The sequence below is a fragment of the Ambystoma mexicanum genome, chromosome 6q, assembly GCF_040938575.1.
Source record: "Ambystoma mexicanum isolate Mex_15411 chromosome 6q, UKY_AmexF1_1, whole genome shotgun sequence".
Lineage (NCBI taxonomy): Eukaryota > Metazoa > Chordata > Amphibia > Caudata > Ambystomatidae > Ambystoma > Ambystoma mexicanum.
This window is the reverse complement of record NC_090937.1, coordinates 501,766,632-501,910,810: the sequence shown is the minus strand read 5'-3', so window position 1 is coordinate 501,910,810 and position 144,179 is coordinate 501,766,632.

Genomic DNA, 144,179 nt, shown 5'->3' with positions numbered 1-144,179 from the left:
GGCGGAGTTGGCCCATCTCCTGGCATATCCTGTCAGTGCAGGCCTCCATGGCCTCCTTTGTTTGTCCAGCATATTTTTGGAGGTCTTCCCTTAGACGGACTGTCTCGGCCACATGCTGGCCGACCAGCGCAGCCATGTCTTCCTGCCTCCGGCTGATGGTTGCAAGGTCTTCCAGGGTGGTAGATGCCGCTGGGCTGGACGGCGCGCCCTGGTCCATGCACCCGGCATCCGGTGAGGACAGCTGAGGGCTCCATGCACCTTCTACAGTGAGGGTGTCATGTGCTCCCTGGGTAGCAGATCCGGACGTTGCCCTCGGACTCCCCTCAATGGACCATGTTGGGCTGGGGTCATGGATGAGTTGTAGGACGTCGATTGCGTCCTCCTCGTCACTGGCCGGTGCGGTGGCTGCTGCCTCCCCAGTGGAGCTGGTGGCTGCAGAGTGCGTGCCCTCTGTGCTCATCTCAGCAGTGATGGGGCACACTTGCGTGGGTTCGGCTACAACAGGAGCCGTGCCCTCAGGCTGTGATGCAATGGTGCACCTGCTGCCTTGGCCCTCTGCAGATGGACTGTCCTCCCACTTCCACTGGAGGTGGTGGCGGTGTCACCCCTCTCATGCATCCTGGCTTTTTTGGCTGCTGGGGGAGTACGTGCTGCGGTGCTTGTCTCTCCAGTGTCCGTCGGTGATCCTGTGGAGGACATGAATAGGGTACATCATCGTTAATGGGTCTAGGTGCCTCATGCAGAATGTTCATGTCATGCTGCTCTATGCATTGGGGCCTATTCATCAGTGATTCTTGTCATGGGGATGTCGGGTTGGTCATGCATAGATGGGTCAGTATTGCACGTGTATATGGTGATGCATGCATGTATGTGTGTGGCAGGACCAATGGCCTGGTCATCGACACGTGTTTGGGGTACCCCCTCACCCTTCACTGTGCATTGTTTGACGTATTCACTCACCTCCATCAGATGAGATGGCCACACCATGCTCCATGTCTCCGACCCCCTCTATGGCTTCCACTCCGATGGTGGAGGCACATGTCTCCTCCCACGCCTTCATCTTCAGAGGTGATTCTGCGCCTCCTCCTGTGGCCATTGCAAGGTTGCGGTTGACTGAAAGGATATTCCGCACACGTAGCCGGAGGTCGTCCCACCTCTTGCGGCAGTCCTTCACGCTGCGGGTTTTAGTGCCCACTGCACTTACTTTGCGGGCTAGTTCGACCCAGATGTCCTTTTTCTCGATGATAGCCGCCCGGCGCATATCATTGGCGAATGCCACCTCCGCATTGGCTGCAAGTGTGCTAGTCAGCATAATGAGCTCCTCTGGTGTGAATTTCTCTTTCCGCTGTCGGTCAGAGGATTTTTTCGGGGCCTTTGACATCTTCAGGCAGTCCTGGATGGTTTTTGGTCAGAGTTCTCCGGTAAGATGTCCTGGATGCAGAGGATGGCACTGGATTGTGTTTTTAAAGATGGCCGCCGTTCTTTTTCCCGTTCCTGTGCGATGACGCTATTTCCGATTCCGCTTTTTGACGGTGTCCGCTAATAGCGGTGACCGCTATTAGCATGTTGCGTGAGGGAGGAGGTGCTATCAGCACTGTGGTCGAGGCCGGTAATGGGCATTTTGTGGACTTTTGCGGCATGGCGGTAATGACATTTACGGCATGGCGCTATGCTCGTGTCCGCGAACTCGTAATTTTTTTTTTATTTATTTATTTTTTTGGGCCGCTATTAGCGGTCTTTAGCGAGGGCGGACATGCTAATAGCGCCATGCCGTAAAATTCCGATTTTTACCGCACAATGTGTAATGAGGCCCTCAGTCTGCAAACTAAACTGTTAGAGAATAAATCACAACAATAGATGGTAATGAGCACCACGCTGATGACTTATAATAAAACATCAATGACCACTCTGAATGAATTTCCAGGCTGTTCATGCACTGTCTCTGTTAAACAAATAAACAAACCATCTCTCTTAAGAGACCACTACCTCCATGGCGCAAACTCAGGGTGCCATCCTGCTGAATGGCGCAAATCCCATGTTGAGAGTCTCCACTGATGTAACCAAGTGCAATAGCACAAAGGAAAAAATTGCTACTGCTGGGACAGTGGTCTCGACAACCTCTCTCACCAATACAGTAGATCTTACATCCGAACACATTAAAACTGCAAAGAGTAAAGGACCATCCGTAGCCTTGCAACAGAACAAGATCCGACCCAATGGTGGGGACAAAGTCAAACCAGATGGAAAACAAAGAGGACATTACAATTTTTTGCATACCTCTTAAAACCATTCCCTACATATCATTACAGCTGAATCAGCAGAAAAAAAAACTAAAAATATAAAAGCTACAGCTTCACCCAATCAGGCTACTACAAAACAATTCCTTAAAAAATTGACTAAACCAAGAAAACGAGTACTAGATGATAAAGAAACCATAACAAAAAAATACTCAAATATTACTAAACTTAATAAAACCACTGAAGGGAGTAGAAATCATTCAGTGGTGGGTTCATTAGTACATGAGTCTCTGGACGACTTGCTTAATGAGATTAACACCAATAAAAATGATCCCTCAGAAACTGAGGGAAATTCGAGAAACATGCAATGTGGTGATCATCCTCATCAGCAGGAGAAGCGTCCTCAGGAGCCAGTACTTTCTACCTTTGAGCAAAGAATGCTAGAAGGAGAGAAATCGATGCAACATTGCATTTATAAACTTGCACAGGCACCAAAACCTAACGCCTTGCAATCTACGCAGACTGTTCAAGCACCGACTTGTGCACATGCGCAGTTCATTCAATCTGTTGACATACACGATCATAGAATGAAGACAGTGCGCAATAACCCTAAATCCAGAAATGAACGTAGTTCTACTTCACACTTTCACACTTTAATAATGCAATGTAGACCGCAACCCTTTGACATTTATGATTCAAACAGAACTTCCATGTTGAATGTCTTTGCCGAAATTCCAAGTTTGAGGATTTATCCTCTAGTGATATTAATCAGGTTGAGTTCTTACATAAATCCAATCTTTTTACCCTTACATATGAATCATCTAAAAAAATTCCATCAGGAACACGAAATCAACGTGAATAATGTAGCAAACTTATTCAGGCAGATCCTGAATTTAACCTTAAAATTACTTCCATGCAAAGACCAACTTAGGAACGATGTGAAAGGCAACTTTTTACCAACAAGAGAAATGATTGATCATGACTCACATACATCCTGTAACCATCAAAATCTCATGTTGAAGAGACAGAGAGGCTGCTTAGCTGGAATACTCGTGGCCATAGCCACCTACTAAACAACGCGTCTCTTGATCTCAGTCGTTTCGTTATCACAGCCTGGCAAGAAACATGGCTCACTGCAAAACCTATTTGGAATGATTTTAGTATTTTAACTATACCAGCCATGCGTCAGTCTAAAGGAAGACCTATGGCCGGTTTTCTCATAGCTGCTAAAATAGCATATTCCCTTTGGATTACCGAATGGGCCGAACCCAATCAGCTCACTCAGCTTGTTCGAATTACTTTTGATATTCATGTATTAGCATTAGTAAACACCTACTGGAATCATGCCAGTATCTCTGATGACTCCTTTGTAGGGGACATGGAATTGCTGCTTGATAAAATTGCACTTGACTTAACAATCACAGCAACATTCATCGTAGGTGATTTGAACATACATAACTTGTCATTTGAAATCCAACATGACACCTTAGCATGACGCAGGTGGTCTAAATTTATGAGCAATAGACAATTGCTAATGATCAATAGCTCATTTGAAGGTGATTCTCCAGCCAATCCGACTTGATGTCATCACAATCAAAAAAGCCATCATCGATTATGTATATACCGATCGCCTTACCTTTTCATGTTTACCAGCTGATTGCGTCGTGGACACGGAAGTCATCGGGTCTACTCAACAGATTGAACACCTACATTTTGGGGTAGCGATATCCTTGGGGCGAAACAGAATACGCTGGTCTCCTAATCAATTACATGACCATTAATATTGCTTGAGAAATGGAGTAGATGGAAATCCTGATGTGATAAATTCTGATGGTCAATACGTTGCAGCACTTCAACTTTTCACAGAATTTCAACTTAGGTCAACCAAGCCCACGTTTAAGCATAAACATTCTTCCGATACTTATGTTAAAAATAAAAAAACTTCTTCTTCATAGAGCTATTAGAAATCTTAAGGATCTACCACTACCAGAAAACATTTGCAAACAAGATCCTTGAAAATGAAATAAAAGAACTGGGTAAAATCCCTAAAATATTATATGTACCAACGGGACGGAGAAAACATGCTTCGGGCTCTCTCTTCTAAGAACTCAGGAGCAATCTGGCGCCTACTAAATCAGACCTCCAACACATCTCAGCTCTCTCTGCAGGTCAGTGCTGTATCGGAGCAGACATGGATCCTATACTTCACTAACTTATATGCTTCCAAAGATAAGGGCCCAGCACAAACCATCAACTTGTCCAAGATCGAACTGCTGCTGGAGTTTGAGCTTGAGGATATTATAACTTATGTCAAACTCCAGAGCCCCGGGCCAGATGGCCTGTCCAAGGGTTTATCTTGGCACTTTGTACAGCAATTAATCTAACAATCATAACGGCAGTCCAACAACAACTTCAGCATTTCAAACAGGCATCTCACTATTTGCTCCAGTGTAAATCTCTATCATTCCGGCCCATGGGGTTTAAGACGGTTGAGGTGTTGTATGTGTGATGCTGGAAATGCATCGGAGGGACAGGGCCTCTGTATCCTTGTCCTTTAATGCTTTTTATTGTGTGTTCTGTCGTGTTTTCCGCGCAGGAGTTCATGTGGGACTCCTGGCGGTGCAGCTCTCTTTCTTTTGGTTTGGTGAACGGACCCGTGGGATACCCTTATGGCACCCACAGGTGGGGGTACAACCCTGTGCCCCTAGTGTATGTTTTTGGGCACCTGTGGGTGGCCCGCAGAGCAGGGTATGGGCTGGTGGCAGCTCCATGCTGAATTTGACAGGTGCGCGGTGTATCCTCCATTTTGGGATACCCCGGCCCTGCTGTTGGGATCAGTTGATTCCTGATGAAAAACAAGATGGCCCCTGTGGCCTCTTGCTTTCTATTACCCATTACCTTGTTTTCCCAAAGTCCAGGGAAGCCCCGACTCTGTCCCTTCCCCCTGACTGGTTGTTGGGTGGAAATGCCATATATGGTGTTGTTGTGAAGGCCTGGCCAGACTAGCTGGAGCCTTGCTGGTGATGTATGTTGTGGGTACCTCCTGTGGGTGGGACCTGGGTGAATAGAGTGTGTGACGAAAATGCATTCTGTGTTGTGGGTGTCTAGTATCTGGTGGTTGACACAATGACTGTGACAACCCTGCCCGAAACCGGTATGAATGCAGCTTGGAGTGTTGAATGGCTCGGTACTTGTCCCAATACACATAACTTGTTGTGAGTGTCTGGAGAGAAGTGAATGGCCTGAATACCTCATGTGCCTGATTGGCTGCCTGCCTGCATGAATGCCCGTAGTCGTCATTGGATGCTTGAGTGTGACCCAGCGGAATGAATGGGAGATCAACAGTATAAATGGGGACCTCTCACTGCTAGGAATCGTGTTCAGAAGCTGAAGTCCACTACGACGAGTAACTGGATTAACTGACGCTTGACCTTGAAGCCCTGCTGGATGAGAAGAATTGCTGTTGCTCTCCTTCACAATCTGAAAGCTGCTGCGCCTCCAAGGACTGACCCAGAGAGGACCTGGTAAGGCGCCCTCTTCCCGAGCTATGAGGGACCATCGTGCACAGCTGATCTTTGCCAACGCTCCCTGGTAGACAGACCTTCGACAGGCTGCCGACCCGATACGGCGACAGCTGCGGAACTCCAAGGAGAAGCACTCGGACTGTTGTCCGCCACTGTCGACGACCGCCATCGACGACCGGAGCCGCTGTGCTCCCGTTTGCCTAAGAACTTCCATTGATCATCGGACGCTCTCGTCTGCATCGTCACACGCTTGTCTCCCGCTGGAGAAGGCCCGACCGTCGACACACCGAGGAGCATCCACCGGTGGGTTTCCCGCCACCTAAAGACCACAGAGACGCCGACGACTCGACGCCCTTGCTGGGCCACAGTTCTTCATCATCTTTTTGCGGTCCAGAACTATTGTCACCGAGGTGCCCCGCACGCCTCTTCTTTGCAGGACGCCAACGCGCTGTCGTCGACAGGGAGGGCACTCAAGAAGGGCCGTCGTTTCCCCGACACCGAACGCCAAGTTCCCCGACACCTCTCGACGATCCGTGGCTCCCGCCTGAAAGGGAGGCACTCAAGAAGGATCGGTCGGCACATCGTTGGAGAACTCTATTCCACCAGGTACATTGGGGGGGTAAAACCTTAACAGGAATAAGTAAGACTATTGAACATTTGGACTGGGCTTGTGCTATATATCTTTATTTACAGGTTGCCCAGGTGGGGGGATCTCCACACAGAACTGTGCCTAGCAGTAGGGGTCAGCATTCTGCCTATTGTTTCAACCATCTTACGTTCCTGCCTATCTCTATTGCTGGTTTACTCGTTATTGATCTGTGTGACATTTTAACCGTACAGTTGATGCACTTTAATGAGATTTGATAACATTAGTGGTACCACTTTAGAATTGTACATATTTTTCATTATTGACTTCCGAGTACAAAGTGCGTTATTGTGATCGTGTACATACGTTTGAATATTAATTATATAAAGACTGTGTTTTCAGTAATTCAGTGTGTGGGCATTCATTTGTGGCGGGTTCGGGGACTACACTGTACTTAAGAACCAGCCTGCATCACCTCCTGAGAAGCTAGGCCTTGATTGCTCGACTACATTACCAATAATAGAGAATCTTGGCTGGGGTCCTCTGTGCCTCTCCTCTACCATATAGAGAGCAGAAGTACAGACAACCCCTACCAGTCTTTACAGTATGTGAGACTCATGTTTTCAGTTATGAGCTGATTCAAAGACCAATTGCTGTGAGTGAGGGACTTTTGAACTCGTCATGGGAGTATGGAGGGTGTTACCATTGCAAGCGAATCTAGAGCATGCATCCTCTGTAAAGGAGTTGCAATGGCACCTTTAACCACTACCAATGAAGGCGCTGGGACCAAATCAGAGCCCCACTCAGCAGTTACGTCTTTCGAGGTGTCCTGTAGGACGGTGTGGTAATGCCCAGGCATGTTTAAATAGTGGAGTAACGAGCAGGAGTATAGGCACGCGAAGTGATGGGCCAGTAACACACCAGAGAGGGCATGGGAACGATGGGATTCACCTGTGCCTGAGGACTGTCTACTATGGAATAAAGTGGGGGATCACACAAAAGAAGTTATTGTAATAACGAGGAACACGTAGTTCAAAATGGTGAGCATGTAAGACAGATCACAGTCATGCTCACAATCGCACACCTGTCCCGTACGTACCACCAATGGTTTGTTTATAGGTACTTTTTAGCAGGCTAGTGCACCAATCTTCCTTGACATGGGGTCTGTTCAATTGTCGTTCTGTTGAGGTTGTGTGAACATTTTAATGTTGAATGCTTAAGAGTCAATGGGCCTCATTACGAGGTGGGTGGTAAGGGTTAACGGGCACGAGTAAGGAGACCGGTGCCGGTAAACCCTTACCACCCTATTCCGAGGTCCCTTAGCGGGTCCCGCTATGGGCGTCTGGTTTTAGCAAGTGCCCTTAGCGGGAGCCGCTAAGGGACCAGGGAGCTAATAACGAGGCCGCTATTAGCAGGCCCTTTATTAGCTCCATCCCCACTCCTATTGAGCCCTATGGGGGCTCGAATGGGGAATGGTTCTCGGAATGGGGACTTACTGGGTCCTCTAAGGTTGGAATGACCCGGTAAGTCCCTATTTCGCCAGCCCGGACCCGGAATGCGGTAAGGTGGTAGCCATGGTGCTAATAACACCATGGCTACCGCCTACCTCGTAATGAGGCCCAATACAATGATACACTTCACAATTCACAATCGGGGAGCTGAAAAGTCTGAGAATGGTCTGCGAGCCTGAGCCATGTGCAGCTCGGGCCCTGCGAGGGCTCAATGACATTATTGGTCCTCTTAGCCCACCATTGCTTGTTTTTATCACTAGCAGCACCCTAGAGGCTCCCTGCAGCGAGCTAATGGATTTAAAAAAAAATGTTGTACATGAGAGGTGGGCTCCACATATATTGTGCGAGCTAACAAAGCTGGCCACAGACGTTGCCAATAGAAAAGCTAATAGTCCCTTTTCTATTTCCGTGACGGGAGGAGGAGATGTTTCAGGACCTTGACTGGAGGACAAGAGCAAGTGAGTGTGACCTAGGGGGGCAGGGATAAAGACTAGTGGCTTGAGGAGAGGGCTGAGTGGAAGCGCAGGATCTCTGTGGGTGTGGGCCTTAGTCCCGTGCAATGTTTTCTAAAACAGAGTTCATCCAGATATGAATGTTGTGCATTTGCTCATCCACTGAGTTTTTTGGTGGGTCAGGTATAATGCTTCCTCGTATGGACCTCTGTCGCTGGGATAGTGCCCATGACAAGCCAGGATGGGCAGCTCACGCTCACTGTTGCCACCACTCACTGCTGCTCCCCATTCTGTCAACATATATGGGGTTAAAGTTGCAATTCCCACTGGCTTATTGTGGTTGACAGATGTATTCTGTCACTACGGCAGATGTGTGATTTACAAATATCAGTCAACATACACGTAAAATAACATAGTCGTTGTGTCTTGGCATGAAACAAAAGTTTGTGTCTTTAAACGCAATCATCATTTACACTTTGCTCTGATTCTATAGGTTGTTAGGTATTATGTGACTGGCAGAAACAATAATACGGTTGCCAAAACACCACATCAAAATCAAACTGAGTATGAGACGATAAGTGCCGGGGCTCAGAAATAATAACTGGGGCTAAACCCTGGAACACCCCCTACCCCACAAATGTAGCACTGCATTGGGAAATCTACATTTTTTTACTAACACATTTCACAATAATTCTTATAAATTAATGTAGATCTGATATTTTTAAGTGCACAGTTTCAACATTTCTGTATCATAAGGAATATTTTATTCACAGCATAATCGCAATTATAATCAGCTTCAGGGTAAGTCAATTTCATTTAGTATTTCTGGCAAACATCCCGTTTTGTCAGTATGTGTTTCGAGCCTGCATGGAGTTAATGCATTGCTTGCTAAATTATTGTGAAGTTATTCTTCAAATGTTTGATTTATTAGGATGATTCCATGTAAATCAGCAATAAAATATTTTCTCAGTAGCAGAAAATCTGTACTATATTTGATATTGAAGAAGTATTATCTATCAATGTGTCATTTATGTGCATAAAATCTGTATTTCTTGGTTCATTGACCTATATTAAGTTTTGCTTTTCATCTTTTGATGTAATTTGGAAATTTGTGAAGCCTTTTGGAGCCTTTTTGCCTGGAAAATCATGGGGCCCTGCCAACAATCTTCACAGAATTGAGAAAACAGATTAGAGCTGATGTGCGTGTAATAACCCTAATGCATTTACTTTGCTTTACAATGTGTTTCACTGTATGTTGTCTTTCTTCCAGAATCCTTCAAGTTTCCCTGGAAATCAGTGTAAAATGAGAGTTTGCCTCAAGGCCAAATGAAGATGGAGTACAATCTCTTGAGCATGATGCAGACTTGGACTGCATTATAGGGCAATAGGGCATTGTCCGAAGTGCCAGCACATGACAACGGACCAATCCAATCAGTGGGGTCTTATTATGTTCACAACGGCGCACTGCGGATCGTAAACAATGGCATTTACAACAATTATGGACCCTTCCCTCATCCCACGTTTTAGGCCATAGTGAGGGAAGGGTCCTCGGGCACCAGCGCCCAGAATGACTGGGAATCGAATGCACCCTAAAAGCAACCCGCGCACCACTAACAACAAAAACACTTCCCTCACTCTTTTCCCCCCCTCAGGGCAAAACTGAGAAAAGGGTCCCCGGGCACCAGTGCCCTTATGGCCAGAGCCACTACAGGCCACCACCCACACCCAAGGGCCTCTCCGTTCTCTCACTACCCAACCAGGCACCAACCCTCTCTCAATGGGACACAACCGTAACCACTCTATGCACCCAATGGATACGGGCCCTTACCACATTAGCCCATCCAGGCCTGTGGGAACGGGACACCGGGCACCAATGCTCCATGATTTAGACTGCCTAAGGGGAACCCCACAGGAACCAGACTTTTCACAGGATCACTCATCCTCCACTATACGTACCCCCAACTATGGGACTCGGATTGAACATTACCATATGAATCTTTCACAGCCATCCCAAACTAGGATTCTTGTAAACATAACTCTCCCTTATTTTTAGGTAATAACCTCTCGAATTTATTGAATAACGGAGGCGGTCCTCAGCCCCCGATGAATCCAACTACCCAGGAACAACCTGACGCAATAGAGACAAGCTGTACTTTAGACACCCCCTATCACCTACCAGGTGAGATCACTTATAAACTGATTCAGGCAATCACTAAATGAGACAACACCTAGGCGCGAAACTAATCTAGCTGACATTTCTTTCTTTTCTCTCCCTCATGTATATGAATTACTGTGTAATTAATTTAATATTTGCAATGTGTTCTCTAAAAAATGTATGTACCAATCTGCAAACAAATATAAAACTATATGTAAATCACAAATACCTAACTCCATGTCACTATCACTGGGAACTGATTCACCGCCACATAATGTGGTTCAACACAATTGTCACGTATTGTCAACTCAATCACGAATTATAAATGCCCCACTTGGGGACACTACACTCACCGTATATGTATCCATTCTTTAATGAATTGTAAATCAAAAATGGTAGCCTAGAAAAAGACCTGTTAGGTCGAAACACGTGTCGGCACCACTTGTTTTTCCATCAATGGATGAATCCAAGAAAATAATAAAAATTTGGAAGTAATGATAACCAGCAGCTTTGTGGAAATTACATTTTTCATTTGCCAATGAAGCAATGGGGTAAATCCCAGCATAGCTAACAGCACACGTGCAAAATGAGTGGAAGCTTTAACAAACTTTGCATGAGTCTAGGATGGTTGTGCTTTTTTGTTGACAGAATGGACCACTTTGTTGGTACTACACTAGTATAAACCAATGTTACTAAGCAAATCTATTTCCAAATGCATTATTTGCAAAAGATTTGATCAGAAACATCCCTTTGGAAACTCCTCATATGGTCTTATCTGGATAGTGATGAATCGTAATGTGTTTTGGATAAGCGCGGTTGGTCAAGGGATGTGTGTGGCTGCGTCACTCTGTGAAACCTACAGCTTACTCAAAACACGCAATGAACTGTGATTTCACGGTACAAAATTTCATTCAACGCTGTTTTTGTGAAGAATCGGAAGTATTAGTTGAGTGAAACTTACGTTTCCCATGTATTTGTAGGTGATTGCTGATTTCTTCTGAGTGCTTCTAGCACTGCCCACCTTTACCCACAATTCTGTTTACCTTGCGGACTCGCACTTTTGCGGGTGCGCTTTTTGGGTAAGCGCTGTTGGTGAAGGGCTGTCTGTGGCTATCTTGGTCTGGGTTGGCTGGTGCTGGACCAGATCATATTCCCTTATTGTGGTGAGCTTATTTCATACATATATTTGCACACAATCAATACTTACTGTTGTTTTACCCCGTGAGGTGTTAGGCAGAATTATATGCAGTACCCTTGGGGAACACTACACACAATTAAGACTACAAGTGACAGTACAATTTCACCTTTGGTACAAGCCGTACTACACAGTTATAGTGGTAGCAGTAGCGGAGCAGCCAGACTTATCTCAAGAGCAAGTGAGCAGTACAAGAGCTACAAAAAGGGCAGCAAACACTATGGTTCAGGCAAACACTGACTCAAGGTTTCTATATAAAATAATATATATTTATTTACTTATCAGTTGTACAACAGTTGACCTTTCTAAGCAAGTCAAAGATCACAATCATAAATACACCACACCACTTCCCATAAATTCCACAAAATGAAGTGGGAGCAAAATGGCACTCCAGCAATTTAAAAGGGAGGGAGAGACAACGTTATTAGAAATTAGGCAAAACCAACAGGTAAGTAATCAGGGCAATAGAACAAGAGAGACTAAAGTGATGAGATCAGATAGAAAAGGCTTAGGGCCAAAGCCAATGGGACAAAAGTCTTTTGCTCAAGATCACACAGTTCAGGGTAGTTTGTGGTACAGTTTGTGGCAAAGATTCCGGACGAGGTTGGTTGGTAGAAAAGTTAGTTCAAAGAGAAGAGAAGGACCAGCCCTCAAATTGGAGAAAGATTTCAAACACTTTCACCGCAGCTGACCAAAACGGACAGCCGGATTTGCACAGTACATTAAAACGGAGAGGGAGCTGTAGCTGAGGTGGACATTCGTGGTGGTTCCTGCAGGCTCACGGTTCCTGAAGCGACTGTCGGACTGACACGAAGTAGGAAGACTGGAGGGTCCTGTGCCACCCAGGGAAGAAACCAGCAGCAGAGCAAATCAACGAATAAAAGGTGCACTCCTTAAAACCGAAGCAGGGTCCGGCCTTCCTGGCTATCCGGCCCACTGTAGCACTGTACAGAGAATTCGACCGGAGGAGGGGTCCTGGTTTGTAGTTTGGGTGAACTGGTTGGTCCCACCAGCTCAAGGGAAGAAGTTTCCAGGAGGATCTTCTCTATCTTTGGATTTGGAGATTCAGACCTACAGCAGGGCTTCACCGGGCATTGAGTCGTGGTAGGGGTCCTCTTCTTCCAGTTCCTTGTTGGTTCTTTCGTTCCAGTAGCGACTCTCCTCTTCCAGTCCCAGAGACCTGCTTTTTATGCAGTTTTCCCCCATTCATACAGCCTGGCTGTCAGTCACACAGCAGGGTGGCTGGCCTCACAAGGCCAGTCCTCTTAGCCAATCAGACAAGAGTGCAACTTGGGTTACTAAGGCAACCCATGGCAGGGGTCTGAAGATCCCTCCCTCACATCCTGCCCCTCTAGACTATCAGGCGCCTTAAGGAGGGCTTATGTGCAGAGGCCCACAAAACGACAGTGAACAAAGGAATCATCCCCGGTTTGGCGCGCAGAGAAAAACATGAGAAAGACTTTAACAAAAAGAAATGGCGAATAAACCCAGCCGGAACCAAAATAAAATGTATTTGGTCAAGCAGGTTTATGTTCGAGGCTACTATAATAGCCTGGAACAATACCACCTTTATATAAGATAATCACAGTAGGAAAGTTAGGGTAGTTACCACTGCCACCAGCCAAGTCTTAAAGTTAAGGGAGTGAAACACGGCTCCAAGAGGCACAGACAAAAAGGGATAAGAATGATCCCTTTCCAATACTCCATGTGAGATGGGGTGTACTGGGTCTGCAGTTTAAAGTAACTATATAAAGTTAATGGCAACTTTACATGTTTCTGGGGGATAGGAGTCAGCTCCATAACAATTGAGTCAGTGGGAAGTCTCAAAGACAATCCTGTGTCACTGCATTGAAGGTGCTGTGTAACACACACAAAAAGTGGTGCACATGGAGTAGGTGAGGCTCCAGTGCCCAAGATCACACAAATAGTAAAAATACTCGCAGCAAAATACATAAGTGTGGGAAAAAAAGCTCACACTGTTACCAGGTGAAAGAAATAAATCCTATAAATCCAGCAAAGTTGCTGGGGGACTCTTTAGGTAAGGCAAATCACCCATTTATGAGAATTCTCCCTAACATGAGGTGTGAGTGTATATCATTACCCACAAAGCGGGTCCTCACTCCTGCCTATTAGCCTTGCTACAATTTGTTTCCCTGTATCCAGAAGTGGAAATCAATCAGCTATACACTCAAAATGATCATGTCGTCCAAAGTGGAAAGGTTACAACTCATTGAGCGCCTTAAACATACGCCTCTCAAGAGTACCCAGGAAACTTCTCTTTATAAAGACAGAGCTTCTTTGACTTGAGCAAGAGTTCAAACAATGCCAATTGACATTAGACGTTTTTATCCAGTCGAGAATACTAAATCAAGTCTAAACACAAAGGCATCTATTATGACGTCCCTACCCAATCTTAGTGACATCACCATGGAATCTATTACCATAGTTGTAGATTCTGAACAACCAACTGGTGAAGTAATGACATCGGAAAGCCTCACCACTGAGCCTCACCACTTGTGCCTGTGTAAGAATCTTGCAGTGAATCATAACGCTGAGACTCTTGTACCAGTGATGTCGGAGTTAGTGATTATAGACTCACCCACTAAAGACAAAAACTCTGGGCCGTCATGTAAAGATCCTAACTTTTTGAGCACTCCAAGCATGAAACCAACTCATATTCCCATGCGCTTGCCGTTACCAACTTATCCTGCGCCTTCAAATCGAGAGATTCATCTCGATATGACTAACTGTACACATCTTTCACATTCAACTGAAATGTTCTCCAGCATTTAAATAAAATCCTCTCCATTATCAATATCCTTTTCCCAGTCTATTCCCTTGATAATACCCCCCACTCACAGTCCTTCTCCAATGCAAAACCCTGAACCATCTGCGTACATTTTACTACAACCTACCTTAACAGCTATGAATTTAGCCTTGTCATCGCTGTTAAACTTTATGAGACGTTTCATGTAAGACTCAGGGCCTCATTACACGTTGTGCGGTAATGGTATACCGGTACCGGTAAAGTTTTACCGGTACCGTTAATTCCCTAAGTCAATCACGACCTGGACCCACCGCTATCTGCGCACCCGTTAATTACGGTGCCACTAATAGCGGCAAGTGCGCGGGCGCGCGACCCCCAGGCCGGAATTAGCGCCATGGCGCTAATACCAGGCCATCACAAGCCATGCGGACATGGTATTAGCGGCATGTAAAACACCCAAAAACCCCTTACCGGCATGGCGCTAATAACGGCATCGAAAAGCACCCGTTAAGAGACCTGAGCAGTGTACCCATCAACTACAGGTGGACACAATCAGCACAGGTGCATGCAATGGAGACAGGCAGCACAAAAGAGCACACCACACCCCTACCCACACCCCTTCCCACACCAAGATGGCCCCAATAGCAGCAGCATGACATGACAGCCATGACTACATGATAGCAGTGCAGCACCAACAACAACAGGCCACACCAGAGGTGACCTGTAACAGGTACCCATTCCTCACACCATACAGGCAATGCCAGCGATCCACTGAGGAGGTGGCTCCCAACCCCTGTACGGAACCCACAGAACCAGCAGGAAGAGGACAACAATATTGCACATCCCCGTACCTGCGTCGTGATAGAGCTGGCAGTCAGACTTCCAATGACAGTGCTCCGCTGCCTAAGCAGCCTGTGTGAGGCACTCCTGTACAGCCGTGTCACAGTGGCAAAGATAACCAAGCCATGTGTAGAGGACCAAAAATGTGCAAATGACGGAATGTGCCAATGCCACCTGAAATTGATATGCAACCACCAGAAGAGCATGATGGGGATGTGGATGAGTACGGGTGGAATGCCCCGCCAGGACATGCAAGAGGCAATGCCAAGAGGGCACAACGATGTGCGTCAGCATCTGATTCTGAAATCCCATCAGGCACAACGGTGACAAAGCATGGACGGAGATGGATATTCTTGCCCTGGTGCATGTTTGGAGTACCATAAAGGACCCTGTCCGAGATAAATGACACATACGCAATGATGGAGACCACGCTTGGGTTTCAACTTCAGAACAACTGTGTATTGAACAGAATGTGATAATAAATGCAACACCCCCAAACACCCAAATGCATCCTTACCCCCCCCAAACACCCAAATGCACCCTTACCCCCCTACCCCCCAAACACCCAAATGCACCCTTACCCCCTTCCCCCCCAAAACACCCAGGTGAGTCTCATGGTGTCTATAATGTTTCCTGCACCACATGTGCCACCTGGTCCTTGGTGGAGCTAAGCATCAGGGCCCCCACCGACATCGGGTTGCTGTGATGCGGGGCGCCTCAGGTTGCGCAGTGAGCGGCGCAGGGGGCTGGTCTGCAGGGAACTTGCTGAGGAGGAGGTTCCCGGTCGATCCTGTGTTGGGGGTTGGTGATACTGCTCCATGATGTCCCCAATACGTAGAATGGCCTGGCGGAGTTGGCCCATCTCCTGGCATATCCTGTCAGTGCAGGCCTCCATGGCCTCCTTTGTTTGTCCAGCATATTTTTGGAGGTCTTCCCTTAGACGGACTGTCTCGGCCACATGCTGGCCGACCAGCGCAGCCATGTCTTCCTGCCTCCGGCTGATGGTTGCAAGGTCTTCCAGGGTGGTAGATGCCGCTGGGCTGGACGGCGCGCCCTGGTCCATGCACCCGGCATCCGGTGAGGACAGCTGAGGGCTCCATGCACCTTCTACAGTGAGGGTGTCATGTGCTTCCTGGGTAGCAGATCCGGACGTTGCCCTCGGACTCCCCTCAATGGACCATGTTGGGCTGGGGTCATGGATGAGTTGTAGGACGTCGATTGCGTCCTCCTCGTCACTGGCCGGTGCGGTGGCTGCTGCCTCCCCAGTGGAGCTGGTGGCTGCGGAGTGCGTGCCCTCCGTGCTCATCTCAGCAGTGATGGGGCACACTTGCGTGGGTTCGGCTACAACAGGAGCCGTGCCCTCAGGCTGTGATGCAATGGTGCACCTGCTGCCTTGGCCCTCTGCAGATGGACTGTCCTCCCACTTCCACTGGAGGTGGTGGCGGTGTCACCCCTCTCATGCATCCTGGCTTTTTTGGCTGCTGGGGGAGTACGTGCTGCGGTGCTTGTCTCTCCAGTGTCCGTCGGTGATCCTGTGGAGGACATGAATAGGGTACATCATCGTTAATGGGTCTAGATGCCTCATGCAGAATGTTCATGTCATGCTGCTCTATGCATTGGGGCCTATTCATCAGTGATTCTTGTCATGGGGATGTCGGGTTGGTCATGCATAGATGGGTCAGTATTGCACGTGTATATGGTGATGCATGCATGTATGTGTGTGGCAGGACCACTGGCCTGATCATCGACACGTGTTTGGGGTACCCCCTCACCCTTCACTGTGCATTGTTTGACGTATTCACTCACCTCCATCAGATGAGATGGCCACACCATGCTCCATGTCTCCGACCCCCTCTATGGCTTCCACTCCGATGGTGGAGGCACATGTCTCCTCCCACGCCTTCATCTTCAGAGGTGATTCTGCGCCTCCTCCTGTGGCCATTGCAAGGTTGCGGTTGACTGAAAGGATATTCCGCACACGTAGCCGGAGGTCGTCCCACCTCTTGCGGCAGTCCTTCACGCTGCGGGTTTTAGTGCCCACTGCACTTACTTTGCGGGCTACTTCGTCCCAGATGTCCTTTTTCTCGATGATAGCCGCCCGGCGCATATCATTGGCGAATACCACCTCCGCATTGGCTGCAAGTGTGCTAGTCAGCATAATGAGCTCCTCTGGTGTGAATTTCTCTTTCCGCTGTCGGTCAGAGGATTTTTTCGGGGCCTTTGACATCTTCAGGCAGTCCTGGATGGTTTTTGGTCAGAGTTCTCCGGTAAGATGTCCTGGATGCAGAGGATGGCACTGGATTGTGTTTTTAAAGATGGCCGCCGTTCTTTTTCCCGTTCCTGTGCGATGACGCTATTTCCGATTCCGCTTTTTGACGGTGTCCGCTAATAGCGGTGACCGCTATTAGCATGTTGCGTGAGGGAGGAGGTGCTATCAGCACTGTGGTCGAGGCCGGTAATGGGCATTTTGTGGACTTTTGCGGCATGGCGGTAATGACATTTACGGCATGGCGCTATGCTCGTGTCCGCGAACTCGTAATTTTTTTTTTATTTATTTTTTTTTTTGGGCCGCTATTAGCGGTCTTTAGCGAGGGCGGACATGCTAATAGCGCCATGCCGTAAAATTCCGATTTTTACCGCACAATGTGTAATGAGGCCCTCAGTCTGCAAACTAAACTGTTAGAGAATAAATCACAATAGATGGTAATGAGCACCACGCTGATGACTTATAATAAAACATCAATGACCACTCTGAATGAATTTCCAGGCTGTTCATGCACTGTCTCTGTTAAACAAATAAACAAACCATCTCTCTTAAGAGACCACTACCTCCATGGCGCAAACTCAGGGTGCCATCCTGCTGAATGGCGCAAATCCCATGTTGAGAGTCTCCACTGATGTAACCAAATGCAATAGCACAAAGGAAAAAATTGCTACTGCTGGGACAGTGGTCTCGACAACCTCTCTCACCAATACAGTAGATCTTACATCCGAACACATTAAAACTGCAAAGAGTAAAGGACCATCCGTAGCCTTGCAACAGAACAAGATCCGACCCAATGGTGGGGACAAAGTCAAACCAGATGGAATTAAAAACAAAGAGGACATTACAATTTTTTGCATACCTCCTAAAACCATTCCCTACATATCATTACAGCTGAATCAGCAGAAAAAAAAACTAAAAATATAAAAGCTACAGCTTCACCCAATCAGGCTACTACAAAACAATTCCTTAAAAAATTGACTAAACCAAGAAAACGAGTACTAGATGATAAAGAAACCATAACAAAAAAATACTCAAATATTACTAAACTTAATAAAACCACTGAAGGGAGTAGAAATCATTCAGTGGTGGGTTCATTAGTACATGAGTCTCTGGACGACTTGCTTAATGAGATTAACACCAATAAAAATGATCCCTCAGAAACACAGGGAAATTCGAGAAACATGCAATGTGGTGATCATCCTCATCAGCAGGAGAAGCGTCCTCAGGAGCCAGTACTTTCTACCTTTGAGCAAAGAATGCTAGAAGGAGAGAAATCGATGCAACATTACATTTATAAACTTGCACAGGCACCAAAACCTAACGCCTTGCAATCTACGCAGACTGTTCAAGCACCGACTTGTGCACATGCGCAGTTCATTCAATCTGTTGACATACACGATCATAGAATGAAGACAGTGCGCAATAACCCTAAATCCAGAAATGAACGTAGTTCTACTTCACACTTTCACACTTTAATAATGCAATGTAGACCGCAACCCTTTGACATTTATGATTCAAACAGAACTTCCATGTTGAATGTCTTTGCCGAAATTCCAAGTTTGAGGATTTATCCTCTAGTGATATTAATCAGGTTGAGTTCTTACATAAATCCAATCTTTTTACCCTTACATATGAATCATCTAAAAAAAATTCCATCAGGAACACGAAATCAACGTGAATAATGTAGCAAACTTATTCAGGCAGATCCTGAATTTAACCTTAAAATTACTTCCATGCAAAGACCAACTTAGGAACGATGTGAAAGGCAACTTTTTACCAACAAGAGAAATGATTGATCATGACTCACATACATCCTGTAACCATCAAAATCTCATGTTGAAGAGACAGAGAGGCTGCTTAGCTGGAATACTCGTGGCCATAGCCACCTACTGAACAACGCGTCTCTTGATCTCAGTCGTTTCGTTATCACAGCCTGGCAAGAAACATGGCTCACTGCAAAACCTATTTGGAATGATTTTAGTATTTTAACTATACCAGCCATGCGTCAGTCTAAAGGAAGACCTATGGCCGGTTTTCTCATAGCTGCTAAAATAGCATATTCCCTTTGGATTACCGAATGGGCCGAACCCAATCAGCTCACTCAGCTTGTTCGAATTACTTTTGATATTCATGTATTAGCATTAGTAAACACCTACTGGAATCATGCCAGTATCTCTGATGACTCCTTTGTAGGGGACATGGAATTGCTGCTTGATAAAATTGCATTTGACTTAACAATCACAGCAACATTCATCGTAGGTGATTTGAACATACATAACTTGTCATTTGAAATCCAACATGACACCTTAGCATGACGCAGGTGGTCTAAATTTATGAGCAATAGACAATTGCTAATGATCAATAGCTCATTTGAAGGTGATTCTCCAGCCAATCCGACTTGATGTCATCACAATCAAAAAAGCCATCATTGATTATGTATATACCGATCGCCTTACCTTTTCATGTTTACCAGCTGATTGCGTCGTGGACACGGAAGTCATCGGGTCTACTCAACAGATTGAACACCTACATATTGGGGTAGCGATATCCTTGGGGCGAAACAGAATACGCTGGTCTCCTAATCAATTACATGACCATTAATATTGCTTGAGAAATGGAGTAGATGGAAATCCTGATGTGATAAATTCTGATGGTCAATACGTTGCAGCACTTCAACTTTTCACAGAATTTGAACTTAGGTCAACCAAGCCCACGTTTAAGCATAAACATTCTTCCGATACTTATGTTAAAAATAAAAAAACTTCTTCTTCATAGAGCTATTAGAAATCTTAAGGATCTACCACTACCAGAAAACATTTGCAAACAAGATCCTTGAAAATGAAATAAAAGAACTGGGTAAAATCCCTAAAATATTATATGTACCAACGGGACGGAGAAAACATGCTTCGGGCTCTCTCTTCTAAGAACTCAGGAGCAATCTGGCGCCTACTAAATCAGACCTCCAACACATCTCAGCTCTCTCTGCAGGTCAGTGCTGTATCGGAGCAGACATGGATCCTATACTTCACTAACTTATATGCTTCCAAAGATAAGGGCCCAGCACAAACCATCAACTTGTCCAAGATCGAACTGCTGCTGGAGTTTGAGCTTGAGGATATTATAACTTATGTCAAACTCCAGAGCCCCGGGCCAGATGGCCTGTCCAAGGGTTTATCTTGGCACTTTGTACAGCAATTAATCTAACAATCATAACGGCAGTCCAACAACAACTTCAGCATTTCAAACAGCCCATTTATATGGCTTACGTTGTTTTCAAATCGGCTTTTGACTCTGTAAGTAGGTCATTGGTACTGTCCAAATTGACCAAACCAGCATGTCTGCAAATTTTGCTAGCCCTAATTACACAACTCCATCAAAACAACTCCATCACAGTAAGGCTGACGATGGAAGGTCAACTTTCGGCCTCTATACCAACATACTCTGGCCTTAAGCAAGGATGCGTATTGGCGTCCATGCTATTTAACTACTACATAGCTGACATGGCACACACTTTTTCTGAGGTACAATCTGACCCTTCTCGACTAGGTACATTTTCAAAAGTGTGGCTTTTATACGCGGACGACCTTGCTTTATTATGTAAGACCCCCACGGGCCTTCAGGGTTTGTTAACCATATTGGGAAAATATGCTGAAAACAACTCACTTCAAATAAACACAGATAAAAACAAAATCCTATGTTGTGTCCCAAAAGGGACCAAGAAGAAACATAGTAGTAAATGGTGCTTAAATGGGACTCACATAGAGGTTATACAGCAATACAAATATCTTGGAGTCAATATTAATAATCACTCATCAGATGAACCATACTTTATGGATCTACAAGCCAAAATTCAAACTCTAACATCTCAGGGGCTAATAATACACACAAGATATGGTTAATATTCTTCATCCTTGGTTACATTTACAGCTATCATACTGTAAAGCCCAAAAGAGTTAAGGGCATGTGCTATTTTTCTGCTGTGGGAGTGTGGCTGTTGCTGCCTGGTAGACTGCTTTTCAGTGTTCTGCATGAGAACTTTGGACTCGTGTTATATACAGCCATAGCCGTTTACAACAAAGCAAAATCCTGGTGTATCAAAGGTTGGCCCATATGGGGTGTGAATGAATTGAAGTTATTCATCCGGTCCCAAAACCTTTATATCTAGTATAATTCATAGATATTGCATGCAGTCAGAAATTAAAGTCATTCCTTCAAAATGAGACATAAACATTATGGAAATTGCAAATTAAAAGCTTTATATCAAAGGAACAGAAAATGATATACAAAAGTGAGGTCTAACATGTAACAGCATGTAAAAACAATGGTTTAAATGGTACATACACGAATTAGGTGTAGAATCATTAAAAAATTGAGAATACGTAGTGAAAAAAAATTGAACATAAGTTAGTTTACAGTCACAGTTGGTTGACAAATGAACTCTTAACAAGTGAAAGTATGAAATTGAAGAAAATGAAATGAAAAAACAGTAATATTCATCGTAAGCTGTAACCTTATTGAGGAAAACACGAGCCCCTTGTTGTGGGGCAATTGTGAAGAAACAAATAAGTTAATTATTTTTCGTATCCCAAAATCGAAAATTATTATGTATTGGGATTGGGTCTGCCTACGCATCAGGGGGACAAAATAAAGGAAACAATGCAATAAAAAAGGGGAGAGAGCTAATGGGTAAGGTGTCCTTGTCCTTTGGTTAATTGTTTCAGAAAGGAAGGGATCCTAAATGTTGCACTGTAATGTGATGAACCTTGTGTCCCCTCTGGTTAGCACTGCGTTTTGGCGGTACAGACTCCAAAGAATAATGATCTTCGTATCTGAAAAGAATACTCCGCCTTCATCAGGGCAATAAGTAGCAGGACCCTGTAATTGTGAAAAAAAGGGGGAGAACCAGTTAGGTGGAAAAAGAGAGATAAACTCTAGAAGTGTTATGCAAAGTTGTAAGGGTAGATGAAGGGTGACAATTATATATCAAAAATCTGCATGCAAACTAGAGTGTCATGCTAGGATATGGGCAGATCAGAGGACATTAGTCTTGTCTGCCTGGGGTCTCATATTACCAAGTCTACATGTTTGTAGGGGTGAGGAGCCTTCAGATCGTGCTGATAGTTCACACCCTCCCCGGAAACATAAAAAGATAGTGGTATTGGGTCCCCTTCGGAAGCGCAAGTACAAGGGTCTCTGTATGCCCTGTCGGTCCGGCGGTCCACACGTGGGGGGGAAAAAAAGGAAGACAGAGAAACAAAAATAAACAGTTTGAAACTCACCACAAGAGGCTTCCATCGAGTGAGAGTGAAGCCAAAGTGGCTATTTAGTATGATACAGTATCTTTGTAGAGTCCGTGAAGATAGTTGTTTATTTTGAATCACGAGAAAAGGTATTATTGGAAAAATTCGTGTTCGTAGGTTCTCGTCATCGGACCGGTGAACCGGCTGAGACCTAGAATGAAAGTATGCCTGGATTAGAAACGGGGGGCCGGTGGGGTGTGGGTGAAAGGGTAAGGAGGAGGGGGGAAGAAAAAGGAAAAACGGGAAAACCGGAAGGCATCAGATGTCATAAGTGTTTTCCTACATATAGGAGCATAGAAGGCACATAACCGGTTACCTATGTAGGTGTCTAGTCTGGCAAAAAGGTTTTGTAAAGGACTGTGGCCATAGAGGAGCCATGTGGTGAGACCCACGTAGTTACCTGTATAGGGTAAACAGGAAAGGTCAAATCCAGATGGCATTCATGCAGAGTGAGGGCGAGCGAAGTCGTCCCTGAATGTCTGTCCTCGCTGACATCGGCAACACAAATGCGGGCTGAAGCTAAAAAATAGAGGCAAATAATTGGTTGTCAAAGCAACCGAACTGAGCGTCAAGCCTCGACGTGGAGGGAAAAGTTCCTACAGGAAGTAGGATGTCCAATAGAAAGCGCCGATCACAGCGAGTGACGGCTACGTCCGGCCAATGGTATGGTCAGAGGCCGGGGGAGTGTCAAAAGGCGGAGCCACAGTTGGTTGTCAAATATGCTCCTATCCCAAGAAACGAGTGATTGTTGGTATGTTCCAATTGTCTGCAGTCCCCGCGGGTGCCCAGAAATGATTCTGTCCCGTGTTCGAGGACCAAAAATGGGGCCGGCTGTTGGACGCGTGAGTGTTCATGGGTAACACCGTGTGTCCCTGTGAATACATGGAAAATGGATGTCTGTGCCTGTAAGCCCGATTTCTGGGAAATGAAGGGAGAATGCGGGGGTGAGGAGTGGTGGGGCGGGAAGAAAGGGGAGTGCAACCAGTGCATCTCGGAAAGTGATGTGAAAGTGAAGCAGAGTTATAGTGTGGCCCACGGTGTGTGGTAATAGGAAGAAAGAATAGAGGGGGGGAGGGGGGGTTAGTTTGTTGTATTTAGAATGGAGATTGTTCATTCAATCCGTGTTCCAAGGAATCCAATCTATAGATCCATCTTTTTTCAAGTTCCAACAGTCTGGTCTGTATGTTCTGACCTGTATTAATCCGGTCCAAAACCCACCAAAAGATGTCATCAGGTGTATGGTGGTTGGCCAGAAAGTGAGAGACTAGTGGGGAAGTAGTATTCTTACATCGGATTCTCGATCGATGTTCAGAGATGCGGGTACCCACGCTACGTGTGGTTTGTCCCACATATCGAAGCCCACAAGGGCATTCGATGCAGTAAATGGCTTGATTAGTCTTGCAGTTAGTCAGATTATTCAAGACCCATTGTTTGGTGCCTATCTTGAATGTTTGTAATTTTCTAGTGAATTTACATACTGTGCATGACCCACATGGGTAGTGTCCGGTCACTTTGCGTAGATTCCACAGACCTGTACGTGGTGTGGTTTTGGTAAATGATGAATGGACCACATATTCCCTGATATTTTTCGCTCTTTTGAAGGCGAATCTCGGTATGGGTTCCTCAACTAGTTGTAGTCTCACAATGGGCCAATATTTCCTAATGACTTTCTTGAGGTCAAAAGTGTTTGGCCCGTAAGTGATTACACATGTGAGTCTTTCATTCTCAGGTATGTCTTGTTCTAATCTTGGTATTAGAAGGCATTCTCTGTCTGTGAACCTGGCTCTCTTGGTGGCGGTATTAATCAGCCTTTTGGGGTAGCCACGTGCGCATAGTCTAGTGCTGAGTGTTTCGGCATTAGTATAGAAATCCTCCAAGTGAGTACAGTTCCTTCTGATTCTCAGGAATTGACCGTATGGAAGATTCTGTTTAATGTGATGCGGGTGGTCACTCCGGTAATGCAGAAGTGTATTCCGATCAGTTGGTTTCCTGAAGAGATTACAGGCAAGTTTATTATTGAGACTCGAGATCTCAAGGTCCAGGAAATGTATCTTGGTGATGCTGTACTCCATAGTGAATTGTATGTTATTATTGCAGGCATTAAGCCATATTAAAAATTGTTGGAGTGATGTAGCATCCCCTGTCCAAATGAAAATAATGTCGTCAATGTAGCGATGCCAGTGGGAGATGTTGGCTTCCCATTGGTTGATCGAATTGTAAATATACTGGTCCTCAAAAGTGGCCATGAATAAGATGGCTAGGCTTGGTGCAAAAGTTGCACCCATTGCCGTGCCTTTAGTCTGGAGAAAGAACTGATTATCGAAGGTGAAAAAATTCTTGTTAAGGGCAAAAGTTAATAATTCAATGATGAACTCAGGTGGCACTCGATAGGATCCTGGTTCAGCATATTCTCTGGTGAGGTGTTCATGTACGCAATTAATGGCTGCGTCTTGGGGTATAGACGTGTATAGAGCTTTAATATCCATCGTCACCAGAAATTGTTGTGAACTGGTGAAAGGTAAATTTTCGAATACCTGGATGGTGTGCATGGTATCCCTCAGGTATGATCTGGTCTTATTGCTCAAAGGCTTGAGAAAATAATCGATAAACTGCCCCAGAGGTTCCAAAATGGATCCACATCCTGAGACAATCGGTCTCCCCGGTGGGTTTAGTAAGTTTTTGTGAATTTTGGGGAGAGCATATAAACATGGTGTACGGTTTGATGACGTAGTTAAAAACTTAGCTTCTTTTTCGGTTATCCAATTCCTGTCCTGGGCAAAAGAGATCATTTCAGAGATTTCAATTTTCATATCTCCAGATGGGTCTTTCTTAAGTGGGCGATAACTGATTCCATCATTAAGTAAGGTCATAATCATATTAGTGTATTGCTCGGTTGTCATAAGAACAATACCACCACCTTTGTCGACAGGTTTGATTATCATTTCCCTGTTTTTAGATAGATCTTTTAGGGCTTTTTTCTCACCCTTAGTTAAATTATGTTGCCGTGTGTGTTTTTTCTTTTTCAACTTCCTAATATCTTTGAGGACACATTTCTCAAATGTTAGAAGGTCGTCCGGTGTTTGACTATCGGTAGGTGTAAATAGTGATTGAGGGTGTAGACCTGTATCTGGGTCTGATTCTTGTTCAATTTGGTCCTGGAAGAAAACCCGGAGTCTTAATTTTCGAAAAAACTGGCGAATCTCTATTTCTGTTTTATACCAGTCAGTATCGTTAGTAGGCACAAAGGAAAGGCCTTTAGTTAGAAGGGAAGTCTGGCATGTAGTTAAATGAAAATTGCCCAGATTGTAAATTGGTAGTTGATTGGTGTCAAATGTTTGGTCTATTGTCGACGCCTCCTCGGTCGTCTCCGTGTTCCTTGGTACGGTATGTTCCAAGGTGGGGGACCCCATCCTCCTCCTTGTCCTCCTCTGCCTAAAAAAGGGAAAGGTGGTGGATATGGGCCCGGATATTGTGGTGGACCAAAGTTATACGGCTGGAAGGGTGGGAAGTTCTGATGTGGACTTCCACTTGAGGAGCCTGAGCTGCTGGAGCCCGAAAATGTGACTCGGCCTCTTCTCCCACCTGATGGAGGCTGGGATCCTCCTCCTTGCTTCCTAAGCGAATCAATATACCCTTCTGCTGTGTATGGGTAGACAATTTCAATTTTGAAGTCTTTAATATCTTTATTCAATTTATTTGTTTTCTTGGTCAACGTGTTGGCCTTGAACTGTTCAAATTGCTTATTAATGTTGGAAAGTTGAGCTTCTATTTCAGTCAGTAAGGTATTATCCTTAAATTTAGTTACTTCTGTGTCTAGAGTTTTTTGTAAGGTAATGCTGATCCGTTGAGCAGTAGTGATGGTTAATACCATAAGATCACGACTGCATTTAGTAGCGATCTGGCTGAAACTAGTAGTGTATTCCTTGTCTTCTAGGAATAATCTGGGTTCATTCCGTACTATCAACCCATTCGGTATGATGTTGTTTTTCAAATATTCCCTAAGGAAGTGGCCATGTAGTTCAGTGCGGAAAGTTTTCTTTTTGAGTTTTAATAAATCGTCTGAGGTACTTGATGAGGTAGATGGCTGATTGGAATCTGGTGGATCAAAGAAGGAAGGACCTCGAGTCAATTCAATGGTTTCTTCCTCGGAATAACTTAAAGTTGCATTCTCGGCCATATCCGACTATCCCCCACTGGGAGCCTACGGACATATACAGGTGACAGAGCCCATGCAAAGCTGTAGCCGATCGGGGTGGGGAGAGAGAGAATAATTCTGGAGTAGACAGAACTAGGAAGGGAATAAAGCGATGTTTGTCTAGAGGGGAGCCTGAGTGTGGCTAATTTTGAATAATTTAATGGTATCCCAAGACCCGAAAGAGATGGGAAACTCGACCACTAAACAACCTAGGTTGTCCAAAAATCTATATACAAAAAAGAGTGCCACCATCTAGCAGCAGTGGTTTGACCCAGGAGTGACACACCAGGGGGGTCAAAAGACATATGTGTTTACAACAAAGCAAAATCCTGGTGTATCAAAGGTTGGCCCATATGGGGTGTGAATGAATTGAAGTTATTCATCCGGTCCCAAAACCTTTATATCTAGTATAATTCATAGATATTGCATGCAGTCAGAAATTAAAGTCATTCCTTCAAAATGAGACATAAACATTATGGAAATTGCAAATTAAAAGCTTTATATCAAAGGAACAGAAAATGATATACAAAAGTGAGGTCTAACATGTAACAGCATGTAAAAACAATGGTTTAAATGGTACATACACGAATTAGGTGTAGAATCATTAAAAAATTGAGAATACGTAGTGAAAAAAAATTGAACATAAGTTAGTTTACAGTCACAGTTGGTTGACAAATGAACTCTTAACAAGTGAAAGTATGAAATTGAAGAAAATGAAATGAAAAAACAGTAATATTCATCGTAAGCTGTAACCTTATTGAGGAAAACACGAGCCCCTTGTTGTGGGGCAATTGTGAAGAAACAAATAAGTTAATTATTTTTCGTATCCCAAAATCGAAAATTATTATGTATTGGGATTGGGTCTGCCTACGCATCAGGGGGACAAAATAAAGGAAACAATGCAATAAAAAAGGGGAGAGAGCTAATGGGTAAGGTGTCCTTGTCATGTACAGCCATAGCCGGCAGGAAACAACATTGTTCTTTAAACTGTGTGCAGGCTGATTGGCCACGCCCCCTGGCGACGTACTATATCACTCAAGCCAGCTGGCCCTAGCAACGTAAAGCCAGACGGAGTTAAGGGCACATACTGTTTTTCTGTTGTTTGGTGCTGGAGTGCGAAATAATTAATGGCTGCTGTTCTCCAGTTCACCCGGAAAGTGTTTAAGGTCTCACCACAGAAGCCAGCCACTAATGTGAGCTATATAAAGCGTGCTCAGATCAGTACCTGCCGGGAGGTGTGGTTCATTAAAGTAGAATCACTTTTACAATCTGAGTCTGTAATAACTTTAGTATAATTGGTGCGGTGCCTGCAGGGCTTAATGCTCTTTGATCCGTACTGTATTCAAGTGACTGAATTAAGATCAATAAAACTGATTGACCTTATTGTGCGGTGTTGGCATTCCACAATCCTGGTGCAAAGGTCTGGGTGACATTATTCAGACTGCTGTTATATGCATATATATTGTTCTGATTGTTCCAACTTGTGTTTTGATGTTCTGTTTTCTTGCTGTAAACTTGTCCAGTTGCCTGTACTGTTTGCTACGTGTGTCAGCGGTCATTGAGAGACTGTGTGTGTTCATGCAACGAGGAATATATACATTAAAAACCTCTATGCCTGAATCTAAAAGTCCCCTAACGGGGGGCTCTAAAAGAAAACAAATGGACAGCACGCCAAGGAGGCGTCCCGTCATGGCATTGCAAGCTAGGACAAATGCCCTTTCCAAACAAATGGTAAACTCATGAAACATCCAACAAATGTTATACAAACCTATTGGACCCCTTCATAGCAATGTATCTACTATGGTGCCCGTTGTCTCCATCTGTGGCCTGATAGCACAAATGCTGGGACCATTGACTCAAGCTAATATCTCTGATGCCACCTTGATCAAAGGGAGGGAACTTCCTCCATCCACCAACATGATGGCTTATGATCAGAATAAAGTTCCAAGTACCGTTGGTACCAACGTGGTGCTGGTTGCCAATGCTGTAGACACACAACCATTAGCCAGTTATTTAAACATCAATACACCAGTGCTAGCTGCTCCTGATCCGGGCAGGCAAATAATCCCTTATGTGATGCCACTGAGTCCCACATAAGAACAGGTAATTATTGAATTAAGTTCCAACTCGTCTTTTAATGTAGATGAGGGTGAACAGGAAACTCTTTCATCTGCCTGAAGTATCCCATATCTATACAAAGGGTAATTCAACTGCAGCATCATCCTATATGGCGCCAACCCCCAGGCATCGAGCTCCTATAAGGCCACAATCTCATACCTCCTAGTCTAACAACTCGTCAGCAATTTTGATTGAGACTACTTTGCTTGCCATGAACTTAGCAATATCTTCACTTTTTAAACCTTTTGAAACTTTGATCATTTTAGTTGCAGACAGACTGAATGGTGTTCCCTCAATTCCTACAACTCAAAATCATCCCTCTTGCAAATGTTCATGTGCACAAGCACAATTTACATCTTCTGCTATATCTATGCATGTGTCTCTATTGAGTTGGAACAGGAGAGGACATAGACATTTACTTCTGGGCTCATGTGACAGTCTAGCAGACTATGATGTAATTCTTTTGCAAGAGACTTGGTTATTCGAATGTCTTTCTTGGGATAACCATTACATCATTCTAAATCCAGCCCATCAGTTTGGGGAAAGACCGTCCTATGCCAGGTCTGCTGATTGCCCTCAAAACCAGTAAACATATTATTTTTGAAACCAATTAAACTCCTAATCCATATATGCAACAGATCTAACTTAAGATCAATCATATTGGGCCTCATTACGACCCAGGCGGTAAGTTACCGCCTGGGTCGTACCTTTACCACCATGGCGTAAACTATGTTTACGCCATGGTGGTTGGCGGACTTACCGCCCCATTCCGAGGTTGGCGGGCGGTAAGTCCCCAATCCCCATTTACCCTTCCCCATTCCCATTTTTGCCCCATAGGGCATAATGGGAGTGGGGAAGGCGTTAATTACGCCACCGTAAATAACGGTGGCGTAATTAACATCAAGGTCCCTTAGCGCCATGGATTTTAACACCTGCTAAAAGCAGGTGTTAAAACCTCCATGGCGCTAAGGGACCTCGGAATCAGGTGGTAAGGGTCGGCGCAGTTTACGCCGCCGTAAACCCCTTACCGCCTGAGTCGTAATGAGGCCCATTGAATATTCTATCATCAATTTGTACTGGACTCTGGCTGTGAGAACTGTAGACACATTTTTTAGAGACCTAGAATCTCTGTGGCAAAACATGATCTAGTTCTTCTCCTAACGTCATACTAGCGGGTGATTTAAATTTACATAGCTTAGTCAATGCTAATAACTTACCAACAGTAGGCTCACATGTTGGAACAGTTTTGTTGACTCTAAGAACCTGGTTATGGTCAATGGGACCACGTTGAATGACTCACCACCGCACTACACCTGGACAAGGGCGTACTCGAGAGTGACCATTGATTTCATTTATGTTGATAGGGAACTGTTTACTTATATAGCACATTTTCAAGTTCTACCGATCAAAGAGAGTGACCATGAAATTTTGAATCTAAAATGGGATCTCAACTACAATTACACTGAACAAACTAAGGCCAAAATGTCTGGAACGGTATGGGCCAATAGTGCCCTGAACAGATTGCGTTGGTCGGAAAACACACTAACTGAGTTTGGCATTAAGTTGAAAGAGTCGATTTTAACACATCCAATCTTCTGATAACAATGAGTTTGAATACACAAACCTGCTACAACTGTTTAACACTGGCTCCAAAAGGAAAATTAAGCACATAATTAATCATATATATGATTTGACGATTCAGAAACAAAAAGATGCTTAAAACTAAAATGTTATTGGAGTTTGCTGACGACTTCTGTTCTATTGGTCTTACTCCGTGCCTTTTTCCTGATATGGATAGCGCATGGGCTTATCTTGATTGGGTGCCACCCACTTTGCCAGTATGTCCAGTGGGTGCAGGCATAGATTCGTCCGATTCCCAGGTTACCCAATTGTCACTCCAACTAGCATCGCTAACCCAAGCATTGAGTGGGCAAGCTTGGCTGGAACCACTGATGAAAACAGCTGCTGCCATTAAAGGGCCCACTCCGGGCTCATAACTGGCCAGTTTGACTATCTCATCTTGGAACTGCTGTGGCTTGGCTAATCTGGTAGGATGGCATAAGCGTGTTGTCCCTGATAAGAAACCAGACATCTTATTCCTGCAGGAAACGATGACCTTAAATGAGATTTCTATCGATGGTTATTCCAGCTTTTCTGTTCCAGCATGCCGCATAGCGGCAGGTCGACCTTCGGGGGGTATTGCGGTTCTTATTAAAAATGGTCTAAGAGCAGTGGCCTCTATATTGGATACCTCGACTTCATGCATTTTAGTGGAGTTGTCGTTTGCCCACTCTAAGGTCATGCCCTTGCTTCTAATGTCATTGTACTGGAATCCTAAGTCAGTTTCCCTCACTCTTCTATTGGAAGATCTGGACAGGATTTTGGGCCATGCTTCTGTCTCGTGCCCCAATCATGAAATTGTGATCGGAGGGGATTTAAACTCATATCTTCAGTCTTCTAATATACTATGCTCTTCTACTCCGCTTTCCTGTTATGCACAACAAGCTTCTCAAAGAGGGTGACAACTGATATGTTATTTTGAAAAATGGGGCATTTATCCAATTCACTTGGCATCTCATTCTCTACATACTTCATGGTCGCGGGGCAATGCCTCATCCCTTATCGATTATGTCCTTGCATCTAAAGTGTGTTCTGGGTTGCTTGACCCAGTCCTAATATTAGACTTGGGTCTGAGCGACCACCATATGCTGTGCTCGCAACTCCATATGGGGTGTGAAGCCTATATGCCTTTTGCTCCTGCCTCTTTGGCGGTTCCCGACAGAAATACCATCTCTGTCAACTGGAATCCTGCCGTGTGTAGGAAATTGGTGTTCCTAGTGAATAGAGATCTCATACCATGTTATGATGCCTCCATATCGCTGGGAAATATCGGAAAAATTAATAAAATAAACATCAAGATGATTCAGACACACCTTCTATCTTTAGTGAAGGACACCCTGTGTAAAGGTATCCCTCAGGATGCCCAGTTAAATTCGAATCAAATTGCAACCTTAAAAAAGCAAAAAAATTGCGAATTGACCCAATTAAGAAAAAAGTCACTCAGCCCTCCTAACTATTGTCGTGAAAAAAATTACATCATTACGCGCTTTAAGCAGCAAATAAAGCTTCTGCGTAAGGCTGCTTATGCCTTAGCCAACCAACGTATGATTAGCCTGCTTTGTAAAAAAAAAACGCGAGGGATATGGGCCATCTTAAGAAACCCGTTAGGTAAGGCGGATATCCGCTCGGTGGCGACCATCTCGGGACCGGAATGGGAGACGTTTTTTTCCCAAAAATATGCTCTGCCAACTAGACATTCCGAAATAGAAAGTAGTACTATGCAATTGCCTTTTCCGCAGGTTTGTCCTTGGGACATAAAAGATATTATATGGGCAATTTCTCAATTGAAGTTTTCCAAAGCAGCTGGCCCAGATGGGCTCCCCCCTTGCGTCTTAAAAGACGATCCTCACTTCTGGGCCAGGTACCTTCTTCCCTGCTATCAGCTGATATATAAAACTGGCAATATTCCGAAATCATGGTTGACGGCCATAATTATTCCAACACATAAAAAGGGTGCCTTGAGCAATCCTTTAAATTTTAGGCCTATTGCCCTTATAGATACAGCTGGGAAAATTTTTTCTCGATTGATCCTGTCTGAATTGGAAGTCCATATACATGACCTAAATATTTTTTCAAAAGCTCAGGTCGGCTTTCGGAGATCTATGGGCACTCAATTAAACGCTTTAATTCTAGCCCATCTCCTTCGGAATGCACATTCCAACTCAAATGGCACCATATATATGGCAGCATTGGATCTTTCGGCAGCATTTGACAATGTACTACGCACTCGGCTTTGGCAAAAGATGTTGGCTTATGGGATACCATCTTCACTAGTAGCGCTTATTGCTGCACTACATCAGAATACATCTTATCGGGTCCGTATCAACGCGGAAGGGCTATTAACTGATAACATACCTACGTATATAGGGGTCAAACAGGGCTGCAACTTGGCTGCGGTCCTATTCAATCTTTATCTTGCCGACATTGACAAGATTTGGCAGGGTTCGAATTCTTTTCCAGCAATACTGGGATCCTTGCGGCTCCACTGGCTAGCATTTGCTGATGACGTCATAATATTCGATAGAGTGCCGTTCGGACTCCAAAATAAATTAAACCTGTTTTGTGAATATTGTATACTAAATAATATGACCATTAATTCAGCCAAATCACATATAATGGTCTTCACTGCTAAAAGAAAGCTATCGAGATTTGGTTTTACAATCAATGCCCAACCGATCCTGAGAAAGGAAGAGATTACCTATTTGGGCTATCACCTATCGAATGGGACGTCCTTTAGCGAGTGGCGGACAGTGTTGAACGCGAAGTTTAACCCTTTGTTGGCTCAAATGAGAATTATTTTCATTAAATGTTGTCGCTACTCCCTGCTGCCTCTTATACAATATTATACCATGAAAATAGAGCCCATCCTTCTGTATGTAACTGACATGTGCCTTCTGAATCTGGGGCCCCTATTAAATCTCCTACAAGGTAAACTTTGGAAGAAGATTTTGGGGCTTCCTGGATATCTACCCAACACGATTATTATACATGAATTGGGTTTATATCCACTAGAAGACAAATATCGTTGGCGGATTGTTAATGCATTTTCTAAAATGATTTCTCCGCCGCCAAATTCACTCTATGAGGATTTCCATGAAATGCTTGCTGGAAAGTGTCCAATTTCACTCTCTAAAGTGAAAGAGATGACACACACAATCTTAACTTCATTGAATATGACCCAGGAGGATTTGATTAATACTCCTGCTAAAGTCAAAAGGCGCTTTTTTAAAAATTCTTGGGCGCATAATTCCGATCAGATTGGAGGCTACTCCTCCTTTACCACCTATGCCAGCTTTAGGCATGCACTTACACCACGGCTGCCATATATCTTATGTTTCCCAGACAAAGCAGCAAGAAGGTCTTATATGCGTTTTCGCCTAGACCTTATTCAGACAGGTGCCCGTATTAGGAAGTGGGACTGTTATAAGGTTTTGGCAAAATGGGAAGGATGCAGATTTTGTCTAAATACAACTGAGCCCGAAACACTAGAACATCTCTTCATGTACTGTAACTTTTTTTGCAAGCATAGGCAATGTTGCTTAGATGCATATCTTACCTCCTATTCCCGGTTTGAATGTCACCTAGTATGGTTGAGATGTATGCAGGGAAACTCAAACTCCATCATATTAGCAACGGTCAGACCTGTTGCAATAATTGAGGAACAATTGTTGGCACTCAACAGGAGGTTTTGGAGTGGGTAATTTTGGGTGCCTGAGATTTCGTCTCCCTTATGATGGTTTGCACTAGTCAATTGTCTATGGGAATATTTGCAGTTGGGGAAGGGCTGCGATGCTACCTTATCACTGCTATGTTATGTTAGGTATGTTACCTGATGTTGTAGATCTTCACTTGCGATTCATTTCCTCTTTTCACTAGCAAAGATGTATTGAAATATGCTCAAGTGTTTGATCATGTCTTGATCATGTTTTAGTTGTTTTAGTTGTTCAAGTATTGATCAATGTTAATCAAGTTTTATGAGCTTATGAGTATATTTGTTTTTATGTGATATGTAACATTTGTAAAGGTGTAAATTAATTTTTGCTACCAAAACAAATAAATAAATTTTATATAAAAAAAAAAAGATGCTTTCAGGAGAGACAAACTAGAAATATCTTTACCTGTAGAACTGAGATGGATCGCCCTAAAATCGGTGAAATCAAGGCACAGGAATTGGAACAGAGCCTATAGGGCTAGACTGTTTCAAAAAGATGGATAATGTATGGTGAAACACATCTGCTCCAAAAATACCACACAAATTAGGGCTTTTATAAACAAAACCAATAATATTTCTCAGAGCCACATGGCATTTAATGATGTGACAGTGACTCAATGGATTGTGCATTTTTCAAAGCTTTATGCCAAACCAGATTCCAGGCCTGAGTCTTGTTGTCCCTGGTTGGAGGGATGTTTCCACCTAGCTTGCTCTGGCGAAGATATTACCCATCATATCCATAAAGCCAGTTGTTTGAGGGCCCCTGTCCCTGACGGTCTCTCCAATCTAATGCTAAAGCAATTCCCAGAAACTTGGGCATCCATTCTTTTTGATCTTTTTTCTCAGATTGTTGCGTCCCGAAAAATTCCAAAATCTTGGTGCCATTCGCATATTATCACAGTGTACAAGAAGGGCGATAGGCATAATCTGGCGAATTATAGGCTGATCGTCCTTCTTCACACCCCTGGTAAGATTTTTGCATCCTTGATTTTGAGGGATTTGCAGCAGTGGATTGTTTGTTTGTTTGTTTATTTATTTAGTATGGTGCGCAAAACACAGAGGTAACAGGGCGCAACAGAGGGCAGGAAGATAAGGTTACATAAAAACTCAGTTACAGGATAGGCACATATTTACATTTACATACAGTAATTACAATTCGAGAAGTCAGTTGAGTGGATATACATATATACATTCAGATAGGCTTTGGTCTGTGGGTATGATCAGTCATGGGGATCATTGGAGCGTAACCAGGTTAAAATGTTGTGCCTGAAGCTATGGTAGGATTGGTCAGCTCTGGTGTTGAGGGGGAGGGCGTTCCAATGTAGGGCTGCCATGAGAGGGAAGCTACTGCGGCCTGTTTTCTTTTGTCTGAATGTGGGGACCTGGAGTTGGAAGGAGTTAATCGTTCTGATGGGGCGGGTGGAGGTCTGTTTATGATTCTGGCAGCAAGGTAGGATGGGGCTGCATTGTTTAAGCATTTGAAGGTAAGTGATGCTGTTTTGAGAGTGATACGGTCGCAGATTTTGAGCCATTTGAGTTCTCTTCTTTTGTTGGATACGTGTTCTTTGGAAGGTAGGTTGAGGGCTGTTCTGAGTGCATTATTTTGAAGTGTTGGAGTTTGTTGATTATGTATTTGTTGGCTCCTAGGTACATAGCGTTACAATAATCAAGTTTGGAAAGTATTAAGGCGTTGGCTATGATGATGCAACTGGCTTGGGAGAGGAATGCTCTACATGCTCTGATTAACTTGCAGGTGTAAGCAGTGGAGGAAGCTAGTGAATCTACTTGTTTATTTAGTGACAAGGCTGAGACTAGGTGAAAGCCTAGGGTTTTCACTGTTTTGGTGGCTGGAATGGTATTACCATTGATGTTGAACGTGTTGTAGCAGGGGAGAGTTTTTTAGGTTAGAGTTGGAGCCAAGGAGCAGGATTTCGGTTTTCTCATCATGCAGGCAGAGGCTGTGTGTGGCCATCCATGCCTGAATGATGAGATATATTTTGTTTACCAACGCCGTATCCGAGTCAAAGTTGCCCGGAAGGGGTATGAGGATCTTGGTGTCGCCAGCATAGTTAGTGTATGAGACACCAAGTCTGTCCAACTTGTCAAATAGGGGCTTGGTAAAGATGTTGTAGAGGGTAGGGGAGACGCAGGATCCCTGAGGCACACCGCAAGTTATGCAGATGGGGTCTGCTGAGGCTATTGAGGAGAAGACTCTCATAGTGCTGTTGTCCAGGAATGATTGTATCCAGTTTATGGCCTCATTCGAGAAGTTGGCTGCTGAGGCCAGGTGTTCGCACAGGACTGTGTGATCCACAAGATCGAAGGTGTCACGACCCTCACCCAAAACCCCCTCTGGCAAACCCATTGGCCAGGTGGAGTCAGGACTCGGGCCTCTAAAGCCTGGCATCCTCTTCAAAAGCCCTCATGGGGCCAGTCCTGGTGCCTATGGCGCCAGGCTCATACACCATGAAAGACAATGTGCTTGGGAACTACTTTATTGTGTTGTCAGCCAACATGGAGGCATCCACATAGCTTGGTTCCGAAAAACCAAGCTATACGGTCTAGTTTCTGGGCTGTGGTAGCCTAGGGACTAATTTACCTGGACTATTTTGTTGGGGCTATTTAAACCACACCCGAGCAAGACAACACGCTTCGTGTTACTTTGCAGCTTGTAACGTGACGCTCACCGTGTCCAGCTATTCCCTCGAACCTCGGAGAAGCAGAACCTGCAAGGAGACAAAAGGAACATCATTAGCAGCAGCATCTTACCTGCAGTCTTCATCTTTAAACACTTGCAGCTACTGAGAACAGCATCCTCGAATCTGCACGCCTCCCAGACAGAACGACCTGAAAGAGGCAGATAGAGGCAACATTAAAGAAAGCAGTAGAGACAATTACAAATTACGAACTGCTCAAAAGGCTTACCTGCTGGTCGCCTCTCGGCTGGCACCACACCGGACATTCCACTCGTGCTTAAGAACACCGTGACCTACAAGGAAGGAAAACACAGATTAGCAAATGCAAGAATTGGCAGCACTGCGCATAGAGCTTACTTACCGCATCATAGCGCTCTTAATGCGCCATTATTTACCAGCAGGGCTCAACCAAGCCAGTTCGCCACACTGAAGCTCTGCATACCGAAAAAGAGACATTTTTAAACAAAGAAAGGCATGCAGGATAGCAACAAAACTAAAGAACAGCAATAAGACCTACCTGAACAATATCAAACGGGCCGGCGTCAGTGAAGTAACTGGACCGCACTCGCCCAAGAAAGACATCGCCCCTGCAAAGAAGGCAGGACGGAGAGCACGCCTAATTCTACCACAAGGTGAGGAGAGGGTGACTGAGGGACTGAAATCATACGGGGGTGGAGCGAGGATACTTAACCCAGTCGGTCAGTCTTGAACACAGTCCTCCTGTATTTTCAGGCAGAACCTTCCCAGCAGACCACGTCAGGGCAAAGCTGAGAAGCATACCAGCGAGTAACCCGGCTGGGTGGCATCCCTGTGGATACCAGGTGAGCATAACAGAACACAAAGTCTACCTCAACAAATCCACCTGGGCACCATGGAGGCATCAGAAATGGACCAATTGGCCCAATTATTAGGAGAGCTTTGTGCTGAGGTTCATTCTGCCTGACAAGAGACTAATGCCCTCCGGAGAGACCTAATAGTGACCAAAGAACGCACTGAAGAGATTAGAAGGCAATACTTGCAATCACAGGCAGGACAGACGCCTCTACCTGGAAGCAATCCAACAATGCAAAACCCTGCCATACCACCCACTATGGTACAGACCATGATCCCTGGAACAGTGCCCCTAGCAACACCAGAAAGGTTCTCAGCCGACCCACGGAAGTATGCGCCATTCATCAATCAGTGCCACCTTCATTTTCTTTGTACGCCTGGAGCATTTACAAGCAACCAAGCTCGGGTAGCTTTTGTCTTATTATACCTGAGTGGTAGTGCAGCAGATTGGTCGGTGCCGTTGGTAACCCATGACTTTGGGGGGTTCCAGAGAGAAATGGAAAAACGCTTTGCTCGCCATACCCAGGAACAAGCAGTAGACAATGAACTCTTGTCCCTCCGACAGGGGAATCAGGAATTGTTAACGTACATTGCCATCTTCAACAGACTGGTTGCCGAAGCTAGGTGGCCAGAAAACAAAAGAACCACATTATTCCATCGAGGCTTACGAGGCGAATTAAAGGACGTCTTAGCCGAGGTGGTTGATCCATCCAGAGACTGTGCAGAATTCATAAATCTGGCCGTGCAGCTAGACCACCGGTTGCAGGACCGAAAGGCAGACCGGTCTAAGACAGACCCTCGGACCGTGTATGTTCGACAAAGGGAAAACACACCCGTGTACCTGAAAATGCTGTAGAACCCATGCAGATTGGAGGGATACGGCCAACATTAACAAAACAAAAGTGGGACAAAAGAAGACAACAACAGCTTTGTTTGTATTGTGGGAAACCAGGAAATTTCCTGAAGGATTGTCCAGTAAAACCCCCAAGAAGAACAGTCAGGGCCACAGAGAAGAATGAAGCTAAGGAATCGAAAACTACCAAGCTCGACAAACGTAGAGGTCAGTTTGTCCAGTGAGAAGAAAGAGTTGCTGACCTCGAACTTTGCAATACCAGTGATCTTAATTAATCACCAACAGTCGTCAAGAATGCATGCCATTGAAGCATACATCGATAGCGGAGCAGTTGGAAATTATATTGATCAAGAACTGGCAGCAGAGATGGGGCTTCCTTTGTGATCCAAGCCAACTATGGACAAGGTAACCACCGTGGATGGGACAGAAATCTCTTCCGGACCAGTAACCCAGTGCCCAGCCAGGGTAACCTTGATGTGCCAGGACGGACATCGGGAGTCTATTTCATTCGATCTCATCAAGGCACCTCAGTTCAGGCTAATACTAGGGATGGCATGGTTGGTTGCTCACAACCCTTTGATAGACTGGTGGGCACGAAAATTAACCTTCCCCGGTGACTGCTCCCCTGCCTGCTATTACCAAGAGGAGAAACCTGATGTCTGTATCCCCATGACTCCCGGGGCAACAGTATCAACCCTGGGAGCAACTAATACCTTGCCCAGTGAATACCATGATTTTCAGGATGTTTTCCGTAAGGACCAAGCCAATACATTGCCGCCGCACAGGCCCTAAGACTGTCAGATCAACCTTGTTCCTGGTGCACAAATCCCTTTTGGCAGGATCTATGCTCTCACAGAACCAGAAAACCTTCATTTGAAATCCTATTTAGACCAATACCTTGCAAACGGATTTATCCGTCCTTCAAAGTCCCCCGCAGCCAGTCCTTTGTTCTTCGTACCGAAAAAGGAAGGAGACTTGAGAACCTGTTTTGACTACTGCGCATTGAACCAGATCACTGTTAAGAACCGCTTACCTCTTGCCACTTATCCCTGAGATGCTAGACCAAGTTAAAGATGCCCAGATTTATACCAAATTGGACATTCGAGGAGCATACCACCTGGTCCGAGTCAGAAAAGGAGATGAATGGAAAACGCCTTCCGTACTAAGTACGGCTTGTTTGAATATTAAGTCATTCCCTTCGGGTTATGCAACGCTCCTGCGGCATTCCAGTATTTCATGAATGACGTCTTAAGGGAGCTAATTGATGTGTGCGCCTTAGTGTACATAGACAACATCTTAGTATAATCAGTCTCGGAACAAGATCATGTCAGGCACGTTCGTTCAGTCCTCTCCAAGCTCCGTCAACATCGCTTGTTTGCAAAGCTTGAAAAATGCTTTTTTCACGTCACCAAAGTAGAATTTCTTGGTTTTATCCTTACTCCAGTAGGCATCAGAATGGACGTGCACAAGGTAGATGCCATTCTGAAATGTCCTTCACCGTCGTCTTTGAAAGGGGTACAAAGCATGCTGGGCTTTGTGAACTTCTACCGCCGGTTCATCCCAGACTTCTCTCAGTTTGTGCATCCAATCATAGTACTATTACGAAAAAACAATAAACAGTTCGCTTGGACCGAAGAAGCAGAAGAAGCCTTTCAGGAACTTAAACAAAGGTTTACCTCCGCTCCAATCCTGCGACATCCTCGTCCAGACCTCCCTTATGTCATTGAAACTAATGCATCCAGTCTCGCAATGGGGGCTGTCATTTCACAGAGAGACCCAGAAACCGGCCAGATACATCCCGTGGCCTTCTGGTTGAAAAAGTTCTCACCTCCAGAGATTAATTATGCCATCACAGACAAGGAACTCCTGGCTATCAAATCTGCCTTTAAAGCATGGAGGCACTACCATCTGGGGGCCAGACACACCATTACAGTCATCACAGACCACCAAAACCTGCAATATCTCAAAACAGCCAAGGCCCAGTCCTCGCGCCAATTACGGTGGGCCCTTTTCTCTGCCGAATATGATTATGTAATCACATTTCGACCAGGAGTCAGAAACGGAAAGGCGGATGCCTTATCTCGCATGGGCATAGATGAAATAGTATATACAACTCCAGACCCAGTACCTATTATACCTGAAGACAAACTCTTGGGTATCATGACAGCCTTAACACAAGCAGAACTATGAAAAGAAATCCAACTGACAATGAATCTTGATGCCTACCTTGCTTGGCAAACTCAAGGAGAATACTATACCATCAAGGACCATCTACCCTTTTTTAGGGATCGCCTATATGTGCCCAAGAAGGAATTACAACAGCATATTATTTCAAACTATCATGATTCATTGATCGAAGGGCATCCTGGGATCGTGAAAACCCTAGCTAAGGTGAAAGAGAACTTTTGGTGGCCTACCTGGCGTAAGGACATCATTCAGTATATTCAGTCCTGCGGTGTCTGCGCACAAAATAAATCACAGAAACAAAAACCATCTGGTCTCCTACAACCATTACACATTCCACTAGTTCCATGGCACACTCTTTCCCTTCACTTCATTACTGATCTACCTCCAAGCCAAGGGTTCAACACCATCCTTGTAGTTGTGGACTTATTCTCGAAGATGGCCCATTTTATTCCTCTCAAAGGCCTCACAGACATAGCCACTTTAGCAAAAGTGTTCCTGGAGGGCGTGGTTAAGCTTCATGGCTTCCCTTCGGTTCTGGTCTCTGATCGAGGCAGCGAGTTTGTTTCAAACTTCTGGAAAAAGTATTGCGCAATGGCGCAGATCGACGTTCGGCTATCTACCCGTCACCATCCCCAAATGGAAGGCCAAACCGAGAGAACCAATCAGACACTCGAGCAATATTTACGGTGCATGCTGAACCACGAACAAAGGAATTGGAAAGACCTACTATGGATAGCCGAATATGCATATAACAATTCAAGCACGGGACAAACGCCCTTCTATACCCTTTATGGCAGAGATCCACGTACCTCAGAACTAGACCTTCCAGCCAGCTTGGAAATGCCAGCGGTAAAGACTCTGCACACAACCATTACTCAGGCTTTCAAAAGGGCAAAGGAACACCTTATTCATGCCAAAGAAAAACAAAAGAGATTCACCGACCAACACTGGAAAAAGGCCCCTGATTCTCTGGTCCTTGTTCAGAGGAGAATTGCCTAGCATTTCGGTGCTGAACTGCCCCAGGGCAGGACAAAGACTGATATGTTTGGGATATTTCTTCTCTGTGAAAGATAGTGAGCTAAAGACTCTTGGTAAGTCTCTCGTAACCAGGACTAATGTCTGGCAGAGGGACTCCCAGGACCACCCTTGTTAATTTGCATATTTAAGTAACTGTGGGTCTCACCCTAAGTTACTAGGGGAATCCAGATGTGGACCCCTTGCTCACTCTTCTTAGAGAGGCACAGATCCACCCTACTGATGAGGTCCAACCAGACTGAAACATGTGTCTGGATTTCTATTGGTACTCTTGTTCAGAGGAGAATTGCCTAGCATTTCGGTGCTGGACTGCCGCAGGGCAAAGACTGATATGTTTGGGATATTTCTTCTCTGTGAAAGATAGTGAGCTAAAGACTCTGGGTAAGTCTCTCATAACCAGGACTAATGTCTGGCAGAGGGCCTCCCAGGACCAACCTTGTTAATTTGCATATTTAAGTAACTTTGGGTCTCACCCTAAGTTACTAGGGGAATCCAGACGTGGATCCCTTGCTCACTATTCTTAGAGAGGCACAGATCCAACCCTACTGATGAGGTCCAACCAGACTGAAACACTTGTCTGGGGTTTCTGTTGCTACTCTTGTTCAGAGGAGAATTGCCTGGCATTTCGGTGCTGGACGGCCCCAGGGCAGGACAAAGACTGATATGTTTGGGATATTTCTTCTCTGTGAAAGATAGTAAGCTTAAGACTCTGGGTAAGTCTCTCGTAACCAGAACTAATGTCTGACAGAGAGACTCCCAGGACCCCCTTGTTAATTTGCATATTTAAGTAACATTGGGTCTCACCCTAAGTTACTAGGGGAATTCAGACGTGGACCCCTTGCTCACTATTCTTAGAGAGGCACAGATCCACCCTACTGATGAGATCCAACCAGACCGAAACACGTGTCTGGGGTTTCTGTTGGTACTCTTCTTCAGAGGAGAATTGCCTAGCATTTCGGTGCTGGACTGCCCCCGGGTAGGACTAAGACTGATATGTTTGGGATATTTCTTCTCTGTTAAAGATAGTGAGCTAAATACTCTGGGTAAGTCTCTCATAACCAGAACTAATGTCTGGCAGAGGGACTCCCAGGACCCCCTTGTTAATTTGCATATTTAAGTAACTTTGGGTCTCACCCTAAGTTACTAAGGGAATCCAGACATGGACCCCTTGCTCACTATTCTAAGAGAGGCAAAGATCCACCCTACTGATGAGGTCCAACCAGACCGAAACACGTGTCTGGGTTTCTGTTGGTACTCTTGTTCAGAGGAGAATTGCCTAACATTTCGGTGCTGGACTGCCCCAGGGCAGGACAAAGACTGATATGCTTGGGATATTTCTTCTCTGTTAAAGATAGTGAGCTAAAGACTCTGGGTAAGTCTATCGTAACCAGGACTAATGTCTGGCAGAGGGACTCCCAGGACCCTCCTTGTTAATTTGCATATTTAAGTAACTTTGGGTCTCACCCTAAGTTACTAGGGGAATCCAGACGTGGACCCCTTGCTCACTATTCTTAGAGAGGCACAGATCCACCCTACTGATGAGGTCCAACCAAACTGAAAAACGTGTCTGGGGTTCCTGTTGGTACTCTTGTTCAGAGGAGAATTGCCTAACATTTCAATGCTGGACTGCCCCAGGGCAGGACAAGGACTGATATGTTTGGGATATTTCTTCTCTGTGAGAGATAGTGAGCTAAAGACTCTGGGTAAGTCTCTCGTAACCAGGACTAATGTCTGGCAGAGGTACTCCCAGGACCCCCCTTGTTAATTTGCTTATCAAGTAGGAGACACAGTTTGGTTAGCCGCTAAATTCATACACATCACGGGAACCCGGACCTTTCATCCCAGATTCTTAGGACCCTTTACCATTAAGGCAATTATCAACCCAGCAGCCGTGAAACTGGATTTACCACCTAATCTACACATCCACCCGGTATTCCATGTGTCCCTCCTGAAACCAATGCAACCCGGCACACAGATTGGGACACCACCTAATCCCATATTTGTTGACGGAGAACCAGAATTCGAAGTCAAAGATATCTTGGACTCTAAGGGGCCGATTCATGGAACAAACGTGCGCCGAAAATCTTCGCGCAAGCAGGCGCAAGCAGGCGCAAGCGGAAAAAAACAGGCGCACGCGCACGCGTGCGATTCATGGAAGTCCCTGTGCGTGTTTACCTCGGGATGTGCGCCAAACCCGTGCATGGCGCACACGTCACTGCAACATCCCGAAAGACGTGCGCGATGCGCACAGTGAAAGCGCACAACCTCTGCGCATACACTAGAAAGTGGGCGGAACACAGGGCGTAACGCGCGGAATGGGGAACAACTCGCGAAAACAAGGGCGTAACTGGGGATGTACTGCAGGGAAGCAGACGGAACGCCCACACGCACCCGAACCACACGTATTCATGGAATCGAATAGGGCAAAGCCACGCACAGCGAAAGACACGCACAAGCCGAAACACGTCCGCCACACGAAGGCAGGCGGTAGCGTCCCTTCGCATTACAAAAGTGGCAACATACCGCAATCGTGCGAGCGGGGCACGTGTATTTCGGGATTGCGCGGGAAGTCACACACGCGATTGAGCGGGGTACGTGTATTCCGGGGTTTCGCGGGAAGTCACACACAGTTATGCACGCGATCGGGCCTGGGGGTGCGGGGCACGTGTATTTCAGGGGTTTTTCACGTGATCGGGCCTGTGCGAGCGGGGCACGTGTATTTCGGGGGTTCGCGTGAAGTTTTTCACGCGATCGGGCCTGGGGGAGCGGGCTACGTGTATTTCAGGGGTTCGCGTGAAGTTTTTCACGCGATCGGGCCTGGGGGAGCGGGCTACGTGTAATTCAGGGGTTCGCGTGAACTTTTTCACGCGATTGGGCCTGGGGGAGCGGGCTACGTGTATATCAGGGGTTCGCGTGAACTTTTTCACGCGATCGGGCCTGGGGGAGCGGGCTACGTGTATTTCAGGGGTTCGCGTGAACTTTTTCACGCGATCGGGCCTGGGGGAGCGGGCTACATGTATTTCAGGGGTTCGCGTGAACTTTTTCACGCGATCGGGCCTGGGGGAGCGGGGTACCACTCACCGTCTGCCTTGCGTGTAGAAGAACGCGTAGCCAACACCCGCTGTGAAGTAATAGCGTGTGAACCCCAACGGATGGAAAACACACGCACCGCACGAAAAGCACGTACAGAACATAAAGGCACGCGGGATCTCCAAGCCCTGCCAGGGCAACGCCCGTGCGCAAAACATCACAGACGCGCTTACGCTGTAAGGGCCTTTGGTCCAATGAAATCGCGTACGCGTGCTGACGCGCTTACGCGCTAAGGGCCTTTCCTCAATTTTCACGCTGACGTGCAGGATTTTCACGTGCCAAATCACTCCGTATCAAGCTGGCCACGCGAAAACACAGGGAAGACCACACTCCTGCCCAGAAGGCCGAATTACTGCCCCCCAGTGCCCCGAGCAGCCTCCCACGTGCCATCTGCTGCTGCCTGCCTGCCTGCCTGCCTGCCTGCTGCCACCGTGCCCTGCCATTTGGTGCCTGCACATCAGCGATCTGCAGGTGTCCAGTTGCTGTGTCCACCCCTGCTGGAACAGAAGACTCCCGACTCGGATAACATCGCTCCACAGCTCAGCCCCAGGACCCAGTTGCCCACCCACTCCTGCCCCTGGGGTTGCCATGTCGGGCACATCCACATCTGGCACCAGTGGCAACCCCCGGCCAGAGGGGCAGAGGGGCACCAGCTTCACTGCCACCGAAGTTGGTGTCCTGGTGGAGCAAGTCCTGGGGCAGTATGATGCCCTCTTCGGATCGTCCCGCGCCAACAAGGAAGGACGGGAGAGGATCTGGGCCGACTGTGTGGTTGCCATCAACGCGGAGGGGGTGGCAACCCGCACCATCCAGAAGGTCAAGAAGCGCTGGGAAGACTTGAGGTCCAGGACCCTCATAAAGGCCCGGCGCCTCGTGGAGGGGGGCCGGGGCCACATGAGTTCCATCTAGATGAGGGTCCTGGAACGCGTACACCCAGCGCTCCACGCCCAGGTCCTTGAGAGGGAGACCCGTCTGGAGTTGAGCGGTAAGTGGCCAAGCATTGCTGTGTGAGACAGGGCATGTTGCAGTGTGCTGGTTGTCTGATACTTGCCTGTATGTGTGACATAGGCCATGTACGCATGTATGTGTGCAGGGACATCATGGTAATGCATGTGCGATCAGCAATGTGTGAACCGCACGGTCGTTGCATGTGTTTAAATGCGACATGGGGAGCCCTATGCAGATTGTACACATGAGAGCATGGCAGTCTCTGTTCCTGGACATGGGTGGGGGTGAGGGATGGGTGCTGATGCCAGGTATATATATGGTATCCATGTCTGTGTGCCTGACCTGCGTGTCTGTGACTTGTGAATGCCATGGATGCATGACACATGTCTGTGACAATGTACAGATTCACTGATGCAGCCTAGTCATCCTTGTATCCACTGTGATTGGGGTGTACGGGGCCAGATGGATGTGACTGAGGTGAAGTGTGTGCATGTGATAGGCATGACCAATGATGCATGTGAGTACCATTACATTGTATGTTTCGAGAGTAAATTGGACATGTATGGAAATGTCCATGGCATGCACCATGACTGTCACTGTGTGTGTTTTGCCTGGACTGACACATGTGTTGTGGAGGGACATGATGGAAGTGTACTTTGACAGTGGCACTCATCTGCTATTGCTTCCTGTCTAGGGGACCATTGTACAGTACCCTGATGCTTGTGTTCTATGTCTCCCTCTACGCAGCGGCTAGTGAAGAAGAGGGCGGAGACGGCGCTGTGGAGCAAGGCGGCGGGGATGCCCCCACGGCTGCAGCGGAAGGGGTGGGTGAGCCCCCACAGGGGCCTGCTACGGCGGAAGACGGTGAGGAGCCATCCAGGTTGGTGGTTTCCACAGAGGAGGAGGAGGCCGCCACTGAGGCGCACATGGGGCCTGGTAGGGGCATCCCTGCTGGTGCAAGTGGTGCAGTCAAGGGGCAGGGGCAGGAGGCAGCACAGGTCACCGTGGAGGGGCCTGTGCATGTCGCTGTCCCTGACCCTGTGGGTGCACCACCATGCACCAGCAGGGATGCCCCGTCCCAGGCCCGTCAGCAGGTAGAGGGGATGTCCATGTCATCTGACTCCCCTCCACCTGCGGACGAGGGGACCCCTGGCCGTATGGAGAAGGTCCTGATTGGGGTCGCGATGCGCACGGCTGTGATTCGTGATGCCGTGCGTGCTTCCCAGGAGGAGCACGCACGTCATCACGAAGAGCACCGTGCTGACGTGGCCCAATTGGGATCGTCCATGTTGGGGGGTTTCCTGCATGTGTCGGCCAATCTGGCGGCCCTCTCCTCCTCTGTGGAGACTATAGGCCAGTCGTTCTCCTTGCCGTCTTCCGGCCCAGATGCCACCAGGGCCCCCTGTGGACCTGCCCTGACCAATGCAGCCAGCTCGGTGGGGATCCCATCCCTGCCACAGTCGGGAGTCAGAGGTCAAGCAGGGGTGGACACACCAGCAACTGGACCCCAGCAGATGGAGGATGTGACGGCATCATCAGGCAGGGCACGTGCACGACGGCGTCAGTGGTTTCCATTAGCCTGGATGCCGTCGTGCTGGCACAGGCAGTTGCGTCGGAGGCAGCAGCAGGCTCAACGTGGGAGGCATCATGGCTCGGGGCCATCAACACCAGGGGTGCAGGCATCGGCCGGAGGGCAGGAGAACCCTGGAATGGGAGTGGCTTCCGTGTGGGAGCGTTTGTGCCAGCAGATAGGTGCGGAGCGGCAGCGGGCAGAGGAGGAACGGCTCACAATGGTCAGGGCGGAGGACTCCATGCGGAGGGCGCTGAGGCGGGCTGAGTGCCTCGAGGGTCTTCGCAGGGAGTTGGAGCTGGACACTGCATTATCCCTGCGGGACCTCGGGGCCAGGGAACATGCCCGCCTCCAAGCCATTGAACGGGAGTTCAATGATGCCCTGGCCCATGACAACAACCAGTGAGCCGTCGGACTAGCCCGCTGCCTTTGTATATAGTTATATAGTTAGTGGTAGGTTTCCTTTAAATTTTTTTTTATTATTTGGTTGCGATTGGACAATGCGCCACTTTTTTGTATATAGTTCAGTTTTTAGTTAGTTGACATAGTTAGGTTTCATTTGGTTGGGCTCATGGACCCGGGATTGTCTTGTAAATAGTTCTTCTATGGATTTTTTGATTTTTTGGATTTTTTTCATGGACATTCATCTTCTTTTTGTTGTTTTGCTTTGTGGTGTTTCTCATTTCATTTCCATTCTAGTTGATTTTCAATACATTTTTATTTTCATCCTTCAATGTGTCGTATCATCTCATTACTTTCATGCATGTCATGTTGGGTGTTTTAACATTCACTTGCAGCCATTGTGTGTGACAGACATGTGTTCATTTGCATTATTTACATTGGGTGTGTAACATGTAATTGCCTTTGATATGTGGGTGGATGTGATAGTTGGTTGGGCCTTTTGGCAGGGGAGGATGGCCATTACGGACATGATTGGGGATTGTTGGGACCCATGTGCAGGGGGGCATGGATGGGACATGGGTGGGGGCCTGCTGGCAGGTGCCCCACAGTGCTGGGGGGTGGGGGTGGTGGGGGACATGAGTTGGACATGGGTGGGGGCCTGCTGGCAGGTGCCCCACAGTGCTGGGGGGTGGGGGTGGTGGGGGACATGAGTTGGACATGGGTGGGGGCCTGCTGGCAGGTGCCCCACAGTGCTGGGGGGTGGGGGTGGTGGGGGACATGAGTCGGACATGGGTGGGGGCCTGCTGGCAGGTGCCCCACAGTGCTGGGGGTGGGGGTGCAAGGGGACATGAGTTGGACATGGGTGGGGGCCTGCTGGCAGGTGCCCCACAGTGCTGGGGGGTGGGGGTGGTGGGGGACATGAGTTGGACATGGGTGGGGGCCTGCTGGCAGGTGCTCCACAGTGCTGGGGGGTGGGGGTGGTGGGGGACATGAGTTGGACATGGGTGGGGGCCTGCTGGCAGGTGCCCCACAGTGCTGGGGGGTGGGGGTGCAAGGGGACATGAGTTGGACATGGGTGGGGGCCTGCTGGCAGGTGCCCCACAGTGCTGGGGGGTGGGGGTGGTGGGGGACATGAGTTGGACATGGGTGGGGGCCAGCTGGCAGGTGCCCCACAGTGCTGGGGGGTGGGGGTGCAAGGGGACATGAGTTGGTGTTCATTAGTTCAAGGAGACATGTGCCTTTGCTGGAGGGCATGCCCATGTTGGGTGGGCTGCCTGCAGGACATGACCAGGGATGCAGGGTAGTCCCCTGTGGTGTGGGCTGCCTGCAGGGGCCGTGGAGGGTGTACAGGGAACACCTGGGAGGACCCACACTGTCAAATCACATGTAGGACTCCCCGGCACCCCTGAAATACACGCGCCCAGGCCAATCGCGTGTGGAACTTCCCGCGCACCCCTGAAATACACGCGCCCAGGCCAATCGCGTGTGGAACTTCCCGCGCCCAGGCCAATCGCGTGTGGAACTTCCCGCGCACCCCTGAAATACACGCGCCCAGGCCAATCGCGTGTGGAACTTCCCGCGGCCAGGCCAATCGCGTGTGGAACTTCCCGCGCACCCCTGAAAAACACGCGCCCAGGCTATTCGCGTGTGGAACTTCCCGCGCACCCCTGAAATACACGCGCCCAGGCCAATCGCGTGTGGAACTTCCCGCGCACCCCTGAAATACACGCGCCCAGGCCATTCACGTGTGGAACTTCCCGCGCACCCCTGAAATACACGCGCCCAGGCCAATCGCGTGTGGAACTTCCCGCGCACCCCTGAAATACACGCGCCCAGGCCAATCGCGTGTGGAACTTCCCGCGCCCAGGCCAATCGCGTGTGGAACTTCCCGCGCACCCCTGAAATACACGCGCCCAGGCCAATCGCGTGTGGGACTTCCTGCGCACCCCTGAAATACACGCGCCCAAGCCATTCGCGTGTGGAACTTCCCGCGCACCCCTGAAATACACGCGCCCAGGCTATTCGCGTGTGGAACTTCCCGCGCACCCCTGAAATACACGCGCCCAGGCCAATCGCGTGTGGAACTTCCCGCGCACCCCTGAAATACACGTACCCTGCTGATATCGCGTGTGGAACTTCACGCGCACCCTGAAATACACGTACCCTGCTGATTTCGCGTGTGGAACTTCACGCGCACCCCGAAATACACGTACCCTGATGGAATCGCGTGTGGAACTTCCCGCGCACCCCTGAAATACGCGTACCCTGCTCGCACGGGGCCAATCGCGTGAGGTACTTCCCGCGCACCCCAGTGATACACGTAGCCCGCTTGCTGTGCTGGTACAGGGTTAGCGCAGCCCTTTGCGCTGGATTGGGTATGTTGATGGCTTTTCCCTGCGCGGGAGGCGTTCTTGGGGGCGTAACTGGCGCTGCTGCAGGGTCGCTGCGCCACTGTGCGCCACGGCTGGTTTTGGTGGCTGGAATCCATGAATACGCTGTGCGCGGAAATGGATTTCAGCGCACACGGCTGGCGCAGGGATTCGCACGCGCATACTGTGCGCCAGCCGCGTGCGCCACTTGTGCGCTGAATTCTATGAATTACCCCCTAAATACTCTAGGACCAAGCTATATTATCTCGTCGATTGGAAAGGATTTGGACCACAAGATGGCTACTGGGAGCCTAGCTAGAATATCAACGCAGCATGTCTAATCAGGAAATTCCATCGGAACTTCCCAACCAAACCTGGGCCAGACAGAAGGAGCACCATGGGAGGGGCCTTAGGGGGAGTGCGGTCACGACCCTCTCCCAAAAACCCCTCTGGCAAACCCATTGGCCAGGTGGAGTCAGGACTCGGGCCTCTAGAGCCTGGCATCCTCACCCGAGCAAGAAAACACGCTTTGCGTTACTTTACAGCTTCTAACTTGACGCTCACCGTGTCCAGCTATTCTCTCGAACCCCGGAGAAGCAGAAGCTGCAAGGAGACAAAAGGAACATCATTAGCAGCAGAATCATACCTGCAGTCTTCATCTTTAAACACTCGCAGCTACTAAGAACAGCTTCCTCGAATCTGCACGCCTCCCGGACAGAACGACCTGAAAGAGGAAGATAGATGCAACATTAAAGAAAGCAGTAGGACAATTACAAATTATGAACTGCTCAAAGGGCTTACCTGGCTGGTCGCCTCTCAGCTGGCACCACTCCGGACATTCCACTCATGCTGAAGAACACTGCGACCTACAAGGAAGGAAAACACAGGTTAGCAAAGGCAAGACTTTGCAGCGCTGCGCATAGCGCTTTCTTACCACATCATAGCGCTCTTAATGCGCCATCATTTACCAGTGGGGCTCAGCCAAGCCAGTTCGCCGTGCTGAAGCTCCGCATACCTAAGGGAAAAAAAGAGACATTTTTAAACAAAGAAAGGCATGCAGGATAGCAACAAAACTAGAGAACAGCAATAAGACCTACCTGAACAATATCAAACGGGCCGGCGTCAGTGAAGTAACTGGACCGCACTCGCCCAAGAAAGACAACACGCCCCTGCAAAGAAGGCAGGCCGAAGAGCACGCCTAATTCTACCACCAAGGTGAGGAGAGGGCACCAGAGGGACTGAAATCATATGGGGTGGAGGGAGGATACTTACCCCAGTCGGTCAGTTTTGAACACAGTCCTCCTGTATTTTCAGGAGGAACCTTCCCCACAGACCACATCAGGGAAAAGCTGAGAAGCATACCAGCGAGTAACCCGGCTGGGTGGCGTCCCTGTGGATACCAGGTGACTGTAACAGAAGGCTGCCGACAGGTCGAGAAGGAGTAACATGGCGTTTTTTCCGTTGTCATTGATTTTGTTGATCTGGGTTTTTAGGTCGATGAGAGCTGTCTCTGTGCCGTGTTGTGGTCTGAAGCCTGATTGGTGTGTGCCTAGGAGTTTGTAGGTTTCTAGGTATTGCTGGATTTGTAGGGAAGCTACTCTGCCTATTATCTTTACTGTAGTGATGGGCCTGTAGTTGGTGGGAATAGGGTTTCTGAAAATAAAAAAGACAGATTCCAAACTGGATTTGTGGCTGATAAGGGCACGGCTATTAATATTGCCATCCTTCGTTCTATCAAGGCCCTCTGTCATCAACAAAAACAGCAGTTATTTTGGGCTTTTGTTGATTTCCAAGAAGCTTTTGATTCAGTTGAACAAACTCTACTGCTGAATAAGTTAGTTAAGATGGGCTGCCCTTTCTCGCTGACAAACTTAATTGCTTTGCTGCATTCGGATACCTCCATTCAAGTTAAATTTTCCCTTGATGGCCAAATGACAATGGCCTTCCCCATGTATCGTGGCCTCAAACAGTGGTCTATTTTGGCTTCCACCATATTCAATCTATTATTCTTGGATGTAGGAGAACATTAATCAACATCAATTTTGATGCCCCCAAACTTGAAGCACAACAGATTGTATGGGTTCTTTATGCAAATTACTTGATTTTGCTATCAAAGACACAAATCAGTCTGAAAAGACTTATTAGAGGTCTTCTATCCTATGTGCAGTAGAATGCCATGACAATCAATTTAGCAAAGATGCAAGTAATGGAATGCTTTAATTGCAAGACTAAACTTTGAAAACCCTTTATCTGGACATTCAAAAACGAATGTATACTAATTACTTCATGCAATAAATATCTAGGGGTCATGATTAACAACAATAAAATTGATGTACAGTATGTTGATGACCTCAAGATGAAGCTACAGACTATAATTTCACAAGCCAAAGTGATGCTATTAAAATTTGGCAAATTTACCTGCAGCCCCGTTCCTGTGTTCTATTCTTCAAAGATGATTCCCATTCTCACCTATGGGTCTGAATCCAGAATCCCAAAACATCGTCCCTTTTGGGACGGGACGGGATGGAAGGGAAGTTCTGGCGATCTGTATTCAAATTGACCAACTCGTTCTCAGTAGCAATGATTTGTTTTGAATTAGGAGCTCTATCATTGTTTAGTATGTATGCTTGGAAAATGATTTCGTTATTAAGAAAATGCCTATTTTCATCTCACCTCGAGGACATTTCGTATATTTTAGCAATGCACTTGTTGCAATCAGTTTTCCATTTTCCAACTAAATGGAGAACATTCACAATAGACCTTCTCATTGATGCTGATATCACAATTGAAATCTTAGTTAACAATCCAAGATGCGCCCAGCACAAATTATACCAATGAGACTGGATCCACACATTAGAATGGTGCCAATCTTACAAAGATTGGGATGTGGCCCGTTTTGGGTGCAAAAGATTCAGGTCAATGGAACCCTATCTATCCAAATATCCTTCTGCCAAATTCAGACAACTTTTTTTGAAGTTTCGACTGAATTTATGGGTGACTAATGATATTTTATGTAGATGAGGCGCTTTGGCTAACGATGAGAATGTCTGTCATTTTTGTAACATGAGAAAGCACCCTGAAACTTTAAAGCATATTATTGCTGTTTGTACTGGAATTGTAATTCCACGCCAGAAATACTTTGGTCAACGATTTCAGACCAGGAGCTGTGCAGATAATGAGGAGTTTTGGACACAAATATTTGGTACCAGACTGATGACAATAAGAATCGCTGCAGTTTGATTTTTATTGGAGCTGGGATTGAATGTGGTGGTAGATGAGATCAAATCTAGTTGATCTATATGTATCATGGAGCTTTTTAAATTCCTTTTATAGTTTTGTATACATTATTCCTTATTAACTTCTGTATTACAGTTTAGGACATAAACTAGGTGAATCATGTTTTTCAATTATTTTTAACTTGTATTCCTAAAAGCATTATACATTGTGACTACACAATCAAATTTGAACCGATTACGAAAGTTATGTACTGTAAAAGACAGATCTTTTTTATTGTTCGATATATACTTTATGTATTCTTATAATTGTAAATGATTGTTTTAAAATTGGAAGGTTGATTTATCAGTCAATCAATTAATAATAAAAAAAATAATCATGTTCAACTATGCATTACTGGACAAAAATTGAAGGCTGCTTTTGGAAGCGTGTTATGAGCCTTCCCAGAAGTCTGCCTATGTGTATTTTAAGGTTTGAATTAGGTTTACCATCATTACATGCATTTATATTCATGGAAGAACTTAGGTTTGTACAGGAAATTCCTCATGACAATTGATTCAAATCTTTTGCCAGCTAAAATATCAAATTATATGCTTAACTCAATGGAATGTTTCCCTCAACAATGGAGGAAACATGTTATCACTGTAATGGATGCAGCCAGAATTTCAGAAGATCTATTAATATCAAATCCGAACCAAACCAAGCTGAAGCTATGGCGATCAGATTGGATATGGACATTAGAAACCTGTAAAACATACCGAGTTTTTAAAGATAATCCTTTTAAAGAAAAGAAATTTCAGACTATGTAATCTTATCTACTTAAATTTCCGATTCCTAAATACTGACATGTGTTATTGCGTTATAGGCGCTGAATTTATGCAAAACCAAGGAAATCCAAGCTCGGCGACATCAAATGTTGACATGTGAGAACTTCTGTCGATTCTGCTGCATTCAAGATCAAGCAGAAACTTTACAGCATTTATTGATAGAATGCCCAAAGCTGGTAAATAAGCGTCATGTCCCATTCAAGCCATATTTTGAATGCTACAGAGATTTGACATCAGAAAAACTGTGGAACAAACTTTGTCATAACAATCTGCCAATGAGACAAATAGCAATTGTGAGATTCATAATTTTCTTAGAAATTGATAAGTGAAATTATCCTAGGGTTAGAGAAAGTAAACTCACACTGTAAAAGTAAAAATGGAATTTTGTTTCTTTTTCAAATTTATTTGAAATATAGACTGTCAGATTAAGTGAGAATTATGGTGTGGATATTTGATTGGAACATCATGTGTATATGAAATTCTGTCTGATATGTATATGTGTTTATGAGACTATTTGTACCTATTTGATTACTCATATTTAGTTCATTCATTTTTATCATGTCTTTTCTTTTGTATTCAATAGTACTGTAAAAGCTGTAATGGAATGTTCTTATTTATTGAAAGGTTGATTGTAACCATAACAATAAAAAATCAAAAAAATAATAATTGTGATTGTGGCCCACTTTTCTATTGGTGTCTGGACCGATTTTGTGCCCCAGTCTGACCCTGGCATGATGTCTAAGATTTCCATCTCAAGGATTATATTAAATGTACCATATTATTGCTGCTGAGTCCTTCAAACCAGTTTATCCGTGGATAAAAAGAGTAGTGAAAGTGTAACTGATTCCCTTTATTATGTTGGAGGATGGAAAAAGAATTGAAAAATTCATGGTGATGGATTAATACAAAGCGATGAGGAGAATCCCAATTTGTGGAACTGTATGGTGAATTGCACAGTATGCGCAATACAAAGGAGAGTGCACATATAGTGTGCATCGATGAGTGGCTGACAGCAGAAGGAATAATACTGTATCGGCAGAGGTTAATGACATAGACTCAGTTGGCAACGACCATAGGATTAGAGATTTTGTGACTAGGTGATTTAGTTGTAATTGGATGAATGTTCACTCAGCCCTAGCCATAACATTTTACAGTATGCAATTTCTCTGAAATGTCTCCTTGTACTGTGCATTAAGCTAAGATTCTCGTTATCTTCTGTTTATTTCATACATGGGAATCAGCCACCTGCATGCCAGGCACTGATTTATTCTGCAGCTGGCTTCAGTGTTGGCAGGGTTCATGAGGATGTTCAGAATTGTGCAAAGTCACATGCTTAAAGTAAATGACCATTTAGATATGATGTTGGAGAGCATGTGGGACCTGTAATCATGAATCAACTGCAAATAGCAGAGGAGCATCATCAGGGTGATGTTAACTGTAACCCTTACCCCCTGCCCCTTTCGGACCACCTGCCTACCGCCCTTCTCGACACACCACAGCTTGACCTTGGCCACAACAGTACCTTCCACTTCTTCCACTCCAATCCACACATCTGGGTCACCCACCATCATGCCACCTTTATCTGCAACCCCTGCCACATGTCACCTCCCGAAAGCTGCATGCCCCCACTGGCCTTGATGCATGAATCAATGGAAGAATAGTGTTTGTTCCCAGGTTGCCACACTTCTCACTAATAACCATTCCAAGTGAGGATGGATAATTATGTTCAGGTAACCTGGAATGGATACTGTTCAAAAATGTGGTTACATTTATAGAGTATCAGCAGTTGTACAAGTGTGCCAACCTCGATGGCACTAATAACCTGTTGGGTGTCTCTTATTTAGAGGATGCATATTCAGCACATTGTACACGCAAATTCTGAAGGTACTCATTTGAAGGTGTTTAATAATCAAGTTAATGAAGTCTCAGATAAGGAATGCTCCCTTGACACCTGGCAGATCCCCCAGCTCTTCAGCACCATTGGCTTTACCTCTTTTACCCTAATACTGTTATTTACCACCACAGCAGTCCTCCCTGCCCTGCCTTGCCACCTAGCCACTCACTTATAACCACACCTGTCTCTCTATCAATAGCTCACTCATCCACAGTATCAGCTTTGCACATCCCCATCTGCACACCACACACATTTCATCCCCAGTGCCAGCCAAACTGACAGCAGGTCTAGTGAGCCATAGCCCTCTCCATGACAAACAATGACATACATGAGTATTACATTGTCTAATTATCTGTTTTAGGCCATTAAGTCATACCACCGCAACATAAATCATGTTCTATAACTTGTTAGTTAACCACCTTGATTACTGATCCCACTTTAAGCTTGTTGTATTGATCTACAATGATGTGCAGTATCATCGGTCCTGTACATTTGTTGATGCAATACCATTTGTAAAATAAACTACTTGTGTCTATTTCTTCATTAGATTATACACTTTTCATCTGGGGTAGCAGCAGGAGAACAACAATGAGAGTACAGCACAGGTACATGCAGTAAGATAGGCCATAGCACATTACTATAGCTATTTTACCGCACATGAGACAGTATTTGCCGCCAACCCATTTCCCCATATCAGTGTAAAGCACTATATACATAGATTTCATTTTTCAGATTTAAGACAAGGAATTCAAAAGAAGATTCTCCAGGATCAAGACCAAGGATACACGCGCTGTCCCTAATGTATAGACTTTAGAGTAAACATATATCATATCAGTAACAGTGGATGTCTTCAAACAAAATCTCTTCAGATGTTTTGTCTCACAACTCCCGTGACCCCCCACCATTGATCTTGATAGTACTGATGGGTGCTGCAGTGAAAGATCTGGAGAGCCAATGCTTGTGAATCAATGATTAGTGTTGAGTACCGCTGGTGACCATGTTCTATGTTTAATTCTCATCTCAGCCAATGCCTTTTTGTAATTGGTCTTGGCAAATAATATTTGGATTACCAACATGTATACTAATATTCATACTCGCACTGCTGTTTCCATGCAATGGCATCTTTATTCAAATGTGTGCTATGGTGTGGGACACACTTCTTGACTTCATACCTTTCTTACAGTAACTTTGACATCTGGGCTTATGGTAGATGGCTGTTTTTGGCGATTTTGGGGGGAGAGCCAATTTCAGCTGCCATATGCAGATGTTAACCTCTTGCACAGTGCTGCAAACCTTTTCACAAGGGATCCTTTGCTGAAAGGTGTCAGTGACTGGAGGGCGGGAGTTGAATAATGACAATGCCTCTTGAGCTGAATGCTAATTTTGAGTAACATAGTGAGTGGTGTAACAAATCAACTTCCGGGGCACCAGTGGTCCAGGGATGAATATCGGGTTCTAAACCATCAATCAGCCCCACACCTCTAGTACCCCAGAAAGAATCCAAACCGATTGGAAACACAAGTAAATTATAGACCTCCTTGTCCAATTTTGGTAACGTGTACGGAACAGCAGGTTTATCTCGGCAAGGTCGTGGATCATTGGTTAGTTGTAACACAGCGAAATACAAATATTACCCAATGATAAAAGGGACTGTCTAGTCAAGATTGTATAAAAGTATCTACTTTATTATTGTTACAACAGATAGTTTGAGCACACTACAAAATACAACTCACACTGAAAAAGAACACAGACGACAGACAGTTTCACGAAGGAAAGGTATGCACTCTGAATACTGACAGGTTATTTGGTTTCAGCATCAAAGGTGCAAGGGGTCGTAACTGTCACTAAGGCCTTCAAAGGACCAGGGGAACAGAACCACAATGCACCTGGTGCTTGAGATGATCTTGATGCTCGACAGCGTCAAGTCGGTTCCAGGCTGCATTGCAACTCCTGCAACAGAGGTCAAGATGGGAGACAGCTGCGGGTATCAGGTGGCAGGAAACTCGGCAAGTGAGGCTGGACAGACAGCTGCAGGCTGGCCTACACAGCCACTTGGGGTCAAGGATCGTTGTCTCTGTGCTGGTTGGCAGATTTGGAATGCTGGTTGAGGTGTCTCAGACAGCTTTAGGGATTGCAATGTGACAACAGTCAGTGGTGCAGACGGTCATGCTTCGTGGCCTCGACTGCCTAGAAAATGTCCTTAAAAGATGGACGCTGGCTCATGCTATTTGTGGCACTCCGCCTAGCATCTTCACATGCTTGCGTTGTCCTTTAAGGCTGATGAGCCAAAGCTGAGGAGAGTGTTTGCAGGCAATGGCCTTATTCTTTGTTCAGATACTCTCTGGCATTTCCCACCTAGGAAGCTTTCTGGCAGAACCTATCATAGCACACAGTGTGCTGGCTGGGTACCAGCTCTGGAGCTTCTGGATGGGTCCTCTTAGTATAGTACCTCCCTCTGTTTCCTGGGAGATGTTTAGAGGAGGGATCTTGCTTCTTTCTTGGAAATCTTGACTTTCTTTCACTGGCAGAAGATATAAGGCAGACTGTACTTTCAGCCAGGGTACAAATGAGTCCTTCTTACCATTTTTTAAGATGTTATATGACCAGCAGGTGAGGAGCTCAGCCCTCTTTGAAAGCCAAATGGGCCCCAGTGATTGGTGAAGGCCAAGCCTACCATAATGAACCAATCCTGGGTCCCTACCAACAATCTTCTGTTATGTGCAAGGTCAGGACCAGGGTGCTTTGCAACAGGAAAGGTAAGAGGTGACAGCATATACCCCTAGTCCCATCCATCTCACAATCAGTTGTAGATCAAAGTGTCTCTCTTCTCTGGCTAACTTAGCCCTCTGTAGCTCTGGATCAAAGTGCAGGTCTCCCTTGAAGTTTGTGCTGAGAACAGACTGTCTCCCTCGAATCACATACTTCATCCCTCTGAAAGGGGTCCGCTATGCAGAGGTTGCTTACGGTAAATAGTGTACCTAGACATGCCATTCACTGTTCTTCATACAGAGTGGTGGGAGCTAGCTTCAAGTTGACATATTGCATATCCAAGAGGTTTTAGTCCTGCCTTCATCTTGTCCATTCTGTGAGGAAGCCTGTTGCATGACTGTTCCAAATAACTCCTATTACTAAGCACTGCCACCAGCAGTTTAGACAATATGAAGGCAGATCCATGGAGCCTTTGATATTTTAATTAGACTGCCCATGGCTGGAGGCAGGTGTTGCTTTCCCCTTTCATGAGATGTTTGATGTACCCGTGGCCGTCAAATTACAGCTGAAAATAACAGAGGAGGATAGCACCTGTAGGCTGTATCCTCCCAGAGTACACTAGGCTATGTGTTTTGGTTTGCGGTGAGCATGGAAATTGTGTGTGGAATGGCCCCACACATTTTCAGAGGCTGATCTCCCAACATTAATTTTCATTACAAAACTTTGAAAAATCCTATGCGAGCACACACTCCCCATGGGGATGGTCGAATACATCTCAAGTGGGGGTGTCATAAAAAAGTGTACTGTTTCTGATTGTGTTGTTAGTAGTGTATACACTTGTGCCCCATGCACTGATTGTATATTGTAAAATAAATGAACACTGAGCATATTCACTGGCACCTATTCCTGATGCTTTTACTGTGCACCTAAAACAGGATAACGCACATGAAAAAAGGAAGAGGTACAGCAAAAACTAAACTCATTAATAAAAACTCAACGAATGCCACATGTGTAAAATGTACCAATTATTACATGTATTAAAAATAACAATGGTGTAGCAGATTACATTCTCGGATCAAGTTGATTAAGTGTTCCCAATTTGATTCATAGTTTAAGCATCTATGAGGCACACATCACGTTGGAAACCTGCTCCTCAGTCTTTCAAATATACACCATGCAGGTATTCAATCTTGCAGCTGGCATTGCTACAGATAATTAAATGTGTCTGAACATGCCAGTCTCCCCTTGCACTTGCTGTGCACCTTGTACCAGAACCAGTTCATGAATGTGCAGGTACCTCAATCCTGTTGCCTGTAATTAGCCGCCTTGTCATGAAATGAAAAGCAGCATCTTGAAAGATTTTGCACAACCGATATCAAAGACAGACTTGAGTCAACCAATCATTGTGATCTATGAGTAAAGTGGCTGTTGTTTCTGATAAAAAGTGAATATGTAAAAAACTGCTCACAGATACTGTTACTTTCTAAACATAGTTCAAACAACTGATGTATGATATGGATAACCAAAACAGAACGAATCAACATGAAATGGCAGTGAGGAGGCGGGGTCTGTGCTTGCCACGTGATTCATCACATGACCGATTCCATCTTCAAAGCACCCTGCTATCCGCCCGAGCGACGCATTCTTTGTTGGAACAACATGCTTTCATCTGCTGAAACGAACGCTTTTACTTTCTTTTGAATTTACCTGCATTGCGAGCTGCTTCCAGGCTCCTGCAGGGACTCGAGTGCGGCAGTGAGGAGGCGAGGCCTGTGCTTGCCACGTGCTTGATCACGTGACCTATTCCATCTTCAAAGCACCCTGCCATCCACCCTTGCGGCGATAAGCCTGGGGGAGTCAAGCCCGCTGGCTGTTGTGCGGCTGTTAGGCGTTGGTGGCGTCATTCGGGCATTGTGTCTGGTGTCCGGCGGCCAGTGGTAAAGGTAAAGTGGACTTCCTTGTAAAGCACTGCCCGTCCAGTTGGAATTTTCACTGTGTGCCATACCCCATTTACATTACAGACATTCGTCAACCCTTCCCACATGGAGTCCATCTTGACAATTGATGACGACTTAAGCCGCCGTCTACGAAGTAGCAAGTCGGCACTTGACCAGTGTGCTCAACAAGATCCTCAGGATCCCAGAGAAGTGAAGCATGGGAAGAACTGGAAAACGGCCAAGGGCCCCCTTGTCTCAGAGTCTTCTATCTGTTCTGAGAGCACCCCGGCCCCCACCTTCCGGCTCCTTTCCCTGTAGTACCCGTGATGACCCCGGAAGATAGGGATGGTGATTCAAGCACACCCTCCCTAGCCCCTACACCAACAAAGCTACAAACATCGCTAAAACAAAGTACAATCAAAACAAAACAAAATAAAACAAAAAAAATAAATAAATATATCAAAAACTGTGCAAACAAGTACCACTTCCATTGATTCATGGGACACAGAGAACGAGGAGCAAACATGCTCGCCAAACGACTCAGTATTTGAAATTTTCAAGGAATTATGTCCCTCTAACCAGAGTGAGTCAGTTAACCTGACGGACAATCAAGCTACAGACAGGGCAGAAGTAGCCCTAAAATCTGCCAGGACGTTCTCGCAAGCCCCAAACAACGTCGTAGGCGAAGCTGAGCACCTACAACCAGAAGAAATATCGACGATGGCGCTGACTTCGAACAGCAGTCCACCTGGATCCACTAGTAAGACCTCGAAGATACCGCTTATAGAAGCAACTTCAAAGCCACGTGCGGTAGTAGAAAAAACATTTACAAAGAAACAGAGGAAAGGAACATCGAAAAACCAGGGAAGCTCAAAATGCCTACCTGCTCCCTTAATATCATCTTCTCTAAAAGAATATTTCATAACACAACACAAAAGAAAACTAGGCCAAGACCCAGAGCTGTCTGATGCAGAAATTTTGGAGGCTATTGTAGATCCAACCCAGAGGCCTAAAGTGCGAAAAAAACGGACCTGTTTTCACCGCCCTCAAACCCAATTTCCAGACTGCAATCCCAACGTGAACTATCGGCGGCCCATACCGTGGAGTCTGAGAATGGAGCTCCCAAACCAAAAAAAACTTAGGGGAAACAAACATTGTACTACCAAAAGAGAGTTGTAACACCAAACCTCCCCGGAACCTCCCCTGGATACTGTGAGTTCCCCAGACATCACAAATAGAGAAAGGATTAAATCAGACTTCAAAAACCGTCAGGGCGCGGACCATCATACATGGGTAATCCTGGGAGATTTTTGGACGATCTCTCAACCAACATCCAAGGAGAAGCGACATCGGCAGTAAGAAGATCCTCAGAGAGACTTCCCCAAACTCCAACTGATAGAGGTGCCAAAACCCCTACAAAATCACGACGGCTAAGCGAAATTTCAAGCTTTGTGGAAAAAGAGACTCCTTCAAAAAAGAAAATCGATTTGTTGTCTATCATGTCGGCACTTACGATCGCCCTAAACCCATTTGGTAAGATGTCTGAAGCCATTCATGTGGCTCTCACAGACAACACCTCAATGATAACCAACATGAAAGACAAACTCTCCTACATTGAAGGATATCTAACTGCTGTCGACCAGAACTCTAAATCCATAGAGTCAGTAATGGAAAAGAAAATAGATAAATTGGCCGACGACCTACTCAGAAACAGAATGTGATGGGCTCAAAACGTTAAATCCGCCCTCTCAAAAGCGACCCAGACTGAAGAGAACGTGAAGGAAACGGACTTAGCCCCAATTTTCGTAAAAAATTGATTTAAGTCTGTCCCGCCCACAACTTAAGTGGTCCCTTTAACTCAGTTGACAAAAACTGGAATCAAAAGAAAGGCGAAACATCCTTCAAACTCCAATTTATGTACACAAACAAAGTCTAAAGACGACAATCCTCTACCAAGTCCTAGTAACAAAGAACAAACACAAGTAGATCGATGTACCAACATCAGAGCCGTAATGGAGAAAACAAAGGAAAAGGAGGACCAGGCCGTGGTGCTAATAATAAGCGATGACTGTGATGCTTCCTCCGATCTAATGGACATCTCTCAGCATGAAGATGCAGAAGTCTTCGCTACCACTATGACCCCAAACGCAGCGACAGGTCTCAAGCCCCCGCTAGACCCTCCTAACAAGCAAGGGATGCCGATCTTGAGGGAGGGAAAAAGGCGATCAGCTGAAGAGACAGGGGCTCGCTTTAAAAGGCTGCGTTCAAACTCTCCAAATGCGGCCCTAGAAGCCGTAAAGAAACTAAAGGAAACTGAAGAGGACCGACACAACAGGGTACGAGAATCAAGACTAGGTCAAAATCAGCGTTATGACAGGCACAGAACCTACTCATTCAAGAAATCAACGAGAACCAGTGAGGCAGAGAGTATAAAAAAATTCTAAACTAGCAGACTCAGCGCTTTTTAAACTGGAGCAAACATCCGCAAAAGATAGTTACTTGTTACTAAATCGTAGAACAGTACTGAGACTATTAGGGAAAACTGAAAAACTCCAACACATAACATCTGATGACCTCACTTTAATTGAGCCCTACCACCGAGAGCACAGAGCTAAAGCCTACCTTCATGTTCGAAATAAGGCGTTAAGCGAAATCACCCCGGAAGTATCGAAATATCTACAGTGGTTAGGGCTAAAAATACAACAGCTCTCTAAACCTAAAACAGACCAGGAGACAAGTGAGAGGGAGAAAAGAGGGCCCTTGAGTAGTAGACGTGACAAGTCCGCCCCTTCTAACAACCCTAGACTGGCCGAAAGAAGAATGGAAGAGGATGGTTCGAAGGTTCACACTGACTACACAAATAAACATAAATGGAGAAACATGACATCTAGCACCAGCACGTATAGACGCGGTGAGAATCCACGTGAGAGCCATTATACAGAAAGATGGGTGACTCCGCCAATGAGGGAGCCTAAAGATACATCTACTTCAAAGCCATGGAAATGGTTTATAGATACTTTCTCTCGGCAATAAAAAAGTAGCAACGATCACCATGTTCCTCTGAAGGAAAAAAGAAGTCAACGACGACATCAACCCAGTGCTACGAAAGTGCCTTAAAAATGGCTTCTTGGAACACCAGAGGACACCGTCATCTTACCAGAGAAAGTGACTCAAACCTAGGTTCCTTTGACCTGATTTGCCTACAGGAAACATGGCTAACGACCAAACTAGCCCTAGATAGGTACGAAATTGAAGTATCTTCAGCAATTAGAACCAACGTGGGCCATCCCTCGGCAGGTATACTGACGGCTATTCGTCTGGGTTCAGCACTAACTGTTTTCCTAAAGGAAAAATTTCAGCGAGCTACGGTAAACTTGCCTCATTAGCGTCTTGGTTCCATTATGATCATGTCCAAGACGCCTGGGTAAACACTGACTTAGCCATATTAAATCTGTACTGGAACCCAGAAAGAACAACGATCGCCGACTTCTGTAATTCAATAGCTGATAGCATCGATGAAATCACAACTGATCGGAAAGTTCCGAAAATCATAATATGTGGTGATTTGAACGCCAAATGCAAGGTGCAATCTTCAAAGAGCACAGCACAGACGACCACTTTGTTGATCGACGAAAGGGGCCGAGAATGGTCAAAGATAATGAAATCAAGAAAATTCCATAACGCGGCGGAGATACGTGATGGTGGCTTCCAAATTCCAACGTGGGAAAGGCTTGAGACTTCGGCCACATTAGACTATGGCCCTCATTAGGACCCAGGCGTTAAAGGGTTTACGGCGCTGTAAACGGCGCCGACCCTTAACGCCTGATTCCAAGGTCCCTTTGCGGGATGGTGATTTTAACGCCTGCTTTTTGCAGGCGTTAAAACCCATGCCGCAAAGGGACCTTGGTGCTAATTACGCCACCGTAATTTACGGTGGCGTAATTAGCGCCTTTCCCCATTCCCATTATGCCCTATGGGGCAAAAATGGGAATGGGGAAGGGTAAAATGGGAAATGGGGATTTACCGCCCCACTCACCTTGGAATGGGGCGGTAAATCCGCAAACCACCATGGCGTAAACGTAGTTTACGCCATGGCGGTAAGGGTATGACCCAGGTGGTAACTTACCGCCTGGGTCATAATGAGGGCCTATATCTTTATCTCGGAAAGCTTGATTCCCTACTTCGTGGACTATAGAGCTATGAAAACGACGGAAAGTGATCATAACCTTCTTCAGATGTCGTGTGACGGAGCCCTTCTAGAAAGACCGCAGTACTTACCAGTTGTAGAGACAAATAGACAACAAAATCGTCTCCGACTTACCTCTGCAAACGTAAGAGCTTTTAGGGAAAATCTAAGGAGGATCCATGATGACGAGTCTAAGGAACACGTAAGACCTGAGTACACATCCTTACTGGAGGCCCATAAAGTGACATTTAATTGGAAAATTCAGTCTCAGTCACCTCACACTCACGTGCTTAACAAGGTGGTGGCTGATAAATGGCGTGAAGTGAAGAAATCCAAAAAACTAGCAGCAAAAATGAAAACTACAGCATTGTGGTCCGAACACTACACTTTAGCCAGAGCATACAAATCATGGCTAAAGCTTCAACAACAGATACTGTATCAGAATGACGCCGAAACAATGCTATGCACCTTGGCCTCAAGAAACACCAGTGACTTTTAGACATTACTTAAGAGCGTTAATGGCCAGTCTGCTCCACCGATCACAAATTCTGTAGCTGAACAAAGCTGGACACAACACTTCACAGACCTATACCGCGTTCCGCAAACTCTTAAGCCACTGGCTCTGTTGTTGAATGAAAAGCAATGGATCAATTTCACTGATGTGGAAGACATCACCAGAGTAATTACCAACTTAAAATCTTCGAGAGCACCAGTCCCCGACGGGTTGTCAAATTTGGATCTTAAGGAACATCCCAATTGGCGAATTATTTAAACTCTGTCAAACCCAGAAGCAAATTACGAAATCCTGGACAGAAGCCCTTCTAGTTCCGAATTTTTATGAAAGGAGACAGAAGGGCGTCGGCAAACTACAGACCGATAGTGCTCCTTGACACCATTGGAAAGATCTTTGCGTCCCTTCTGCTGCTGCACTTTAAGAATTGGGCTAGAAACTCTCCCTCAGCTGACATCTTTCAAACAGGCTTCCAGAAAGGCGCCGGAACAGAAATAAATCTTCTGATCATTAACAACATTAAAGCAAATGTAAAGAGCGGAGCGCCTAAGGTCTACTTGGCGATGGTGGACTTATCCCAAGCGTTCGACATGGTAGACAGAAACCGTCTATGGTCAAAGTTAATAGCTTGGAAGTGCCCAGGTTCGGTACTCGAGCCCATAATAGCCCGCCACACTTCAACATCTCTTCGGGTCCCCCTTAGCCGGCAAGGCACACTTTCGGACCATATCAAAACCGAACGAGGGGTCAAACAGGAATGTCCACTTGCACCGGCATTGTTCATAGCCTTTATTGGAGATTTCTAAGAATCAGAGAGAACAGTTTGATCCTTTCCGCCAAAAGTAGGCACCCTTTCGGTATCAAGATTGTGGTACGCCGGCAATCTGGTGCTCATGGATCAGACGGCGGTGGGCCTACAAAGACAACTAACAAATCTAGTGACATATATGGAAAACAACAACTTGAAAATCAACACATTGAAAACCAAAATCTTGATATTGACAAAAACAAGAAGGAAACAGCAGCATAACAGCTTGTGGTTATTGGAAAGCTAAAAAATTGAACTGGTAAATGAATACAAATACTTGGGAATCCAGCTTGATAACACCATAAAAGAGAACTCCCAGCAAAACCTACTTTGGGACAAAATGAGAAATCTAACCACACAAGCAAGAGCAATAGATAAAAGGTTTGGAAAGTTCTCGTGGATCCCCACAATCCAGTTCTATAAAGCAAAAGTAGTGCCTGCAGTAACCTACGGAATGGCAGCAAACTTAACATTGGCAGAGGAACTCTGGACCCCGTTGGAAGGATTCTATTGGAAAACAGTACTAGGTTTGACAAAGTCAGCCCCTATGCCAGCGATTCGAAGAGACCTGGGCCTACCGTCACTAGCGGTAGTGGTAATTCAAAGGGCCACACAGCTGTACACAAAAATTCTGATTCCTGCCTCACCCCCAATTTTTCAGGTGGTTGCCTCCCAAATCAGCAAAGGATCCTGTAAACCATTAGCTGAATGGGTCCCAAAAATTCAAGCAAACCTAGAAATGGTAGCGTGTACTGAAGACACCTTAATTTTAAACCCAGGACGAGTGAAGACAAAACTCGAACAACAGGACTGGATAAACACAATCGAAAAAACCCAGTCATATAAATCTTTACTGCACCTTCCGATATCACACAACCAGATGAAAGTCCCATTAAAATATTGTGAGAGATTCCCGGAAAAAGAGCTAAGGAAAAGCTTTATGCGTGCTCGCTTAAATCTACTCCATACTAGAGAAATCTTAAACATCAGAGCTCTCTCACCGACCTCTGACTGCCGTTTTTGTGGCATTTCAAACAAAGTGGAGTCAATCCGCCACCTTCTCATGTCCTGTCCAGCACTAGAACTTGAGAGGCAAGCATATATGACACCACTTACCGGCCAGTCGTCGATTCTAGATGAGGAAACATGTTGGTACCGTATGATTTCAGGAGACTCGTCTAGATGGTCTAGGGCAGCGGCCACATTCTTGGAAGTGGCATTAAAGAAAGTCTCTGCCGCCCCCTAAACCACACCATATACACCCAAAATTACATCAAAATATACCAAACATTTTGATGTTTACGTGAAAGTGGTGTCTCTCTATGTAGCTGGCTAATGACTGAATGAAAACGAGAACATTTCTTTTGTAAAAACCTTTTAGGTTATAAACAAATAAAAAAAAATAATAAATAAAATAAACATAATGTTTCCAAAGAAGGCAACTGACCTGCTCACAATAGCTGAATTCATGATGATATAGAGAAAAAAAGAAAATATAATGTCTGTGAATTTCTAAGCTCCCTATAGTTTAATGAATATGCTGCTAAATGCATTTTCTTCAAGGCTGAAGAACTGAGTCTCTCATTGATGTCCTGGGTGTTAGTCTTAGCAATGCACTGTGGTGGCGCGAGTTATGGTTGCTTAGCTTACCATAACTGGCGAATTTCAGGGGTTTTTCGGTTTTACTTGGAAACATAACGTCCCTTTAACAACGTTTTTTTACTTAATTTCATAGGTTTTTATTAGTGCAACTTTACCATAACGTCCCTTTAACAAAGTTTTTTCATTGAATTTCATAGGTTTTTATTAGAGCAACTTAACCATAACATCCCTTTAACAGATTTTTTTTAACTGAATTTCATAGGTTTTTAATAGTGCAACGTAACCATAGCGTCCTTTTCAATAGATGAAGACCACTAGCATCCTAGGTCCTCAAAGTGGGAACCCCGGGTGGTAAAAAAAAATATTTTTCTTCCCAAAGGAAGGAAAATCTTTTACCAAGATGGCCACCATGGAAAGGGAAGGCGGGGTGTATAAAGAGAACACAGCAGGGCATCAGTGGGCGGTGTGGGGAACAAGAGGTCAAGAAGGGACATCATAGGAGGGGGGACAAGAGGAAGACACAGGGCTTGAGCGGGGGGGAACAGGAGGAAGACACGGGGCATGAGCGGGGGGTGGGATGAACAGGAAAGAGACACGGGGCATGAGCAGGGGGTGGGGGAAACAGGGGAGACACAGGGCATGAACAGGGGGTGGGTGGAACAGAGGAGACAAGGGGCATGAGCGGGGGATGGGCGGGAAAAGGAGGGAGACACGGGGCATGAGTGGGGGTGGGGGGAAAGGAGGGAGACACGGGGCATGAGCAGGGGGAGGGAGGGAACAGGGGAGACATGGGGCATGAGCAGGGGGTGGGGGAAAAGGAGTGAGACACGGGGCATGAGTGGAGGGTGGGGGAAACGGGAGGTAGACACGGGGCATGTGCAGGGGTGGGGGGAACAGGGGAGACATGGGGCATGAGCGTGGGGTGGGGGAACGGGAGGGAGACACGGGGCATGAGCGGGGTGGGGGGAGAAAAGGAGGGAGACACGGGGCATGAGCGGGGGTGGGGGGGAAAGGGAGGGAGACACGGGGCATGAGCGGGGGGTAGGGGCTAACAGGGAAGACACAGGGCATGAGCAGGGGTTGGGGGGAAAAGGAGGCAGACACGGGACATGAGCGGGGGGTGGGGGGAACTGGGGAGACACGGGGCATGAGAAGGTCAGGGGAGACACGGGGCATGAGCGAGTGATGGGGGGAATGGGAGGGAGACACGGGGCATGAGCAGGGGGTGGGGGAGAACAGGGGAGACAAGGGCCATGAGCGGGGGGGTGGGGGAGAAAAGGAGGGAGACACGGGACATGAGCGGGGGGTGGGGGAAAAAGGAGGGAGACAAGGGGCATGAGCGGGGGGAAAGGAGGGAGACACAGGGCATGAACGGGGATAAGGGGGAAACAGGGGAGACACGGGGCATGCGCGGGTGGTGAGGGGGAACGGGAGGGAGACACGGGGCATGAGCGGGAGTGGGGGGATCAGGGAAGACACGGGGCATGAGCGAGGGGTGGGGGGAAAAGGAGGGAGATACTGGGCATGAGCGGGGATGGGGGAACAGGGGAGAAACCGGGCATGAGCGGGGGTGCGGGGGGAACAGGAGAGACACGGGCATGAGTGGGGGACTGGGGAACAGGGGAGACACGGGGCAGGAGCGGGGGGTGGGGGGAACAGGGGAGACACGGGGCATGAGTTGGGGAGGGGGGAACAGGAGAGACAAGGGGCATGAGCGGAGGGTGGGGGGGAAAGGAAGGAGACACAGGGCATGAGCGGGGGGTGGGGGAAAAGGAGGGAGACATGGGGCATGAGTGGGGGGTGGGGGGGGCAACGGGAGGTAGACACAGGGCATGAGCAGGGGTGGGGAGAACAGGGGAGACACGGGGCATGAGCGGGGGGTGGGGGGAATGGGAGGGAGTCACGGGGCATGAGCAGGGGGTGGGGGAACAGGGGAGACACGGGGCATGAGCGAGGGATGGAGGAACAGGGCAGACAAGGGGCTTGAGCGGGGGGTGGGGGGGAAAGGAGGGAGACACAGGGCATGAGCGGGGGGAAGGGGGAACAGGGGAGACACAGGGCATGAGCGGGGGGTGGGGGAAAAGGAGGGGGACACGGGGCATGAGCGGGGGGTGAGGGGAACAGGGGAGACACGGGGCATGAGCAGGGGGTGGGGGGAAAAGGAGGGAGACACGGGGCATGAGCGGGGGGTGGGGCGGAACAGGGGAGACACAGGGCATGAGCAGGGGGTGGGAGGTAAAAGGAGAGAGTCTCTGGCATGAGCAGGGGTGGGGGGAACAGGGGAGACATGGGGCATGAGCGGGGCATGGGGGGAAAGGAGGGAGACACAGGGCATGAGTGGGGGGTGGGGGGCAATGGGAGGTAGACTCGGGACATGAGCGGGGGGTGGGGGGAACAGGGGAGACAGGGGGCATGAGTGGGGGTGGGGGGAAAGGAGGGAGACACGGGGCATGAGCAGGGGGAGGGAGGGAACAGGGGAGACATGGGGCATGAGCAGGGGGTGGGGGAAAAGGAGTGAGACACGGGGCATGAGTGGAGGGTGGGGGCAACGGGAGGTAGACACGGGGCATGTGCAGGGGTGGGGGGAACAGGGGAGACATGGGGCATGAGCGGGGGGTGGGGGAACGGGAGGGAGACACGGGGCATGAGCGGGGTGGGGGGAGAAAAGGAGGGAGACACGGGGCATGAGCGGGGGTGGGTGGGAAAGGGAGGGAGACACGGGGCATGAGCGGGGGGTAGGGGCTAACAGGGAAGACACAGGGCATGAGCAGGGGTTGGGGGGGAAAAGGAGGCAGACACGGGACATGAGCGGGGGGTGGGGGGAACTGGGGAGACACGGGGCATGAGAAGGTCAGGGGAGACACGGGGCATGAGCGGGTGATGGGGGGAATGGGAGGGAGACACGGGGCATGAGCGGGGGGTGGGGGAGAACAGGGGAGACAAGGGCCATGAGCGGGGGGGTGGGGGAGAAAAGGAGGGAGACACGGGACATGAGCGGGGGGTGGGGGAAAAAGGAGGGAGACACGGGGCATGAGCGGGGGGAAAGGAGGGAGACACAGGGCATGAACGGGGATAAGGGGGAAACAGGGGAGACACGGGGCATGAGCGGGTGGTGAGGGGGAACGGGAGGGAGACACGGGGCATGAGCGGGAGTGGGGGGATCAGGGAAGACACGGGGCATGAGCGAGGGGTGGGGGGAAAGGAGGGAGACACGGGGCATGAGCAGGGGGAGGGAGGGAACAGGGGAGACATGGGGCATGAGCAGGGGGTGGGGGAAAAGGAGTGAGACACGGGGCATGAGTGGAGGGTGGGGGCAACGGGAGGTAGACACGGGGCATGTGCAGGGGTGGGGGAACAGGGGAGACATGGGGCATGAGCGGGGGGTGGGGGAACGGGAGGGAGACACGGGGCATGAGCGGGGTGGGGGGAGAAAAGGAGGGAGACACGGGGCATGAGCGGGGGTGGGGGGGAAAGGGAGGGAGACACGGGGCATGAGCGGGGGGTAGGGGCTAACAGGGAAGACACAGGGCATGAGCAGGGGTTGGGGGGAAAAGGAGGCAGACACGGGACATGAGCGGGGGGTGGGGGGAACTGGGGAGACACGGGGCATGAGAAGGTCAGGGGAGACACGGGGCATGAGCGGGTGATGGGGGGAATGGGAGGGAGACACGGGGCATGAGCGGGGGTGGGGGAGAACAGGGGAGACAAGGGCCATGAGCGGGGGGGTGGGGGAGAAAAGGAGGGAGACACGGGACATGAGCGGGGGGTGGGGGAAAAAGGAGGGAGACACGGGGCATGAGCGGGGGGAAAGGAGGGAGACACAGGGCATGAACGGGGATAAGGGGGAAACAGGGGAGACACGGGGCATGAGCGGGTGGTGAGGGGGAACGGGAGGGAGACACGGGGCATGAGCGGGAGTGGGGGGATCAGGGAAGACACGGGGCATGAGCGAGGGGTGGGGAGAAAAGGAGGGAGATACTGGGCATGAGCGGGGATGGGGGGAACAGGGGAGAAACCGGGCATGAGCGGGGGTGCGGGGGGAACAGGAGAGACACGGGCATGAGTGGGGGACTGGGGAACAGGGGAGACACGGGGCAGGAGCGGGGGGTGGGGGGAACAGGGGAGACACGGGGCATGAGTTGGGGAGGGGGGAACAGGAGAGACAAGGGGCATGAGTGGGGGTGGGGGGAACGGGAGGGAGACACGGGGCATGAGCGGGGGCTGGGGAGAACAGGGGAGACAAGGGGCATGAGCGGAGGGTGGGGGGGAAAGGAGGGAGACACAGGGCATGAGCGGGGGGTGGGGGAAAAGGAGGGAGACATGGGCCATGAGTGGGGGGTGGGGGGGGCAACGGGAGGTAGACACAGGGCATGAGCAGGGGTGGGGAGAACAGGGGAGACACGGGGCATGAGCGGGGGGTGGGGGGAATGGGAGGGAGTCAAGGGGCATGAGTGGGGGTGGGGTGGAAAACGAGGGAGACACGGAGCATGAGCAGGGGGTGGTGGGAACCAGGGAGACACGGGGCATGAGCAGGGGGTGGGGGGGGAACGGGAGGGAGATACAGGGCATGAGCGGGGGGTGGGGGCTAACAGCGAAGACATGGGGCATGAGCGGGGGGTGGGGGGGAAAAGGAGGGAGACACGGGCATGAGCAGGGGGTGGGGGAACAGGGGAGACACGGGGCATGAGCGAGGGATGGAGGAACAGGGCAGACAAGGGGCTTGAGCGGGGGGCGGGGGGGAAAGGAGGGAGACACAGGGCATGAGCGGGGGGAAGGGGGAACAGGGGAGACACAGGGCATGAGCGGGGGGTGGGGGAAAAGGAGGGGGACACGGGGCATGAGCGGGGGGTGAGGGGAACAGGGGAGACACGGGGCATGAGCAGGGGGTGGGGGGAAAAGGAGGGAGACACGGGGCATGAGCGGGGGTGGGGCGGAACAGGGGAGACACAGGGCATGAGCAGGGGGTGGGAGGTAAAAGGAGAGAGTCTCTGGCATGAGCAGGGGTCGGGGGAACAGGGGAGACATGGGGCATGAGCGGGGCATGGGGGGAAATGAGGGAGACACAGGGCATGAGTGGGGGGTGGGGGGCAATGGGAGGTAGACTCGGGACATGAGCGGGGGGTGGGGGGAACAGGGGAGACAGGGGGCATGAGCGGAAGGTGGGGGGAAACAGGAGGGAGACATGGGGCAGGAGCAGGGGTGGGGAAACAGGGGAGACACGGCGCATGAGCGGGGGGTGGGGGGGAAAAGGATGGAGTCACGGGACATGAGCAGGGGGTGGGGGAACAGGGGAGACATGGGCAATGAGCGGGGGGTGGGGGCTAACAGGGAAGACACAAGGCAAGGCATGAGCTGGGGATGGGGGAACATGGGAGACACGGGGCATGAGCGCGGGGTGGGGGAGAACAGGGGCATGAGCGGGGGATCAGGGGGAAAGGATGGAGACACGGGGCATGAGTGGGGAGTGGGGGAAAAAGGAGGGAGACATGGGGCATGAGTGGGGGGAAAAGGAGGGAGACACAGGGCATGAGCGGGGAAAGCGGGGAACAGGGGAGACATGGGGCATGATCGGGGCGTGGGGGGAAACAGGGGAGACAGGAGGCATGAGTAGAGGGTGGAGGGAAACAGGGGAGACACGGGGCATGAGCAGGGGGTCGGGGGAACAGGCGAGACACAGGACATGAGCGAGGGGTGGGGGGAAAAGGAGGGAGACACGGGGCATGAGCAGGGGATGGGGGGAAAAGGGGAGACACAGGGCATGATTGGGGGGTGGGGGAAAAGGAGGGAGACATGTTTCATGAGCAGGGGTTGGGGCGGAACGGGGAGACAAGGGGCATGAGTGGGGGGTGGGGGGAAAGGAGGGAGACATGGGGCATGAGCTGGGGGAGGGGGGAAACAGGGGAGACCTGGGGCATGAGCGGGGGGTGGAGGGGAAAAGGAGGGAGACACAGGGCATGAGCGGAGGGTGGAGGGGAACGGGAGGTAGACATGGGGCATGAGCAGGGGGTGGGGGGAACAGGGGAGACACGGGGCATCATCGGGGGTGGGAGGGAACAGGAGGAAGACACAGGGCATGAGCGGGGGTGAGAGGAATGGGAGGTAGACATGGGGCATGAGAGAGTGGTGGGGGAACAGGGGAGACACGGGGCATGAGCGGGGTGTGGGGGCTAACAGGGGAGGCACAGGGCATGAGCGGGGGTGGGGGGAAAAGGAGGGAGACACAGGGCATGAGCGGGGGATGGGGGGAACAGGGGAGACACGGGGCATGAGCGGGGGGTGGGGAGAAAGGAGGGAGACACGGGGCATGAGCGGGGGAGGGAGGGAACAGGGGAGACATGGGGCATGAGCAGGGGGTGGGGGGAAAAGGAGGGAGACACAGGGCATGAGCGGGGGGTGGGGCGGAACAGGGGAGACCAAGGGCATGAGCACGGGGTGGGAGGTAAAAGGAGAGAGTCTCTGGCATGAGCATGGGTGGGGGGAACAGGGGAGACATGGGGCATGAGCGGGGCATGGGAGAAAGGAAGGAGACACGGGGCATGAGTGGGGGGTGGGGGGAAATGGGAGGTAGACTCGGGACATGAGCGGGGGATGGGGGAAACAGGGGAGACAGGGGGCATGAGCGGAGAGTGGGGGGAAACGGGAGGGAGACACGGGGCATGAGCAGGGGGTGGGGGGAAAAGGATGGAGACACGGGACATGAGCAGGGGGTGGGGGAGCCGGGTAGACATGGGCAATGAGCGGGGGGTGGGGGCTAACAGGGAAGACACGAGGCATGAGCTGGGGATGGGGGAACATGGAAGACACGGGGCATGAGCGCGGGGTGGGGGAGAACAGGGGAGAACAGGGGCATGAGCAGGGGATCGGGGGGAAAGGATGGAGACACAGGGCATGAGTGGGGAGTGGGGGAAAAAGGAGGGAGACACGGGGCATGAGTGGGGGGAAAAGGAGGGAGACACAGGGCATGAGCGGGGGAAGCGGGGAACAGGGGAGACATGGGGCATGATCGCGGTGTGGGGGGAAACAGGGGAGACAGGAGGCATGAGCGGAGGGTGGAGGGAAACAGGGGAGACACGGGGCATGAGCAGGGGGTCGGGGAACAGGCGAGACACAGGACATGAGCGAGGGGTGGGGGGAAAAGGAGGGAGACACGGGGCATGAGCAGGGGGTGGGGGGAAAAGGGGAGACACAGGGCATGATTGGGGGGTGGGAGAAAAGGAGGGAGACACGGGTCATGAGCGGGGGTTGGGGCGGAACCGGGGAGACAAGGGGCATGAGTGGGGGGAAAGGAGGGAGACATGGGGCATGAGCGGGGGGAGGGTGGGGAACAGGGGAGACCGGGGGCATGAGCGGGGGGTGGAGGGGAAAAGGAGGGAGACACGGGGCATGAGCGGATGGTGGAGGGGAACGGAAGTAGACATGGGGCATGAGCAGGGGGTGGGGGGAACAGGGGAGACACCGGGCATCATCGGGGGTGGGAGGGAACAGGAGGGAGACACAGGGCATGAGCGGGGGTGAGGGGAATGGGAGGTAGACATGGGGCATGAGAGAGTGGTGGGGGAACAGGGGAGACACGGGGCATGAGCGGGATGTGGGGGCGAACAGGGGAAGCACAGGGCATGAGAGGGGGGTGGGGGGGAAAAGGAGGGAGACACAGGGCATGAGCGGGGGATGGGGGGAACAGGAGAGACACGGGGCATGAGCGGGGGGTGGGGAGAAAGGAGGGAGACACGGGGCATGAGCGGGGGAGGGAGGGAACAGGGGAGACACGGGGCATGAGCGGGGGGTGGAGGGAAAAGGAGGGAGACATGGGGCATGAGCGGGGGTGGGGGGAAAAGGAGGGAGACACGGGGCATGAGCGGGGAGTGAGGGGAACAGGGGAGACACGGGGCATGAGCGGGGGGAAAGGAGGGAGACACAGGGCATGAGTGGGGGGAAGGGGGGAACAGGAGATATATGGGGCATGAGCGGGGGGTGGGGGTTAACAGGGGAGACAAGAGGCATGAGTGGGGGTTGGGGGAACAGGGGAGATAAGTTGCATGAGTGGGGATGGGGGAAATGGAGGGAGACATGGGGCATGGGGTGAGGGGAACAGGGAAGACACAGGGCATGAGCGGGGGGTGGATGGGAAAAGTAGGGCGACACGGGGCATGAGCAGGGGGAGGGGGGAACATCGGAGACACAGGCATGAGTGGGTGGTGGGGGGAAAAGGAGGGAGACACAAAGCATGAGCGGGGCGTGGGGGGGAATGGGAGGTAGACACGGGGCATGAGTGGGGGGTGGGGGGAACAGGGGAGACACAGGGCATGAGCGGGGGTGGGGGGAACGGGAGGGAGACACGGGGCTTGAGCGGGGGGTGGGGGGGACCGGTAGGTAAACACAGGGCATGAGTGGGGGTGGGGGAACAGAGGAGACATGGGGCATGAGCGGGGGGTGGCGGGGAAAAGGAGGGAGACACGGGGCATGAGCGGGGGGTGGGGGGAACAGGGGAGACACGGGGCATGAGCGGGGGGTGGGTGGAAAAGGAGGGAGACACGGGGCATGAGCAGGGGGTGGGGGAACAGGGGAGACACGGGGCATGAGCGGGTGTTGGGGGCTAACAGGGAAGACACAAGGCATGAGCGGGTGTGGGGAGGAAAAGGAGGAAGACACGGGGCATGAGCGGGGGGTTGAGGGGAACAGGGGAGACATGGGGCATGAGCGGGGGATGGGGAGCAGGGGAGACACGGGGCATGAGCGGGGGTGGGGGAACAGGGGAGACACGGGGCATGAGCGGGGTGTGGGGGAGAACAGGGGCATGAGTGGGTGTCGGGGGGGAAAGGATGGAGACACGGGGCATGAGCGGGGGTGGGGGAAACAGGGGAGACAGGGGACATGTGTGGGGTGGGGGAATGGGAGGGGGACACGGGGCATGAGCGGGGGGTGGAGGGAAAGAAGGAAGACACGGGGCATGAGCCGGGGGGAAAAGGAGGGAGACACGTGGCATGAGCGGGGGGAAAGGGGGAACAGGGGAGACATGGGGCATGAGCGGGGAGTGGGGGGGAACAGGGGAGACAGGAGGCATGAGCGGGGGGTGGGGGGAAACAGGGGAGACACAGGTCATGAACAGGGGGTGGGGGGAACAGCGGAGACAAGGGGCATGAGCGGGGGGTGGGCGGGAAAAGGAGGGAGACAGGGGCATGAGCTGGGGGTGAGGGGGAACAGGGGAGACACGGGGCATGAGCAGGGGGTGGGGGGAACAGGGGAGACACAGGGCATGAGTGGGGGGTGGGGGGAAAGGAGGGAGACACGGGGCATGAGCAGGGGGAGGGAGGGAACAGGGGAGACATGGGGCATGAGCTAGGGGTGGGGGGGAAGGAGTGAGACACGAGGCATGAGTGGGGGGTGGGGGCAACGGGAGATAGACACGGGGCATGAGCAGGCGTGGGGGGAACAGGGGAGACACGGGGCATGAGCGGGGGTGGGGGGAACGGGAGGGAGACACAGGGCATGAGCGGGGGTGGGGGAGAAAAGGAGGGGGACATGGGTCATGAGCGGGGGGTGGGGGAAAGGGAGGTAGACACGGGGCATGAGCGGGGGGTGGGGTCTAACAGGCAAGACACGGGGCATGAGCAGGGGGCGGGGGGGGAAGAGGGAGACACGGGGCATGAGCGGGGGGTGAGGGGGAACAGGGGAGACACGGGGCATTAGCAGGGGATGGGGGAACAGGGGAGACACGGGGCATGAATGTGGGTGGGGGGAACAGGGGAGACACGGGGCATGAGCGGGGGATGGGGGAATGGGAGGGAGACACGGGGCATGAGCGGGGGTGGGGGCGAATAGGGGAGACAATGGGCATGAGCGGGGGGGTGGGAGAGAAAAGGAGGGAGACACGGGACATGAGCGGGGGTGGGGGAACAGGGGAGACACGGGCATGAGCGGGGGATGAGGGAACAGGGGAGACACAGGGCATGAGCGGGGAAGGGGGGAACAGGGGAGACACGGGGCATGAGCGGGGGGTGGGTGGGAACAGGGGAGACAGGAGGCATGAGCGGGGGATGGGGGAACAGTGGAGACACAGGGCATGAGCGGGGGGTGGGGGGAACAGGGGAGACACGGAGCATGAGTGGGGGAGGGGGGAACAGGGGAGACAAGGGGCATGAGTGGGGGTGGGGGAAACGGGAGGGAGACATGGGGCATGAGCGGGGCTGGGGAGAACAGGGGAGACAAGGGGCATGAACAGAGGGTGGGTGGAAAGGAGGGAGACACAGGGCATGAGCGGGGGGTGGGGGAAAAGGAGGGATACACGTGGCATAAGCAGGGCAGAAAAGGAGGGAGACACGGGGTATGAGCGGGGGAAGGGGGGTACAGGGGAGACATTGGGCATGAGCGGGGGTGGGGGGGAACAGGGGAGACACGGGGCATGAGCGGGGGATGGGGGAACAGGGGAGACACAGGGCATGAGCGGGGGGTGGGGGAACAGGGGAGACACGGGGCATGAGTGGGGGAGGGGGGAACAGGGGAGACAAGGGGCATGAGCTGGGGTGGGGGAAACGGGAGGGAGACACGGGGCATGAGCGGGGGCTGTGGAGAACAGGGGAGCCAAGGGGCATGAGCTGAGGGTGGGGGGAAAGGAGGGAGACACAGGGCTTGAGCGGGGGGTGGGGGAAAAGGAGGGAGACACGGGGCATGAGCAGGGCAGAAAAGGAGGTAGACACAGGTTATGAGCGGGGGAAGGGGGGAACAGGGGAGACAGGAGGCATGAGCAGGGGATGGGGGAAACAGGGGAGACACAGGGCATGAGCAGGGGGTGGGGGGAACAGGGGAGACAAGGGGCATGAGCAGGGGTGGGCAGGAAAAGGAGGGAGACATGGGGCATGAGCAGGGGGTGAGGGGGAACAGGGGTGACACAAGGCATGAGCAGGGGTTGGGGGGAACAAGAGAGAGACACTGGACATGAACGGGGGAATGGGGGAACAGGGGAGACACACGGCACGAGCGGGGGGTGGGGGTAACAGGCGAGACACGTGGCATGAGCGGGGCAGTGGGGGGGAACAGGGGAGACACGGGGCATGAGCGGGGGGCGGGGGGAAAAGGAGGGAGAAACAGGGCATGAGCGGGAGGTGGGGGAACAGGGGAGACACGGGGCATGAGCGGGGAGTGGGGGGGAACAGGAGGGAGACACAGGGCATGAGCGGGGGATGGGGGGAACAGGGGAGACAAGGGGCATGAGCTGGGGGTGGGGGGAACACGAGGGAGACATGGGGCATGAGCCTGGGGTGGGGGAACAAGGGAGATAAGGGGCATGAGCAGCGGTGCCGGGGGAAGGAGGGAGACATGGGGCATGAGCAGGGGATGGGGGAAAAGAAGGGAGACATTGGGCATGAGCGGGGGTTGAGGGGGAACAGGGGAGACACGGGGCATGAGCAGGGGGTGGGGCTGAACAGGGGAGACACAGGGCATGAGGGGGGGTGGGGGGTAAAAGGAGGGAGACTCGGGGCATGAGCAGGGGGTGGGGTGAATGGGAGGGAGACACGGGGCATGAGCAGGGTATGGGGGGAACATGGGAGACACGCGGCATGAGTGGGGGGTGGGGGGAAAAGGAGGGAGATACGGGGCATGAGCAGGGGGTTGGGGGAACAGGGGAGACACGGGGCATGAGCGGGTGGTGGGGGCTAACAGGGAAGACACAAGGCATGAGCAGGGGGGTGGGGGAAAAAGGAGGGAGAGACGGGGCATGAGCGGAGTTGGAGGGGAACGGGAGACATGGGGCATGAGCGGGGGATGTGGGAACAGGGGAGACACGGGGCATGAGCGGGGCTGGGGGAACAGGGGAGACACAGGGCATGAGCGGGGGTGGGGGAGAACAGGGGCATGAGTGGGGGGTCGGAAGGAAAGGATGGAGACACAGGGCATGAGCGGGGGTGGGGGATACAGGGGAGACAAGGGGCATGAGCGGGGGTGGGGGAACAGGAGGGGGACACGGGGCATGAGCGGGGGGTGGGGGAGAACAGGGGAGACAAGGGGCATGAGCAGGGGGTGGGGGAAAAGGAAGGAGACACGGGGCATGAGCGGGGGGTGGGGGGAAAAGAAGGGAGACACGGGGCATGAGCAGGGGGGAAAATGAGGGAGACACGGGGAATGAGCGGGGGAAGGGGGGAACAGGGGAGACACGGGGCATGAGCGGGGGTGGTGGGGAACAGGGGAAACTGGAGGCGGGGGAACAGGGGAGACAAGGGGCATGAGCGGGGGGTGGGCGGGGAAAGGAGGGAGACACGTTGCATTAGCGGGGGGTGAGGGGGAACAGTGGGGACACGGGGCATGAGCAGGGGAGACACGAGGCATGAGCGGGGGGTGGGGGGAAAGGAGGGAGACACGGGGCATGAGTTGGGGTGGGGGGCAATGGGAGGTAGACACGGGGCATGAGCGGAGGTGGGGGGAACAGAGGAGACACGGGGCATGAGCGGGGGTTGGGGGGAACGGGAGGGAGACACGGGGCATGAGCGGGGGTGGGGGGGAAAGGAGGTAGACATGGGGCATGAGCGGGGGGTGGGGGGAAAAGGAGGGAGACACGGGGCATGAGCGAGGGGTGGGGTCTAACAGGGAAGACACGGGGCATGAGCAGGGGGTGGGGGACAAGGAGGGAGACACGGGGCATGAGTGGGGGATGGGGGGAACAGGGGAGACACGGGGCATGAGCTGGGGATGGGGGAACAGGGGACAACTGTGGCATGAGCGTGGGTGGGGGGAACAGGAGAGACACGGGGCATGAGCGGGGGGGAATGGGAGGGAGACATGGTGCATGAGCGGGTGGTGGGGGAGAACAGGGGAGACAAGGGGCATGAGCGGGGGATGGGGGAACAGGGGAGACACGGGGCATGAGCGGGGGGTGGGGGGAAAAGGACAGAGACGCGGGGCATGAGCAGGGGGTGGGGGGAACAGGGGAGACACGGGGCATGAGCGGGTGGTGGGGGCTAACAGGGAAGACACAAGGCATGAGCAGGGGGTGGGGAGGAAAAGGAGGGAGGCACGGGGCATGAGCGGGGGGTGGGGGGAACAGGGGAGACATGGGGTATGAGCGGGGGATGGGGGAACAGGGGAGACACTGGGCATGAGCGGGGGTGGGGGAACAGGGGAGACACGGGTCATGAGCGGGGGGTGGGGGAGAACAGGGGCATGAGTGGGGGGTCGGGGGGGAAAGGATGGCGACATTGGGCATGAGCGGGGGTGGGGGATACAGGGCATACAAGGGGCATGAGTGGGGGTAGGGGAATGGGAGGGGGACACGGGGCATGAGAGGGGGGTGGGGGAGAACAGGGGAGACAAGGGGCATGAGCGGGGGTGGGGGAAAAGGAGGGAGACACGGGGTATGAGTGGGGGTGAGGGGAAAAGAAGGGAGACAAGGGGCATGAGCATGGGGGAAAAGGAGGGAGACACTGGGCATGAGCGGGGAGTGGGGGGAACAGGGGAGACAGGAGGCATGAGCGGGGGTGGGGGGAAACAGGGGAGACACAGGACATGAACAGGGGGTGGGGGAACAGGGGAGACAAGGGACATGAGCGGGGGTTGGGCGGGAAAAGGAGGGAGACACGGGGCATGAGCGGGGGTGAGGGTGAACAGGGGAGACACGTGGCATGAGCAGGGGGTGGGGGGGAACAGGGGAGACACGGGGCATGAGCGGGGGTGGGGGGTAAGGAGGGAGACACGGGGCATGAGCAGGGGGAGGGAGGGAACAGGGTAGACATGGGGTATGAGCAGGGGGTGGGAGGGAAAAGGAGTGAGATACGGGGCATGAGTGGGGGGTGGGGGCAACGGGAGGTAGACACGAGGCATGAGCAGGGGTGGGGGAACAGGGGAGACACAGGGCATGAGCGGGGGGTTGGGGGAACGGGAGGGAGGCACTGGGCATGAGTGGGGGGTGGGGGGAAAGGGAGGGAGACACGGGGCATGAGCGGGTGGTGGGGGCTAACAGGGAAGACACGGGGCATGAGCAGGGGGTAGGGGGGGGGAAGGAGGGAGACACGGGGCATGAGCGGGTGGTGGGGGCTAACAGGGAAGACACGGGGCATGAGAAGGGGATGGGGGAACAGGGGAGACACGGGGCATGAGTGTGGGTGGGGGGAACATGGGAGACACGGGGCATGAGCGGGGGGTGGGGGGAATGGAAGGGAGGCACGGGGCATGAGCGGGGGTGGGGGAGAACAGGGGAGACAAGGGGCATGAGCGGGGGGGTGGGGGAGAAAAGGAGGGAGACACGGGACATGAGCGGGGGGTGGGGGAAAAAGGAGGGAGACACGGGGCATGAGCGGGGGGAAAGGAAGGAGACACTGGGCATGAACGGGGGAAGGGGTGAACAGGGGAAACACGGGGTATGAGCGGGGGGTGAGGGGAACGGGAGGGAGACACGGGGCATGAGCGGGGGGTGGGGGGATCAGGGAAGACAAAAGGCATGAGCGGGGGGTGGGGGGAAAAGGAGGGAGATACTGGGCATGAGCGCGGTTGGGGGGAACAGGGGAGAAAACGGGCATGAGCGGGGGTGGGGGGGAACAGGGGAGACACGGGGCATGAGCGGGGGATGGGGGAACAGGAGAGACACGGGGCATGATCGGGGGGTGGGGGGAACAGGGGAGACACGGGGCATGAGTGGGGGAGGGGGGAGCAGGGGAGACAAGGGGCATGAGTGGGGGTGGGGGGAACGGGAGGGAGACACGGGGCATGAGCGGGGGCTGGGGAGAACAGGGGAGACAGGGGGCATGAGCGGAGGGTGGGGGATAAACGGGGGAGACACAGGGCATGAGCAGGGGGTGGGGGAAAAGGAGGGAGACACGGGGCATGAGTAGGGCGGAAAAGGAGGGAGACACGGGGTATGAGCAGGGGGAAGGGGGGAACAGAGGAGACACGGGGTATGAGCGGGGGGTGGGTGGGAACAGGGGAGACAGGAGACATGAGTGGGGGGTGGGGAGAAACGGGAGACACGGGGCATGAGCAGGGGTGGGGGGAACAGGGGAGACAAGGGGCATGAGCAGGGGTGGGCAGGAAAAGGAGGGAGACACGGAGCATGAGCGGGGGATGAGGGGGAACAGGGGAGACACGGGGCATGCGCAGGGGGTGGGGGGGAAAAGGAGGGAGACACGGGGCATAAGCGGGGGGTGGGGCGGAACAGGGGAGATACAGGGCATGAGCGGGGGTGGGGGGAAAAGGAGGGAGACACTTGGCATGAGCGGGGGTGGGGGGAACAGGGGAGACACAGACATGAGCGGGGGGTGGGGGGAAAGGAGGAAGACACGGGGCATGAGCGGGGGGAGGGAGTTAACAGGGGAGACACAGAGCATGAGCGGTGGGTTGGGGGAAAAGGAGGGAGACACAGGGCATGAGTGGGGGGTGGGGGCAATGGGAGGTAGACACGGGGCATGAGCGGAGGTGGGGAGAACATAGGAGACACGATGCATGAGCGGGGGGTGGGGGGAATGGGAGGGAGTCACAGAGCATGAGCGGGGGGTGGGGGGAAAACGAGGGAGAAACGGGGCATGAGCGGGGGAAGAGGGGACAGGGGAGACAAGGGGCTTGAGCGGGGGGTGGGGAAAAAAGGAGGGAGACACGGGACATGAGCGGGGGTGTTGGGGCAAAAGGAGGGAGACACGGGGCATGAGTGGGGGGTGGGGGCAATGGGAGGTATACACGGGGCAAGAGGGGAGGTGGGGAGAACAGGGGAGACACGGTGCATGAGCGGGGGGCGGGGGGAATGGGAGGGAGTCACAGAGCATGAGCGGGGGGTGGGGGGAAAACGAGGGAGACACGGGGCATGAGCGGGGGGTGGTGGGAACCGGGGAGACACGGGGCATGAGCGGGGGGTTGGGGTGAAAAGGAGGGAGACACAGGGCATGAGCGGGGGGTGGGGGCTAACAGGGAAGACATGGGGCATGAGTGGGGGGTGGGGGGGAAAAGGAGGGAGACACGGGGCATGAGCAGGGGGTGGGGGAACAGGGGAGACACGGGGCATGAGCGAGGGATGGGGTAACAGGGGAGACAAGGGGCTTGGGGTGGGGGAGAAAAGGAGGGAGACACGGGACATGAGCGGGGGTGTTGGGGAAAAAGGAGGGAAACACGGGGCATGAGTGGGGGGGAAAGGATGGAGACACAGGGCATGAGCGGGGGGAAGAGGGAACAGGGGAGACATGGGGCATGAGTGGGGGGTGGGGGGAAAAGGAGGGAGACACGGGGCATGAGCGGGGGGTGAGGGTGAACAGGGGAGACAGGAGGCATGAGTGGGGGCTGGGGAGAAACGGGAGACACGGGGCATGAGCAGGGGGTGGGGGGAACAGGGTAGACAAGGGGCATGAGCAGGGTGGGCAGGAAAAGGAGTGAGACACGGGGCATGAGCGGGGGGTGAGGGGGAACAGGGGAGACACGGGGCATGCGAAGGGGGTGGGGGGGAAAAGGAGGGAGACACGGGGCATGAGCGGGGGGTGGGGCGGAACAAGGGAGATACAGGGCATGAGCGGGGGTGGGAGGAAAAGGAGGGAGACACGTGGCATGAGCGGGGGTGGGGGGAACAGGGGAGACACAGGCATGAGCGGGGGGTGGGGGGAAAGAGGAAGACACGGGGCATGAGCGGGGGGAGGGAGTTAACAGGGGAGACACAGAGCATGAGCAGTGGGTGTGGGGGAAAAGGATGGAGACACAGGGCATGAGTGGGGGTTGAGGGCAATGGGAGGTAGACACGGGGCATGAGCGGGGGTGGGGAGAACAGGGGAGACACGGGGCATGAGCGGGGGGTGGGGGGAAAGGGAGGGAGTCACGGGGCATGAGCGGGGGGTGGTGGGGAACGGGAGGGAGACACAGGGCATGAGCGGGGTGTGGGGGCTAACAGGGAAGACATGGGGCATGAGTGGGGGGGAAAAGGAGGGAGACACGGGGCATGAGCAGGGGGTGGGGGAACAGGGGAGACACGGGGCATGAGCGGGGGGTGAGGGGGAACGGGAGGGAGACATGGGGCATGAGCGGGGGGTGGGGGGATCAGGGAAGACAAAGGGCATGAGCGGGGGGTGGGGGGAAAAGTAGGGAGATACTGGGCATGAGCGGGGATGGGGGGAACATGGGAGAAACCGGGCATGAGCGGGGGAGTGGGGTGGAACAGGGGAGACACGGGGCATGAGCGGGGGATGGGGGAACAGGGGAGACACGGGGCATGAACGGGGGGTGGGGGGAACAGGGGAGACATGGGGCATGAGTGGGGGAGGGGGGAACAGGGGAGACAAGGGGCATGAGCGGGGGTGGGGGGAACGAGAGGGAGACACGGGGCATGAGCGGGGGCTGGGGAGAACAGGGGAGACAAGGGGCATGAGCGGAGGGTGGGGGATAAAGGGCGGAGACACAGGGCATGAGCAGGGGGTGGGGGAAAAGGAGGGAGACACGGGGCATGAGCAGGGCGGAAAAGGAGGGAGACACGGGGTATGAGCAGGGGGAAGGGGGGAACAGAGGAGACATGGGGCATGAGCGGGGGGTGGGGGAACAGGGGAGACACAGGGCATGAGCGGGGGGTTGGGGGAACGGGAGGGAGGCACTGGGCATGAGTGGGGGGTGGGGGGAAAGGGAGGGAGACACGGGGCATGAGCGGGTGGTGGGGGCTAACAGGGAAGACACGGGGCATGAGCAGGGGGTAGGGGGGGGAAGGAGGGAGACACGGGGCATGAGCGGGTGGTGGGGGCTAACAGGGAAGACACGGGGCATGAGAAGGGGATGGGGGAACAGGGGAGACACTGGGCATGAGTGTGGGTGGGGGGAACATGGGAGACACGGGGCATGAGCGGGGGGTGGGGGGAATGGAAGGGAGGCACGGGGCATGAGCGGGGGTGGGGGAGAACAGGGGAGACAAGGGGCATGAGCGGGGGGGTGGGGGAGAAAAGGAGGGAGACACGGGACATGAGCGGGGGGTGGGGGAAAAAGGAGGGAGACACGGGGCATGAGCGGGGGGAAAGGAAGGAGACACTGGGCATGAACGGGGGAAGGGGTGAACAGGGGAGACACGGGGTATGAGCGGGGGGTGAGGGGAACGGGAGGGAGACACGGGGCATGAGCGGGGGGTGGGGGGATCAGGGAAGACAAAGGGCATGAGCGGGGGGTGGGGGGAAAAGGAGGGAGATACTGGGCATGAGCGCGGTTGGGGGGAACAGGGGAGAAACCGGGCATGAGCGGGGGTGGGGGGGAACAGGGGAGACACGGGGCATGAGCGGGGGATGGGGGAACAGGAGAGACACGGGGCATGATCGGGGGGTGGGGGGAACAGGGGAGACACGGGGCATGAGTGGGGGAGGGGGGAGCAGGGGAGACAAGGGGCATGAGTGGGGGTGGGGGGAACGGGAGGGAGACACGGGGCATGAGCGGGGGCTGGGGAGAACAGGGGAGACAGGGGGCATGAGCGGAGGGTGGGGGATAAACGGGGGAGACACAGGGCATGAGCAGGGGGTGGGGGAAAAGGAGGGAGACACGGGGCATGAGTAGGGCGGAAAAGGAGGGAGACACGGGGTATGAGCAGGGGGAAGGGGGGAACAGAGGAGACACGGGGTATGAGCGGGGGGTGGGTGGGAACAGGGGAGACAGGAGACATGAGTGGGGGGTGGGGAGACACGGGGCATGAGCAGGGGGTGGGGGGAACAGGGGAGACAAGGGGCATGAGCAGGGGTGGGCAGGAAAAGGAGGGAGACACGGAGCATGGGCGGGGGATGAGGGGGAACAGGGGAGACACGGGGCATGCGCAGGGGGTGGGGGGGAAAAGGAGGGAGACACGGGGCATAAGCGGGGGGTGGGGCGGAACAGGGGAGATACAGGGCATGAGCGGGGGTGGGGGGAAAAGGAGGGAGACACTTGGCATGAGCGGGGGTGGGGGGAACAGGGGAGACACAGACATGAGCGGGGGGTGGGGGGAAAGGAGGAAGACACGGGGCATGAGCGGGGGGAGGGAGTTAACAGGGGAGACACAGAGCATGAGCGGTGGGTTGGGGGAAAAGGAGGGAGACACAGGGCATGAGTGGGGGGTGGGGGCAATGGGAGGTAGACACGGGGCATGAGCGGAGGTGGGGAGAACATAGGAGACACGATGCATGAGCGGGGGGTGGGGGGAATGGGAGGGAGTCACAGAGCATGAGCGGGGGGTGGGGGGAAAACGAGGGAGAAACGGGGCATGAGCGGGGGAAGAGGGGACAGGGGAGACAAGGGGCTTGAGCGGGGGGTGGGGAAAAAAGGAGGGAGACACGGGACATGAGCGGGGGTGTTGGGGCAAAAGGAGGGAGACACGGGGCATGAGTGGGGGGTGGGGGCAATGGGAGGTATACACGGGGCAAGAGGGGAGGTGGGGAGAACAGGGGAGACACGGTGCATGAGCGGGGGGCGGGGGGAATGGGAGGGAGTCACAGAGCATGAGCGGGGGGTGGGGGGAAAACGAGGGAGACACGGGGCATGAGCGGGGGGTGGTGGGAACCGGGGAGACACGGGGCATGAGCGGGGGGTGGGGGTGAAAAGGAGGGAGACACAGGGCATGAGCGGGGGGTGGGGGCTAACAGGGAAGACATGGGGCATGAGTGGGGGGTGGGGGGGAAAAGGAGGGAGACACGGGGCATGAGCAGGGGGTGGGGGAACAGGGGAGACACGGGGCATGAGCGAGGGATGGGGTAACAGGGGAGACAAGGGGCTTGGGGTGGGGGAGAAAAGGAGGGAGACACGGGACATGAGCGGGGGTGTTGGGGAAAAAGGAGGGAAACACGGGGCATGAGTGGGGGGGAAAGGATGGAAACACAGGGCATGAGCGGGGGGAAGGGGGAACAGGGGAGACATGGGGCATGAGTGGGGGGTGGGGGGAAAAGGAGGGAGACACGGGGCATGAGCGGGGGGTGAGGGGGAACAGGGGAGACAGGAGGCATGAGTGGGGGCTGGGGAGAAACGGGAGACACGGGGCATGAGCAGGGGGTGGGGGGAACAGGGTAGACAAGGGGCATGAGCAGGGTGGGCAGGAAAAGGAGTGAGACACGGGGCATGAGCGGGGGGTGAGGGGGAACAGGGGAGACACGGGGCATGCGAAGGGGGTGGGGGGGAAAAGGAGGGAGACACGGGGCATGAGCGGGGGGTGGGGCGGAACAAGGGAGATACAGGGCATGAGCGGGGTTGGGAGGAAAAGGAGGGAGACACGTGGCATGAGCGGGGGTGGGGGGAACAGGGGAGACACAGGCATGAGCGGGGGGTGGGGGGAAAGAGGAAGACACGGGGCATGAGCGGGGGGAGGGAGTTAACAGGGGAGACACAGAGCATGAGCAGTGGGTGTGGGGGAAAAGGATGGAGACACAGGGCATGAGTGGGGGTTGAGGGCAATGGGAGGTAGACACGGGGCATGAGCGGGGGTGGGGAGAACAGGGGAGACACGGGGCATGAGCGGGGGGTGGTGGGGAACGGGAGGGAGACACAGGGCATGAGCGGGGTGTGGGGGCTAACAGGGAAGACATGGGGCATGAGTGGGGGGGAAAAGGAGGGAGACACGGGGCATGAGCAGGGGGTGGGGGAACAGGGGAGACACGGGGCATGAGCGGGGGGTGAGGGGGAACGGGAGGGAGACATGGGGCATGAGCGGGGGGTGGGGGGATCAGGGAAGACAAAGGGCATGAGCGGGGGGTGGGGGGAAAAGTAGGGAGATACTGGGCATGAGCGGGGATGGGGGGAACAGGGGAGAAACCGGGCATGAGCGGGGGAGTGGGGTGGAACAGGGGAGACACGGGGCATGAGCGGGGGATGGGGGAACAGGGGAGACACGGGGCATGAACGGGGGGTGGGGGGAACAGGGGAGACATGGGGCATGAGTGGGGGAGGGGGGAACAGGGGAGACAAGGGGCATGAGCGGGGGTGGGGGGAACGAGAGGGAGACACGGGGCATGAGCGGGGGCTGGGGAGAACAGGGGAGACAAGGGGCATGAGCGGAGGGTGGGGGATAAAGGGCGGAGACACAGGGCATGAGCAGGGGGTGGGGGAAAAGGAGGGAGACACGGGGCATGAGCAGGGCGGAAAAGGAGGGAGACACGGGGTATGAGCAGGGGGAAGGGGGGAACAGAGGAGACATGGGGCATGAGCGGGGGGTGGGTGGGAACAGGGGAGACAGGAGGCATGAGTGGGGGGTGGGGAGAAATGGGAGACACGGGGCATGAGCAGGGGGTGGGGGGAAAAGGGGAGACACAGGCATGAGCGGGGGGTGGGGGGAAAGGAGGAAGACACGGGGCATGAGCGGGGGGAGGGAGTTAACTGGGGAGACACAGAGCATGAGCGGTGGGTTGTGGGGAAAAGGAGGGAGACACAGGGCATGAGTGGGGGGTGGGGGCAATGGGAGGTAGACACGGGGCATGAGCGGGGGTGGGGAGAACAGGGGAGACACGGGGCATGAGCAGGGGGTAGGGGGAATGGGAGGGAGTCACGGGGCATGAGCGGGGGGTGGGGGGGAAAATGAGGGAGACACGGGGCATGAGCGGGGGTGGTGGGAACCGGGGAGACACGGGGCATGAGCGGGGGGTGGGGGGAACGGGAGGGAGACACAGGGCATGAGCGGTGGAAGGGGGAACAGGGGAGACACGGGGCATGAGCAGGGGGTGGGGGGAAAAGGAGGGAGACATGGGGCATGAGCGGGGGCTGAGGGAACAGGGGAGACACAGGGCATGAGAGAGGGATAGGGGAACAGGGGAGACAAGGGGCTTGAGCGGGGGGTGGGGGAGAAAAGTAGGGAGACACGGGACATGAGCGGGGGTGTTGGGGAAAAAGGAGGGAGACACGAGGCATGAGTGGGGGGAAAGGAGGGAGACACAGGGCATGAGCGGGGGAAGGGGGAACAGGGGAGACACGGGGCATGAGCGGGGGGTGGGGGGAAAAGGAGGGAAACACGGGGCATGAGTGGGGGGTGAGGGGGAACAGGGGAGACATGGGGCATGAGCAGGGGGTGGGGGGAAAAGGAGAGAGACACGGGGCATGAGCGGGGGGTGGGGCGGAACCGGGGAGACACAGGGCATGAGCAGGGGGTGGGAGGTAAAAGGAGAGAGTCTCTGGCATGAGCAGGGGTGGGCGGAACAGGGGAGACAAGGGGCATGAGCGGGGCATGGGGGAAAGGAGGGACACACAGGGCATGAGCGGGGGAGGGGGGAACAGGGGAGACACGGGGTATGAGCGGGGGTGGTGGGGGAAAGTAGGGAGACACGGGGCATGAGTGTGGGGTGGGGGGCAATGGGAGGTAGACTCGGGACATGAGCGGGGGGTGGGGGGAACAGGGGAGACACGGGGCATGAGCGGGGGGTGGGGGGAACAGGAGGGAGACACGGGGCAGGGGTGGGGGGAACAGGGGAGACATGGGGCATGAGCGGGGGGTGGGGGAAAAGGATGGAGACACAGGACATGAGCAGGGGGAAGGGGAACAGGGGAGACACGGGGCATGAGCGGGGGTGGGGGCTAACAACAGGGAAGACACTAGGCATGAGCGGGGGGTGGGGGAAAAGGAGGGAGACACGGGGCATGAGCAAGGGGTGGGGGGAACAGGGGAGACATGGGGCATGAGCTGGGGATCGGGGAAAATGGGAGACACGGGGCATGAGCGGGGGTGGGGGAGAACAGGGGATAACGGGGGCATGAGTGGGGGGTCGGGGGGAAAGGATGGAGACACGGGGCATGAGTGGGGAGTGGGGGAAAAAGGAGGGAGACACGGGGCATGAGTGGGGGGGAAAGGATGGAGACACAGGGCATGAGCGGGGGGAAGGGGGAACAGGGGAGACATGGGGCATGAGTGGGGGGTGGGGGGAAAAGGAGGGAGACACGGGGCATGAGCGGGGGGTGAGGGGGAACAGGGGAGACAGGAGGCATGAGTGGGGGCTGGGGAGAAACGGGAGACACGGGGCATGAGCAGGGGGTGGGGGGAACAGGGTAGACAAGGGGCATGAGCAGGGTGGGCAGGAAAAGGAGTGAGACACGGGGCATGAGCGGGGGGTGAGGGGGAACAGGGGAGACACGGGGCATGCGAAGGGGGTGGGGGGGAAAAGGAGGGAGACACGGGGCATGAGCGGGGGGTGGGGCGGAACAAGGGAGATACAGGGCATGAGCGGGGTTGGGAGGAAAAGGAGGGAGACACGTGGCATGAGCGGGGGTGGGGGGAACAGGGGAGACACAGGCATGAGCGGGGGGTGGGGGGAAAGAGGAAGACACGGGGCATGAGCGGGGGGAGGGAGTTAACAGGGGAGACACAGAGCATGAGCAGTGGGTGTGGGGGAAAAGGATGGAGACACAGGGCATGAGTGGGGGTTGAGGGCAATGGGAGGTAGACACGGGGCATGAGCGGGGGTGGGGAGAACAGGGGAGACACGGGGCATGAGCGGGGGGTGGGGGGAAAGGGAGGGAGTCACGGGGCATGAGCGGGGGGTGGTGGGGAACGGGAGGGAGACACAGGGCATGAGCGGGGTGTGGGGGCTAACAGGGAAGACATGGGGCATGAGTGGGGGGGAAAAGGAGGGAGACACGGGGCATGAGCAGGGGGTGGGGGAACAGGGGAGACACGGGGCATGAGCGGGGGGTGAGGGGGAACGGGAGGGAGACATGGGGCATGAGCGGGGGGTGGGGGGATCAGGGAAGACAAAGGGCATGAGCGGGGGGTGGGGGGAAAAGTAGGGAGATACTGGGCATGAGCGGGGATGGGGGGAACAGGGGAGAAACCGGGCATGAGCGGGGGAGTGGGGTGGAACAGGGGAGACACGGGGCATGAGCGGGGGATGGGGGAACAGGGGAGACACGGGGCATGAACGGGGGGTGGGGGGAACAGGGGAGACATGGGGCATGAGTGGGGGAGGGGGGAACAGGGGAGACAAGGGGCATGAGCGGGGGTGGGGGGAACGAGAGGGAGACACGGGGCATGAGCGGGGGCTGGGGAGAACAGGGGAGACAAGGGGCATGAGCGGAGGGTGGGGGATAAAGGGCGGAGACACAGGGCATGAGCAGGGGGTGGGGGAAAAGGAGGGAGACACGGGGCATGAGCAGGGCGGAAAAGGAGGGAGACACGGGGTATGAGCAGGGGGAAGGGGGGAACAGAGGAGACATGGGGCATGAGCGGGGGGTGGGTGGGAACAGGGGAGACAGGAGGCATGAGTGGGGGGTGGGGAGAAATGGGAGACACGGGGCATGAGCAGGGGGTGGGGGGAAAAGGGGAGACACAGGCATGAGCGGGGGGTGGGGGGAAAGGAGGAAGACACGGGGCATGAGCGGGGGGAGGGAGTTAACTGGGGAGACACAGAGCATGAGCGGTGGGTTGTGGGGAAAAGGAGGGAGACACAGGGCATGAGTGGGGGGTGGGGGCAATGGGAGGTAGACACGGGGCATGAGCGGGGGTGGGGAGAACAGGGGAGACACGGGGCATGAGCAGGGGGTGGGGGGAATGGGAGGGAGTCACGGGGCATGAGCGGGGGGTGGGGGGGAAAATGAGGGAGACACGGGGCATGAGCGGGGGTGGTGGGAACCGGGGAGACACGGGGCATGAGCGGGGGGTGGGGGGAACGGGAGGGAGACACAGGGCATGAGCGGTGGAAGGGGGAACAGGGGAGACACGGGGCATGAGCAGGGGGTGGGGGGAAAAGGAGGGAGACATGGGGCATGAGCGGGGGCTGAGGGAACAGGGGAGACACAGGGCATGAGAGAGGGATAGGGGAACAGGGGAGACAAGGGGCTTGAGCGGGGGGTGGGGGAGAAAAGTAGGGAGACACGGGACATGAGCGGGGGTGTTGGGGAAAAAGGAGGGAGACACGAGGCATGAGTGGGGGGAAAGGAGGGAGACACAGGGCATGAGCGGGGGAAGGGGGAACAGGGGAGACACGGGGCATGAGCGGGGGGTGGGGGGAAAAGGAGGGAAACACGGGGCATGAGTGGGGGGTGAGGGGGAACAGGGGAGACATGGGGCATGAGCAGGGGGTGGGGGGAAAAGGAGAGAGACACGGGGCATGAGCGGGGGGTGGGGCGGAACCGGGGAGACACAGGGCATGAGCAGGGGGTGGGAGGTAAAAGGAGAGAGTCTCTGGCATGAGCAGGGGTGGGCGGAACAGGGGAGACAAGGGGCATGAGCGGGGCATGGGGGAAAGGAGGGACACACAGGGCATGAGCGGGGGAGGGGGGAACAGGGGAGACACGGGGTATGAGCGGGGGTGGTGGGGGAAAGTAGGGAGACACGGGGCATGAGTGTGGGGTGGGGGGCAATGGGAGGTAGACTCGGGACATGAGCGGGGGGTGGGGGGAACAGGGGAGACACGGGGCATGAGCGGGGGGTGGGGGGAACAGGAGGGAGACACGGGGCAGGGGTGGGGGGAACAGGGGAGACATGGGGCATGAGCGGGGGGTGGGGGGAAAAGGATGGAGACACAGGACATGAGCAGGGGGAAGGGGAACAGGGGAGACACGGGGCATGAGCGGGGGTGGGGGCTAACAACAGGGAAGACACTAGGCATGAGCGGGGGGTGGGGGAAAAGGAGGGAGACACGGGGCATGAGCAAGGGGTGGGGGGAACAGGGGAGACATGGGGCATGAGCTGGGGATCGGGGAAAATGGGAGACACGGGGCATGAGCGGGGGTGGGGGAGAACAGGGGATAACGGGGGCATGAGTGGGGGGTCGGGGGGAAAGGATGGAGACACGGGGCATGAGTGGGGAGTGGGGGAAAAAGGAGGGAGACACGGGGCATGATCGGGGGGAAAAGGAGGGAGACACAGGGCATGAGCGGGGGGAAGCGGGGAACATGGGAGACATGGGGCATGATCGGGGTGTGGGGGGAAACAGGGGAGACAGGAGGCATGAGCGGAGGGTCGAGGGAAACAGGGGAGACACGGGGCATGAGCAGGGGGTCGGGGGAACAGGCGAGAAACGGGACATGAGCGAGGGGTGGGGAGAAAAGGAGGGAGAGACGGGACATGAGCGGGGGGTGGGGGAAAAAGGAGGGAGACACGGGGCATGAGCGGGGGGGAAAGGAGGGAGACACAGGACATGAACAGGGGAAGGGGTGAACAGGTGAGACACGGGGTATGAGCGGGGGGTGAGGGGCAACGGGAGGGAGACACAGGGCATGAGCGGGGGTGGGGGGATCAGGGAAGACACGGGGCATGAGCGGGGAGTAGGTGAACAGGGGAGACACGGGGCATGAGCGGGGGGTGGGGGAACAGGGGAGACACGGGGCATGAGTGGGGGAGGGGGGAACAGGGAAGACAAGGGGCATAAGCGGGGGAGGGGGGAACGGGAGGGAGACACGGGGCATGAGCGGGGGCTGGGGAGAACAGGGGAGACAAGGGGCATGAGCGGAGGGTGGGGGATAAAGGGGGAGACACAGGGCATGTGCAGGGGGTGGGGGAAAAGGAGGGAGAAACGGGGCATGAGCAGGGCGGAAAAGGATGGATACACGGGGTATGAGCAGGGGAAGGGGGAACAGAGGCGACACGGGGCATGAGCGGGGGGTGGGTGGGAACAGGGGAGACACAGAGCATGAGCGGTGGGTGGGGGGGGAGGAGGGAGAAACACGGCATGAGTGGGGGGTGGGGGCAATGGGAGGTAGACACGGGGCATGAGCGGGGGTGGGGAGAACAGGGGAGACATGGGGCATAAGCGGGGGGTGGGGGGAATGGGAGGGAGTCACTGGGCATGAGCGGGGGGTGGGGGAACGGGAGGGAGACACAGCGCATGAGCGGGGTGTGGGGGCTAACAGGGAAGACATGGGGCATGAGTGGGGGATGGGTGGGGAAAGGAGGGAGACACGGGGCATGAGCAATGAGCAGGGGGTGGGGGAACAGGGGAGACACGGGGCATGAGCGAGGGAAGAGGGGACAGGGGAGACAAGGGGCTTGAGCGGGGGGTGGGGAAAAAAGGAGGGAGACACGGGACATGAGCGGGGGTGTTGGGGCAAAAGGAGGGAGACACGGGGCATGAGTGGGGGGGAAAGGAGGGAGACACAGGGCATGAGCGGGGGGAAGGGGGAACAGGGGAGACACGGGGCATGAGCAGGGGGTGGGGGAAAAGGAGGGAGACACGGGGCATGAGCGGGGGGTGAGGGGGAACAGGGGAGACAGGAGGCATGAGTGGGGGGTGGGGAGAAACGGGAGACACGGGGCATGAGCAGGTGGTGGGGGGAACAGGGGAGACAAGGGGCATGAGCAGGGGTGGGCAGGAAAAGGAGGGAGACACGGGGCATGAGCGGGGGGTGAGGGGGAACAGGGGAGACACGGGGCATGCGCAGGGGGTGGGGGAAAAGGAGGGAGACACGGGGCATGAGCGGGGGTGGGGGAACAGGGGAGACACAGGCATGAGCGGGGGGTGGGGGGAAAGGAGGAAGACATGGGGCATGAGCGGGGGGAGGGAGTTAACAGGGGAGACACAGAGCATGAGTGGTGGGTGGGGGAAAAGGAGGGAGAAACAGGGCATGAGTGGGGTGTGGGGGCAATGGGAGGTAGACACGGGGCATGAGCGGGGGTGGGCAGAACAGGGGAGACACGGGGCATGAGCGGGGGGTGGGGGGAATGGGAGGGAGTCACGGGGCATGAGCGGGGGGTGGGGGGGAAAACGAGGGAGACACGGGGCATGTGCAGGGGGTGGTGGGAACCGGGGAGACACGGGGCAGGGGGTGGGGGGGAACGGGAGGGAGACACAGGGCATGAGCGGGGGGTGGGGGCTTACAGGGAAGACATGGGGCATGAGTGGGGTGTGGGGGGGAAAAGGAGGGAGCCACGGGGCATGAGCAGGGGGTGGGGGAACAGGGGAGACACGGGGTATGAGCGAGGGATGGGGGAACAGGGGAGACAAGGGGCTTGAGCGGGGGGTGGGGGAGAAAAGGAGGGAGACACGGGACATGAGTGGGGGTGTTGGGGAAAAAGGAGGGAGACACGGGGCATGAGTGGGGGGAAAGGAGGGAGACACAGGGCATGAGCGGGGGGAAGGGGGAACAGGGGAGACACGGGGCATGAGCGGGGGGTGGTGGGAAAAGGAGGGAGACACAGGGCATGAGCGGGGTGAGGGGGAACAGGGGAGACACGGGGCATGAGCAGGGGGTGGGCGGAAAAGGAGGGAGACACGGGGCATGAGCGGGGGGTGGGGCAGAACAGGGGAGACACAGGGCATGAGCTGGGGGTGGGAGGTAAAAGGAGAGAGTCTCTGGCATGAGCAGGGGTGGGCGGAACAGTGGAGACAAGGGGCATGAGCGGGGCATGGGGGGAACGGAAGGAGACACGGGGCATGAGCGGGGGAGGGGGGAACAGGGGAGACACGGGGCATGAGCGGGGGGTGAGGGGGAATGGGAGGGAGACACGGGGCATGAACGGGGGAAGGGGTGAACAGGGGAGACACGGGGCATGAGCGGGGGGTGAGGGGGAACGGGAGGGAGACACGGGGCATGAGCGGGGGGTGGGGAGAAAAGGAGGGAGATACTGGGCATGAGCGGGGGTGGGGGAACAGGGGAGAAACCGAGCATGAGCGGGGGGGTGGCGGGGAACAGGGGAGACACGGGGCATGAGCGAGGGATGGGGGAACAGGGGAGACAAGGGGCTTGAGCGGGGGGTGGGGGAGAAAAGGAGGGAGACACGGGACATGAGTGGGGGTGTTGGGTAAAAAGGAGGGAGACACGGGGCATGAGTGGAGGGGAAAGGAGGGAGACACAGGGCATGAGTGGGGGGAAGGGGGAACGGGGAGACACGTGGCATGAGTGGGGGGTGGGGGGAAAAGGAGGGAGACACAGGGCATGAGCGGGGGGTGGGGGCTAACAGGCAAGACACGGGGCATGAGCAGGGGGTGGGGGGAAAAGGAGGGAGACACGGGGCATGAGCAGGGCAGAAAAGGAGGGAGACACGGGGTATGAGCGGGGGAAGTGGCGAACAGGGGAGACATTGGGCATGAGCGGGGGTGGGGGAGAACAGGGGAGACACGGGGCATGAGCGTGGGATGGCGGAACAGGGGAGACACAGGGCATGAGCGGGGGGTGGGGGGAACAGGGGAGACACGGGGCATGAGTGGGGGAGGGGAGAACAGGGGAGACAAGGGACATGAGCGGGGGTGGGGGAAACGGGAGGGAGACACGGGGCATGAGCGGGGGCTGTGGAGAACAGGGGAGCCAAGGGGCATGAGCGGAGGGTGGGGGGGAAAGGAGGGAGACACATGGCATGAGCGGGGGGTGGGGGAAAAGGAGGGAGACACGGGGCATGAGCAGGGCAGAAAAGGAGGGAGACACAGGGTATGAGCGGGGGAAGGGGGGAACAGGGGAGACCCGGGGCATGAGCGGGGGGTGGGTGGGAACTGGGGAGACAGGAGGCAGGAGCGGGGGGTGGGGGGAAACAGGGAAGACACAGGGCATGAGCAGGGGGTGGGGGGAACAGGGGAGACAAGGGGCATGAACAGGGGTGGGCAGGAAAAGGAGGGAGACACGGGACATGAATGGGGGATGGGGGGAACAGGGTGAGACACGGGGCATGAGCGGGGGGTGGGGGGAACAGGTGAGACACGGGGCATGAGCGGGGGGCGGGGGTAAAAAGGGGGGAAACAGGGCATGAGCGGGAGGTGGGGAGAACAGGGGAGACACGGGGCATGAGCGGGGGTGGGGGGAACAGGAGGGAGACACAGGGCATGAGCGGGGGTGGGGGGAACAGGGGAGACAAGGGGCATGAGCTGGGGGTGGGGGGGAACACGAGGGAGACACGGGGCATGAGCCGGGGGTGGGGGAACAAGGGAGACAAGGGGCATGAGCAGGGGTAGGGGGGAAGGAGGGAGACATGGGGCATGAGCAGGGGATGGGGGAAAAGGAGGGAGACACGGGGCATGAGCGGGGGGTGGGGGGAACAGGTGAGACACGGGGCATGAGCGGGGGGCGGGGGTAAAAAGGGGGGAAACAGGGCATGAGCGGGAGGTGGGGAGAACAGGGGAGACACGGGGCATGAGCGGGGGTGGGGGGAACAGGAGGGAGACACAGGGCATGAGCGGGGGTGGGGGGAACAGGGGAGACAAGGGGCATGAGCTGGGGGTGGGGGGGAACACGAGGGAGACACGGGGCATGAGCCGGGGGTGGGGGAACAAGGGAGACAAGGGGCATGAGCAGGGGTAGGGGGGAAGGAGGGAGACATGGGGCATGAGCAGGGGATGGGGGAAAAGGAGGGAGACACGGGGCATGAGCGGGGGGTGGGTGGAAAAGAAGGGAGACATTGGGCATGAGCGGGGGGTGAGGGGGAACAGGGGAGACACGGGGCATGAGCAGGGGGTGGGGGAAAAGGAGGGAGACATGGGGCATGAGCGGGGGGTGGGGCTGACCAGGCGAGACACAGGGCATGAGCGGGGGGTGGGGGGTAAAAGGAGGGAGACTCGGGGCATGAGCAGTGGTGGGGGGAACAGGGGAGACACGGGGCATGAGCGGGGGATGGGGGAACAGGGGAGACACGGGGCATGAGCGGGGGATGGGGGGAACAGGGGAGACACAGGGCATGAGTGGGGGAGGGGGGAACAGGGGAGAGAAGGGACATGAGCGGGGGTGGGGGAAACGGGAGGGAGACACGGGGCATGAGCGGGGGCTGGGGAGAACAGGGGAGACAAGGGGCATGAACGGAGGGTGGGGGGGAAAGGAGGGAGACACAGGGCATGAGCGGGGGGTGGGGGAAAAGGAGGGAGACACGGGGCATGAGCAGGGCAGAAAAGGAGGGAGACACGGGGTATGAGCAGGGGAAGGGGGAACAGGGGAGACATTGGGCATGAGCGGGGGTGGGGGGAACAGGGGAGACACGGGGAATGAGCGGGGGATGGGGGAACAGGGGAGACACGGGGCATGAGCGGGGGCTGGGGGGAACAGGGGAGACATGGGGCATGAGTGGGGGAGGGGGAACAGGTGAGACAAGGGGCATGAGCGGGGGTGGGTAAAACGCGAGGGAGACACGGGGCATGAGCGGGGGCTGTGGAGAACAGGGGAGCCAAGGGGCATGAGCGGAGGGTGGGGAGGAAAGGAGGGAGACACAGGGCATGAGCGGGGGGTGGGGGAAAAGGAGGGAGACACGGGAATGAGCAGGGCAGAAAAGGAGGGAGACACGGGGTATGAGCAGGGGAAGGGGGGAAACAGGGGAGACACAGGGCATGAGCAGGGGTTGGGGGGAACAAGAGAGAGACACAGGACATGAACGGGGGATGGGGGAACAGGGGAGACACGGGCCATGAGCGGGGCGTGGGGGGAACAGGGTAGACACGTGGCATGAGCGGGGCAGTGGGGGAGAACAGGGGAGACACGGGGCATGAGCGGGGGTTGGGGGGGAACAGGAGGGAGACACAGGGCATGAGCTGGGGGTGGGGGGAACAGGGGAGACAAGGGGCATGAGCTGGGGGTGGGGGGAAACACGAGGGAGACACGTGGCATGAGCGGGGGGTGGGGGGAAAAGGAGGGAGAAACAGGGCATGAGCGGGAGGTGGGGGGAACAGGGGAGACACGGGGCATGAGCGGGGGTTGGGGGGGAACAGGAGGGAGACACAGGGCATGAGCTGGGGGTGGGGGGAACAGGGGAGACAAGGGGCATGAGCTGGGGGTGGGGGGAAACACGAGGGAGACACGTGGCATGAGCCGGGGGTGGGAGAACAAGGGAGACAAGGGGCATGAGCAGGGGTGGGGGGCAGGAGGGAGACATGGGGCATGAGCAGGGGATGGGGAAAAGGAGGGAGACACGGGGCATGAGCAGGGGGTGGGGGGGAACAGTGGAGACACGGGGCATAAGCGGGGGCTGGGGGAGAACAGGGGAGACAAGGGGCATGAGTGGGGGTGGGGGGAAGGGGAGGGAGACACGGGGCATGAGTGGGGGGTGGGGGCAATGGGAGGTAGACACGGGGCATGAGCGGAGGTGGGGAGAACAGGGGAGACACGATGCATGAGCGGGGGGTGGGGGGAATGGGAGGGAGTCACAGAGCATGAGCGGGGGTTGGGGGGAAAACGAGGGAGACACGGGGCATGAGCGGGGGGTGGTGGGAACCGGGGAGACACGGGGCATGAGCGGGGGGTAGGGGGGAACAGGAGGGAGACACAGGGCATGAGCGGGCGGTGGGGGGGAACAGGGGAGACAGGAGACATGAGTGGGGGTGGGGAGAAACGGGAGACACGGGGCATGAGCAGGGCGTGGGGGGAACAGGGGAGACAAGGGGCATGAGCAGGGGTGGGCAGGAAAAGGAGGGAGACACGGAGCATGAGCGGAGGATGAGGGGGAACAGGGGAGACACGGGGCATGCGAGTGGGGTGGGGGGAAAAGGAGGAAGACACGGGCATGAGCGGGGGGTGGGGCGGAACAGGGGAGATACAAGGCATGAGCGGGGGTGGGGGGAAAAGGAGGGAGACACTTGGCATGAGCGGGGGTGGGGGGAACAGGGGAGACACAGACATGAGCGGGGGGTGGGGGGAAAGGAGGAAGACACGGGGCATGAGCGGGGGGAGGGAGTTAACAGGGGAGACACAGAGCATGAGCGGTGGGTGGGGGGGAAAAGGAGGGAGACACAGGGCATGAGTGGGGGGTGGGGGGAATGGGAGGGAGTCACAGAGCATGAGTGGGGGGTGGGGAGAAAACGAGGGAGACACGGGGCATGAGCGGGGGGTGGTGGGAACCGGGGAGACACGGGGCATGAGCGGGGGGTGGGGGGGAAAAGGAGGGAGACACAGGGCATGAGCGGGGGTGGGGGCTAACAGGGAAGACATGGGGCATGAGTGGGGGGTGGGGGGGAAAAGGAGGGAGACACGAGGCATGAGCAGGGGGTGGGGGAACAGGGGAGACACGGGGCATGAGCGAGGGATGGGGTAACAGGGGAGACAAGGGGCTTGAGTGGGGGTTGGGGGAGAAAAGGAGGGAGACACGGGACATGAGTGGGGGTGTTGGGGAAAAAGGAGGGAGACACGGGGCATGAGTGGGGGGGAAGGATGGAGACACAGGGCATGAGCGGGGGAAGGGGGAACAGGGGAGACATGGGGCATGAGTGGGGGGTGGGGGGAAAAGGAGGGAGACACAGGGCATGAGCGGGGGGTGGGGCGGAACAGGGGAGATACAGGGCATGAGCGGGGGTGGGAGGAAAAGGAGGGAGACACGTGGCATGAGCGGGGGTGGGGGGAACAGGGGAGACACAGGCATGAGCGGGGGGTGGGGGGAAAGGAGGAAGACACGGGGCATGAGCGGGGGGAGGGAGTTAACAGGGGAGACACAGAGCATGAGCAGTGGGTGTGGGGGAAAAGGAGGGAGACACAGGGCATGAGTGGGGGGTGAGGGCAATGGGAGGTAGACACGGGGCATGAGCGGGGGTGGGGAGAACAGGGGAGACACGGGGCATGAGCGGGGGGTGGGGGGAAAGGGAGGGAGTCACGGGGCATGAGCGGGGGGTGGGGGGGAAAACGAGGGAGACATGGGGCATGAGCGGGGGGTGGTGGGGAACGGGAGGGAGACACAGGGCATGAGCGGGGTGTGGGGGCTAACAGGGAAGACATGGGGCATGAGTGGGGGGTGGGGGGGAAAAGGAGGGAGACACGGGGCATGAGCGGGGGGTGGTGGGGAACGGGAGGGAGACACAGGGCATGAGCGGGGTGTGGGGGCTAACAGGGAAGACATGGGGCATGAGTGGGGGGTGGGGGGGGAAAAGGAGGGAGACACGGGGCATGAGCAGGGGGTGGGGGAACAGGGGAGACACGGGGCATGAGCGAGGGATCGGGGAAGAGGTGAGACAAGGGGCTTGAGCGGAGGGTGGGGGAGAAAAGGAGGGAGACACGGGACATGAGCGGGGGTGTTGGGGAAAAAGGAGGGAGACACGGGGCATGAGTGGGGGGGACAGGAGGGAGACACAGGGCATGAGCGGGAGGAAGGGGGAATAGGGAAGACACGGGGCATGAGCGGGGAGTGGGGGGAAAAGGAGGGAGACACGGGGCATGAGCGGGGGTGAGGGGGAACAGGGGAGACACGGGGCATGAGCAGGGGGTGGGGGAAAAGGAGGGAGACACGGGGCATGAGTGGGGGGGACAGGAGGGAGACACAGGGCATGAGCGGGGGGAAGGGGGAACAGGGAAGACATGGGGCATGAGCGGGGAGTGGGGGGAAAACGAGGGAGACACAGGGCATGAGCGGGGGGTGGGGCGGAACAAGGGAGACATAGGGCATGAGCAGGGGGTGGGAGGTAAAAGGAGAGAGTTTCTGGCATGAGCAGGGGTGGGCGGAACAGGGGAGACAAGGGGCATGAGCGGGGCATGGGGTGAAAGGAGGGAGACACGGGGCATGAGCGGGGGAGGGGGGAACAGGGGAGACACGGGGCATGAGCGGGGGTGGTGGGGGAAAGTAGGGAGACACGGGCATTAGAGGGGGGTCTGGGGCAATGGGAGGTAGACTCGGGACATGAGCGGGGGGTGCGGGGAACAGGGGAGACACGGGGCATGAGCGGGGGGTGGGGGGAACGGGAGGGAGACATGGGGCAGGAGCAGGGGTGGGGGGAACAGGGGAGACACGGGGCATGAGCGGGGGGTGGGGGGAAGGATGGAGACACCGGACATGAGCAGGGGGTGGGGGAACATGGGAGACACAGGGCATGAGTGGGGCTGGGGGCTAACAGGGAAGACACAAGGCATGAGCAGGGAGATGGGGGGAAAAGGAGGGAGAGACAGGGCATGAGCGCGGGGTGGAGGGGAACGGGAGACATGGGGCATGAGCGGCGGATGTGGGAACAGGGGAGACACGGGGCATGAGCGGGGGTGGGGGAACAGGGGAGACATGGGACATGAGCGGGGGTGGAGGAGAACAGGGGCATGAGCGGGGGGTCGGGATGAAAGGATGGAGACACGGGGCATGAGCGGGGGTGGGGGATACAGGGAAGACAAGGAGCATGAGTGGGGGTGGGGGAACGGGAGGGGGACGCGGGGCATGAGCGGGGGGTTGGGGGAGAACAGGGGAGACAAGGGGCATGAGCGGGGGGTGGGGGAAAAGGAGGGAGACACGGGGCATGAGCAGGCGGGAAAAGGAGGGAGACACGGGGAATGAGCGGGGGAAGGGGGGAACAGAGGAGACATGGGGCATGAGCGGGGGTGGGGGAACAGGGGAGACAGGAGGCGGGGGAACAGGGGAGACAATGGGCATGAGCAGAGGGTGGGCGGGAAAAGGAGGGAGACACGGTGCATTAGCGTGGGGTGAGGGTGAACAGTGGAGACACGAGGCATGAGCAGGGGGTCGGGGGGAACAGGGGAGACACGGGGCATGAGCGGGGGGTGGGGGGATAGGAGGGAGACACGGGGCATGAGTTGGGGGTGGGGGGCAATGGGAGGTAGACACGGGGCATGTGTGGAGGTGGGGGGAACAGATGAGACACAGGGCATGAGCGGGGGTTGGGGGGAACGGGAGGGAGACACGGGGCATGAGCGGGGGTGGGGAGGAAAAGGAGGGAGACACGGGGCATCAGCGGGGGGTGGGGGGAAAGGGAGGGAGACACGGGGCATGAGCGGGGGGTGGGGGCTAACAGGGAAGACAAGGGGCATGAGCAGGGGGTAGGGGGACAAGGAGGGAGACACGGGGCATGAGTGGGGGATGGGGCGAACAGGGGAGACACGGGGCATGAGCTGGGGATGGGGGAAACAGGGGAGAACTGGGGCATGAGCGTGGGTGGGTGGAACAGGGGAGACATGGGGCATGAGCGGGGGTGGGGGGAATGGGAGGGAGACATGGTGCATGAGCGGTGGGTGGGGGAGAACAGGGGAGACAAGGGGCATGAGCGGGGGATGGAGGAACAGGGGAGACACGGGGCACGAGCGGGGGTGGGGGAACAGGGGAGACACGGGGCATGAGCGGGGGCTGGCTGGGAAAAGGAGGGAGACACGGGGCATGAGCGGGGGGTGGGGGGAACAGGGGAGACACGGGGCATGAGCGAGTGGTGGGGCTAACAGGGAAGACACAAGGCATGAGCAGGGGGTGGGGAGGAAAAGGAGGGAGACATGGGGCATGAGCGGGGTGTGGGAGGAACAGGGGAGACATGGGGCATGAGTGGGGGATGGGGGAACAGGGGAGACACGGGGCATGAGCGGGGGTGGGGGAACAGGGGAGACACGGGGCATGAGCGGGGGGTGGGGGAGAACAGGGGCATGAGTGGGGGGTCAGGGGAGAAAGGATGGAGACATTGGGCATGAGCGGGGGTGGGGAAGACAGGGGAAACAAGGGGCATGAGTGGGGTAGAGGAATGGGAGGGGGACACGGGGCATGAGAGGGTGGTGGGGGAGAACGGGGAGACAAGGGGCATGAGCGGGGGTGGGGGAAAAGGAGGGAGACACAGGGCATGAGCGGGGGGTGAGGGGAAAAGAAGGGAGACAAGGGGCATGAGCATGGGGGAAAAGGAGGGAGACACGGGGCATGAGCAGGGGAAGGGGGGAACAGGGAGACACAGGGCATGAGCGGGGAGTGGGGGGAACAGGGGAGACAGGAGGCATGAGCGGGGGATAGGGGGAAAGAGGGGAGACACAGGGCATGAACAGGGGGTGGGGGGAACAGGGGAGACAAGGGGCATGAGCAGGGGTTGGGCGGGAAAAGTAGGGAGACACGGGGCATGAGCGGGGGGTGAGGGGAAACGAGGGAGACACGGGGCATGAGCAGGGGGAGGGAGGGAACAGAGGAGACATGGGGCATGAGCGGGGGGTGGGGGGGAAAGGAGTGAGACACGGGGCATGAGTGGGGGGTGGGGGCAATGGGAGGTAGACACGAGGCGTGAGCAGGGGTGGGGGGAACAGGGGAGACACGGGGCATGTGCGGGGGTGGGGGAATGGGAGGGAGACACTGGGCATGAGCGGGGTGGGGGGAGAAAAGGAGGGAGACACGGGACATGAGCGGTGGGTGGGGGGGAAAGGGAGGGAGACATGGGGCATGAGCAGGTGGTGGGGGCTAACAGGGAAGACACGGGGCATGAGAAGGGGGTGGGGGGGAAAAGGAGGGAGACACGGGGCATGAGCGGGGGGTGGGGGGAACTGGGGAGACACGGGGCATGAGAAGGGGATGGGGGAAAAGGGGAGACACGGGGCATGAGTGTGGGTGGGGGGAACAGGGGAGACACGGGGCATGAGCGGGGGGTGGGGGGAATGGAAGGGAGGCACGGGGCATGAGCGGGGGGTCGGGGAGAACAGGGGAGACAAGGGGCATGAGCGGGGGGGTGGGGGAGAAAAGGAGGGAGACACGGGACATGACCAGGGGGTGGGGGCAAAAGGAGGGAGACACGGGGCATGAGCGGGGCGAAAGGAGGGAGACACAGGGCATGAACGGGGGAAGGGGTGAACAGGGGAGACACGGGGCATGAGCGGGGGGTGAGGGGGAATGGGAGGGAGACATGGGGCATGAGCGGGGAGTGGGGGGATCAGGGAAGACAAAGGGCATGAGCGGGAGGTGGGGGGAAAAGTAGGGAGATACTGGGCATGAGCGGGGATGGGGGGAACAGGGGAGAAACCGGGCATGAGCGGGGGAGTGGGGGGGAACAGGGGAGACACGGGGCATGAGCGGGGGATGGGGGAACAGGGGAGACACGGGGCATGAGCGGGGGGTGGGGGGAACAGGGGAGACATGGGACATGAGTGGGGGAGGGGGGAACAGGGGAGACAAGGAGCATGAGCGGGGGTGGGGGGAACGAGAGGGAGACACGGGGCATGAGCGGGGGCTGGGGAGAACAGGGGAGACAAGGGGCATGAGCGGAGGGTGGGGGATAAAGGGGGGAGACACAGGGCATGAGCAGGGGGTGGGGGAAAAGGAGGGAGACACGGGGCATGAGCAGGGCGGAAAAGGAGGGAGACACGGGGTATGAGCAGGGGGAAGGGGGGAACAGAGGAGACATGGGGCATGAGCGGGGGGTGGGTGGGAACAGGGGAGACAGGAGGCATGAGTGGGGGGTGGGGAGAAATGGGAGACACGGGGCATGAGCAGGGGGTGGGGGGAAAAGGGGAGACACAGGCATGAGCGGGGGGTGGGGGGAAAGGAGGAAGACACGGGGCATGAGCGGGGGGAGGGAGTTAACTGGGGAGACACAGAGCATGAGCGGTGGGTTGTGGGGAAAAGGAGGGAGACACAGGGCATGAGTGGGGGGTGGGGGCAATGGGAGGTAGACACGGGGCATGAGCGGGGGTGGGGAGAACAGGGGAGACACGGGGCATGAGCAGGGGGTGGGGGGAATGGGAGGGAGTCACGGGGCATGAGCGGGGGTGGGGGGGAAAAGGAGGGAGATACAGGGCATGAGCGGGGGTGGGGAGAAACGGGAGACACGGGGCATGAGCAGGGGTGGGGGGGAAAAGGAGGGAGATACAGGGCATGAGCGGGGGTGGGGGGAAAAGGAGGGAGACACGTGGCATGAGCAGGGGTGGGGGAACAGGGGAGACACAGGCATGAGCGGGGGGTGGGGGGAAAGGAGGAAGACACGGGGCATGAGCAGGGGGAGGGAGTTAACAGGGGAGACACAGAGCATGAGCGGTGAGTGGGGGAAAAGGAGGGAGACACAGGGCATGAGTGGGGGTGGAGGCAATGGGAGGTAGACACGGGGCATGAGCAGGGGTGGGGAGAACAGGGGAGACACGGGGCATGACCGGGGGGTGGGGGGAATGGGAGGGAGTCACGGAGCATGAGCGGGGGGTGGGGGGTTAAAACGAGGGAGACACGGGGCAAGAGCAGGGGGTGGGGGAACAGGGGAGACACGGGGCATGAGCGAGGGATGGGGGAACAGGGGAGACAAGGGGCTTGAGCGGTGGGTGGGGGAGAAAAGGAGGGAGACACGGGACATGAGCGGGGGTGTTGGGGAAAAAGGAGGGAGACACGGGGCATGAGTGGGGGGAAAGGAGGGAGACACAGGGCATGAGCGGGGGGAAAGGGGTAACAGGGGAGACACGGGGCATGAGCGGGGGGTCGGGTAAAAGGAGGGAGACACGGGGCATGAGTGGGGGGTGAGGGGGAACAGGGGAGACAGGAGGCATGAGTGGGGGGTGGGGAGAAATGGGAGACACCGGGCATGAGCAGGGGGTGGGGGAACACGGGAGACAAGGGGCATAAGCAGGGGTGGGCAGGAAAAGGAGGGAGACACGGGGCATGAGAGGGGGTTGAGGGGGAACAGGGGAGACACGGGGCATGCACAGGGGGTGGGGGGGAAAAGGAGGGAGACACGGGGCATGAGCAGGGGATGGGGCGGAACAGGGGAGACACGGGGCATGAGCGGGGGGTGGGGGGAATGGGAGGGAGTCACGGGGCATGAGCGGGAGGTGGGGGGGAAAATGAGGGAGACACGGGGCATGAGCGGGGGGTGTTGGGAACCGGGGAGACACGGGGCATGAGCGGGGGGTGGGGGGAACGGGAGGGAGACACAGGGCATGAGCGGGGGGTGGGGGCTAACGGGGAAGACATGGGGCATGCGTGGGGGGTGGGGGGGATAAGGAGGGAGATACGGGGCATGAGCAGGGGGTGGGGGAACAGGGGAGACACGGGGCATGAGCGAGGGATGGGGGAACAGGGGAGACAAGGGGCTTGAGTGGGGGGTGGGGGAGAAAAGGAGGGAGACACGGGACATGAGCGGGGGTGTTGGTGAAAAAGGAGGGAGACGCGAGGCATGAGTGGGGGGGAAAGGAGGGAGACATAGGGCATGAGCGGTGGAAGGGGGAACAGGGGAGACACGGGGCATGAGCAGGGGGTGGGGGGAAAAGGAGGGAGACACGGGGCATGAGCGGGGGGTGAGGGAACAGGGGAGACACGGGGCATGAGAGAGGGATAGGGGAACAGGGGAGACAAGGGGCTTGAGCGGGGAGTGGGGGAGAAAAGTAGGGAGACACGGGACATGAGCGGGGTGTTGGGGAAAAAGGAGGGAGACACGAGGCATGAGTGGGGGGGAAAGGAGGGAGACACAGGGCATGAGCGGGGGAAGGGGGAACAGGGGAGACACGGGGCATGAGCGGGGGGTGGGGGGAAAAGGAGGGAAACACGGGGCATGAGTGGGGGGTGAGGGGGAACAGGGGAGACACGGGGCATGAGTAGGGGGTGGGGGGAAAAGGAGAGAGACACGGGGCATGAGCGGCGGGTGGGGCGGAACCGGGGAGACACAGGGCATGAGCAGGGGGTGGGAGGTAAAAGGAGAGAGTCTCTGGCATGAGCAGGGGTGGGCGGAACAGGGGAGACAAGGGGCATGAGCGGGGCATGGGGGAAAGGAGGGACACACGGGGCATGAGCGGGGGAGGGGGGAACAGGGGAGACACGGGGTATGAGCAGGGGTGGTGGGGGAAAGTAGGGAGACACGGGGCATGAGTGGGGGGTGGGGGGCAATGGGAGGTAGACTCGGGACATGAGCGGGGGGTGGGGGGAACAGGGGAGACACGGGGCATGAGCGGGGGGTGGGGGGAACAGGAGGGAGACACGGGGCAGGGGTGGGGGGAACAGGGGAGACATGGGGCATGAGCGGGGGGTGGGGGGAAAAGGATGGAGACACGGGACATGAGCAGGGGGTGGGGGAACAGGGGAGACACGGGGCATGAGCGGGGGTGGGGGCTAACAACAGGGAAGACACGAGGCATGAGCGGGGGGTGGGGGAAAAGGAGGGAGACACGGGGCATGAGCAGGGGGTGGGGGGAACAGGAGAGACATGGGGCATGAGCTGGGGATCGGGGAAAATGGGAGATACGGGGCATGAGCGGGGGTGGGGGAGAACAGGGGATAACGGGGGCATTAGTGGGGGGTCGGGGGGGAAAGGATGGAGAAACGGGGCATGAGTGGGGAGTGGGGGAAAAAGGAGGGAGACACGGGGCATGATCGGGGGGAAAAGGAGGGAGACACAGGGCATGAGCGGGGGGAAGCGGGGTACAGGGGAGACATGGGGCATGATCGGGGTGTGGGGGGAAACAGGGGAGACAGGAGGCATGAGCGGAGGGTCGAGGGAAACAGGGGAGACCGGGGCATGAGCAGGGGGTCGGGGGAACAGGCGAGAAACGGGACATGAGCGAGGGGTGGGGGGAAAAGGAGGGAGACACGGGACATGAGCGGGGGGTGGGGGAAAAAGGAGGGAGACACGGGGCATGAGCAGGGAGAAAGGAGGGAGACAAAGGGCATGAACAGGGGAAGGGGTGAACAGGGGAGACACGGGGCATGAGCGGGGGTGAGGGGCAACGGGAGGGAACACGGGGCATGAGCAGGGGTGGGGGGATCAGGGAAGACACGGGGCATGAGCGGGGGTAGGTGAACAGGGGAGACACGGGGCATGAGCGGGGGGTGGGGGGAACAGGGGAGACACGGGGCATGAGTGGGGGAGGGGGGAACAGGGAAGACAAGGGGCATGAGCGGGGGAGGGGGGAACGGGAGGGAGACACGGGGCATGAGCGGGGGCTGGGGAGAACAGGGGAGACAAGGGGCATGAGCGGAGGGTTGGGGATAAAGGGGGGAGACACAGGGCATGAGCAGGGGGTGGGGGAAAAGGAGGGAGACACGGGGCATGAGCAGGGCGGAAAAGGATGGAGACACGGGGTATGAGCAGGGGAAGGGGGAACAGAGGAGACACGGGGCATGAGCGGGGGGTGGGTGGGAACAGGGGAGACACAGAGCATGAGCGGTGGGTGGGGGGAAAGGAGGGAGAAACACGGCATGAGTGGGGGGTGGGGGCAATGGGAGGTAGACACGGGGCATGAGCGGGGGTGGAGAGAACAGGGGAGACATGGGGCATAAGCAGGGGCTGGGGGGAATGGGAGGGAGTCACGGGGCATGAGCGGGGGGTGGGGGGGAACGGGAGGGAGACACAGGGCATGAGCGGGGGGTGGGGGCTAACAGGGAAGACATGGGGCATGAGTGGGGGGTTGGTGTGGAAAGGAGGGAGACACGGGGCATGAGCAGGGGGTGGGGGAACAGGGGAGACACGGGGCATGAGCGAGGGAAGGGGGGACAGGGGAGACAAGGGGCTTGAGCGGGGGGTGGGGAAAAAAGGAGGGAGACACGGGACATGAGCGGGGGTGTTGGGGCAAAAGGAGGGTGACACGGGGCATGAGTGGGGGGAAAGGAGGGAGACACAGGGCATGAGCGGGGGAAGGGGGAACAGGGGAGACACGGGGCATGAGCAGGGGGTGGGGGAAAAGGAGGGAGACACGAGGCATGAGTGGGGGGTGAGGGGGAACAGGGGAGACAGGAGGCATGAGTGGGGGGTGGGGAGAAACGGGAGACACGGGGCATGAGCAGGTGGTGGGGGAACAGGGGAGACAAGGGGCATGAGCAGGGGTGGGCAGGAAAAGGAGGGAGACACGGGGCATGAGCGGGGGGTGAGGGGGAACAGGGGAGACACGGGGCATGCGCAGGGGGTGGGGGAAAAGGAGGGAGAGACGGGGCATGAGCGGGGATTGGGGCGGAACAGGGGAGATACAGGGCATGAGCAGGGGTGGGGCGAAAAGGAGGGAGACGCGTGGCATGAGCGGGGGTGGGGGGAACAGGGGAGACACAGGCATGAGCGGGGGTGGGGGGAAAGGAGGAAGACATGGGGCATGAGCGGGGGGAGGGTGTTAACAGGGGAGACACAGAGCATGAGTGGTGGGTGGGGGGAAAAGGAGGGAGACACAGGGCATGAGTGGGGTGTGGGGGCAATGGGAGGTAGACACGGGGCATGAGCGGGGGTGGGGAGAACAGGGGAGACACGGGGCATGAGCGGGGGGTGGGGGGAATGGGAGGGAGTCACGGGGCATGAGCGGGGGGTGGGGGGGAAAACGAGGGAGACACGGGGCATGAGCAGGGGGTGGTGGGAACCGGGGAGACACGGGGCAGGGGGTGGGGGGGAACGGGAGGGAGACACAGGGCATGAGCGGGGGGTGGGGGCTTACAGGGAAGACATGGGGCATGAGTGGGGGGTGGGGGGGAAAAGGAGGGAGAAACGGGGCATGAGCAGGGGGTGGGGGAACAGGGGAGACACGGGGCATGAGCGAGGGATGGGGGAACAGGGGAGACAAGGGGCTTGAGCGGGGGGTGGGGGAGAAAAGGAGGGAGACACGGGACATGAGTGGGGGTGTTTGGGGAAAAAGGAGGGAGACACGGGGCATGAGTGGGGGGGAAAGGAGGGAGACACAGGGCATGAGCGGGGGGAAGGGGGAACAGGGGAGACACGGGGCATGAGCGGGGGGTGGCGGGAAAAGGAGGGAGACACAGGGCATGAGCAGGGGTGAGGGGGAACAGGGGAGACACGGGGCATGAGCAGGGGGTGGGGGGAAAAGGAGGGAGACACGGGGCATGAGCGGGGGGTGGGGCAGAACAGGGGAGACACAGGGCATGAGCTGGGGGTGGGAGGTAAAAGGAGAGAGTCTCTGGCATGAGCAGGGGTGGGCGGAACAGTGGAGACAAGGGGCATGAGCAGGGCATGGGGGGAACGGAGGGAGACACGGGGCATGAGCGGGGGAGGGGGAAATAGGGGAGACACGGGGCATGAGCGGGGGGTGAGGGGGAACGGGAGGGAGACACGGGGCATGAACGGGGGAAGGGGTGAACAGGGGAGACACGGGGCATGAGCGGGGGGTGAGGGGGAACGGGAGGGAGACACGGGGCATGAGCGGGGGGTGGGGGGAAAAGGAGGGAGATACTGGGCATGAGCAGGGGTGGGGGAACAGGGGAGAAACCCAGCATGAGCGGGGGGGTGGCGGGGAACAGGGGAGACACGGGGCAAGAGCGGGGGATGGGGGAACAGGGGAGACAAGGGGCATGAGCGGAGGGTGGGGGATAAAGGAGGGAGACACAGGGCATGAGCAGGGGGTGGGGGAAAAGGAGGGGGACACAGGACATGAGCAGGGCGGAAAAGGAGGGAGACACGGGTATGAGCAGGGGGAAGGGGGGAACAGAGGAGACACAGGGCATGAGCGGGGTGTGGGTGGGAACAGGGGAGACAGGAGGCATGAGTGGGGGGTGGGGAGAAACGGGAGACACGGGGCATGAGCATGGGGTGGGCGGAACAGGGGAGACAAGGGGCATGAGCAGGGGTGGGCAGTAAAAGGAGGGCGACACAGGGCATGAGTGGGGGGTCGGGGGGAACAGGGGAGACAAGGGGCATGCGCAGGGGGTGGTGGGGAAAAGGAGGGAGACACGGGGCATGAGCGGGGGGTGGGGCGGAAGAGGGGAGGTACAGGTCATGAGCGGGGTGGGGGGAAAAGGAGGGAGACACGTGGCATGAGCGGGGGTGGGGGGAACAGGGGAGACACAGGCATGAGCGGGGGTGGGGGGAAAGGAGGAAGACACAGGGCATGAGCGGGGGGAGGGAGTTAGCAGGGGAGACAGAGCATGAGCGATGGGTGGGGGGAAAAGGAGGGAGACACAGGACATGAGTGGGGGTGGGGGCAATGGGAGGTAGACATGGGGCATGAGCGGGGGTGGGGAGAACAGGGGAGACACGGGGCATAAGCGGAGGGTGGGGGGAATGGGAGGGAGTCACAGGGCATGAGCAGGGGGTGGGGGGGAAAACGAGGGAGACACGGGGCATGAGCGGGGGGTGGTGGGAACCGGGGAGACACGGGGCATGAGCGGGGGGTGGGGGGGAATGGGAGGGAGACACAGGGCATGAGCGGGGGGTGGGGGCTAACAGGCAATACATGGGGCATGAATGGGGGGTGGGGGGAAAAGGAGGGAGACACGGGGCATGAGCAGGGGGTGGGGGAACAGGGGAGACACGGGGCATGAGCGAGGGATGGGGGAACAGGGGAGACAAGGGGCTTGAGCGGGGGGTGGGGGAGAAAAGGAGGGAGACACGGGACATGAGCGGAAGTGTTGGGGAAAAAGGAGGGAGACACGGGCATGAGTGGGGGGGAAAGGAGGGAGACACAGGGCATGAGCATGGGGTGGGGGAACAGGGGAGACACGGGGCATGAGCGAGGGATGGGGGAACAGGGGAGACAAGGGGCTTGAGCGGGGGGTGGGGGAGAAAAGGAGGGAGACACGGGACATGAGTGGAGGTGTTGGGGAAAAAGGAGGGAGACACGGGGCATGAGTGGGGGGGAAAGGAGGGAGACACAGGGCATGAGCGGAGAGAAGGGGGAACAGGGGAGACCCGGGGCATGAGCGGGGGGTGGGGGGAAAAGGAGGGAGACATGGGGCATGAGCGGGGGGTGAGGCGGAACAGGGGAGACAGGAGGCATGAGTGGGGGGTGGGGAGGAACGGGAGACACTGGGCATGAGCAGGGGGTGGGGGAAACAGGGTAGATAAGGTGCATGAGCAGGGGTGGGCAGGAAAAGGAGGGAGACACGGGGCATGAGCGGGGTATGAGGGGGAACAGGGGAGACACGGGGCATGCTCAGGGGGTGGGGGGGAAAAGGAGGGAGACACGGGGGATGAGCAGGGGGTGGGGCGGAACAGGGGAGATACAGGGCATGAGCGGGGGTGGGGGGAAAAGGAGGGAGACACGTGGCATGAGCGGGGGAGGGAGTTAACAGGGGAGACACAGAGCATAAGCGGTGGGTGGGGGGAAAACGAGGGAGACACAGAGCATGAGTGGGGGGTGGGGGCAATGGGAGGTAGACACGGGGCATGAGCGGAGGTGGGGAGAACAGGGGAGACACAGGGCTTGAGCGGGGGGTGGGGGGAATGGAAGGGGTCACGGGGCATGAGCGGGGGGTTGGGGGGAAAACGAGGGAGACACGGGGCATGAGCGGGGGTTGGTGGGAACTGGGGAGACACGGGGCATGAGCGGGGGGTCGGGGGGAACGGGAGGGAGACACAGGGCATGAGCGGGGGTGGGGACTAACAGGGAAGACATGGGGCATGAGTGGGGGGTGGGGGGGAAAAGGAGGGAGACACGGGGCATGAGCAGGGGCTGGGGGAACAGGGGAGACACGGGGCATGAGCGAGGGATGGGGGAACAGGGGAGACAAGGGGCTTGAGCGGGGGGTGGGGGAGAAAAGGAGGGAGACACGGGACATGAGTGGGGGTGTTGGGTAAAAAGAAGGGAGACACGGGGCATGAGTGGGGGGGAAAGGAGGGAGACACAGGGCATGAGTGGGGGGAAGAGGAAACAGGGGAGACACGTGGCATGAGTGGGGGTGGGGGGAAAAGGAGGGAGACACAGGGCATGAGCGGGGGGTGGGGGCTAACAGGCAAGACACGGGGCATGAGCAGGGGGTGGGGGGGAAAAGGAGGGAGACACGGGGCATGAGCAGAAAAGGAGGGAGACACGGGGTATGAGCGGGGGAAGTGGCGAACAGGGGAGACATTGGGCATGAGCGGGGGTGGGGGAGAACAGGGGAGACACGGGGCATGAGCGTGAGTTGGCGGAACAGGGGAGACACAGGGCATGAGCGGGGGGTGGGGGGAACAGGGGAGACACGGGGCATGAGTGGGGGAGGGGAGAACAGGGGAAACAAGGGACATGAGAGGGGGTGGGGGAAACGGGAGGGAGACACGGGGCATGAGCGGGGGCTGTGGAGAACAGGAGAGCCAAGGGGCATGAGCGGAGGGTGGGGGGGAAAGGAGGGAGACACATGGCATGAGCGGGGGGTGGGGGAAAATGAGGGAGACACGGGGCATGAGCAGGGCAGAAAAGGAGGGAGACACAGGGTATGAGCGGGGGAAGGGGGGAACAGGGGAGACACGGGGCATGAGCGGGGGGTGGGTGGGAACTGGGGAGACAGGAGGCATGAGCGGGGGGTTGGGGGAAACAGGGAAGACACAGGGCATGAGCAGGGGGTGGGGGGAACAGGGGAGACAAGGGGCATGAGCAGGGGTGGGCAGGAAAAGGAGGGAGACACGGGACATGTACGGGGGATGGGGGAACAGGGGAGACACGGGGCATGAGCGGGGGGTGGGGGGAACAGGGGAGACACGGGGCATGAGCGGGGGGCAGGGGGAAAAAGAGGGGGAAACAGGGCATGAGCAGGAGGTGGGGGGAACAGGGGAGACACGGGGCATGAGCGGGGGGTGGGGCGGGAACATGAGGGAGACACGGGGCATGAGCCGGGGTGGGGGAACAAGGGAGACAAGGGGCATGAGCAGGGGTGGGGGGGAAGGAGGGAGACATGGGGCATGAGCAGGGGATGGGGGAAAAGGAGGGAGACACGGGGCATGAGCAGGGGGTGGGGGGAACAGTGGAGACACGGGGCATGAGCGGGGGCAGGGGGAGAACAGGGGAGACAAGGGGCATGAGCGGGGGTGGGGGAAAAGGAGGGAGACACGGGGCATGAGCGGGGGGTGGGGGAAAAGAAGGGAGACATTGGGCATGAGCAGGGGGTGAGGGGGAACAGGGGAGACACGGGGCATGAGCAGGGGGTGGGGGAAAAGGAGGGAGACACGGGGCATGAGCGGGGGGTGGGGCTGAACAGGCGAGGCACAGGGCATGAGCGGGGGGTGGGGGGTAAAAGGAGGGAGACTCGGGGCATGAGCAGTGGTGGGGGGAACAGGGGAGACACGGGGCATGAGCGGGGGGTGGGAACAGGGGAGACAGGAGGCATGAGCGGGGGATGGGGGAACAGGGGAGACACGGGGCATGCGTGGGGGAGGGGGGAACAGGGGAGAGAAGGGACATGAGCGGGGGTGGGGGAAACGGGAGGGAGACACGGGGCACGAGCGGGGGCTGGGGAGAACAGGGGAGACAAGGGGCATGAACGGAGGGTGGGGGGGAAAGGAGGGAGACACAGGGCATGAGCGGGGGGTGGGGGAAAAGGAGGGAGACACAGGGCATGAGCAGGGCAGAAAAGGAGGGAGACACGGGGTATGAGCAGGGAAAGGGGGGAACAGGGGAGACATTGGGCATGAGCGGGGGTGGGGGGGAACAGGGGAGACACGGGGAATGAGCGGGGGATGGGGGAACAGGGGAGACACAGAGCATGAGCGGGGGCTAGGGGGAACAGGGGAGACATGGGGCATGAGTGGGGGAGGGGGGAACCGGGGAGACAAGGGGCATGAATGAGGGGGGGTGGGTAAAACGGGAGGGAGACACGGGGCATGAGCGGGGGCTGTGGAGAACAGGGGAGCCAAGGGGCATGAGCGGAGGGTGGGGAGGAAAGGAGGGAGACACAGGGCATGAGCGGGGGGTGGGGGAAAAGGAGGGAGACACAGGGCATGAGCAGGGCAGAAAAGGAGGGAGACACAGGGTATGAGCAGGGTAAGGGGGGAAACAGGGGAGACACAGGGCATGAGCAGGGGGTGGGGGAAAAGGAGGGAGACACGGGGCATGAGTGGGGGTGTTGGGTAAAAAGGAGGGAGACACGGGGCATGAGTGGGGGGGAAAGGAGGGAGACACAGGGCATGAGTGGGGGGAAGAGGGAACAGGGGAGACACGTGGCATGAGTGGGGGTGGGGGGAAAAGGAGGGAGACATTGGGCATGAGCGGGGGGTGAGGGGGAACAGGGGAGACACATGAGCAGGGGGTGGGGGAAAAGGAGGGAGACACGGGGCATGAGCGGGGGGTGGGGCTGAACAGGCGAGACACAGGGCATGAGCGGGGGGTGGGGGGTAAAAGGAGGGAGACTCGGGGCATGAGCAGTGGTGGGGGGAACAGGGGAGACATGGGGCATGAGCGGGGGGTGGGAACAGGGGAGACAGGAGGCATGAGCGGGGGATGGGGGAACAGGGGAGACACGGGGCATGAGCGGGGGGTGGGGGGAACAGGGGAGACACGGGGCATGAGTGGGGGAGGGGGGAACAGGGGAGAGAAGGGACATGAGCAGGGGTGGGGGAAACGGGAGGGAGACACGGGGCATGAGCGGGGGCTGGGGAGAACAGGGGAGACAAGGGGCATGAACGGAGGGTGGGGGGGAAAGGAGGGAGACATAGGGCATGAGCGGGGGGTGGGGGAAAAGGAGGGAGACACAGGGCATGAGCAGGGCAGAAAAGGAGGGAGACACGGGGTATGAGCAGGGAAAGGGGGGAACAGGGGAGACATTGGGCATGAGCGGGGGTGGGGGGGAACAGGGGAGACACGGGGAATGAGCGGGGGATGGGGGAACAGGGGAGACACAGGGCATGAGCGGGGGCTGGGGGGAACAGGGGAGACATGGGGCATGAGTGGGGGAGGGGGGAACCGGGGAGACAAGGGGCATGAATGAGGGGGGGTGGGTAAAACGGGAGGGAGACACGGGGCATGAGCGGCGGCTGTGGAGAACAGGGGAGCCAAGGGGCATGAGCGGAGGGTGGGGAGGAAAGGAGGGAGACACAGGGCATGAGCGGGGGTGGGGGAAAAGGAGGGAGACACGGGGCATGAGCAGGGCAGAAAAGGAGGGGGTCACAGGGTATGAGCAGGGGAAGGGGGGAAACAGGGGAGACACAGGGCATGAGCAGGGGGTGGGGGGAACAGGGGAGACAAGGGGCATGAGCTGGGGTGGGCAGGAAAAGGAGGGAGACACGGGGCATGAGCGGGGGGTGAGGACAAACAGGGGAGACACAGGGCATGAGCAGGGGTTGGGGGGAACAAGAGAGAGACACAGGACATGAACGGGGGATGGGGGGAACAGGGGAGACACGGGGCATGAGCGGGGCGTGGGGGGAACAGGGTAGACACGTGGCATGAGCGGGGCAGTGGGGGGGAACAGGGGAGACACGGGGCATGAGCGGGGGGTGGGGGGAACAGGGTAGACACGTGGCATGAGCGGGGCAGTGGGGGGGAACAGGGGAGACACGGGGCATGAGCGGGGGGTGGGGGGAAAAGGAGGGAGAAACAGGGCATGAGCGGGAGGTGGGGGGAACAGGGGAGACACGGGGCATGAGCGGGGGTTGGGGGGGAACAGGAGGGAGACACAGGGCATGAGCTGGGGGTGGGGGGAACAGGGGAGACAAGGGGCATGAGCTGGGGGTGGGGGGAAACACGAGGGAGACACGTGGCATGAGCCGGGGGTGGGAGAACAAGGGAGACAAGGGGCATGAGCAGGGGTGGGGGGCAGGAGGGAGACATGGGGCATGAGCAGGGGATGGGGAAAAGGAGGGAGACACGGGGCATGAGCGGGGGGTGGGGGGGAACAGTGGAGACACGGGGCATGAGCGGGGGCTGGGGGAGAACAGGGGAGACAAGGGGAATGAGTGGGGGTTGGGGGAAGGGGAGGGAGACACGGGGCATGAGTGGGGGTGGGGGGAACAGGGAAGACACGGGGCATGAGTTGAGGTTGGGGGGGAACAGGGGAGACACGGGGCATGAGAAAGGGGTGGGGGAAAATGAGGGAGACACGGTGCATGAGCGGGAGGTGAGGGGGAATGGGGGGTAGACACGGGGCATGAGCGGGGGGTGGGGGGAACAGTGGAGACACAGGGCATGAGCAGGGTTTGGGGGGGAAAGGCGGGAGATATGGGGCATGAGCAGGGGGTGGGGGGAACAAATGGACTGCAAGGATGATATTCGCTTCGTGGAGCTGTGCAAAGTTATATTGCCCCACGCGGTGGCAACCTCACATTAAAATTACGTCAATTGGAGGCGAAATGAATTTGTAAATATCATACTGTCTCCTCTGGACTTAATTCGGACCATGAGTTTGCCACCTTTTTATAACTCAGGATGTACATTATTGACTGAGATTGACAAGTGCCTCTAACTTACCTTTTGTACAATTGGTATTATAATGTCTTCCTCATGGGGCTCTGTCCCCTTTATTGTACTTTCTGGTTTATGCACTGCCATAATGTTTAATGCTGACCTGTAGCAGCGCACTCACGTCCTGTTATTTCAGCTGCTAACATGTGGCTTTCGTTTTTTCCTTAATTCATTTTATTCACAGTTTATCGTGGTATCATTCACAAATATTTAAATTTCTCTTATTCAATGTATCATTAGTAATTTAATTTACTTGGTTCCTAATATATCAGCCAATTTGAAGTATTTTTCCTCTTGGTTAATTACTCAGCTCTGTATTGCATTCTTTGCACTGGGTTAACGGGCCAAATTTAATGTAGTGAGGCTCTTTGCAAGTTCCTTCCCGTCCATCCAACATGGTGGCTCGTTTCCCCCACTTCCTTAGGCATTTTTGCATGACTATACACTACTCCGGACTCAAGTATATGTATTCCTACTACTATTTCGCGAATCGCGCGATGGAATTTTGAGCAAACACAAACTTACGATCGCCGCAGTAAGACGTGTTAATATGCTCCCCCTAATTATGGATGGTCAAGGACCTAATTGTTTGTTTCCTGGTACAATTATCTGGAATTTCTTGTGTATTACGGCATCGTTACGGCTGATTTATTCAATTCCCTGATTATTAGGAGCCAATTGTTGGTTTAAAAGGGTTCTTTCTGGCATTTATGCATCATTAATTGTGACTCGTTTTTTCTTCTTTTTTTTTTGGTGAATTTAGCCTTCCGCAATTGCGAGGCAGTTTGAAGTATGTTTCACCCTATAATGAATTTGGTATCTTGGTTATTTTCTTGCCTTAATGTTGGTTTACCAAATTAATTGATAATTGGGTTTGATTCCAGAATTTTTCCTGGCATTGCCCTACGTTATAATTGTGAAGACTAATTGCTGTAATTCAAGGTAAACTCTTACTACACAATTATGGGGCACATATTTGTCTTTTATTTTAAGACTTAGCTGTTTTCTTGGTACATGATTGCACTGCTATGGTCAACCTTTGTTTCTAAAATTGTGCTTTTATTTTTCTTTACAATTGTTCCCTTGCAAACGTGCTGCTACAAATAGAATTTTTCGACTTGTGGTAATTTACCCTCAATTATAATTTGTTTTCTACGTGTACTGTACATGTGTAAATTGTGGTTGCACCTTGCCCTGGTTTCTTTTCCTTCTCTTGTACCTTTGTTTGTTTGTTGTGATACACTGCTCTGACTATGGAATTGTGACTTATTTATAATTTTGTATGTAATTTTTGGATAACTAAAGCCTCTGAAGAAGAGCTGTACGCAGCTTGAAACACGTGTCAGGCGTTCTTTCGCATTTCTAATAAATTCCAATTCCTTGGCGCAGAGAGACTGGGACTTCCTTTGTTTTTCTGGATTTGAAAATGCCAGTGAGAGTCAAATTCCGCTCACAGGAGGGTTCAGGTTTTTCTGCTTGTAGTGGCTCGATATGATATCGAACGATCTGGCATTAATAACGTGCCTGTACACAAGTGTTTCTAGGCGTGACAAGACAAGGAGGAGTAAAACAAGGGAGGACAAAATAAAGATCTTAATAGGCTTTGTGTCATTCATATCGTGGAAGTGCAGGGAATAGGGAAGGGTAGAAGTGTCAGGGTAGAGGAGAAGTTAGAAGTGCAATTAACTCACAAATGCAGCCAGCAGGTGTCTCATAAGTGCAGAGAGAAGGGACTAGAGGGTTGCATATACAGACCCTTAAGTGCTGGGGAGCCCACAGGCAGTGCAAAGGCAACTGGACATGCAGGAGCCTGGGCCAGAGTTCAGAGGGTGACCAGGTGCCAGTGCATGGAGCAGTCGTGTGCATCAGCAGGAAAGAGAGGAAGAGCGGAAGCAGAAGCGAAAAGGAAGTTCTTGAGTTGCTTCCGGAAATGGAGGTGGTTCCAAGTTTGAGAGAGGCAGGAAGGCTGTTCCAGAGGGAGGCCCCGGCCAAGGAGATAGACCCTAAAAGTTGGAGGTGAATGATAACAGAGCTTGATAAGGAAGATATGTTGGAAGAGAAAGTTGGAGGTAGAGCAGTCCCCATCCCCAGAAAGACTTGTGGACAATGCAGAGGGTCTTGAAATGTATCTGTGCAGCCACAGGGAGCCAGTGAAGAGATTTCAGAGCTGGAGAGATATGATCCCTGGGCTTGAGGACAAAGAAAAGCCTTGCAGTCCTGTTCTGGATAAGCTCTAAAGGTCGAAGAGTAGAGGCAAGTAGATTTAGAAAGAGGCTGTTGGAATAGTCCAGCCTAGAGAGGACCAGAGCTCTGGAGACAGTGAGCTCCTGGGGGAAAGTGAAGAATACCTCTGAGGGGGTGCAGCTGATAGTTTGGCTTCTTAGAGACATCTGAGATGTGAGGAGAGAAAGAGAGGATGGAGTCAAAGATGACACCAAGGTTCTTAGCCTCACAGGAAGAAGCAGGAAGCGGGCCCAGAGTGGGCAGGCAGAGAGAGGAAAGGATGGAGCAGGTGTCCAAATTTGGTGGATTACTGGCATTAAGACCGAGATCATAATGGCACACCATTCCTAAATTGCGGCCAGGCAGTTTGGGATGAGAGAAGGCGCTAAGGTGACTGAGGGGAGCCTAAATGAGAGCTGAGTGTCATCCGCATAACATTGAAAATTGGGCCGAAAGTAGCAATGCGGTGGGCAAGAAGGGCCAGGTAGTGGTTGAAGAGCCAGGGAGAAAGGTTAGACCCCAGGGGAACACCACAAGTAGTGAGAGAGAGATAGAAGAGAGGAAATATACCAGTTGGACCTGAGAGGGTCGGTCAGTGAGAAAGGAGGTCCACCAGGCCAGGGCCTGATCTGTAATACCAAGGTTGTCCCGGGGATGATTGAGCAGAATGGCATGGTTGACCATGTCAAAAGCAGAGGATATATCAAGGAGAATAAGGGAGAAGGGAGATTACAGTCAAGATTGGAGAGCAGGTCTTCACGGGTGTTCCGGAGAGCAGTTTCTGTGCTCTGAAGCCACACTGGTGGTCATGGAGACAACCAGCAGATTCAGTATGTAGATTAAGCTGGGAGATGGACAGCTTTTCCAAGAGTTTGCCCAGGAAAATAGAAATAGAGATTCAGTTATAGTTAGCTAGAGAGGAAGGATTGGCCAAGGACTTCTTTAGAAGGGGTGAACACGAGAGTGCTTAAGGGGGAGGAGAAAGTTCCAGTGGCAAAGGAGTGATTGCAGAAATCGGCCAAGGCTGGAGCAAGGGTGTCAATGTGGTCCTTGATTGTTCTGGATGAGCAAGGGAGAACCTGCTTTGATGAGACATTTATAGATCAGACTTGTCTAGAAACATTGTCAGGGGTTAACAGGGGGAATGGGGAGAAAGGAGGTGGAGAGATGGAGGAAGAAGAGGTAGAGAAAGAGAGGGTAGACAGGATGTCCTGAATTCTAGTATTGAAATGAGAGGCCAAAGCCGTGCAGAGGGCCGGGGAGGGAACAGGAGTGGTAGGGACTGCAGCGGGATTAGCCAGTTCCTTGCAGATTTTGAAAAGTTCAGCTGAGTTGTCAGATGCCGCGGAGATGTGGGCATGGATGTAGGCTCTCTTCTTAGAGAGGACAGAGAGTCTGTACTGCCTTTGGAGCAGACGGCAGGCCAGTTTGTCATGTGGTGCTCCTGAGGCCCTCCACTTCCTCTCCACAACCCTACACTCGTGGTTAAGGGCGGCAAGGTCAGAATTGTCCCAAGAGTTGCACTTGGATGTGTGCTTCAAGCGGATACTCATGACAGTGGAAAGGGCACCCAGAGTGTTAGAGATAGACGGATGAAGGTTAGAGAGGGCTTTGTCAGGGTATGAGTCAGCCAAAGGTGCAGGAGGACCTGGGGTTGAGGGAAAAATAGGTAAAATCCTAGCTGTCTTGGCTTTCTGGAGCTGTGAGTAGCAGTCCAGGGTCTCAGAGATAAGATGAGTACTTTTCTCAGCACAGGGGAATCTGCCAAACACCGTTCAGGGGTCCTTAAAATAGTGAAGTCCTGGGAAGAAGTTTGGGTGGCACAGATGAAGGTCTATTCCCACCAGGAGATCAGCTCCAATGAGCCCTGGGGACAGTAAGGGGACAAAGCTTGCCTCTGCCTTATAATATGTATGGTAAACCCAAAAAGCAGTTGATAAAACACAATCCAAGGGGTCAATAAGGAGTGCATGTTTTTCAAGAAAAACAAATTGTATTACATGCAAATAGGGCCGAAGTGTCTGTCAGCTTCATAGAACTGAAAGCTCAGCACTCTGGGGATCATTACGAGTTTCTCAGTGTCCTTCTCGAAATTTCGGCGGAATACCAGGAAACTGACCAACTGTTACTGGCACAAGATATCCCGGCATTACTGGGATATTCCATGTGCCAGCAACAGTGATAAATCCCCATTCCATGGAGTCTCATAGGAATCCATTGAAGGGATTTACCTCAAGTTCTTGGCTGGAGGTAAACCAAGTAACCCCCACCTGCAAACGTATAGTTTTCCTGTCTGGTAAAAGTACCAGTCACAGAATTATGGGCACTTTCTGGACCCACAAACTTATATTGACCCACCCATGTCCTGTTCTAATCAGACTGCCCTTTGCACCTGCTGCACTAATCTAATAGACAGAATATAATGCATTCCGTTCTCGGCTCCTGTGGACTGCTCAGCCTTGTACCATTAACTATCTGTGCAGCGCTTCCCCTGCCTCCCAGCGGCCATAGCTGTCTGAACAATCGCTAGGGGAAAGTATGGATAAAATATAATTAATTGAACAAAACCGAAGATCAAAGATGCAGCCTAATGTTCTAACTAACAGAAGCTAAAACCTCTAATGAGGCTTAAACCAAAATGTCAGAACTCTTGCTAACACAGCCAATTATGTTACTAAACCTCCACATCTATCCTACTAAAAGTTGCACTCCATGGCACCTCAGTCACCCTTTCACCAATTAATAACCTTCTGAGTTCTCCTAAATACAACAAAACACAACATAATTCACTAATGCTAGCTGCAAAGCCCTTAAACTAGCACAGGACTAAACTCTAAAAGTGAAGAGCAATATTGCAGCTGCTCCTCCTTTCACTGTGTGATGCTCTTTAAAGTGTGTTGAAGCTAACTAAAAATAGCACACGTGCAGAAATGCTCAATTAAATGGCAAAAATGCTGATACTAAACACTAGCTCTCTATGTAATAATGTGTATGCAGTTTGAACCTCCTCGAATGGTTGGGACATTGCACTTACATTCCAACATTCTCATTTTTAGTTAATTCAGTAACTAATCTGCCTGCTTCCCTCTTCCTTTAAAAATCACCCCTGGGCACCCACACCTCACAAACATAATGCATGCTCTTTCCACTGTGATTATATTCCTTGGGAGTGCATGTTAGAAAACAACAATCCCCATCACCAGCGCAATTAACCCAATGTTATGTGTACTTTTCAAGATGAGGTGGGGGATATGAAAGTGTACCTGGGGGACCAATTGGATTCCTTACCCTTACCATACAATGCTCTATCTCTCAATTTGATGTATCTGTGTGTGTGTGTGTGCATGTTTCAAGAGGGGAGTGGCCTCACCTGTTTTAAGGCATAAAGACATCATAGTCATTCCTTTGGACAGCGTCCTTGTGCAACATCTCAGGATCAGCTGACAGGAGAAAAATATAACAAATAACACAACAACAATGAAAACTAGCACTTTTATGGCTAGACACAACCAGGAGCTAACCTGGCAAAACAGTGAATTCAGCTGTGGGATGTATTGACCCACTTTGCTATACTATGGGGCATCACTCTGCTATGTATGGCGCAAGAAACAGCAGCAATGGCGGCAAAACTCTTGGGCGCGCCAAAACCGCCAAAACTGCATTTTTCAACACACAAAAAGATGGCTGCACAACCGGCCACCCATGGTGCATGTGTGGTGGAATAGAGCAAACGCTGCAGAAAATGTGGCAGTGGGCTCCGTGACAAGCAAACATAGAGTGCAGAGGGAGCAGCAGCACCTTGCAAGTGAAACTCCAAAATTCGCTTGTAAATGACTTTTACTTTGCTGCACAAACTCCAAAAGGCATGTACAAAATACTGTTTCAACACTCAAAATCTTGCTTGCCGCTACAATTCATTTAATCTAATGAAGCACTGTGAATGTACAAAGTCCTAAAATGTGAATAGCAAAACATTTTCTCAGAAAAACGGGATTGCCTGTGAATGACAGCTCTGTAAAATGGGCTCTCCTTATGAAACTTCAAAGTTATCAAAACTAAAAGTCTGCCAGATTAGCAAACATAAAAGGATTGGCGCTAAAAGGAATACAGATCTCAGTTGTTTTTGATTCCACAGGTTTAAAGCTAAGAATGTAATTGATCTATGTCATTTGATGCAACAAGTTTGGTTTCTGCTGGATTTTAAGTCAAAAAGTAAGAATAAATTAACCTGGCTGGGCCTTCAAGAAGTGGAAAAACAGGTTTCCCCCAAGGGGAGGGGAATCCTCTCAGCAGAAACTCACTGACATATGGTAATCGTGGGTTAAGCCAGACTTTTGTCTACAACCAAGGAATGAAAATGGCAGATCTTCCAGGCCAGCAAATGGACATGTGAAAAGGTTGTAAACTGCTCCTTAGAGGAATTCCCCAAAGCAGCGTGCTGCTCCTTGAGCTCCAGGGAGAGACAAAAGGCGGACCATTTGCTGCTAAGAATAAATAATTAACAGTTTTTAGAGACTCATAACTTGTTATCCAAAGTGGTGGAAAATATAAAAAGGACAGATTTGTTAGTCACATGTTTGGCTTTACGTTTCAAGAGGCAGTGGAACTGTGTAACATATTCTGGACAGGAATGGCAATATATGTGGTTTTATGTGAACTGTATTAATGCTAGAATTGTTTGTTAAACTTTACACACACATCGCTATGGTAAACATACATATTTGTGGAAATTTGCAGAAAGTTTGGAAAATGTGTTCATGGCGAAATGGACACAATTCTGCAGAAAGGTGAAACAAGATCTCATAGCTGCGGGATTTTGATGAACAGATACTACACAAAATATGGAATCTTTGTGTGTGCTCTTTTGTAGAGGTTACCAATGTATAAATATGTATTCATGACAAAATTTGATTTTGATACTAGAGGCCGGGGGAGGTTTCTATTGACTGTAAAAGCCAAACCATAAATGTGACATCATCTGTCCTTGATCCAATCACTCAGATGCAAGGCAGAGATGAGGTCCTGATCAATCCCAGTTCACAGGGCCAAGCTTAGTTAAGCCGGCCCATACACCCATTTCTGTGATGTCATTTTAAAGGATAAATTGAGACAGCTGACAAGACATAGGACTCACTCTCTCTTCTGATTCCAGCGAAGCTCTTTGTTCCAGCATTCAACATCCAGCTTTTAACATACTTCCAAATCCAGACGCCAAGAATTAGGCCAAGTAGTAGCTGAACCATTTTCAGCAAAGCCTCAATCCTCAAACCTATTCTCACAACCCAGCGTAGCGCTGTGGTGTGGGAAAGCATCCTGAACTAGCATCCTGAAACTATCTGGCTTGCTACCATAAGGCATACCTGATGAACTCGCTATCCCACTGATTTGAATACCCAGAAACAAGAAGGGCAGATGCTGTGCAGTTCCGGTCACTGGCCTAGCTGATCCAGTCCCGCGCCTGATGTGCTGTCCTTCCTTGATAGACCCAATCCATTGACCAGAACTGTGACTGTCCAAAATCTTAAATCCCAGTGGATTGTGAGTATTGATAGGACGCTAGAGAACTATTGTATACCTTGCATATCTTGTTCCACTCTAATCTCTGAACTATCCCTACTTTCATAACCTGTAACAGTGTCAAAATCTGTAGTGCTATCTTCTTCTGTCTAGTTGCTAAAGCGCCATTTTCATAGTCATCTTGTTTGTGTAACTCTGACCCATAAATCCCACTTTGAGTGTTTGAACTGGTGCCGCCGGGGGAGGTGATGGGGATCTGTTACTGAAGTCATGAATCAGTCTCAGAGCTAACTTTGTCCTGACTTGGTTGCCTAGCCCAAACGCTCTAGCCTTGAGTAAAAGCATAAGCCATATTTTCTGATTCTAAACTGAAGTCCTTGTCCAAATTTGTGTCTTTATTGTCGAAAAACACCTCACTAAAACCTCTAACTCCCTCAGTTTTTAAGATGGAAGCAACATTTCAACGATTGACCTGTTATATCAAAAAAACGCATAAGTAAAAGTTTGCTGCGAATTTCCCTGTTGAAAAAGTTTACACATGTGAATTACTTTAAATAATTTCCCACTTGGCCTTTGAGATTTCATATCTTTTCTTTTGATTAAATCATTACTTGTCTTTGATTGCTTCTGTTCAAAGCGCCTCCCATAGAAAATGTATAATAATTTAAGCATTTTTTACCACATTTGGTGTTTTTGTTCAGCCAATTTCAAGGGCATTCTGACAGTTGAAAAGTAATTCCGTTTTCTCTTGTGTTTAAAGGGGGAAGGTGGGAGTGATATTCTGTATGATCTGTGTTATTCCTGAATACCTGCTCTCTCCTCACATCTATTTAAATTGCCTATTAGTGGGTTGAAGGGTGTTGCAGGGGGATCCCTTGACCATAGTGCTATCTGTTCCAAACTAACCCAAAAGCATTATTTTTGTGTTCATTACTTGATTCCCATTGCATTAAAGATATTATTCAGTGTTCTGTCACCCCATTGGTGATTGTTGTTACCTATTCAAATATATTGTGATTTAAATTCTAAATAATTAAATAAATATTTACGTTTGCAAACTAGCCTGATTCCTAGTTCAGTGTGACGGGAGGGTGGGAGAGGGGGGGTCTCAGGAAAAGGGTCTGATATGAGTGGTGTATCATTCAGAATATTGAACTTATGGATAAAAATAATAAGGGTTTCATTTGTGCACTGCATGTTGGGTGAGACTTGGGTGTGTGCCAGATTGAAATCACTTACACAGCCAATTCTGCTACACCACCCCACCTTCCTTTTTCATTTCCGCATGTTCTACCAAAGGCAATATTGCAAAACTACAGAATGTGGAAAATAACGTATATATGTAATAGGATGTTCATGTTGCTTTATCCTGGTCCATTGCTTCACCTATTTTCCCCACACCTTATAACATGTCTCATTGATATGTTCCACTACTTTCTCCAAAGGTCCCAACAATCCACCTGCATTACAACTCATTAGTCCCTAGCACCACTGATTGTTGTGAATAACAGCAATTTCCAATTGTAATTGAGGTCTTATTCTACACCCCAAATAATCCTGCCCATTATTATCAGTGCATTCACTGTTGTCTGCTTTTAATACGTTTGCTTGAACCTTGAGTCCCTGAAATACCCACGCACCCTGAATAAGCCAGGTTCACTAAACATTGTGCTATTAGCCGGTGGCATTTCTTTGACAATAAACACTCCAGGTTTGCCAGTTACATGCAGTATCAGGGAGTATACATAACAGGAATTGTTTGACTTCCTTTTTCCCACATTCCTCTTCCCACATTCCTCATGTGGTTATATCACATTTATCTGACTTAGGGTAATGCACATCTGTAACACTCTGTAGAGGATCCTCTTCATCTAGAGCATCCCGTCTGCTTCTAATAATAGATATGATCCTATTCATTAACACATGTGCCATAACAATATCATCATACCCCCACTTTGCAAGCCCCAACCCAATAAATCTTATCATGAAAAAGGAAAGAAAAAGAGAGATAGAAAGAGAAAGAGACATAGACAGAGAGAGGGGGAGAACCAATACACAACATAATACTCCTAATATGATGTGTTATTCCTGGATGCTGTGAAGAAGAGTTAGTGTTGACTCAACTGAATGGATGCACTGATTTAAAACATGTCAATAACAGATTAAGGGAACTCATCTTTATGGCACCCCCCCTTTCTGTGCCCTGCTCCTGGGTTGGGGGGTTGGATCTGGTATCCTTTTGAACGTCTGTGAGGTGGATCCAGGTTTGTGTTCTTTTATCTTCACAGCAGTGAGTGGAGCACAGATGACCTTGTACGGTCCTTGAAAACGTCTTTCATTCCACTTTCTTACAAAAGTTCTGATGAACACCTGTTCACCTGGTAAGCGCTGTTGTTGCTGCACAGATGCTGGGTCGTCAATCTGCAATGAAGCTGGCTGTTGTGGATGTGGTCCAAGCTGTTGAGATATAACTTTAACAGATTTGGTTAGGTCCCTCAAATATCCCGGAAACTCATCCCTTAATGCTTCTGCTGTTTTTTGAGAATCGGAGACTGTGAATGCTGGTATGAGTGGTGAGTGCAGCCTCGTTTCCTGGCTGATTCCTGAGGCTAAACAAAGCAATGACAGAGTTTGGCCAAACGTTGTTCGAGTAGGCTATTAAGGCACTCTACAATCCCTTTCGCTGGCACATGGTAAATTGAGCACAGGTTGTGCTTTATTCCTAATAGGGAGGCAATTTCTTTGAAGAGCTCACTAAAGAAGGTGAGTCACATTGGCATATTTCAGGACATTACATATTCCCCAGCAAGGCAATACCTTGCACACCAAAAAAGTAGCCTCCAAATTGTGAATCAGGGTGGGCACAGGGTCCTTCAAGTCAGCAGGAGAATGGGCACACTAGAACAATTAAATAACAAAAGTTACAGCACCTGTTGACCATGTTGAAATAATCAATTAATTGGCACTTTAGGGAAATCCTGACGAAGAAACAACTGCCGTCATCTTGGTGTACCGCTACAGTTATCCCACTATTCAAGGGGGCGATAGGGAGGCGGCGAAAAACTATCGCCCCATCGCCCTGTTGGATATTGTCAGCAAGGTTTTTATGAAAATCCTGCTGGGGGAACTGGAAGCATGGGGAAAAAACGTTGGAATGCTGTCCAAATGTCAAACAGGGTTCAGGAGGGGACTCTCAACGGCAGTGAATGGCATGGTGCTAAATCTCTTGAGTGAAAAAAACACAGGCAAGGGGTGAGAACAACTGTACGGTGCTTGGGTTGATTTCTCAAGGGCCTTCAACCAAGTGGACAGGGGAAGGCTCTGGTTGAAACTAAGAGCAAAAGGCATTCCAGAAGGGCTCCTGGCGATGCCCATTGAATTCCATAAGGAAAACAACTTCAGAGTGAGACTAGATGCTGAGGGTCATCTGTCAGAACCCATGAGAGTAAACTGGGGGGTGAGACAGGGTTGTCTCGGGGCCCCGCTATTTTTCAATTTGTATACATCTGACATGGGGGGCTTTCTAGCACCCTCAGCGTTCGCCCGTCCTTCCTTAAATGGAAAGAAAACACACTGGCTGGCCTACGCCAATGATGTGATGCTTCTGGACAAAACGGACATCAGCCTGCAACGTCTACGTAATGGCATTCACAATTATGCAGTGGAAAATGGGCTTTCTTTAAACCCAAACAAATCAAAGGTGTTGGTTTTCAGGCAAAAGAATAAAAAAAATGTTTTCCCCAGGTGGTCAATGGGGGGGGGGGTGATTACAAGGTTGGAGGACTTGGTCTATCTGGGCTACAAAATGTATGCAACTCCAGCAATTTGTAAGGTAGAGATAGATCTTGAGGCAAAAATAAAACCACCAGCAACCCAGATGAAAAGAATTCTCTGGAAATATGATAAATTTTCGTTCATACCAGTCCTCAAGTTTTACCAGGCCAAAGTCATCCCCGTTCTATTATTTGGTCTGGAAGCCAAACCACAGCTATGGAACACGTCTTGGCAAAAATGGGAAGGTCTCTTATGGAACCATGCCCTGGGTCTACCAATGAGTCTATCTATGGACAACCTCAGATTCAAACTGGGTCTTAGATCACTGAAATCTCAAGCGGGGTGGAAAATGATGGTATTGCATCATCGTATCACGACAACCCAAGACCACTTATTATATGCAAACATGAGAAAACATCTGGAGGCAGGTAACTCTCAACATTTGGGTAGGCTAGACTTGCTGGTGAAGGAGTGGTGGGGGAGTGCGGAGATAGACTCAAAATTGCTGGAGGAAAACCCAACAAAGGCAAAAAAAATGGGACGAAATGACTCAAGACTCTTGAGAAAATAAGGTCAGGGCCTAGTCCGAATCCTCTTCAAATGTCAGAAGGAAAACTGGGCTTCCTCAGTAAATATCTAATCAAATTCCCAGATTGGAGACTGAGGAACACATTTCTGAGACTAAAACTAAACATACTACACACTGGGGAAATCCTAGCGAGAAGAGGAATGGGGGCCTTAGCCTTGAATCTGTGTCAGTCCTGTGCTGAGCCAGAAAATCAATTAATGGAACATCTGATGTTGGAGTGTGAGGGCACGAGAAACTCCAAACAACAGTTCTTCAGCAGGTTCATTTTTGAATCAATGCATTGGGTATACAACCATTTTTGGGAAAGCCTGATTGATGGTCAATCCCCACAAAAGATGATCGCTGTAGTTAAGATGCTGGAGGACTGTAAGATAGAACTGTAAAATCTATGCAAATGTCTGTTTGGGGATCTGGAGAGAAAAAAGAAAAAATGTTGCCCCCTAGGAGTATCAAAGCGTGGTTCATTGGATTGTCTGTGGAAGTTTATTCTATTTACCCTCAGTTTTTACTCTTTTCCTCCTCTCCTCTTTTTCCTCTTATTTTTCCCTTCAAATACTGTTCAAATACTGTTTTACCTGTTTTGGATTTGCTTTTAAATGTTCTTTTTTAAGTAGTTGATTTTAATTTCAGCTTAAATATTTTGTATGCCTGTGAGTATTTTCGTACGTTTGTGAAAGGTTATATTCTGTAACCATATACAATAAAAAAAAATAATAATAATCAATGTGGAGCACCTGAACGGGCCCCAAGGGGCGGGTCAGGATTCCTTTCAACGTTTTAGGGTGTGGCCTGCACTTTACTGGTGGAATCTAGTACAGTTTACAAAAACGTGATCTATATGTTCCTGGAGATTGGGGTCAAACCAGTCCTCCTGGATGTCTGCTGCAATACACTGCTTAGATACATTTGTAGGGTAGTGCAATTGCCTTAGGGCAACTGCAAGCAATCCTTGGGTTATTACTGCTTTCCCTGTAAGATTGTGTCACCAAATGAAATCTTTGTTGGATAGGGAACAACCTCTTTTGATCCATACATACTTCTCTTGTCGTGGTGCTTGTCCCTTCAGTTCAATGATTTGTGTGAGGGGTACTGCATTGTATGGGGCTGACAACTGTGCCTGATGCAATCTTGTGTCAGGGGCCTTTGTGACCTCTGGTGCTTTAAGATATTTTCCTTCTTTGGCTGCTCTGCCTGCTGCCTCATTGCCATAAGCTATTGGATCTGCATTGTTTGTATGGGCTGCACACTTCACCAAAGCACTGATGGAGGAATGTGTTAATGCATCAATTAATCCCAATAAAATGCTGCATGCTGTACAGTATCTTATCCTTAATTCCAGGTACCCATCCAAGCAGAACCACTACCCTGTAGAGAAACACATCTGGATATAGGGGCACTCCTCACATGGCACTGTCACTGCAAAGTGCTTGTGTTACTGTTGTAGCCCTTGAATGGTGTATGCCTGGTGTTGTGCACACAATACATTCCTTGGTAAATGAAATAGTCATGCTCAGTGTACTCAGGAGATCCCTGCCTAGAAGATTGACTGGGCTATCAATCCAATACATTAGTGCTGCTGACAATTCCTTTGTACCTACAGTGATGTGTACGTCTTCAGTGAAAGGAACCGATAAAATTGCCCCAGAGAATGCCTGCTTATCCATTATTTTAACTGACAAGGGAAACCGTGTTTCCATAGCAAAGAACTTTGTAGCTCCTGTGACAACAATAAATGTGAATTTTGATCTCCTATCTTCACTCCTAACAGGGGCTTCTCTTCTGGGTCAGCAGTGACTGACAGAACTGGGCACATCAGAGCTCTCTGTCAGCTGTCCTATTGGGGATAAGTATTTGTGGCTAGAAGTGGGAAGGGATTTCCCCTACGATGCTAGCTCCGGTGTAATACATCACTCTGCCTTGGGGCAGGGGATTTTGATCTCATGGCAGTGTAGTGGTCTGTTTAAGGTTCTGTGTGGGTGGCTGCAGCACATTTGCCTGTGTGAAATTTGGTGCTGGGTACTGAATTGGTTGTGTTTGTGGGGGGCTTTGGGCATGCACGGGGCATGGAGCATATGGCATACCTGGTGGCTGCATTTGACATGGTGGATGATAGGTGAGTACAAACGCTGGAATGCTGGGGCATTTGTAGTGTCATACAAAAAAACGGTCTGCTTCTGCATTCTCAAACAAAATGTCTGATCTTCCCACAACACCAACATTGTCCTCCAAACCTAGGCCTCATACCTCTGAATCCCCCCCCTCTACCTTTCTGAAACCTTGTCTTCATCTCTGGAAACCTCCCATATCTTTTGTCATCAGCGTACTCCTTGATCCATCCTTGTGTTGGTCTCTGGTCGGGCAGCCCTCAGTAGTGTTACATTATGTTAAATGTTCTTATAAAGCGCATGTACGCCCTAGGGCATCTTGGCACTGAGCAGAGGCGGCTGGCCCAGAACAGACAGATCAAGGACGACCTCAGAAGAGTAGGGTCTTCAGGGCCTGCCGGAAGGCCAGATGGTTGGACGTCGCAGGTAGTGCCCATGGCAATTGGTTCCATGCAACAGAGACAGCCACAGTGAAGGCACGGCTGCCGGTCCTGGTCTGTCTAACGCAGGGGACAGATAATAGTAGGGCATCCTGTGACCAAAGAGGGCGATCAGAAATATAGTGGACAAATGTCTTTTGAAGTTATTCAGCTCCTACCCTATAAAAGACACGATGCACCAGGCACATGGATTTAAACAATATGCGTTTTTCAATCGGGAGCCAGTGCAGTTGTTTCAGGAGTCATGACATATGGGTATGTGCTTGGGGGCGGAGGCCTGTTCCGGCTGCTGCATTCAGAAGCCTTTGGATGCGATTAATTAGGTAGCGTGGTTGGCTGAGGTATAGTGTGTTACAGTACTAAGGACCCATGCTGCTACCACCGGGCCATGAATGTGACCAGGATTGAAAGGAAGGACCTTCCACAGGGTGCGCAACTTAAAGTGACCGGATTTGCAGACTGCACCCACATGCTCTGTCATAGCCAGGGAGGGTAAAAACTTTACCCCCAGGTTTCGCACTACGGGGGATGGAGAGGGGAACGGGTCAAAAGAAGTAGGACAGAAATCAGGGGTCCAGTAGGTAAGTGGACTGGTTGTTCCCGCCATAAGGACCTCGGTTTTGCTGTCATTAAGTTTAAGAGAATTATTTGCAATCCAGGCACCCAAATCCTCAAGGCACCTCGTGACCTGAGTTGCAGTCTCAGGGCGAGAGAGATCTATGCGAACCAAGATCTGTGTATCGTCTGCATAGGAGTAAAAGCACAAACTGTCCGCATAGGAGTAAAAGCGGAAACCATGAAGAGCATAGGCGAGAGCATAGATCCCTGTGGGACTCCGCAGAACAGTGAAATGGATTCAGAGCAAAAAGGGGGCTCGAAGACTGACGGGTCAGCCAGAAAGGCTGCAAACCAGTTCAGAACCTGGCCTCCAAGGCCCGCGCTCGACAAACGGGATATCAGTATAGAATGATCTATCGTGTCGAACAGGGCCCATAGGTCGAGTAGGAGGTGAGCTTCAATCCCACCGTGATCAACTAGGCGGGTGAGGTCATCAAATGCAGAGTTCAGTCGTGGTTCAGTTCCTCTCCCTGGTCTGAAGCCAGACTGAAAGGTATAAAAAAAACAGACGTTCCCATGAAGGATGACAGGAGGGGGGAGACCGGGGCTTCAAGCACCTTCATCGAAGAAGAGAGAAGGGAGAAGGGAGATGGGACGGAAGTTAGCCAGCACAGCTGGGTCCAGAGAAGGCTTCTTCAAAAGCGGAAGCACACAGGCATGCTTCAAAGAGCTGGGAATCAGCCCCTCTTTAAAGGACAAATTTACTGCCGAGGTGATGAGTGATCAGATCTGTAGAGATGTCTTTGAGCACATCCTGTGGAATAGCATCTGCAGGCTACGCTGATTTGAGACCATGGATTGCTTTAGAGATGTCCTGCTCAGAAAAGACAGGGAAGGAGAGCCATGGGGTTTTTACAATAGGTGGCTCGGAGGTAGTCTGCTTGGCGATAACCTAGGCAGAGTTATCTCTGTCTGATGTACTTACATATAGCAACAATCTTAGAGTGAAAGAAGGAAGAAAGTGAGTCACAAAAGCTTGTGAGGGTTCAATAGAGACACCTGTCTTAGTCGCGGTGGAGAGAGACTGCACAAACCCAAAGAATGCTTTAGGCCTATTAACTGCATACTCGATCTTTTCACAGAAAAAATATTTTTTGGCCGTCAAAATTTCTCTTTGATAGATTGTTATGACATGGGGGAAAAGCAGTTCTATTGGCAGCCGTATAACTAGCCCTCCATTTTCTTTTGGCCTGTCTGCATTTGAGTTTTAGGATTCTAAGTTCATCTGAGAACCAGGGTTCAGATACATGGGCTCTTTCCTTACATAGTTCGACAGGAGCTAACTGATCAACTACCGCCAGGAAAGACTTGCCCAGTGTCTCTAGCGTACATGGGGTGTAATGAGCACAATGAGAGAGAAGAGAGGCTGACAACACAGGAATGTCCACCTTGTGCCAGTTCCTTTCAGACTGGTCAACTAAGGAGGGTGCCTAGTGGGCCCTGGATGGAAATATTGAAAGAAATTAAAAGTGATTAGACCAGAGTACTGGGGAAATAGAGGTAATGGTGATCAATGACTTAGGATCGCAGATGAAGCCTAACATTTTGCCCATCTGATGTGTAGGTTCATGGATTAATTGTGGGAGGTCAAGGTCCAACATTAGAGAGTGAAGGTTTTCGACCTCGCTAGCAGTATTAGAGTAAGTAGGAAGATTAAGATCGCCTACCACCCATAGGTCGGGAAGGGTAACCTGAAGAGCAGATACAAGTTCTGGAAAGCAGTATAAAAGGAGGCATTGGCCCCAGGAGGGTGATAGACCAGTAGGACATAGAGTGTGAATACATCAGAGATGGAAACAATGGCTAGTAGACATTCCATATTCAATAAGTGCTCAGTAAGCATTGCTCCTTCCCCACTCAATTTAGTTAACTTCCTCCGTACTAGTTTTGCTTCGGCTCTTTGCTCTCTGCAATTTCGATCTCCTTCTCTTGCCCCCTTCTACAACAATGCCCTATGTGTGCCAGTATTTCGGCCCATCCCTTTGCCTCAAAACCAACCACCTTATCCAAATTTGTGTGGTACTTCCTAGAGGAGACCCTTGCGTAACAAGTGATAAAATATAGCTATATTCTTGTCTCATGCTTCCTCTGTCTCTGGTCTCCACAGTTCCTGAATCTGATGAATGTAGAGTGGTGGGTCCTCATCTGCCTTCATGGTGCTGGCAATTATTGAATTTATGTCAGGTGTGTCTGGGTATTCACTCCTCAAAGCTTTCCATATGTGTGCTTATGTGCTCAACAGTTGTTGAATGGTGCACCATTGTGATCGTCACTATTCAGCTGTACCCTGGTTGCCCACTTCTTCCATATTGCGTCTGCCTGTTCCCCTAGCAGTACGGTGAACAAAGTCGTCATGTCACCTACAGCTAACTTGATCCCTGTTGTCTGTTTTTCTAGTGCATATATCCATTTGCCTGCTCCCACTGCAAGTGATGGTAGTATCTTCATTGAGGTGTTCCAATCCATATGTGGCCAGGGCAGATAGTATACTCTCACTAGACCCTTTTGCAAAAACAGGAACTGTGTTCCTCTCTTCTTAGTGTGGGATGTCTTCCCTTGCTTCTTGCCCTTTGCTAGGGCAGTACGGCAGTGGCATGGTCTAAACCTTGGGCCCCATTGTGTCATTTCCCTCGGTTCCATCCTCTCTTCTATACGCTTTTTTTTAATCATTCTCCCACTCCTCTTCTGTGTCCTCTGCTCCCTTTTTGGTGCCTACCAAGTCATAATCTATGCTATTGCGGTATTCAACCCCATGCAGCAGGACTTCTGGGCCTCAGCCTGAAATGGGATATTCCTTGCTTGAGTCTAACTGGATGTCCCTGATAATCCTATTATCATTTAATATGTCTTGCCCTCCATTTGTCTGTGCCTACTGCTGTACTCTGCCCTTCCCCTTGTCCCTGAGTCACTCGCGCCAGCTCCTCCTCTGCTCTCTTTAATGCTGTTTCTAGTTCTCTACGTGCCCTATTTTCTACTTCCATAACCAATGTGTCCCATGTGCTGGCATTATATTCTCTGGGGTTTCCGTCTTGGGCTCAGTGAAGGGCACAAACCAGGGGTTGGTGTATCCTGTGGCGGGCTGTAAAGGAAAACATTATTATTATTAACATTTAAGTCTTATAGAGTACCACATGCCCATGGGCTGCAGGGTGCACAAAGAAAATTGAACGTGAATAGGATGTATAGTTGGGGCCAATGCAGCAGAGAGGGGAGAGCTGCAGGTAATGACTCTTTAGCCTTGTTAAGATTGAACCAGTGAGACTTGACCAGGTTTTTAAACTCCAAGATTGAGCCTGCTGTTATTATTGTCAGAGGGAGACCATTCCAGGCTTTTGGTGCCTAGTGTCAAAACTTGTGCCACTAAATCTGACAACCTTAAACCTTGGCTGAGCCATTTTAAAATTGTCCTGGCAGCGCAGTGTGCGGCTAGACTGGATCAATTTAAGTCAGTCTATAAGGTATTGAGGAGCGGTGGCCATCCAACATTTGTAGGACAATGTCAGGATCTAGTGAGTGATGCTGTGATTTATCGGGAGCAAATGCAGGGCACTTCTGACGTCGGTAACATGGTCCCATCTAGAGAGGCCAAGGATTGCATGGGCTGTGCCTTTCTGGGTGACTTGAAGAGATTGAATGTTGGATTGCAAAGCACCAGCCAACACACTATTGCATTAATCCTGCCTGGTGTTTTACTAGGGCAGAGGCCAGTAAGAATCTAGTGCTGGTTGAGATGTACAGACTTATGTTTGTTTGTTTGTTTGTTTGTTTGTTTGTTTGTTTGTTTGTTTTATGCACTTATAATGCGCAACGGTCCCGAAGGTAGCCGGGCACAGCAGTACAGAAAATGCGAAGCTTAAGTTACAGGGTAGGGTCATGAGTTACATACAGAGTACAAAATACAAAATACAATATATCACAGGTAGGGGCAATTGCAATTTACAAACAGAGGCAAAATGAGTTCAAAGTACGTGTGGTTGAGGAACTTGGTCATGTAACCACAAGAAGATCAAACGTGCGAGACATGAGGTCTCATGGTGAGTTCAGCGTCTAAATACACTGAGTGTCTTCGCACTTCTGCTACAGTGATTCTATTGCTTATGATGTCGAAGCTACCATAGTCTGGTTTGAGATTCTTCAGCTGTGGCCCAGAGGCCAAACTCAGCAGCTCTGTGTTGTCCCTATTAAGAGCTAGGGAGTTAGAGGCCACCCAGGTCGGAATTGCATCATAGACGGTGTTAATGCAATGGGAGTCCTGTGTAGTCACCAGTCAGCTCGAGGAAGACCTGGTTGTCGTCGGCATAGTTGGTATAATGCACACCCAGGTGGTCCAGAAGACTGAGCAGGAGCCTGATGTAAATGTTAAATAAAGTAGGGGCAATACAGGAACCCTGTGGGACTCTGCAGGACACGGCAGTGGGGGTTGAGCTGGCATCATCTATTGCCAATTTGGTGGTGCGAGGCCCCAGGAAGGATGTAATCCATTGAGCCACCAGGCCAGAGTAGGAAGACTTGTCCTTTAATCGGGCCACCAGAAGGGGGTGGTCTACCAGATCAATGGCCACTGAGCAATCCAGCAGCATCAGCAGAGTAAGGCGTCCTCTGTCCACTATGCTGGTTAAGGTGGACTTTTCATCCAGTATTGCAGTTTCGGTTCCATGCCTGGCTTTGACACCCAATTGACATGCCCCCAGGCTGCTGTTTTATTCACTAAAGTTCTGCCACTCTGTCCATAACTTTAAGAAGAAAGGGCATGATTGCAGTGGGCCAGTAGGTTTTTGCTACAGCTTTGTCAAAGTTGCTCTTTTGAGGTGCGGCACAATCCATGCATCCTTAAGAGAATGTGATACCCTGCCTTTGCAGAAGGAGAGGTTGACCAGTTTGGTGATCCAGGGGACCAGTTGATCCAGTAAACCTTTTAGAGGGCAACTATCTCCCAAGCAAGACATGGGTTTCTTGTCTAGGACAAAACTGTTGATTTCAGACTTGGTGCACTGCTTGAAGTTGAAGGTTACACTGTTAATCTGGGGGTTGTTGTCACTAGGGGGTGAGTGTGAGGCCACCCCATATCCAGCAAGGCTCCCTTGCAGGTACCGAATGGTTTATTGATGCCCTGTGATTTTTATTTTTTTTGGGGGAAAATTCATCATGTATTGCCTGACACCAGGCTGAGTCTCTGTGATGTTGATTCACAGAGGACTTTGCCTCACATTCCTTGAGGATTTTAAAGAGTCCACTTACACTTGAGCGAGCAATAGATAACCTTGTGTTAAAGTGGGTTGATTTGGCTTCCATGGTAGCTGTTTTGAATGTTTTCACTGCCTACTTGTAGAGACTGAGGGATTGGGAGCAAGTATTACTGTGCCAATCCCTTTACAAGGATCTTTGTGTGTGCCTAAGTAAAAGAATGTTGTTGTACCATGTGTTCTTATGGATTTCAGTTTTAATTCTTTTAACTATTGCCGGAGCTAGAGTCTCTATGGCAGAACTAATGGTGGCCATCAGGTGAGTCACCGGATGAGTTGAATTATTGAAGGTATCAATAGAAAGTAGCATGGCTGCCAGCAATGCAGACAGTTTTGTAGGCATAACATGTTTTTTACATTTCTGCTTTTTTTCATGTTTCTGAACAGGGATTCCAAACTAGAGGTGATTCGGTGGATAAGCTAGTAAGTTCACCAGGTAGTGACTAGACCAGGGAAATGGGAGGGTCACAATATCTGAATAGCGCAGGTGATGCGTCATAACCCAGTCAAGTGTGTGTAGCCCAAAAAATATGTGTCCTTTGACCCATTGTGTGTAACCAATAACATCTAGTGCCTCAAGTAGGGAGGTGGCTTGCTTATCGAGTTGAACTTTGGCCCACAGATTGAGGACTCTTAACTTTGGTCGTATGGTTGAGAAATTGTTCCTTGAACTGTGACCAATACACTCAGGATTACATTGCCATTTATTTCGATTTTAACAAAAAGACTTTCACAGTCCTTGGGACTTAGGTGATTGACCATGAGGCCATCTAGATGTTTTATGACCATAAGGGCAGCCCCTCCCCACTTCTGACTTGAGCAGTCAACTTTGAGTACATGGTAGTCCGGTGGAAGAGTTAATGTGGCGCTAGTGGGAATAGACTCATTGAGGCAGAGTTCAGTAACTAAAAGCAAGTCTGGTGGAGACTTAGTCAAAAAATCTTCAATTTCTACACCATGCTTCATGAGGGAATGGGTATTCAGGTGGGAGAAGAAAAGTGGTGGCCTTATAGAGGTGTTGCTGCCTCAGATATCAGAGCCAAGAAGTGCAAGATGGACTACAGTGCACGTGGTGGGTGGAGTGTTGGTATCTGGGCAACCCTAATGTTCAGCATCATCGCTACAGGAGGTTTTATCTGGTTGGAGTTATGCACAACCTTTGTGGCATGTTTCATGTTCATCTGATGGGTAGTGTTATTGTGCTTATAAGAGCCGGTGGTGGTGAGGACGGTAGTATCAGATGGAAAGTCTTCTGAGATGGTATGCAGTGATTCCCCAAATAAAGGACCAGCGGCTGCATCATCCTGAGGACTCAAAGGTTCCTGGAGAGGCCTGACACGTACCTAAACAGCATCAACTCCATTTGTGGGTGACTAGAGAGGACCACGGGGGGACTACCCTGGGGGGAGAGGGGATAGCGTCTGCATCGTCCTGGAGAGTTGCAAGTGTTTGAGGAGTGCTAAAGGGGCATATTTGAGGTGGGGGGAAGTGCCCTGCCATGGTGTGGTAGCATGCCAGGATATCAGCATGTTTAGCATGATAGGAGGCCAGGTTATCACTAGTGATGGATGTCAAGTTATTACACAGACTCTGAATGAGCTGAGTATTAGCAGACATATTAAAGAAGCAAGAAGGCACCTTAAGGAGTGCAGACCAGATAGTTGGGCGGCAGATGGCGCATATCGGGTGCACACCAGAGACAACAAGCCTCTTCAAATGTGACAGCGCTAATGTGCCGCAGATGTGTTGAAGAGAGGCTTGGGTGCTGGGAAATGTAGTTTGCTGGAACTACAAAATGAGCTTCAAACTAATGCTTAGGGGCAGTATGGAGCAAGCTGGATGCTGGCAATCAGCTGATGAGTACAATAAGTCAAATAACAAAATCACAAGATATGTTTAAGCCTTACATTTAAAAATCCATAAGAAGGCAGAGCAGTGGGGGTGACAGCGTGCATGTGTGTGCGTGTGCGCGTGTCTGATTAGCTCACTCTGTGCTATCATCGGGGGAGATCTCAACATTTTCAAAAATTCAAGTGTACTCTGCCTACTTAACGTTTTCCCTTTATCAGTTTATGCCAAATATGTATACATGTGATCCAATACAGCCGTATCATGTGTGCCTTCCTCAGGCCAAGATTTAAACGTTCTGCCATCAATCCACTGAACCCACTCATGGAGGTACTTCTTGTTCTTCGCCCTATACTGTGGGAGCACATTGCACATGTGCTTTAACAGAGTATCCATACTGCTTCTCACTTTCAACTTATTTAAAACAAAAGATATGGCGACCACTGATACATCAGCGTCTTGCCACAAGACCAAAAAAAAAGATCCGTCCCAAAAAACTAAAATCCCCCCAAAAACATCCCGCTTAACACACTTCTACTATGATAACAAGGCACAAAACTTGTATCGACACAATGGGCTACTAATGCCCCACACCAACCACTCCTAAATACACAACTATTAACAAAATTGTCAAATGAGACACAATTATTTATGCAATGGTGTAGACCATTCCTCGTTCTCCTTTCTCTCGATATGTGGGAACTCAACCCTCCTCATTTCCATTTAACACTTGGACAGAGGGATCGTGGGTCTTTTCTCTACAGCACGTCACCTTAACTACAGCACTGTCTTCCCTCATCTAAGAAGAGATACACCACATCAATTCTTCATCTCTACTGCTACTTATGACATTGGGGGTCATTTCGAGATTGGGGGCAGCCATGGTGCCATTAGCACCATGGCTGCCTCCAATACCGGGTCCGGTCTAGCTGAATGGGGACTTACCAGGTCATTCCGACCGTGGAGGACCCGGTAACTCCCCATTCAACCAACCATTCCCCATTCCCATTTGAACCCCCATAGGGCTCAATGAGAATGAGGAAGGCGCTAATTACGGCCCCGCAAATAGTGGGCCCGTAATTAGCACCCTGGTCCCTTAGCGGGACCCGCTAAGGACGTGTGGTCTGACCACGCATCCTTTGCGGTTCCCACTAAGGGACCTCGGAATTGGGCAGTAAGGGTTTACCTGCACCCGTCTCCTTACCGGTGCCCGATAACCCTTACCGCCCAACTCGGAATCAGGGCCACTGTCTTTCCCTTTGTTGGGGATCCTTCACTTCCCTTACTAATAGCAAATACTCATGCAATATCACAATGCTGTCTTCCCTCCTCTTTGAGTGGCTTCCCCTTTTCTTCCTTCAGTTCCTCATGCACACAAAAACAACCCCGTCAAGCCCCCTTGTTTTTCCTGCAAGAGTGCACGCATGCTCTAGACCAGGGGTCTCCAACCTTTACGTTAGCTAGAGATAATTGTAGTGGAGGTCAACTGTGGAGGTCAACAGTGGAGGTCAACTAGCGGGCAATATCGGGGTGGGGATATGTATAAACCTCTGCATTTTTACCAATATTTTTTTCACCCAATTATTTCATCTCTATAAACAGATGGAATAACATATGCCTTCACGATTATATTAAGAACTTCAAAAACCTCTTTGTTGCATTATTATTTATTAGTAGCTGTCTCAAAAAGGCAGATATTTGTTGGACTACCACACAAATATCCTGTCATTTTTGTGCCCTTCCTTCGCGTTTAATGCAGGCTTTCTACATGCTAAGCACACTATTGTTTTCCAAATGTGCATTTCACACTACCATAAACCAAAAAAAAAGTAATTTCCAAATTGAAAAATGCTGCTTGCGTTCACTAGTTTTTGTTTAAATGTTTTTTTTGTCAGACACCACACATACTTTTTATTTGTGTGCCCCTCTGTGTTTTAGCACAGGTTATATTTATAAAGATGTTATATGCTTGTCAAACTGGTTAATCACAAATAAATGCTTCTGTTGTGCTGACAGCAGTTTTTCGGAAATTAAACTGTGGGTTCATGGGTGCCAACTTTTGATTTTCACTACAGGGGCAGAAATATCCCCACCTCCGTCCTGAATATAAGCAAGCAACCAGCACAACCCATACCCTGGCCTCCCTGAAACTTGAGCAGCATCCTCTCCGGTTCCGGAAGCACCTCAAAACCTTTCTCTTTGCTTCTGCCTTTTCTCCTCCTCTCCCCTGCTGACTTCCTGGCCGACACTGAAACTGCACTGGTCACCTGCACTGGTCACCTGGAAACCCCCCTGCTCTCAAGCCCAGGCCCCCCACCCCAGTCGCACACCTGCACTGCCTTCCTGGCAATCCCCCGCACTTAGGGACTGTTCTTTACCCCTACAGTTCCACCACTAGCACTTGACACCTGATGTCTGCACTACCTTTGCACTTGCCACCAGCTGGCCGGATGCTACTTATTATTTATCATCCCATGTACTGCACTCTCCCCTTCCCCTCGCCCCGCACTTTACTCCTTCCCCCTTCCCATGCACTTGCGCAATCTGATTGACACCTGCCCTAGAAATATCATTGTCTGTCTTCTCTCTGTTCCCCCTCCCTTGCCTAGTCGCGCCTTGAAATACTTATGATATGATATGATATGATACAGCATTTAGTTTTGAATATATAACATCTCAGCATCAGTCTGTCAACCTGCTGAGCTACCCTGGTAGGCTGTTACTGTACAGCGTATCTATGGATCACTTAATGTACTACAAGTGGGTTTTGGAAAGAAGCCACATGAAAGAAATTGCACAATTTTTTAAATATTATTTTGAACATTTCCAGGCGAGCGTCAGTGCTACTGTGATATTTTCATTGCTGGTCACAATGATCATGATCCTGCCCCAGCCCCTCTGACATCTCTGGCAAACAAGAGCAGCTTTCTTAAGCAAGACAGTGTCGGGTGGTGCACAAGGCCAACTCTGGTACTACAGGCGGCTTGCAGAAGCAGAACGTGATAGTGACATCTGTCAGGGAATTTACAAGCAGTTCCATGTGACACAGCAGCCAAGCTCCCTGCCCACAATTGGGAAGACCAGAGTTTGCATCCTGATCAAGGAAAATAGCTGCAAAACACAGAATTTAACAATTTAACTTTAAAAAAGTGTTTATTTTTCAGTATTTCCATCACGGGCGAC